General features: G+C 38.5%; 10 protein-coding genes and 2 long non-coding RNA genes across 20 annotated transcripts; 2 read left to right on the forward strand and 10 right to left on the reverse strand.

The window, feature by feature from the left end:
• Positions 1–7,305: 7,305 nt before the first annotated feature.
• On the reverse strand, positions 7,306–11,847 carry LOC132851355 (keratin, type I cytoskeletal 19-like). The gene is made up of 9 exons (XM_060878190.1): positions 11,600–11,847; positions 11,283–11,411; positions 11,038–11,120; positions 10,739–10,895; positions 10,440–10,601; positions 8,933–9,058; positions 8,565–8,785; positions 8,187–8,407; positions 7,306–7,735 (listed from the first exon to the last, which is right to left on the reverse strand). The coding sequence occupies exons 1-9, from the start codon at positions 11,792–11,794 to the stop codon at positions 7,629–7,631; spliced, it is 1,401 nt and encodes a 466-aa protein (XP_060734173.1). The 5' UTR covers positions 11,795–11,847; the 3' UTR covers positions 7,306–7,628.
• A 1,644-nt stretch (positions 11,848–13,491) lies between these two features.
• LOC132841770 (uncharacterized) lies at positions 13,492–17,372 on the reverse strand. Of its 2 annotated transcripts, none has more exons than XR_009647964.1 (5): positions 17,161–17,372; positions 15,761–15,852; positions 15,137–15,282; positions 14,584–14,830; positions 13,492–14,222 (listed from the first exon to the last, which is right to left on the reverse strand). It is a non-coding gene; the product is annotated as an uncharacterized LOC132841770 (long non-coding RNA). The 2 variants fall into 2 exon arrangements; XR_009647962.1 differs by having other exon boundaries at positions 14,584–14,833.
• Positions 17,373–18,976: 1,604 nt separating this feature from the next.
• LOC132841778 (uncharacterized) lies at positions 18,977–19,683 on the forward strand. Its single transcript, XM_060864306.1, has 3 exons — positions 18,977–19,001; positions 19,168–19,444; positions 19,529–19,683. Exons 2-3 carry the CDS (start codon positions 19,207–19,209, stop codon positions 19,600–19,602), a joined length of 312 nt encoding a protein of 103 aa, XP_060720289.1. The 5' UTR covers positions 18,977–19,001; positions 19,168–19,206; the 3' UTR covers positions 19,603–19,683.
• A 1,046-nt stretch (positions 19,684–20,729) lies between these two features.
• hap1 (huntingtin associated protein 1) lies at positions 20,730–37,251 on the reverse strand. The gene is given in 16 exon segments (XM_060878201.1): positions 20,730–22,756; positions 22,758–23,100; positions 23,877–23,970; positions 24,455–24,649; positions 24,746–25,056; positions 26,299–26,511; positions 26,595–26,806; positions 26,907–26,981; positions 27,260–27,390; positions 27,526–27,604; positions 28,661–28,769; positions 28,878–28,975; positions 29,274–29,390; positions 29,742–29,818; positions 32,939–36,959; positions 37,140–37,251. Coding segments are annotated over 15 exon segments (2,226 nt in total). The 5' UTR covers positions 33,063–36,959; positions 37,140–37,251; the 3' UTR covers positions 20,730–22,708.
• A 649-nt stretch (positions 37,252–37,900) lies between these two features.
• LOC132851372 (uncharacterized) lies at positions 37,901–47,018 on the reverse strand. 2 transcript variants are annotated; one of them, XR_009649023.1, is made up of 3 exons: positions 46,795–47,018; positions 44,415–44,626; positions 37,901–38,111 (listed from the first exon to the last, which is right to left on the reverse strand). It is a non-coding gene; the product is annotated as an uncharacterized LOC132851372 (long non-coding RNA). The 2 variants fall into 2 exon arrangements; XR_009649024.1 differs by having other exon boundaries at positions 44,415–44,539; positions 46,795–47,012.
• A 2,447-nt stretch (positions 47,019–49,465) lies between these two features.
• jupa (junction plakoglobin a) lies at positions 49,466–69,917 on the forward strand. Its single transcript, XM_060878225.1, has 16 exons — positions 49,466–49,613; positions 59,327–59,378; positions 59,828–59,992; positions 61,287–61,540; positions 61,812–62,050; positions 62,467–62,668; positions 63,818–63,962; positions 64,370–64,473; positions 64,934–65,272; positions 65,416–65,568; positions 65,710–65,829; positions 66,018–66,168; positions 66,918–67,039; positions 67,129–67,168; positions 67,317–67,429; positions 68,910–69,917. The coding sequence occupies exons 2-15, from the start codon at positions 59,363–59,365 to the stop codon at positions 67,424–67,426; spliced, it is 2,160 nt and encodes a 719-aa protein (XP_060734208.1). The 5' UTR covers positions 49,466–49,613; positions 59,327–59,362; the 3' UTR covers positions 67,427–67,429; positions 68,910–69,917.
• A 54-nt stretch (positions 69,918–69,971) lies between these two features.
• Positions 69,972–75,031, reverse strand: cdc6 (cell division cycle 6 homolog (S. cerevisiae)). The gene is made up of 12 exons (XM_060878240.1): positions 74,912–75,031; positions 74,215–74,562; positions 73,879–74,124; positions 73,558–73,757; positions 72,602–72,756; positions 72,229–72,335; positions 71,996–72,135; positions 71,766–71,866; positions 71,603–71,676; positions 70,997–71,172; positions 70,767–70,907; positions 69,972–70,285 (listed from the first exon to the last, which is right to left on the reverse strand). The coding sequence occupies exons 2-12, from the start codon at positions 74,537–74,539 to the stop codon at positions 70,196–70,198; spliced, it is 1,755 nt and encodes a 584-aa protein (XP_060734223.1). The 5' UTR covers positions 74,540–74,562; positions 74,912–75,031; the 3' UTR covers positions 69,972–70,195.
• Positions 75,032–75,322: 291 nt separating this feature from the next.
• On the reverse strand, positions 75,323–83,342 carry wipf2a (WAS/WASL interacting protein family, member 2a). The gene is made up of 8 exons (XM_060878253.1): positions 82,905–83,342; positions 81,282–81,404; positions 80,936–81,068; positions 80,673–80,801; positions 79,301–79,882; positions 78,974–79,189; positions 77,510–77,611; positions 75,323–76,949 (listed from the first exon to the last, which is right to left on the reverse strand). Exons 2-8 carry the CDS (start codon positions 81,336–81,338, stop codon positions 76,906–76,908), a joined length of 1,263 nt encoding a protein of 420 aa, XP_060734236.1. The 5' UTR covers positions 81,339–81,404; positions 82,905–83,342; the 3' UTR covers positions 75,323–76,905.
• Positions 83,343–88,566: 5,224 nt separating this feature from the next.
• On the reverse strand, positions 88,567–99,256 carry si:ch211-69b7.6 (neuroblast differentiation-associated protein AHNAK). Its single transcript, XM_060878266.1, has 5 exons — positions 99,017–99,256; positions 97,442–97,472; positions 97,149–97,248; positions 95,945–96,093; positions 88,567–95,770 (listed from the first exon to the last, which is right to left on the reverse strand). The coding sequence occupies exons 2-5, from the start codon at positions 97,442–97,444 to the stop codon at positions 89,027–89,029; spliced, it is 6,996 nt and encodes a 2,331-aa protein (XP_060734249.1). The 5' UTR covers positions 97,445–97,472; positions 99,017–99,256; the 3' UTR covers positions 88,567–89,026.
• A 212-nt stretch (positions 99,257–99,468) lies between these two features.
• abcc10 (ATP-binding cassette, sub-family C (CFTR/MRP), member 10) lies at positions 99,469–116,273 on the reverse strand. Of its 4 annotated transcripts, none has more exons than XM_060878296.1 (23): positions 116,238–116,273; positions 115,798–115,945; positions 114,547–114,847; positions 112,801–114,088; positions 112,218–112,445; positions 109,894–110,050; positions 109,034–109,167; positions 108,831–108,910; positions 108,446–108,617; positions 107,788–107,886; positions 107,511–107,700; positions 107,231–107,308; positions 106,968–107,144; positions 106,742–106,871; positions 106,465–106,651; positions 105,038–105,381; positions 104,771–104,940; positions 102,992–103,152; positions 102,614–102,867; positions 101,651–101,796; positions 101,457–101,554; positions 101,269–101,381; positions 99,469–100,162 (listed from the first exon to the last, which is right to left on the reverse strand). In XM_060878296.1, exons 3-23 carry the CDS (start codon positions 114,732–114,734, stop codon positions 100,024–100,026), a joined length of 4,533 nt encoding a protein of 1,510 aa, XP_060734279.1. In that variant the 5' UTR covers positions 114,735–114,847; positions 115,798–115,945; positions 116,238–116,273; the 3' UTR covers positions 99,469–100,023. The 4 variants fall into 4 exon arrangements, 3 of the variants coding, with proteins under 3 accessions (XP_060734279.1, XP_060734261.1, XP_060734270.1); XM_060878278.1 differs by having other exon boundaries at positions 115,794–115,945; XM_060878287.1 differs by having other exon boundaries at positions 115,794–115,945; positions 116,154–116,268.
• Positions 116,274–120,549: 4,276 nt separating this feature from the next.
• On the reverse strand, positions 120,550–130,337 carry sp2 (sp2 transcription factor). 2 transcript variants are annotated; one of them, XM_060878341.1, is made up of 8 exons: positions 130,263–130,337; positions 128,744–128,820; positions 127,544–128,293; positions 127,038–127,253; positions 126,524–126,812; positions 125,886–126,066; positions 124,645–124,838; positions 120,550–122,331 (listed from the first exon to the last, which is right to left on the reverse strand). In XM_060878341.1, exons 1-8 carry the CDS (start codon positions 130,267–130,269, stop codon positions 122,231–122,233), a joined length of 1,815 nt encoding a protein of 604 aa, XP_060734324.1. In that variant the 5' UTR covers positions 130,270–130,337; the 3' UTR covers positions 120,550–122,230. The 2 variants fall into 2 exon arrangements, with proteins under 2 accessions (XP_060734324.1, XP_060734332.1); XM_060878349.1 differs by lacking the exon at positions 130,263–130,337 and adding an exon at positions 129,742–129,878.
• Positions 130,338–131,236: 899 nt separating this feature from the next.
• On the reverse strand, positions 131,237–141,577 carry socs7 (suppressor of cytokine signaling 7). Of its 3 annotated transcripts, XM_060878322.1 has the most exons (11): positions 139,992–141,577; positions 139,771–139,961; positions 138,627–138,691; positions 138,328–138,432; positions 136,188–136,319; positions 132,927–133,069; positions 132,533–132,701; positions 132,307–132,435; positions 132,035–132,170; positions 131,802–131,939; positions 131,237–131,714 (listed from the first exon to the last, which is right to left on the reverse strand). In XM_060878322.1, exons 1-10 carry the CDS (start codon positions 141,219–141,221, stop codon positions 131,819–131,821), a joined length of 2,421 nt encoding a protein of 806 aa, XP_060734305.1. In that variant the 5' UTR covers positions 141,222–141,577; the 3' UTR covers positions 131,237–131,714; positions 131,802–131,818. The 3 variants fall into 3 exon arrangements, with proteins under 3 accessions (XP_060734305.1, XP_060734295.1, XP_060734313.1); XM_060878312.1 differs by having other exon boundaries at positions 139,771–141,577; XM_060878330.1 differs by lacking the exon at positions 136,188–136,319 and having other exon boundaries at positions 139,771–141,577.
• Between the last annotated feature and the right edge of the window lie 1,177 nt (positions 141,578–142,754).

The raw sequence follows: 142,754 nt of genomic DNA on the forward strand, positions 1-142,754 counted from the left end.
AGTAAACTAGAACCTCATTACAAACTTGGCTGCTTTGCCTGGAATTAAGTCAACATCCTCATAACAGACCTCTTTTTGTCTTAAGGTCTTGTTCACCATTTTCCACTGTGACATTTTGCAGTGTTTTGGCCCAAGGCATTGCTTCGGATATACATAATAGATTCCATTTATTAGCAGAATTACAGAGTATTTCATCAATAATGCCTTTTTCTACAAGCTAAAGTAATTACCCTTTATTTACCATTTAGTGGCAATAAAACTACTTCACTACAAAACAATTTCACTGACCAGATATATTTACTACGTACAAATAAAATGCAAAGGTGTTTTTTATTGCAATGCTCCTTCGTATCATTAACAATGCCATATTAGGACATACTTGTTACTTCTTAAAATTTGATAGACAAACTGTTCATGTACTATCCTGTATGCACAAGGTAGAAATGGAGCAGAGAACATATGAGTCAGTATGCCTGAAGCTTCAAAGGCCTTGTCAGAGATGCATGGGCAACCTGCCCTGGTGAATTTCCACACATAAATAGTGTAGTGATCTCCACATGTTGTGCCTCAGTGAACATGCCATAGCCTGCTGCTCCTTTTTCATTTCTTCTTCTATTTCTTCTTGCACAAAAAGATAGCATATAATAATCACTATAAAATGGTAGTGCTTCTGTGACTCAGGTATGGTACATTTAGGATGTTACATTTCTGTAACACTTCTGTGACTGAGGTATGGTACAGTACATTTATGATAAAGAAATACAGAGATCAGCCCCCAAAGCTCTGGCACCAAGATGAACCTCTACCAAAGTGATGGAAATACCAGTGTGGAGAAAGAATGGATCCACTCATGATCCAAAACATATCAGGTAATTCAGGGGGGTTCAAATCCCAGATCTGCTACTGCTAGGACCCTGAGCAAGGGCCTAAACCCTCAATTGCTTAGTTGTGTAAAATGAGATTAAACTGAAGTCTCTTTGGATAAGACTGTTTACCAAATACCATGGGCTTGTCTGTACCAGATTCAATAGCTTTATTCGTGATGGAACTCTTGATGGTAGCAGCAGAATGAATTCAGAAGTCTACAGAAACATTCCGAATGAACTTTTACAGAAAAATGTGTCTACTGTAATTTGATTGACAACACAACAAAGAACACCATCAGAGGCAAGCATGGAAGGTTTTAAACTGGCCAAGTCAATCACCAGACCTTAACCCGACTCATCATGAAGATAATGGAACTCCATAATGGATAATGGAACTCCATACATGTAATACTCAGAGAAGCTGTAGTATATGCATGTCCTATGTAGTACAGGAAACCCATAGCTTGTGTAATTAATAGATATGAAAATGGCATTTTGTGTGACATGAATGTGCCACTATATGTGTGATATGAAAATTGGCACTACCTGCACTACAAAATACGACGATACATTAACAACCAGGGAATTTATTATTATTATTATTATTTGGATACACTCTATGACACATTGCTCAGTAGATGTTTACAATGTCCTATAGACAAATTTAGAAGTGTTGACCATGCATTTCAATTTTTGGCTTTTTCTTTGTAGTGTTCCTACATAAGTGCAAGGGTTGAATCCATGCTGGCAGACCAGGCCAGAGGATGACGAAGAAATCCAGTTTCAAGATGACAAGAGACTAAACAATCACCTGTATTGCTTCAGTGGACAGAAATGGCAGGTTAATCCAGATGTTATAAAGAATAAACCTGCATGAAAGTGTCAGGTTAGCAGTGTGAGGTAAGAAGGATTACCCCAAGGTTGCATGTGGTTAATGAAAGTTTCTGTTTGCATCAAACCATGACATCAACCATAATTTTATTTCATCATTCCTTCAGCTGAATATATATTGTTTTAGTATTGTTCTATTGTTCCCTCTAACTTTGACTTTAGTTCATTTTTGGCTGGATGTTGGGTGCCTTTGGTCACAATGCATAAACAAACTGGAAAAATCAATACAAAAACATCCAAAATCATTAGAATGAAATATTATCACTAAACATGCATAATCTGCATAATTACTGCAGATCACGCTCAGGAGGTAGAGTTGGTCATACAGGTTTGTAAAATAAACACCCCGATAGAGACACTGGATTTAAATAGTCTACATCCCACCCCACCCCTCCACCCCACCCCTCCACCCCACCCCATCCCTTATAATAGCAGGTTTTTCTCATGTAAAAGCTGAAAACAAGATAAAACTTGTCAGAACTTTTTCTACCCTAAAAGTGAAAATCAATCAGAAACATTTTGGTGAGAAAGAAAAAAATATTAATAAAAATAAATACAATAATGTGGTTCATACAAACACTTTTTTAATTGAAAATGTGTCTGTTTTCTGAATGAACCAATCACGACACGATCGATCTCACAAAGAGTTCGCTAAAACGACAAGACAAAAACTTACAAGGGAGGTTGCCAACGAACCTACGGCAATATTTTTAAAAGAGCTGAAAATTTGGTACTGATTACTGACTGCATGTAATCTCTTGTATTCTTCATGTGTCTGGGCTAAAGGGTGGAGCAGCTAGACAGAAGCCATTTCTCACAGAAAAACATTGAAGTTCAACTGAATCATCCCAAACCATTTGGCACAAAATGTGTAGTGATTTGAAGAGACCAATTCTAAACATTAGAATAATTTCAAAATTATGTTATTAATGTATGGTGGTGGCCAAAGCTAAAGGAATGGCTTAACCAAAATAAGACCTATGTTTTTGTATGAGCAAAACAGAGTCCAGACCTGAATCAACAAAAAAATTGATGGATCGAGATAGAAATAGCTGGAAAATATTGCTAAATCAAGAATAAAATCAAAAGGTGCTTCACCAAAGTATTAGTTTAATGCCCTGTAGACATTTGTAACTATATGACAAAAAGTTTATATTTTACTCTGAAAATATGTCTTATTGTATTTCACTGAATTTTATGCTTTATAATTTCACATTGAGGGTCAAAAAAAAGTCCTGACATGAATGATCTTGCCATTTTAACAGGGCTACATAATCTTTTTATATCCATTGTACAGACATGAGATACATCCAGGATGTGAATTTTTGTTTGCCTGTAAAGAGACATTAACAGGCATGTCATTATAAACCTTTGATCATTTACAGTCTCACAGCTTTGAGACTTGTGTGCATACAAGTTTGTGTAGAAGTACACAACTAAATTAGAGACCAACACTGTGAGGATCCTGGGGCATCTAGAGATACTGGAGCTGTCCACCAGTTGCTCCAGTTGGATTCATGAAGATTCGGACATTCAAAGAGAAGATCCATGTGGTCTTTGAGGACAACAACCTCCTAAACAATACACAATTATTGGACAATTATAATTCATAATAACACTCTTTGTTGTTTATAACAGTTTATAATCACACCCTCCAGTGTCACCCAAATGAGGCATTTGAATCTGGTTCCTCTCAAGGTTTCTTTCTCTTCCATCTAAGGGAGTTTTTCCTTGCTACAGTCGCCTCAGTCACCTCAGACTTGTTCATTAGTGATAAATACAAACACATTTAAATATAAGTCTAATATTAATCTTAAATCATTTTTATAATATTAATCTTTGTATAATGTTAAACATTTTGTACTTTTTGTAATATTTCTTATGTTCCTTAAAGCTGATTTGAAACCATGTCCATTGTTAAAATTGCTATTCAAATACATTTGAATTGAATTGAACTGAATAACTACATTACACAGTAACTGAACTCATTTAGATTTACTGTATAGTCTGAGTGCTAACTAAAAGTACTTACCATGAGTGTCTGTTTAGTCTTGGGAAATATTTACAGCTTATAATTTAGATAATTGTTCCATACAAAACATTCCTTCAAGTTATGTTTTTTATTGCATTCAAACAATTAGTGACAATTATCACTAATTTTATTTAAAAAAAAAAAAAAAAAAAGAACAGATTATAGGTCAATTATAAGTATACTTCATTTGAAGTAAATCAAAAAGCAAAAGAGGTGTAAATGTAAATTGTATGGAAACCGTCAGTGTAAGTATATTTTATTTCTGGTGCAGATTCTGTTTCTTTTTGTGTGAGAAACATACAAGAATCATGCAAGGATGAAATGGAGTGTGTGTCACCTGGGCACGCCCTGGGCCCTGGTCCTGGCCCTTGACTCCTCGACGCTGGCGCTGTATCATATGAATCATTCTGTGAACAAAAATTCATGGTTTAATGAATACAACAGTGATGAGTGCTTAATACCACTGAGGACTCATATTATTAGCCCTGTTCAGACCTGTATTTATATTAGATTTATGAGTCACACTTAGCTATTCGCTTTCCTCCTTTATAGACAGGTTCTTACTGATTCGTGTACGAATATAAGGCTTGCAAGTACCTTGTGTGTAACTCTTTCAAAGTTTATATGCTTATCAATCTTTAAATCTGAAGTTCAGGAGGAGAAATGAACAGAGTTTTAAGTCGATGTTATGTAACCTAGTACACCAGTGTTAATGTATTTATTGACAGAGACTTTGAAGCACTTTTGTACGTCGCTCTGGATAAATGCCGTAAAAATGTAAATGTAAACGATTTTAATATGAAACTGCAAAATGTTTTCTTTTTAATTGTTTCAGCTTGCTTTAATGCCTTTTAAAAGACTGAATAATGAGCAGTGTTGATGAAGAACCTTAGAAAGTGTTACTGAATATAATACTGCATTTATTCAGAACAAGTATTATAGTGTAATTTGCATCAGAGTAAAGCACAAGATGATTAAACTGAACATAACAAACTATGAGATCAAAATCTACTGGAGTATTTTTAGTGAGTACGATAAAAATTTATGGCACCCTGCTCTGCTGTAGGGCTACTGAGATCACGCACAAATACAGTACGTATTCACTTCAAGTTAACAATGTATTACTAATTCATATTGATCCTAAACATACAGTAGCATAAACTTTTCTTGACATTCTTGCCTGATCCATCTTGATGCCCTACTTCTGGATGGACTCTCATCATTTGGAAAACAATCACTGCTAATAAGGCTGGATCTTTATGGACTGCCTGGAGATACATTTGATTTCTGTAGATGGTAGCACTTAGATACCACCAATGTCAGATGTACACAGTTATAGGACAGACAATATTAATAATCACGCTCATAATCTGGTGTCACCCAGATGAGGGTGGATTCTCTTTTGAGTTTGGTTCCTCTCAAGGTTCCTTGCTCATATCATCTCAGGGAGTTTTTCCATCACCACATGACCTCTGGCATGCTCATTAACCAGAAATGAATACATTTCTACATCATGTTGTACTGAATGAAAATTCTGACCTCAGTGCAATGAAGGAAGTAAACAGTGAGACATTTTTTGTTGTTTTTAGTATTACCTCCAGCAAGCTTTTGTAATTGTAACTGTGTGTGCTTTGGAGGTATCAAGCCAACCATAAGAGTTAAAGATATTTTAAATATGACCTCTGTTATGGCCTGTAAATAAATAAATACATGCTAAAATTTTTAGTCTGCATAATTAGGTGCCACGTGTTTGTTTTTGAGCTTCACCAATGCTATCTATCTTGTGGTAAATTCTCTATATCTAAGACTACATAACAGATAGTATACATGATTTCTGAATTTTTAAATAAAATATTTATTGATTTCTTTAGTAAGCAACTATTTGCTATTGACAAGTTTCTTTATTTAGTAAATATGTTGCCTAAACAGCACATTTATGGACATCATTCTGCAAATAAATATAGTACAATACTGTACATTTTTACAAATACAGACACAAAGCCAAAATCTCAGTACGTTGAGCATTGAGAGTTCTGCTCAGCTCTTTTTTGTGTCTGTGTGCTGTGTTCAGGTGTCCTGTTCAACACTCATTTCTGGGGATCTCCTGCCACCTTCAGGTGTTCTTACATCACTACTGTGAGAGAACATCAGCAGTCTCTTTGTTGTCTATTCTGTGATATTTGTGCTATTTGTGCTTGAATACCAGTGGAGCATTACATGTCCGCCATATACACTGTACAGCCAAACGTTTGTGGACACTTAACCAGCACATCCAAATGTGGTTCTTCCTCAAACTGTTGCCATAAAGTCATCTTTGTATGTGGGTTGAGGTAGCCTAGTGGTTAGGTTGCTGGGCTACCGGTCAGAAGGTTGCAAGTATTTATCCCAGGGTTGGGTCACTGAACAACATGCCTTACGCTTAAACAATTCTCAATTCTATTACAAATGTATGTTGCTCTGGTTAAAGGTGTTCTGGTCTTCCAAATGCCATAAATGTATGCTATAAATTTACAGTTTCTCTTCACTGGAACTAAGAATCCATTGACCTTCAGGATGAACTGGAAATCTGACTGCACCCTGGGCATCATCACCTGACATTAGTGTCTGATCTCACTAATGCAGATTGAACCAAAATCTAGTGGAAACCATCCCAGGAGATTGACGTTTATTAATACCAGGGGAACTAAATTTGGAAGCACATATAGGTGTAGCGGATGATCACGATGGCCATTGCTAAATATTTTGTGTATATTGTTTATAGTGACCAGGTGTTTGTCTATATTGTTGGTTCTTTAGAGAGAAAGCAAATCACATTGACTTTTTTTTTATCTTATTTATTCGGCCATACATGAGTTGGCTTGTCTATATTCAGTTAGTTTGAATGTTGAATGTTTTTACACTGTAGCTCATGTCTGAGAAACTCTTGCGAGTGTCTTTTGTTATCCACTTTTCCTATCATGCTGTTTTTGTAGACTGGGGTGTAACAGGCATGCAGCTAAACAAGAAACAACAGAGCAGATGACTGGCCTTTACTACACAGACCCGTGTTGTACACGGTTGTGACGTCAAGCCAAAATAACCAAAATATGCTACTGTTCAATTACCTGTGGTCTACACTGTATTTAAGGCGTTTTCAGAGGATTTAACTATCGTAAAATAATGTCGTTTGTGAAGGCTTGTCGTCAAATGTTTCACCTTCTGCACACATGCAAGATTGTAATGATTATAATGTGTTAGTCCCAGACTACAGTACAAAAAAAATAGATTAAAAAAATTCTTTTGAAAAAAACAGTTACTGTCACCGTGTGAACATGTAAAAAAAATAAATAAAAGCTCCTGTACGTTTCAACACTTTGCAGAAAAAATCGGACTAATTTTTATCCTAAATGGTGCATAGCATCAGTATTTGTTCATCACAGGTGTGTCTGACAACTTCATTCTCTGTATTGTTTTGAGGACTTTCTCTTCCAACAAGAAAGCCATTTGCAAGCAAAAAAAACACAACCCCATGTTAACTTATTTGCACAATTTAGTTTATTGTAACAGAATCTTTGGAAGCAAATCATATGCCTGTGTATATATTTTTTTTTTCATTATAATAGGCAGCAACACTCCAACAGGAAGAAATTCCTACCACCCGAGTCTGATAGCGATAGCTGCTACACAATATGCTTGAAAATAAAAATGTTACCTCGTATGCCAAAGCCAAACATTTCACTCAACACCATTTTGAAGAGTCTCCACCACTCAAATGTATGCTGTATTCCAAATGGCCCAAGTCTTAAAGGCGTAATTATTTTGATATAACTCAAATGCATATTATTAGATGAATTTCCTGTTCAGTTCGGCAAATCCTGCACATTCTCTTCGACAGTTGTGGACACCACTACTCCATCCACCAGCTTCTCTATGATAATCCTCACCCGTTTCTGGTGGAGATGTTTTTCTGCATGAATGACACAAAGGAAACACACACACTGTTACCATTGAATTGAACTATTTGAAGTACTGTTTGACAGACAGACAGACAGACAGACAGAACAAACAGTGAAAAATAGCATAAAAATTATTTTATTTTAATGTTTCTTAGCTTTAATAGGTCAAATGTAGGATTGTAGTATATTACACTTTTATGGATTTATGTGTTTTACATTTTTAATTGTGGTTTGATAGAAAAGTACTATGGAAATAAAGATTTGTTTACTTGCTTGCTTACTTACCATATATGGAAATATGAAGTGCTAAACATATACATACTAATACAAATAGTGACATTCTGTATTTGTAAGCAGCAATCAATTTCATGGACGATATCAATTTCAATTTGATATCACAGTATATCAATGAATATATCAATACGTATGGACAAAATTAAATGTAAGAAATTTTTAATTCACCCTCTTCCATTGCTTGCGTCTCTACCACAGTCGTTTCAGTCACGGCAGTTTGAGTCTCTTGCGTCTCTACCACAGTCGTTTCAGTCACGGCAGTTTGAGTCTCTTGCGTCTCTACCACAGTCGTTTCGGTCACGGCAGTTTGAATCTCTTGCGTCTCTACCACAGCCATTTTGGTCAGGGAAGTTTGAGTCTGGGTTGAATCGACTTCTGTGATGCAATATCTGTGAACAATAAAAAAAATTTATTGGTTTATCTTTTAAGTAAGTATAAATACTGTACAAGCTGGTCCTCTCAACATACAATGTACAATTAAATTCTAATCACATTTAGCAGATTATATACCCAGCTAATCCACAAGAACCAAACCCAAAGCCTCACCCATGAACTTCTCCCTCAAGCAGCCTCCTGTATTCCTGTATCTCCAGCTCCAGCCTCATCTTGATGTCCATGAGCAGCTCGAACTCCCTGGCCTGTTCCTGCATGCTGGCGGTGATCTGCTGCAGCTCTGTCTCTAGTCGGTCGATGTTCCCTTGCAGCTGTGATAGCTGCTCACTGGAACGTACCCCCACCTGAACCAGATCAGTCTGCAGGATTTCAATCTGTAGCACAAGATATGACGAATACGACTTTAGTTAAAAATCCTATAAAGTAAAGTGTTGTTGCATAAACTTCCTTGAGACTTTTAAATCCGGAAAATCGTCGAGAGTTTTATGAATCGTTTTCAGCAGTGCAAAACATCAAGCTACCTGTTTGTGAATCCCTTTAATTTCTATCTCCAGGGTCTGGTAGGTTTTTGTCAGGTCACTGAAGGCTTTTTGGGAGCTTTTGATTTCAGTGTGGCTTTTTAACACTTCAGTGTTCAGTGTTTTGGCCTAGAAAACATTCAAAATCAATGATACAATGAACAAACTGTTAAGAAAGATGAAAAGCAAATGCATTTCTGAAACAATAAAAAAACAGACCAAACTATTAATTTTGTATTTTATCATTTATATGAAAATTACAGTTGCATTCTGTGAAGTTGTACATGTATCAAAAGCACTTGTCACTGTTGTTTACTTGTGTGATAATATAATCAGAAATGCTTAAAGCGTAATTTAAATAATTACAAATATTTTTAAAAGTTCACTTCCTTTGGTGACATGATTAGCAAGCTTTTTTGACTACTACACCTGAAACCCTTAGGGAGGATAACTATTGTTAAAATGTAATAATTATCATAGTGGTAATCCACAGAAACTCGCATATGTTGCGTTACAACATTCCCTGAAACAGGAAAGGATTACAGTCAAAGATGTAAATAAAAGATTTAAAAGATAAGCGGAGTTATTATCTAAGTGACATTAAAGCCTTAAAGACTTTCTAAAAAAAAAAAGTGATGAGTTACCTAATGAGAAATCGTACTTTTGTGTTAGCTTAATATTTTTACGTAGGGAAAAAAGAAAATTTGGCTTACAGATTTCAAATCTATGTGATTAGATGTAAAAGTGTGAAAGCTTTACTGTTGGTTTAAAGCTGAATGAGAAGATCAGTTTAAAAACAAAATATACAGTTCTTAGGTCTTTTACAAGAAATAAACAAAAAAGCATACTGTATATATAAAGCTCAAACACTGAATGAGACAATAGATCAGAATATCAGCTTTCATTTCCTGATACTTACAGCTAGGGATCAAAATATTTGAAAGCAAGGGATATGCAACCAAAGAGTGAGTGTTATTTGCTTTTTTGATTTTAAGACTGTCTGTTCCAATAATTTTGCCCATCTGGATGTTAGGTGATCTGCCATGTTTTGAGTTGTTTACCACATGTAGGTGTAAATATCACCCTTTCCAATATCATATAAATATTCTTTAATATTTGTGTAATAATTTTTTTGTTGCTTCCTGGTGGTCCAGTGGCAGGATCTTGCCCTCTCATTGCTAATCCAGCCACTAAAGTGTTAACTCTCGGTGATAGTCCGAAGCCCGTATAAAATAGGAGGATTGCATCAGGAAGGGCATCAGGCGTAAAACCTGTGCCAAAATCTTATATGTGAACCACGTGATCTGCTGTCGTGACCACGAATAGAGAACATTTGCTTTTTATTACCACCTCTTTCTTATACCCGAGCACCTTTTACATCCTTTGCGTCACCTCTCACATTCTTCTAAGATACTATAAAATATATACTGTATTTATTACAAGTCATACACTGACTACTTCAAATCAGGTCTCCCATCCATCCATTTAACCAACCAAACAAATGGCTCACCTTGCTCTGGAACCACTGTTCAATTTGTTTGCGGTTGTTTTGGATGAGTGTCTCGTATTGATTTCGCATCTCCTCCAGCTCTCGATCGAGGTTTGCAGCTGGACCGCAGTCCACTTCCACATTCACTGTGTCGCTCTGTTGGGTGCGATGCAAGTGCATGTCCTGTGAACAGAGGATCGGGTATAGAAATTAGACAGAAATTGGACAGACAAATTGGCAAAATTAGTTATTAATTAATTTGATGGATGGTCACATGCAAAGATAAAACTACTACAAGGTTTGAATTCAAGTGTTCTCACCTCCTCATGGCTCTTCTTGAGGAATATCATTTCTTCTTCTAGCCCAGATAGCTGCATTTGTAGGTTTTTGGTTGCCAACTCAGTCTCCCCAAGAATGGTGCGCAGACGAGCCAAGTCTGCTTCTACAGCCAATCGCATGTTCCTCTCACTCTCAAACCTGCAGCAAACAATGAACAGAGAATGAGATCTTATCTGCAACTAATAAAAAACTAGAGAATTGCTATGTCTTGAATTTATTTCACCAGCTCTAAATGAGTTTGTCAACCTAGGATATAACATGAAAAACAGCAGACACTTACTTTATCTTAAAGTCAGTGGCTGCTAGATTAGCACTGTCCAACTTCTCAAAAACCTGCTGTTTTTCTGCAGTCCTAGAAATAATCTTAAAAGACATTTTATTTATATATATATATATATATCACACCATAAGGGACTGGAGACAACATATGGGGAGAAAAAATAGTCTATTTCAAATGCACAGGATACTTGTAAATACAGTGAAGCCTAAATGGATGTGGAAGAATTATTGGCTGCTGCTTGCTACCTGTTTCTGGAATTCTTCAATGATTACGTAGTATTTACTCAGATCTTTCCTGCTAGTAGAGGACCTGCTTTCATAAAACTCCTTAATTTGCTGCTCAAGCTTTCCATTGGCTCTTTCCAAAGACAGCACCTGACAGAAAAGAACATTCATGATTACATTCATGGTCAATAAATAGACCAGAAGATTTTCTCAGGTTTAGATATGCAGTCATGAAAGTACCTGAAATGGGAAAAAACTATAAGGTACAGAATTTGGTTCTCGGTTTGTGAAAATGCAAAAAATTAAACTATAACAGTGAAAGACTTTTGTTGTTTTACCTTCTCCAGGTACGATGCCAGACGGCTGTTAAGATTCTGCATAGTCCACTTTTCATTTCCAAATATTGAGAGGTCATCGCCGATAGATTGGCCAAAGCTAGACAGACCATTCAGCCCCATATCATAACCTGAAATTTGGAAGTTTGCCTTAGCAATACTGCTTGTGGAAGCACTACGACTCAGTGAGACAGGCATGGCTGGATACTTCAAGTGCTTAAATCCTGTGTCCTTCACACCTGAGACTCAGTCTGACCTGTTTCTCCTTTTATATGCCAACATGTGAAGGAATTCCTTTCTTAAGAAGGGCTTGTCTGACACCTTACATCATGCTACACCTTTCCAAAGAATTTTTATCTTAATCAGTTCTTCAAAAGTGGGATGGTACATACCTGTGAAAAAAAGTAACAAAAATGCTTTGGGCTAAGACAGAGATAAAGTGCTGTTTAAGAACAGGTCTAATGATTTTACAGAATGATTTGCAGTACTGAAATACCAGCAAGGGCTCACTCATCACTGTTGTGTTATGCCAATTGTCTGGGAAGCGGTGTGTGTGTGTGTGTGTGTGTGTGTGTGTGTGTCTGTGGTTAGGGTTTACACTATTTATAACATAATAGTTTCCAAATTATTATATTTTTTCTTCATAGCACCATGTAATATCCTTTTGTTTGATTCTAATGAAGTCTCAGATATAAATCTCATCACCTGCTACTGTCATCACCATCACAGCCTTATCTTGTTTTATTTTCATTATTTGGTGAAGCTCAAGCATGACCTTAAAGAGACTGCCCATACAGTACATGACCTGACAGACTGGTAAAGACAGCTTAAGGGTTCTTTTTATTTAAAAAAATATTCAATCAGCAGAGTACAATGGGACAGATGGGCTCTTTTGCTTGACAAAACATTGATGTGCATCCATTTTTAATGTTACAGAAAATTCACATCCATGTCACATGTGATCTTGCACACAATTATGAGTAGGGTTCAGTCACAAAACACTCACTCTCATCTCACTCACTTTCTACCGCTTATCCGAACTATCTTGGGTCATGGGGAATCAAGGCAGGATACACCCTGGACGGACTGCCAACCCATCGCAGGGCACACACACACTCTCAGTCACTCACGCAATCACACACTAAGAACAATTTTCCAGAGATGCCAATCAACCTACCATGCATGTCTTTGGACCAGGGGAGGAAACCGGAGTACCCGCATTTACACCTGCATTTACTTTTTTTTCCGTCTATAAACCCGAGTGTAAATATAGATGAGGTTCAAGTGACTTTTGGTAAGTGTTATTTCTTGAGTACACTCATCCCTCAGCACAGTTGGTAATTAATTTGTTGTCACTGGTTTATTTAAACTAATGAAAATAAACTGGTGTTGATGGCATGGCAATTTTATGTTCCAGTTCCAGGAAAACGGGCAGGTCTAATATTTGCATAAAAAGAATTTTCACCTGCACTGTAAAAAATTTTAAGCCAGTACAACTAAAAAAATCTTAGTACTAATTTCCCCTAGCTTTTTCTTGTTTACTCAACTTTTATAAATAACAGTTACACTGACTCAAATATAGTTGTCAGTTATACAAAAAATGTTTGAGTTAACTTGTGATTGTTTGTTTTCTGGAGAGGTAAAACTGTTCTATAACAAACCTTTTTAAGTTGCACCAATTCAACATTTTTAGTCTATAGAACTCAATGTCTAGTGAAGTTGAGTGAACCAAAAAATGCTATTGGAAATTAGTACTAAGTAATAATACGTTATGACTGGAAATTAGAATAACATCGCCCAAGTCAAAAACTGAAAACTGTGTGTCAGTACAACAAAACATTTATTCTGAACAGCAGTTTGTTTTAAAACGCTTCTCACAAGCCTGTTGCATGCAAATAAATGTATTTTCAATTAGCTATCATGATAATTACAATTTCTCAAATTAAAATACTGCAACTCTACAACTAAAATTAAACACTGCAGTTGAAAGAGTTGTACAAAACACTGCCACATATGAAACATGTGACTAAACAGCAGCATATACTGTATGAGGAAGACAAACTGTCAAAATTTTAAGGATCTAAAAATAGTCCATCCATCTACAAAGCACTGACTCACCTAAAATGAAACATTTAGAATAATGAACAGTAGGCCTACATCAACGAATATCAGTTAAATTAATAAACATTTCATTTTTAAGATAATTTAACTCTAAGTCTTAAAACTTAAAAATCAAAATTCACCATTACTATACCAAAGGTACCCACCAACAATAAGAGCATCTGAAAAAACTCAATGCATCTTAAACTCCCTATACAGTAAAAAGCTTATTCTTCAGGGACTGAACTCTGTTGGTGCACTTTTCTCCCAATCCCACAAAGATGTTCTGCACTGCCTCAAATGTGTATTTTAGTCCTTTTGGATATTCAATATTCAGCGCATAGAGAAGTCCAAAGAGTACCATGAAAGCAGTGGGAAAGTCAGGTAGGTCCTCCATGACCACAGTTTCCTCCAGGATGATGCCGAAGTTTAGACATCCTTTTGTTGCCTGTGAGAGATCATCCTCCATGACTGTGAGAATTGCCAGTTTCACTTCTCTTGTGTAAGTCTCCTCTAAATCCGTGTCCTAAGAATTACCTAAATTTCATGAATGGTTCAGTGGTGGTGCTTAAGTATAAATATGAAAATAAAATTTTAAACTATTGCAAACAAAACATGGCACATTATGTGCTAACTTGACAAACACTTGATGAAAACAAGCCACATGGAAACCATGTGTCACTTCTCTCCTTCAGGAGTACAATTAATGTCCATGGAAACCAAAGAGTGGGCGGAGCAAACAATTAACAACCGGGAAAGACAGCAGACAGAAACAGCACAGAAACACAGACTCATTACACCATGTCAGCACCTTTAGTAAATATTGCATTTAATAAAATAACTATGATCAAATGAAAATATGAGATGAATAAAAGCTGAAAACCTACCAGACAAGTCTTTGATATTACGTCACGTTCCCTGAGGTACAAGGGGAGTCCCTGTAGAGCCGTAGTGTATTTGTGTGATAGGATGTCTGTTGTCTGTAGAAGGGAAATATCATTTTAATTATGATTCACTTCTGCATGATTCCTTTAAGGGTTAGTTCACCCAAAAATGAAAATTCTGTCATAATTTACTCACCCTCTAGTTGTTCCAAATCTGTATAAATTTATTTGTTCTGCTGACTTTTTTGTTCTGCTGTAGAAAGATATTTGGAAGATGGTTTGTAACAAAGCAGATCTCACCCCCCATTGACTACCACAGTATTTGTTTGTTTGGACTTGTGGCCATGAAATGTTAAATAGACATTAGTTTTAAAATCACAGTGCAAAAATGGGCATTGCACAGTCTTATGCCTTTTCAGATGTGTACCCAGATGTCTGATAAATATTTTTTCAGTACAAACATTGTTATAATCACATAGGTCACAGTTAAATGTAGCTTGCACTGTCCTTTTATCAGAATTTGTGTGGACCCTATATAGATGACTTTTCAACGCACCTGGTGTATTGAAAGTGCAGACACACTCAGGGTGGCACAACAGTGATACACGTTGGCCTGGGTGCCAGTGCTTGAGCCTGTAGTGTCTCAGCAGCAGATTTTGACTGGCACAGGTGTATTTACAGTGAAATGTGCTCAAGGTAGATCTGTTTAAGAAAAAACAAAGTGAATGATTAGGGTCATAAAAGGCAAATTGATAAACGAACAATGGAACAGAATGAATTTTATTCGTATACTTTTTTTTTAGTGAACGTCAACAGCTGCACAGCTATGACACACGCCTTTCAATAATAATTTCCTCCTCAGATATTTCCATAAATCAGTCTACTAATGTTAGGGCAATTAGTCGGAATTCTCAGCTATATTAACATACAGTAACAGACGCAATTTAACTGTGCAGCAAAATCGATCGCAACATAAGACAAAAACTTATTTCATGTAACGTAACAGGATTAAAAATACAGCTAGATGTAAACATTCAGTAATGATGAGAAATATAAGTAATACCGCTATAATAAGTAATTAACTATAAGAAATGGTGTTAACACCCTCATTTTTCCTAATACGAAAAATGTAGGAATAGTAACGAACAACAATCATCAAAAACCAAATAAGCAGACTCACCATAAAGATTCCTCTGGATTAGTATCGCCCATGTGCTGTATCGTCTTTCATAAAGATTCTTCTTCTTTGCTGAACACTTCTAGTTGTTTCTCCTGAAAACAAAACAGACGTTGATGCACAGCAAGATTGCTCAATGGTCACGTACTGAGGGCATGGTTTAGCATGAGAGAAAATGCTGATATATTATTTTAAATGTATAGTTTATTTAAATCAAACAATGCAGTTAATAAAAATTATTAATCCACTCACGCTAATCGTGTTCTGTTTTGTTTGTAGGATATTTTGCAAATTAGTGAGATGAGATCATTGGCGCCCACTCTTGTTGTTAACGAAATTACACAGTAAAAGTTTTCCTCCACTAAATTAATTGTTTCATAATACATGTTGTGCACACTAGTACTACTAGTGACACTACTTCTACTAATAATAATAATAATTGTATTACTATTGTACAATATATGAAGTAAACATGTTTTGTTATATGATAATGATAATAATAACAACAATTTACAATAATGTTATACAGTTATACATTAGGCACATTTAAGTTACATTAAAAATCACTAAACAACCATTTCTCTTCACTGTCCCATAAACAAATGGTTGCATTTTATTTCAAAATTAGCATTTTTTTCTAGGAGGGAAGTTCCTAAATGAGATTGACTTAACTCAAATTAATAAGTTGGCAAACTGTTTTTTGGATGAACTTGCAAAGCGTTGTTCACAAAACTCATCTTTTTAAGTTTATGGGGGGGAAAAACCTGGTTTAGGATGAATAAGTGTATTAAAGATAGTTCCTTTCCTTGTTGATTGTGTAACGGTATTCACTCAAGTAGATCGTTTCGTGGCGTAGCTGGATGATCAATAATCACGTGTTTAGCATTAACGTTAGCCAAAACTGATTTAAACAAAGCAAAACGCGGACGGTGAAATGAAACTGACCAGCTGGTAGAGGATTCTGCCGGGTCCTAAAGCCTTCCTCTAACGCAAATCAAGCAAAGATGTATCCAAAAAGAAAGATTCATTCTCAATTTAGCATTTGTAATTGGCATTAGTCGTATGACTGTGTTTCATATGGCTTTCGTATGCTTCTCTGACTTAAATACTAGAAATTCAATTAACTCCATCCACGACACACAATCCATTTAAATACAGTTTATTGTAATAACTATAACTTACACAATAAAATCGTGTCATTTGATACATTTCATTCAAATTTTACAAAGTGACCTGAACATGACCTTCAAATGAAGCATGTTAGCTGTCTGAGCTCGTTGGAAAATATCATTAAAAAAAATTCCTTAAAATAGCCTTTCCAAAACACAACTTTACATTATACGTTAAGCATTTGTCTAATTTATTTAGGTTATTTTCTGTAATAAAACTAAAATAAAGCTTACCTGACCCAGAGCACATCCAGCCCCTTCTAAAATGTAGTTGATGAGGGGAAACCCTGTGCAAAATGCTACGGAAACAGACTGCGCATGCGCAATGACAGGAAGTTAAACGCTTGAATTAAGAAATCAAAATATTACGTTTTCCCAACTCAATTGTTTATTTTCATTGGACAAAATAGTACTAAACATGCAGTTAAATCTTTTTTATGAGTAAACTCAACACTGTGCTCGTCCAAATTTGTCCACCTAACATAATTTTAAATTGAGTTAACAATTTGCAAGTTGTATTTTTTACAGTGCATGCATTAAATAGATGTATTATTTACCTGGCTTTGTTTAAATTTTTTTTTAATGTGTGTGTGTGTTTGGACTATTTACTACACAGTGGCTTCATTTTATCATGTTAATAAGTCCCTACGTCCTTGTTTTCTGTGAGAAGCATTCGTTTGAATTATTTTATCATTTTAGATTTGTTTTATCACTTATTGCTCTCACTGCCATCTATGAAATGTTGCATCTTTCCAATGCACGTAACACTGAATGACGTTTTACATTGACACACACTCCTGCAGCTTTTTCTGGTTACTGCATTTGTTTTTAATGGAAAATGAGCAGACTGTATTGAGCTGTTTGCTCTGAGTACACACTGAGACCTACTATATTGCACTGATTGACAACTCCCGCTTTCTAAAATCTTTAGGTACATAAACGATGCTCTGTCTCTAGGACAAGACACAGTCCAGTTTTGTGCTAAATAGGAGTGTTTACGTCAGTGAAACCACTTAAATCTTATTTCACCTTAAGATAATCAATGTTCTTATCAAAGTTGACTCATGATGTGGTGTATCTGTGATCAGTGATGCATGACCAGAGCATCAGCATAAATAAGAAATAGGATCCGGAACATGTTTTTCTCCTTGGCCGATTCCTAGGAAGTGTAAAACTTTGGTGTAACCAAAAAACATGATGCAGACCTATAGGTTCAGAGATTTATTTATTTATTGTATGTTTCCTTGTTGCTGGTATTGTACCAAAAAGTATGTGGACACATGACCATGCCGGAACAGGTTCGGGCCTTTTAGTTTTAAGTGAAACTGATTCAATTACATTACTGTAATGTAAAGTTTCCAAACTTTTAAATTAGTGTTAACAGTTTGAGGAAGGCATGATGTGAAGTGTGATGGTCAGGTGTCTACATACTTTTGACCATATATTGTACAAGAAATCTATAAATATATTCTCCATTTTAAAAATTTAAAGTGCATAATTAAATTGTAAATAACTTTTTCAAGTGTTGAAGCTGCATAACATTTATGCACGTTTTTGTAAATGCAGTAAAACTTTTTTTTGTAAGTGCAATAAAACTAAAACAAGGAACAAAAATTGTACACTATGTACATTGTACCATACTAAGAAATGGTACATTTAGTATATTTATATTCACTCTAAATTTATTTATTTATTTATTTAATTTACATAAAGTAGTTACCCTCTGAAACAAAAGCTATAGAACTGGCTAGTGAACAGTACCATTTTTACAGAATAATTACAATGACAGCAATAAAGTTGAAGTGACAGTAATAAAAAACAATCCAACAAAGAAAAATATGTCCAAATCTACACAACTTTGTATATAAAATACACAATCATTGGAAGCTGGAGGTGATTTACAGTAAGGTACAGTAATGTTTATTGCTTCCTTTGTACTGATAATGTTTTATTGATTGCTGCTTGTTGATGATGATGATGATGATGATGATGAGTTGTTATATATAAAAGAGATGCTGAACAGATCCATGAAAGTAAATCTGGAGTATTTGACTAAACGTCTTTGCACTATTGAGGTAAATGAACCTATATTTAAGCCTAGTAAACTGTAGTGTTATTGTTTTGGGTGGTTATTGATACTGTTGTTAAACCTGATTTGTTGTTTTGTTTTGTTTTGGCTGTAGGTTATATTAGCTGTAAATGATCCTCACATGTATAATCTGTCTGTTTATGGTGTATGAGGTGTCATTTATTAAAGAAGAGCCGCGTTTCCCCTCAGGCATGGCTGCGACGTTTACAGTGCTCAGTTTTATACTGACTGTAGGGATGGTGTTTACCTGCACGGCCTCACCTGTGTTGCCTTCAGCGCGCGAGGCACAGGTGTCGGAATCTCGCGAGATCAGGGGTCTGCACGTGCAAAGAGGCGCTCAGAGTGGCGGAGCGAGAACGGAGCGTTTTGCACCTTTACCTGAGGACCAGCGCAGGTTCACGTCCAAACAGATACTGCAAGCTCTGTCGGGTAAGTGCCCTTGTTTGAGATTAACTGCACGCCTGTTTTGACCCTTATTCGTGTCTCATCATGTCCTTATTGATGTTTTGACAGAGATTATCCAGCGGGACGACTGCATTTCAGACTATCAGGGTTGGGTGGATTTTGGGCGCCGCAGTACGGACTGAAGTTTATAGTGAATGTATCATTGTAACAATCAGCACCTTTCAATTCAATTCAATTAAATTCTATTTATGCAAAATGCCAAACCCAAACTTGTATTTTTTGTATTTTATATAAGATGATACTGAAAGAATATGACAAGATAATAACCTGCACTGGGAAGGTGTGATACTCACCTGCATCTCGTGTTCACCTGTTACACCACCCTGTAATAACCTGGATTATATGCAGATTCATCGCAGGCTGAATACTCGAATCTGATTGGTCAGGAGGAGTGTATCGTTTTCTTCTAACCGACTGTAACCTGCGTAGGGTCATGTTAATGAGCTCGATTATAGGACAAATATTTTACAGTAATGGTGCTTTAATTGTAAGAGAGGAGTTTAAAGCGTTGTGGTGTCTTTGTCTGCATTTCTGAGAGAGAAAGAGAGAGAGAGAGAGAGAGAGAGAGAGAGAGAGAGAGAAAGAGATGAGAGAGAAAGAGAGACAAAGAAAAGTGAGAGAGAGAGACAGAGAGAGAAAAGGAGGAGGAGGCTGGAGAGAGAACGACAGGCTCTTTGCTATAGGTAAGAACAGGAAGTAATATTGTCTCTCAGAAGTTACACAATCTTCAGTCAAACTGCAATCCAGCAAGATGCATGATGTTTTGTATATTTTTTAATTAAAAAATACAATTAGACACATCAGCTTCTGATAAGATGATTCAGGGGTAGACACTCCACCTACCCGTTCCATGCCATATCTCACCCCATCAGTATGCATTTATAACAGCAAATCATGTTATTCCTTACTTTAACAAAGCCAGTGCGGGTTATGTCTGATTCCTTAACTATAATTGATTTTAAGATCATAGGATATATAAAAAAAGGGTTCTAAAATGCACCTTTTCTTATCCATGCGTTGATGAGTACCTATGTTATGTGAATGCAGTTTAGACCTAAAAAGGATTCAAGCATGTAATTTGACTTCATTTAAAGGCCACTCTTTAATACCTGTAAATAGCTAAAAGTAAAATATACCCAAGTATAATTGGAGTTGCCACAATCACTGACAAAGAAAATGTTTTCCGAGAATGGTACAGCATTCTCCAGAGTTGTAACAGGAATGAAATGCATATACATTTAAACGTGAATATATCAAACTCTTGTATTTATTGGAACACTGCAACACTCATTCACATACTGTACACAGCTCTTATTCCAATTACATTTTATAATTACAGTGATCATTAGGTGCAAATCATATTTACAGACCAAATAACAGAAAAAATACAATCATTCGGTGCAACATAGTTATAATCAATGAGTATCAGAATGAGTATCAGAATATCAGTACACAGTGATTGTGTGAATTATTGTGTTAGTCATTTTACCATAGTTTCCATACTACAAATGCAATCTTTCATTAAAATGCTGTATAATGCCGTTTCTACCCTTTCTATAGTAGCCTAGCGCTCGAGCATCAATTTGAATTCTCCAATGACAAAATTCTAAACTTGTTGATTTGAAGGTTAATGTTAAAAATCTGTATATTACGTATTACCAAAAGAATGTGTTTTAGGAAAATGGCAAAAAAAACTGCATGGTTCTTCAGATATGTAGCTCAGTGATGGCTTAATGTCCAGTGTTCCGTAATGTTCAGGTTTAGTGCTACATTTAATAAAGCTGTACAGGTGTTTAACTACATTAATCACAGTCACTTCTACAAAAACAGAAATCTACAGTTTTTATCTGGATATCTTTTCTAACACATGTTGCAAAGTTTAAGGCACAAAGAACATAACATGATCATGATGTGATTGATGATCAGTCAGACTACCTCCTGAATGAAGGAGTCTGGCTGATTCTGTATTATCAGCCAAGTTTCAAATTAATTTATTAATCCAAAGAAGCCTGAAGTCAGTTTCCATACTACCTGAGTGACTGAATACATGATTCTGGTGAAATTTCCCACAGAACAAAAAAAGAAAAATTGCATAACTCTTGCTTAACTAAGATTTCCAAGTGACAGCATGAAATCTGGACAAACATTATACATATAAACGTACAAGTCCTTATACAGTATATGTACATTACAGATCGAATGCTAAGGTGTAAATGGTCTTTTGATGCTGCGGAGCATGTCTGACAAAAAAAAAACAAAAAAACCTATCAATCAAAAAGGACACAGTACATGATGTGAGGTGGTTTTTAAAGACCTGTGGTATTGTTTTGTGTTTGCACAAAAATCTACTTTTGGAGTTATATTTGTTTAGCCATACAGTGAATGTGCAGAAAGCCACTTTTCAGATTTATATCCATTTTTATATCTGTCTGTTTAAATACTTGGTTGTTTTTACCTAGTGTGTGTATATATGTGCCTGTGAAAGCAACAATTATCTGAAAAAATTTTATATAACATCTTTAACTAAAAGTCTGTGACTATTAAGTGTCTATATAAAGCATCATGTTTGTGGATAAAAAAATTTTGTGGATGTTTGTGGATAAAATTCCCAGTGCATTTTGGGACATTAAATAACTGTGATTGAAATCTAAAACAATTAATCATAGAATATTATGTCCAACTAGACATCCTGAACAATATGCTCAGGTCATCTAGTTTCGTAACAATTTGCACGTTGTCGTAAAAACAACTAAACAACCTAAGAACAGTCACGATTCATCCAGTACGCAGACAAGTCCAAAGTCACTGGCTTTTAAATATATAAATAATATATAGTGCTTGTGCATGTCAAGACAAGCAGTCTGGTGAAGCAGGATGGAAGACTGCTGTGTGATGAAATGAAAATAGGACTAGTTCTTAAATAATAATGAAAGAACAATTAATCCCTTTTTGCTACATGTCAGAACATATAAGACAGCGATATAAATACCTATCACACGTTATGTACCTCAGATTGGTAAAATGTCTTGGATTCCCAAACCAATCTACCATATTGTCAACAGGACATCCTGTTCATTCATAACCAATATACTACAAGAACCACTCCACATGGAGTGATATGGCTTTCAAATATTCACTGATAAATACAACTCTTTGTAAGAGGTCGGATCTGCTACGTACAAAACGGAAGACGGTACGTAGAACAGTAGTTCTACTGAAAGCCAGTGTTCAGTGTTTTGTTAGAGGAGGATTGTGTGGATCTCCTTCCTTCTTTCCCTGAGTCTATGAATCCTCTGGCTATCACTTTATGAAGACCGAGACTCTGAAGCTTGTCCATCAGGTTGAAGCTAAAAATATTCCTCCTCTGCTGTTTCTCTCCTCTACGTCTCCCATCTGTTTCTTTATCGGTTAAAGCTGCTAAAGTGCTGATTGAGGGTCTAAGGATAGGAGGCAGGCTGGGCTTAGTGGAAGCTGAGATACCTCGCTCTTGAAGCAGCTGAATAAGACCCAAGTTGGGCGTCATGTTCGTAGCAGGTCTATGGAAGAAACCATGCTGGTGATCTGGTAAGGTCCTTACATGCTCATTGCTCCCAGAGGTGGACAGGTTATGAGGCTGAACGCTTTAAAAACACATGGCACATATTAAATGACAGCAAAATAAAAATAACTTTAGTAAAACTAATAATAATGATAAAAAAGGTTAGTATTTCACCAGGTGAACATGCTGCAAAAAAAATAGCTGGTTATCTCATAACAATGAGAAATGAAACCTCAAGGAGTTCCTATTTGTGAAGATTTCAATACTGCTCAACAATGAGTATTAAACAAATGCCTTTAATAAAGCCATGCAAAAAATGGGAACATTACTCCATGAATCTTGTATTTTGAATCTCTAATACTTGTATGCCATTTAGTTTAGCCTGTTAAAAGCAGGGACGTAGTAAGAAATTAGGGAATTAGTGCATTAGGGAGAGTCTGGGTGCCATTCAGACATGACTTTTGGATCTCACTTTATGGAGGTAGGTGACATTACATCTGGAGGAAGAGCCTTGACTGATGCTTCCTGTGGCTGGAAGAGAATGCGTTCAAAAGAAGAAAGAGCAGAATGAAAAACTGACCATGTCTAATGTGTTGGATCCCTGTGATGCACCAGGTACAGTCAACTGTACAGATATTCAGCTTATATACTTGCTTATGTAAAAAAAATTCTAACAATGTCTTATCTTGGGAGAATAAAATTTGAGATCCACTCAAGGGTTAAAATAAAATGAGGGTTAACAGGAAATGGGAATGTCAGAGAAATAATGGAGCCGCTGAATCTCAGTGATGCATCATATGGCTGATTACTTAATGGAAATATAGACTAAGAAAGCAGTGGGATATAGTGGTCTCTTACCTAGTGGATATGGAGGACAGCAGGACAGAGGGCTGGAGGATCTGAGAGTTGGTGATGGTGTGGGTGTGGGGGGAGTTGGATCCAGATGAAGTGACTGAGATGGACACACATGCACATTTACTAAAATGCACTATGCATTATTTGTATGAACTTCACAGCACAAAATAAAAGAAAGAAAGAAAGAAGCTAATTTAAGCTGATTTCTAATAGATAATAGAACTTGAATTATGTGTAACAAATAGTTTCCTTCATAACAGCTGAATGTTGTGTAGTCTCAGTGTTCAAATTAATCCAGTCTCACATGCCAGGTTATCTTCTACAGTCTGTTACATTTCATTAATGAAAGCATCTAAAAATCTAAAAATATTCACAAAGGAGGCAACTCATATAGCAGATAAACATCAGCTTTTAGCATGGATACCATGCATTTTTGTCCATCCAGTGCCCATATCTTGCTCTGAGAAGCTCATTGTGTTCAAAGGTTTGCTGCACTACATCCCCTGGGTGGAGTGTCTGGGTGGTTGAAACTATAATAATAAGCGAAGGCTACAAAACATGTGAAAATAATAAATCCTTACCAATAGGCATCTGACCTTGGTTAGGGACTTTGGACCAGTTAGGCTCATCCTCCTCAAGGTCATTGAGGCTATAAACTTGCTGAATATCCACATCCAGTTCCCTGAAATCTTTGGTGAGGATGCCTGGCCGTGGATGAAGAATGCCCCCAAGGTTAGGTGTAGCCAGCTGCTGCCAGTGATGCAGGGTGACTGAGCCTACATATACGGAGAAATTCCAAGATACATTGTAGAACATAATCATTTGAAATGAAGTGATCTTTTGAAAGTGTGTGATTGTGTGTGTTCACCCACCTTCCAGTGGTTTGACTATCTGCAGGCGTTCTGGCAAGTAGGATCTGGAGCTTGATGTAGCAGATGAATGCTGGGAGCTGCCTGAATAATTGGTTCCTGTGGATCCCATGCTGTCATTGGGAGTAAGGAATCCACTAGAACCTTCTGCACTGCTGCCTCCCAGTGCCCTGAGCTTCCTCTCACGTTCTACATCAAAGAACGGCCGATCAGAAGAATGGCTCTCCTGGCGTGCAGAGAGGGAACGCAGAGCTTCCTCCAGATCTTGACCACCGGGCATGCCCGGCTGACCCAGTCGCTTTGATTCTATAAGGCTGTGGAGGCACACCGAGAAATAAAGGCACCTGTCAAATGGCATAAATTTAAATGTACACGGATTGTGAAACATAACTTTTCTAACCATAAAAGGTCTTTATATTTTATATGAAGCCAAATGGTAAAATATGCTGTCAGAGCTAGAAACTACGGTGGCCGGGAAGTGCAAAACAAATTAACAAATCCGAAAACAAATTAACAAATCCGAAAACACATTAACAAATCCCAAAACAAATTAACAAATTTGAAAACACATTAACAAATCCCAAAAAAAATTAACAAATCCCAAAACACATTAACAAATCCCAAAACACATTAACAAATCCCAAAACAAATTAACAAATCTGAAAACACAACGACAAGTCAGACAACCCGGAAACGGTAGTGTATCGTTTTTGAATAGAAACTTACCGATCATTGGACAAGACACCTGTCACTCAAGATATACAGGCATGGAATCTTACGTGTAATGTGTAAAGTTCTCCGTTTAAATATAAGAAAATAACAGAATTAATCCACAGTAATCCATTCCATCCATCCAGTCCAACTTTTCCCTGTGGCAGACTGTTGAACTTCATGTATACCTTGAGTGACAGGTGTCTTGTCCAATCACAAACTATACCAACTGCTTCCTGGTTGTCTGAAATGTCGTTGTGTTTTCTGATTTGTTAATGTGTTTTCTGATTTGTTAATGTGTTTCGTGCACCGATTCAGACAACCCGGAAGCGGTAGGTATAGTTTGTGAATGGAAACTTACCGATCATTGGATAAGACGACTGTCATTAAAGATATACAGGTGAATGAAAGGCGTCTCGTCCGATGATGGTAAGTTTCCATTCACAAACTATACCAACCTCTTCCGGGTTGTTTGACTTGTTAATATGTTTTCGGATTTGTTAATGTGTTTTTGGATTTGTTAATTTGTTTTGGGATTTGTTAATGTGTTTTTGGATTTGTTAATGTGTTTTGGGATTTGTTAATGTGTTTTGGGATTTGTTCATTTGTTTTCGGATTTGTTAATTTGTTTTCGGATTTGTTAATGTGTTTTGCACTTCTCGGCCACCGTAAGAAACAGACCTCGTAAAAATCCTGTTCTTTTATAAATCAAACACAGCGTATTACATAATAGTTTAGTCCATAATACTCAAGGCCAGGAAAGTGTTGACCAGTTCACTGAATTCACTATAGCTCCATCTAAAGCACCTTGAAAAATGGGGTAACGGTCTCCTTTACAAACTCACCTTTGCTCTTGTAATGGTGTTGAGTGAGGTTTGTCCTCAAGGTTGAGGCTGACGGAGTCAGATCCGTAGTAGCTAGTGCGTGGTGTGCTGTTTCGACTGGACTGAGAGGAGGCGGGGCTAGAGCTGGGGACCACAGGGGAGTGACACTGAGAGCGCAGTCGTGACACCTGATTGGCCACTTTCACTGTCTCAAACACACGCCATGGATGGGTCCTATTTCAAAATCAGAATATAAGTGAGTGCTTCAGACAATAGTGTTGTTTTTTAACGATAGATGTTACTATTTTCCTGCGTACCTGTATTCTGAAGGAGCAGGACTGTCCAGGCCTTTACGGAAGGTTCCTTCGATCTCAGCAGCGAGTGAGTCCATGGGGAACACAGCAGCCAGTGAACTGTAGCGCTGCACTGTGCTGTTGGGCAGGCTCTTATTCCGCAGGTTCTTGATGTCCTCTCGGGCTTCTCGCAGCATGTCTTCACACTCCGAATACCTCTCCCGAAGGTCCTTAAGCTACAGACAGAGAGAGCAGAATATAATTCAAGCAAAATAATGGGTCCACAATAACTGCTGATAAAAGGAGTTAGAGCAGTGAGATATGAGCAGAGCGCACCTCTGATTTGAGCTTCGACTGGCTTTCCCGTGAAGTGTTTAGGTGCTGAGTGATTTCCTCATTCTCTCTGATTAACTGCAACCAAAAATATTATTGTATAGCAGACATTTTAAACAAAACAAAACAGTTTAATAATACATTATGTGTATCATGATGTTTAGGTCTGCTAATGATTGCCTATACATTCCAACAAAATACACAATTCCAATGTTTTCTTTACAAACTCTTATTGAATACATACAACATTTACTTTATTACTCTGTACACAAATACTGACGACATTAATGACTAACTATATTATATTATCATATGAGCCAATGTACACAAGAAGAGTTTAGCATTGCCATTCTCACCGCTTTACAACGCTGCTGTAAGTCGACCACCTGACCTAGCAAAGAGCTAATCTCCTCCTGCTGCCGAAGAGAGTCCTCCACTTTACGAGCCAGCTCCTCTGACAGAGCCACCACCTGCTTATTCGCTGATGCTACACACCCCAGATGAAAGAATAACAGGTACAAGAGTGTTCACATTATCCAAGGATATCTGTTCATTCTACTTAATACTGGAACGTTATACACAGCATGTAGGATAATTTTGAAAAAGATTTAGGTTTACTTACAGAGTTCTTCAACACAAACCATCATCAGCTGCTGCTCCTGCTCTTCATAGCTGCTGGTTTCTAAGGTTAACTCGTTGGCCTGTGATGAGAAAACAAGTGTCTACATTACCATCACTGTATGATTATATGCTATAATGTCTGAATTTTCTGGAAATATTTCAGATGTCTATTTTAATAACACAAATAGTTCTACCTCATTTCATTCTGCACCATGCTGGTCTACAGGAACCACGTTATAACTTCAATATTACATTTAAGCAACTAAAACATGTATGGTATGTTCTAAAAGTGTGTACAGTGTTGTGGGTTTGATTCCCAGCTGAGGTTTGATCTCCATGTTTGATTTTATTCAGTGATTTGAAAATACACACTCAAATCGAGTCACATGAAACTGATATACATATGTAAATTAGGTCAATTCAAAAAGCTTTTTTGTTTGTTTTCTTGTAATATTTACAAATGGAAAACTGCCCAATTTTTCTTTTTGAAGAAAAATGTTTATTTTTCTATATACAGATACTCTTCCAGTTACGATAGTTCGATTTACGCCTGGCATTCTTATGTAATCAACATCTGATGTTCCTGTGCCCCACCTGTAATTAACATATAACTGTAAAGGTTAAATGGCTGATTACTTTGTGCCTGTGCCCCAGGCAACATAATGGCCTGTCTATAAAGCAAACAACTGATCAATGCACAGGATTGTAAACAAAAATTGTAAACAAAATGTAACATTTCGCGCAGCAAGCAATCAAAACAGGGTATGTAATACGATAGGTTGGGCTCCCGCCTCGCTAGCGATCGAAAGATTCAGTTGTCTCATTGGTAGAGCAAACTTTTTATTTTTAGCTGGCGTAATGAAGTCACAACATGGTTGCACGTTGTTCAAATATACAGACGTCAGACAGAATCTGGTTGAGTACGATAAGATACGACACGATAGTTTTTATAGCAGCTGTGTAGCACATAAAATTGTTGTGAACCGTTGAAATTTTTTTTAGTTACTGTATAATTCAATATGTTACATTCCTTCATTATTATTCTACAATAGTAGAAAAGTGTTAAAATATAGTACATTAACGGTTAATTCTTTCTCTGTGGAAGTCCAAGCTAAGCTGTATAGCTGTAAACTGACCGCAGCATGCAGTTTGATGTTCTCGTCCTCCAGACTCCTGAGCTTCTTTTGCAGAAAATCATAATGGACGAGGTTGCTGAGAGAAGAGCTGGACTCGTTTCTCCTGACACTAAAACAGCAACAATAGATTTTTTTTATTTGTTTTTGAAAATTTTGTGAACATCTGAAAAAGTGCACATCGTCACATCTGCGAATCGTGTGTGTGTGTTGTACTCACGGTGAGCGTGCTTCTGTAGCAGCTTCGATCTCCTCAGTGCTGGCATACAGCTGCAGAAGATCGTCTCGCATTGAGAGCTCGTGACGCAGCTGAGCAAGCTACAGTGTCACACACACCTTTGTTACATACGGCTCAAAATGCGTTAGCAACGATTCGTTAAGATACCATCGATTCCTGAAGATACTAAACAATCTTCAGTACATCAGTTTTACAGTCATGAAAATAACAATAAGCATTTTCATCACAATTGATTCAGCAGAATAAATAAAATAAATGTAAACAGCATGCTTTTGTAGATCCTGTACATATTTATATCGGTCCACGTGATGCAGGAAAAACTCCCATGACCCCACAAGGATGTCTCCAGTGTCACTGAGCTTCACAGTGATTACTGACCTCTTCTTTTGCGACTTCCAGCTGTTCGTCCAGCAGCTCGTTACGTCCTGTCAAGGCCTTGTTCTGTTTCAGAAGGGACTGGCCTATTCGAGCTGCTAGCTCTAGATCACGTTCTTTCTGTGGGGAAAATAAAATAGAAAAAAGAAATGAACAGCATATTAACAATGTCATTCTATACAGTGCCTTTTGATCAAAACTGTTTCAATCACATAACTTTACAAAATGATTATAATATTGATGGGCAAGGGAATCTGCATAGCTTGTTTGGCTAATTTTAGGCTTCTATTATAAAATGTGCTACTTCACTTTTTAGTTTTTCAATAGAATGAGTAACGTCAATAAGGAAAAGGACAAAGACTATAAAGTCAGTGTTTTTACTGCACTTTCCATTTTCCATTAGAAGCAACATAAAATCCCCAAAAAAAGCTCCTTTAACGAGCAAACAGCGGTCAGTTAAATGATCCTCACCTCCTCCAGAAGATGAGTGACAGCCTCAATGTCATGATATGTCTTTGTAACTTGGCCAACCCTCTCTGAGCACAGCACTATAAGAGGGAGACAGAGAAGACAAAATACATGGCCTACTTTCTCAAACACAATGAGGTATATTCTTTGTTGTACTGTATAACCACACACGTCCTAGTACAGTTTAACAGTAAACAGTAACAGGATGAATCGTGTTCAAAGACATGCCAAAACATCATGTAATAATTCCTCATTATATAATTATATATGTACACTGTACTTAGAGGAGGAGTAGCTAGCTTCTCTGTGCACTGAGCTTCTTAGCTTAAGCCTATTTAAGATGAAGTTCCACATTATGTGTATGTGTGATAAATATATCTGTGTTGGTAGTTAACCAGGAGTCAACGACGGGAGTGTGAATGAAGATGAAGGATTTAGATAAAGAAAGAAACAACCCAGGGGCACGGTGGCTTAGTGGTTAGCACGTTCGCCTCACACCTCCAGGGTTGGGGGTTCGATTCCCGCCTCCGCCTTGTGTGTGTGGAGTTTGCATGTTCTCCCCGTGCCTCGGGGGTTTCCTCCGGGTACTCCGGTTTCCTCCCCTGGTCCAAAGACATGCATGGTAGGTTGATTGGCATCTCTGGAAAATTGTCCGTAGTGTGTGATTGCGTGAGTGAATGAGTGTGTGTGTGTGTCCTGCGATGGGTTGGCACTCCGTCCAGGGTGTACCCTGCCTTGATTCCCAATGACGCCTGAGATAGGCACAGGCTCCTCGTGACCCGAGGTAGTTCGGATAAGCGGTAGAAAATGAATGAATGAATGAATGAAGAAACAACCCTTGTACTAAAATAGCCATGCACACACAATGAGTGTGGTATAATATTACACCAGGGGATGGTATTTCATTGTGTGAACTGTTTTTGGGTGTGTACAGGGTGTGTTCGGGTGGATGAAATAGGCACAAGTCATTAATGATGCAAATGTTAACTACATACTCTAAATATCAGATTAAAATTTTCTTTCATTCTGGGAGAAACTAGATCGCTTCCTACTGCTGCGGCGGCGGCTTGCTAGAAGAATCTTGTGCATTCCTGCAACAAGTGGTGCGAGTGAAAGATCATTTAGTGCAGCAGGCCGTGTTTTAGAGACATGGCAGAATCACCTGAATCCAGGCACAGTTGATGTTATTCTGTTTTTGCCAGATAAAATAAGGCCATTAACATAGTTGGCGTTTAGGTTACATTGAAACCATTTTCGTCGTAGGGCTAAAAATATATGGTGTGTTCTGTAGCCTATAAGCAACAAGTTATTGGGGAAAAACCTTCTTAATTGTTACTTGAACGGGAAACGACCAAACCATTTCAACCAAAATCTGAAAGGGAGTAAAGCCTATGTTTATGCTATTAATAAAATTTAGCTTTAATTTAGCAAAGAAGAACCTTTTTTTTAAGTAATCAATAAATTAGAATAAATAAATAAGCAAACTAATTAACTAACTAACAAACAAATAAATAAATGTTCATGTTGAAGCAGCATTCATCCAGCGTATTATGTTACGCGCAGATCGCTCTAACTGCACCGACTTCGCTGTTAAAAATGAACCATCCATTGACCATACCATCATGATGAAAACTAAGAATTAGAATAATTGTAATGTGACAATTGGGTGCAGATATCTTATTAAGAGAAAATGATGATGCGGGTGGGTGGTGAACGGATGGTTTATTTGAAGCAGCGATTTCGGGTGACGTTTGAGCTGAATGGAAGGTCACAGTTCAAGCCGCAGCTTCTCTATTTGGCCCCTATCCCTCTCTGCTTCAGAAATGATAAAAAGAAAACATCTTTTCATTCTTCCAAAGCTTGGATATGATGTGATGTATAAAGCCTTTTTACAACCCTTATTTGACAACAACGAAGTCAAATAACTTCCCCACATAACTTACACGAGTGAGAGAAATTGTCCAAACTTGTGTTTACAGTACACAGATTAAGGTGAATGATGAACACACACAAAGTTGATCATTTTCAGCTTCTGGGATTCTAGATAAAATGCACTACAAATGATTACTTTTTTTTTTAAACCTGCTCAGTTTAAAATGAGTATATCTCAAAAATTACAAGGTGTGTTTGAAGAATTCTGGTACTTTTTTAATAATAATTATACATATATTTCCAGGTCAGAATAAGAGGAGATGATTTTTTTTCCATCTGTTCATTTGGCCGCTTGGTGTTGGAATTGTGTTTGAATTGAGCTTCTTTCTGTACTTCTGCTATGCTGCATGCGAAGATACATCCAGGCTTTGCAGGCTTTGTATGCCAGGCTTTATTTCTGTCCTTCCCTCAGGGGTTAAAAGAAAAAGATGATACATTCAACTATTATCGTTATGTTATAGGTAGCTAAGGTATGCACTAAAACACTGAATAGCATCTGTTAAGAAGTGTCCTTGAGCTTGTGTAACCTTCGAATTTTAAATGGAAATTCATGTAGCTGCTAAGCGTAATAGGTTTAAAACTTAAAATTAAGTGTACTGATTTTAAATTAAGTGTACTGATAAAAAGGAATGTTGGGTGTTTTTTATGTGTGTAACATTAGCTTCTGTTCTGGTTCCTAATGTATAATTTAGAAAAGCACACTGTTTAATCTTACATGCTGACTAATGATTGTGTTTCCTCAAGGTTAAAACAAACCACATTTGTACAAGCGAATAAACCGATGCTGCAGTGTTCTTATTCGGTGCTGATCACATGCATGTGAGGACATTGAGGACGAGGAGTTTAGTAATCATAAAAGACCGATAGAGAGGTTTTAGATTCTTGAGACGTCCCCAAACATTTCACAAAAGGTCTTGCGGGGTGCAGGGAGACTATTGAAAAAACACTGCCTACAGCATTTCACATTCAACCTTCTTAATAAATACTGTGTGTGTCGGTCAGTAGTTAATTGGCAACATATCTGCATCAGCACACACTACTACTATCCCAACATGAGAGAAAGTCATTAGTAAATTCTGTTCGGTCGATTTTGTTCTGATCAAGGCCATCCAGGACTCTGTGCCTGCTTTCTGCCACACTTCACTGATTACATCCTTCAGCAGTCTATACAGTCCTCTTTAGAACAAATCCCTTCATTTCTCCTCTCTATTAGTTCTGTCCTTCTCCCCAGTCCATGCTGTTGTTACTAAAAACTGTTCTGACATTACCTTTTACCAGGTCTCTGCACAGACCGCTGGTACTCTCCTCCTGTTCCCCCTCATCTTCCTCATCCTGACTCATGGTGCTCTCTCTCTCGCTCTCCTCTGTGCTCGAGCTGCTCCAAACCTCCATGTCGTCCTTTCCCTTTAGTCGCCGCTCCTTTAATCCAATCTGTGCCTTTTTCCTCTTCTCCCTATTCCCTACAATCTGGCTTGACTTCTGTGCAGTCTGCCTGTACCGAGTGAATGACGACAGTCTGTGACTCACACACCTGTGAGCTCTCGGACTGCATGCATAATGAAGTTTTTGATAAATCCTGTCTGTGCTTCAGCTGCAGTGGGATTTCTGACACTTACCTGGCTGCTCTAAGCCATGGTCAATATAAGACAAGTGGGGAGGGGAGGGTAAAGTTAAAACGAGTGTAACTATTAAGAAGAAGAGGAGGGAAACTATTCATTTTGTCACTGATTTAATCATTTTAAGGAGAGAAATAATGATTGGAGGGAGGAGATGATTTGGTGGAATCATGTTTTTTAAAAGGTTGAAAGAGACTTCAGAGAGTGAACACCCCCATGCTAATGGTATGCTCCATTCTGGCACATTTAGCATCAATCCGGCGACACAATGTTGTCACAGAGGACCAGACTGTGTTTGTGTGTGATATTATTTCAGTACGATATTAGGTTTCATGGGTCAATCTCAATCTAACAATCATTTTAATAGACAAACTCCTAAACAATACCTTGGTGTGATTTGGCCCTCAAAACAAGCTGATATTATTTTTAACCATCACTTGGTGATCAATGATATATAGACTTCATAGTGTCTTCACATGCAATTCATCACATTGTCCTGAAGCAATTTGAGTGTAATATGAATATGAACCCCGAGACATAATTCTTTGAAATCGCTGACCTTTTCCTTTCAGTCACACTGATCTGGCTCGAACCGTCAAAATGTTACCCGACATCAAATATTTACCTCAAGCCACATCAATATTTCAGCTCCCGATAGGTCAGGTTTAACACTGCAAGAGCTGCAAACACCACACAGAGCCCGGAAATCTCACTAGGGAGAGATTAGACCATTTATAGTCTATAGTCTATAACTCTATAGCAAGTTCAAAATGACAGATAGTTCGAGGAAAGCTAAAGCAGCAGGTCTAAGAAATTTGATTCATTTCCTTAACCCCCACATCTAACGTAAATAACTGGTTATATTAATGAGCAAACAAAGACTTAACATTTTTCTTTTCTTTTTTTATTCATGCCAACCCTCAATACTTTCATCTTTTAAAGTTAAGGTTTAATATTTCATCCAATGACACCATATCAGACCACAGGCTAATCAATTTATGACAGATTTTCCTGTGGACTATAAAGTTACAGTCATCAAAGCTTGACCTAGATACAAATAAATGGTGTCCTAAAAGTCTCTATACATTGAGGAAATGTATCAAAATGTAATTTCAGGGTTCACAGAGATGCTTCATAATTACAGGACTTTTCAAAGACTACAGTATATAAGAGATGTCATTAATTTAGTCCACTGGTTTCCAGTAGATGCAGGCATCAGATTCAAAACACTGAAGCTTGCCTACAAAGCCAAAAATGGACCACCTCCTTCTTACCTCAAAGCTCTTATCACTCCTCACACTGCACCTCCATCCTCAGATCTACAGCACTGCTCGACTGGTTCCACCATCTCTCAGGGTAAGAGGTAGGTATACATCAAGACTCTTTTTTGTTCTGGCACCGAGGTGGTGGAATGAACTTCCCCTAGATGTCAGAACATCTGAGTCACTGCCTGTCTTCAAATGACGGGTGAAGTCCTACATCTTCCTGAAACACTTAAGCTAGCACTTATTCTCCCTGTTTGTTTCTATGTATGAAAAAATCCTGAACAGAGTTTAGGTTGATGCTATCCTAAGTCTTTAACCTAGTGAACCAGTGTTAATCATCAATAGAGACTTAAAAGCACTTTTGTACGTCACTCTGGATAAAGACGTCTGCCAAATGCCGTAAATGTAAAGCAATTTTTAAGTGCCACTAGATAAAAAATGTCATTTCTTTGTAAACACACACATACACACCCACATCTCTCAAGTCTCTCCCACTCATGATGAACTCATGTTAACACACCATGCTAACTCACCATAACAGACTTAACACTTCTGCATCCTGGAGGTTTAAGACCTACTGTAAATAGCTCCAACTGCATTGTTGACCTGACGGAACAGGACATCACGCCAGGCAAAGCGAGGTCTGGGCAGGAGCCAAAGGAGCTTAATGATACTGGAAAAAAGCAGGCTGCTAATCAGCTTGATGGTATTTGGGATCTGTGGCCCATTCAGAAAGAACGATGTGTTCAAGATTATAAGAAGGACCGGATGCAGAACTAGTAGTAAAAACCTCCAGAATTGTTTTAAGGTCAGTAGATCAGTCCAGGTTATGTCTGAATAGTAGATGGAGAGGTGAAGAGGGATATTATTTGGGGGATCACATATTGTAAAAAAAATAAATAAAAATCCATAACGTTATTCAATGTACTGTACAACATAATGCAAGCCTCTTTCCATATAAAAATAACTGCCAGGCACCGAACATCCATAGTTCCAGAAGTGACTACAAATATTTCAATTTCAATTTTCAATTTCAAATATTTCAATTTTACTTGTATGGCATTGCACTTTTAATGATGGACATTGTCACAAAGCAGCATTACAGGAGTATCCAAAAATCGAAATAAAAAGTGTTATTTTGAAATGATTATTTATATTTATCTCGAACCAGCAAGCCAGAGGTGACGGTGGTGATGGAAACTCTCTCTGAGACGATATGAGGAAGAAATCTTTGAAAGGATCCAGAGTCAAGATGAGCACATATTCATCGGATAGTGTGGCTATGTATACGTTTTGTCCATATTGAAGACAGTTATAGAAGGGAAATCATTTATAAAGTGTAACCTGGACCTTTTGAGCATGCTATGAATATGAGCATCTGCATCATTTGTGAATTCATTACAGAATTAAAAATTAATTGGGTAAATATTATCAAATATAATAACTACTACTACTACTTATATTATTATTAATAATAGTAATAATAATGTTTATTGTACTTAGTAAGATTGTGTCCCCACAAACAGAATTCTGATCGTTTCTGTCTGAATTATTTTGAATGTGTCTAATGAATCGATTCGCAAGTACGAACAAATCAAAGTTTTTCCTTACAACCGATATACTGAACCAAGGTGTAAATTTTTACACCCTCAGAAAAAGAAAACCATACCATTCCATGTCACTGGGGTTGTACCTTTAGTCTTTAGTAAGCCTTTACTACACCTGTACCTTTAGTAAAATATACTCCAAATGAATAGATGTAAAGATGTAAGCTATTCTCTAAAAGGTCATTTTGCACTGTAAATGTTTCAAAAGTACACTATATTTACTCCTCCATGTGAAAGATACATATTTAAGTTTTCTGATAGTGTAGTAGTTTATTATGTTATTATACCATGGTAAAATTCTCTCTCTGTCGTTGAGCCCATGTTGTTCTAAACCCAGTTTTAATCCTGGCGTTATGAAATCCTCCCTTGGAGCAGGTAGCATTGGCTTTTACAGCTTTAGCAGTGTTAATCCTGCCTTGCTGTGCCAAACATGTACAGTGTGAAATCAGTGTTTGAATGTTAGGACTAGACGCTTAGCAACAGCAACGAGAATCTGAAGAATCAGCAGCAAGCCTTTAGTCACATATACATTACAGCGCAGTGAAATTCTTTCTTCACATATCCCGACGTTGGAAGTTGGGGTCAGAGCACAGGGTCAGCCATGATACAGCTTTCCTGGAGCACAGAGGGTTACGGGCCTTGCTCAAGGACCCAACAGTGCTGGAGCTTGAACCTTAGCCTTAATCGCTAGAGCAACCACTTAATGTACCTTAAATCACATGCTTTGTACCGTCACGGAAACCCTGTGTTTTGTGTAAAAAGTAAAAAGTAGTTGCAAAAAATGCGACAAAAATGCATCATCTGTGAAGGAATGAAGAGACAAAGCTAACTGGTTAGTACAGTTAGAAAATACAGAGTATTTAAATTCCTAACTGTGGAGTAAAACTGAGTAAAACATTCTACTTGCAAAAGAGATCCTTACACTGAGATGACAGGCCACATTTAATTTACAACCAACAGAATGTGAAAGCGCTGACTTACGAAAGTATTTGAAGGTTTCCTCAATCTGCTCGTAGGTCAGTCCAAGAGCAGCCTCAGGTGGCAGCAGTGGAGTGTGCAGCCAGTCGTCATGCTCGTACCCAAACACGTGGTCCGCCCGCAGAGTGTACCTGGGTAACTCCTCTGCCAGTAAACTCACTATCTCCACCTCGGGCAGATCCACACCTGAACACACATCTGTGAGTGCAACAGACAAAAAGAATGAAAAGAAATTTCACTTGATAAAGCATTTAGGTGTTACGCATTTAGGCTTCATTTAAGAATTACAGAAAATCTAGATGAATTAACTCATAAATAATAATTGCGTGTATCTTTTAAATGCTAAACATGCATGCAAATAGAAAATAAATATAACACCATCCACATTATTAAGCTCGGCAGCACCCCAAATTAACATCATTCATTTTAAAATGTTCATGAATAAGATTTTACAATTAGTATTCAAATCAAATTCATTGTGCAGACTCAGAGAGACTTTTTTAAGTTATTGTTGAATTAATTAATAAAAATATGCTTATATCATTCTGTCATGTCACCAGATTATGGACACATTTAGAAATATGTAAAGATATTCTGATGTAAATACTGAATCTGCATCAGTAGCTGTATTAGACTCCTACCTGTGAGGGTGGACACATCTTTGTGTGCTTTAACCTGGAGAGGGCTGTGCCTCAGGTTCCCAGGAGAGAGGTGGAGGTCCTGGGTGAGGAGGCCACATCCTTCCTCTTGCTTCCCGTTCAGGGTGATGGATGCACGTGGCTCCAGCAGAGCCTGAAGGGGAACGGATGGAGGACAGGTAACGCAGGTCACGCAGAGAGGAAGAGAGGAATTCGGCACAGGATACCAGAGTTTAGTGTGCTGAAAGGCTGCTAAATAGATCCTGAATGGACTCTAGTGGATCAAGACGCCAAAGACTGAGAAAGAGGAATTTGGACACGCAGGTCTTCGTCTGACCTAAAGCACAGAAAAGATACAAAAGATGCTTCAAACCCAATGCCGATATAATCGTCTGAGTCATTTTACACATTGATACGGATTTCTAAACTCACTGCCAAACTATCTACATTAGTGTTAATAATTTAAATGAATTGTTTCTATACACAACAGTAGTGCTTTTGTACAAGCCCATATCACTCTCTCTAAAAGCAGGCCAGCCTCCTTCCCCATGGCATTGATCTGTAACAGGATAGGCCTGACGGAGCTGAAGTAGAGAACAGGCCTCGGCTGTATCTGCATGAATTATGAAGGTTTTCGAATCATATATTGAATCATCATGATGTTAATAATTCATGTAACTGCACGTGAGGTTACTGCTGTTCAAAACAACAACAAAGTTGCGCTGCAACTGTTTTAGCTCATCAGAGGTAAATAATGTATTTTAGAAATCAAGGTACTATTTATTTGTCAGAAGGAAAGAAACATGAAGGGGGAAAAGACGTTATTCGATATAACATGGGTAGACGTTACATAAACAGTAGGAACACTATGCTAAAAATTATGATCTGACACAAACTGTGTGATGAACAAATATCTTCATATATCACAATCTCCAGAATAGCATCCACACGGATTGTCTTCATACAGAAAATTCACTAATGTTTTTCCTGAAAAAAGAAAACTCTGTTCAAATACAAATGGTACAAATAAAGATTCTGTTACGCTAACAGTGAAGAAATAAAATAAAAATAAATTTAAAAAAATAACAGGACATTTGTAAAATATTGTTAAGGGCATAAGTCTTGCCCTGTAATATTCTTTATTTTATTTCTTTATTTTATATTTATTATTCACTTTATATTACCATTTTATTGTACAGCAAATTCCATTTATCCTTAATTTTTTAGTTATTATTTAATTCCATTTTTGACTGTTTTTATAAATAATGTAAACATTTTACTTCGTGTCATTCTGTGTAGGATTGTGTATGTGATAATATTTGAAAACAATTTAATTAATGTTAGTAATGTTAAAAATGGAAGTGTAGAATACAATCATGTTAAAGCCACAAAAAACAATGTTTTTTTTTAAATTATTATTATTTATACACTTATTTTGGCTATTACAAAGTGTCACCTACTGTAAGTGTGTTGATATACAAAAGTTATTTACAGACAGACTTGTACACAATTATGGTGTATTTTTGACAATCCATGAACATGAACTCCCTCTAACTGTGTAGTCACATGAGGAGCAAAGTTGAAGTGTAGAATATCTCAAGGCCAGTCAGCACCCACTCAGAGGTGCTCAGTGCCAACCGTGTTGGAGCAGGAGGCTGCGTACGTGTGCGCTGTCACATAAGCTATAGCTCAAACGTTCGAGAGGCCTGGGTTGGGGGGGTGTTGTTAAACAGAGAGAAAGGGTGAAAGAGAGTTTAAAAAGGAGAAAGAAACAGAACAAAGACATTTTTAAAATAAGAGCCTGTCAAAAACCATTTTGAATAAAGTGCTTACATTAGAAAGTGATGGGAAAAATGTCAATAAATGTTGAAGAATATCTGGTAGGAAGGCATATGAGCTCTGAGTCGTCACCTAGGAGACCAGAGGACTCTGAACTGGATTTATGGTCACAGAAACAGAGGCCACTCTGACCAAGAACATTCAAAAAGAATGTTAAAATGAAACAAGTCTAATAGAAGAATTTTGCAATAGACATATCTGTGAAATGTTTTTACTACAAAGCTGATAAAGTATATAACAGCAGGTCAAGTAGGATTTATTGTCATTCTTCTTACCAGACAAATGTAACGTAAGGAAGAAAAAATAGTTTTACTTCCTCATGAGCTTGAACTCGTGTGCGGCCTAAAAAAAACCCCATCTATTTCATGCTCTTCTTCTTTCCCATTTTCATTTGGATGAGGAAGTTTTGATGATTCAAGGTGCTTTTATTTTTGTTAGTTTTTCGCACATTTCCTCCCATTGTCCACAAACATGCCTGTTGTAATCTATACATAGGTATGTGTGTGCGTGTGTGTGTGTATGTGTGTGTTTGTGCATATGTGTGTATGTGTGTGTGTGTGTGCATGTGTGTGTGTGTGTGTGTATGTGTGTGTTTGTGCATATGTGTGTGTGTGTGTTTGTGTGCGTATGTGTGTGTTTGTGTGTATGTGTGTTTGTGTATGTGTGTATGTTTGTGTATGTGTACATATGTGTTTGTATGTGTGTTTGTGTGCGTATGTATATGTGTGTATATGTGTATGTATGCGTGTGTGCATGTGTGTGTGTTTGTGTAGGTTTGTGTGTGTGTGTATGTTTGTGTGTGTGTGTTTGTTTGTGTGTGCATGTGTGTGTGTTTGTGTAGGTTTATGTGTGTGTGAGTGTGTGAGTGTATGTGTGTGAGTGTGTGTGTGTGTGTGTGTGTGTGTGTGTGTGTGTCAGTGAATCCCTGCAATAGACTGCCATCCTATCTGGAGTGAATTCTCTCCACTTGTGCCCAGTGTTCCTGGTGTTATCACTGGATCTACCTTGACCCTGATCACACAATATTCTGCCAGGGAATTAACACAGAGGGCTTTTTTTCAAAATCACTGATGCATTGTGTGGAATTTGCATAATATTGCTCTTCTAAAGTGCACTAGGGACATCTACACAAGCGAAATGGCCTAAAAAGTCCTAGCTCTTCTTACAAGCTGCCTTATTTGTTCATTTTAACACCTAGATACTACCTGCAAGCAAAGCACCACCATAAGCAAACAGGAATAAACTCTGTATAAGAGCGATTAGATTGTGCTGGGAAATAGGATATGAACTGTAATTCATTCTTTAAATAATACAGCAGCACACTTCTTTCATATAAGAGACTGTATAAAAGAAAGTACAGAACAGTACCAGAAAATCTCCAGCTTCACTTTCTGCAAAAGCTACAGTTCTACTGTAAGTCTCTTAGGTCTACAGATTTAGTTCACACACACACACACACACACACACACACCCCTCCTCCATAGTTCCACAGCTTTTGTTCCAGTATCTAGGTCTGCTTTCATCATCTCTGTAATTGACCTAAAGAACATTCGATGATTAACAATATACAAGTGATTAGCAACATTAAAGAGCTTCATTGTTCCTGGCTCTTAAATAATGATCACATAAACCCTGCAGATAACCAGTGTACTGTCTTTCAGATCAGTGTGTAAATAAATAGTATTTCAGCCATGTGCCTCTGACAGCCAGCTCTCTTCCCCCACTCAGAAAAGTAATAAGCTATAATAAGGAAGCTCATAGGTAATGTTATATTTTCCAGTAAGGAACTGGCTTTTCCTATTGTCTGTGAGTCCGCAACAACTTGTACAATGGTGTAAAGGTGTGTCAGAAATTTAGATAAGGAGTTGCTATAAATTTAAGTCTGTTTTACAACCGTTATCAAATCAGCTTTAATTAATAGTTCAGAGATGAAAACTAATTGTAGTCATGCACACAAGTGTGACTTTTGGTTCATACGTGTTAATAAATATATAATGCAAATCAAAATTTGTTTTTTATCAAACTTGTCGGATCCGTCGTGTTGGGTCTTCATTCGCCGTGTTATAGATTAGAGATAAGCCTCCAACTCTCACTTATCACATATCACTTCAGTGGCGTTGGCAATAAACAATGACTACATGCACTCCTGCATGTGCTCTCAATTTATGCCAAAGGATCACAAGGACAAATAACTGAACAAAGAGTCGAAACGCACACAATTGCACAATCACACACACAAACAAACAAAATGGATAAAATCCATCCTACTTTAAGGGATTAGGATTATTCTTCCAAAATCATTCTAATTAGATTTGATCTCATTAAAGGCTTTCACTGTATCCACTTCAACAACGTCTAAAAAGAAGGGCTTTTCATACCAGATCATTTCCCACAAAGACTAACAGACGTAACCTTCACTCTTAAAGAAGCCCCGTGATCCTAAACTCACACTCGGGGACTGAAATGTAAAGATAAGTTAAGGGTAGAGATTCCTGAAGTGATGTTTAAGTCTTATGTACTATGACCGATACATTATTACATAAAGCATGAGATGGGAAAAAATGCAAAATAGATTTGTTAGATCTCCAAAAGCAGACAATTCCTAGCTTTGTTTGTAGTTTTCTATTTAGAGTTTAGTAGATTTTAAATCTTTGTGTTTACCCAAAATGCACAGTGAGCAGCTTGCACAATGAGCAGCTTGTATTTTTAACAGCTCTAGGATTTGTGGATTTGAATGTAATTCTGTGTGTTTGTCTACATTCAATTTCCTTTTAGACACATAGCACGATTGCATTATCCCTTTATCCTATTTGTGTGAAAAAGGAAAACAAATCACCGCTTTGAGCTCTGGGAAAGGATCTGGGAAAACCTGTGTGCAGGTCATCTAACGCGAAAGAGAGAAGGTGTAAAAAAGACAGAACGGACTACATAACAAAAAAAAAAGTCTTACTTTGTGTTACGCTGACATAACCGGCATATTGTTGACTTTGAAGCTTGTGCCTGACAATCCCAGGACATGACATCATTGCATCAGTGTCTCCAAATCAAACACATGCTCTAAGGAACAGACTCGGAGCGGTAGTTATATATTAACCTGCAGTGCCTCTCCCATAAACAGTCCAGTTTTCCATTCCACCTGTCACTAAGTTCAAGTGTTACTGAGAAAGAGTAATGAGGTAGCAGGAAAAGTCCTGACATAATAGCAGACATAATGTAAAACTTCCAAGAATAAAACACTTTTTTCTCATATCGAGCTGCTGTTTTGGTCTGAGGCACGAGGACTTGGTCTTTTTAGAAGACCTTAGTTATAAGAAGACTTTAGTAATAGTAATATCTCATATCATATCATATCATATCATATCATATCTTAGGTTTCTAGTATAAAAAACAGTAACACAATGGTCTGAAGCAAACCAATCGAGCTGAACTGGGACAGTGAGTGAATGTGTAGAGATCATTGTGGTATTTCAATGTTTTGGATGAGATGCTTTTCATCATGTATTCTTTAACTAGGACCATGAAACAAACACTTTATTGATGTTAGTCTATAAGCATATTGAAAGATTTAAACATCCCGTTACACACCGATCATTCCCTCCAGGATATGATTATTTTAATATTGCATAAATGAACACAAAATCCAGCAAAAATCTATTTTCTCCACAATATTCTGAGTAACTTACAATTTCTCAAACTTACAGCAGATTTTCCAGAAAATTGGGCGAAATTGTGTCGCACGATGTCATCGCAGCTCACATTCAGCCCTCTTCGATTAACGTGTATCGAACATGAGTACAGTTATCATAGAAAGTATTTATAGAAGCGCTTTCACTGGTAAGAGTTTAAAAGAAGAATCCTGTGCTTACAATTTCACCAATTCCCAGAGAAACTGAGAAACTGCATCACACATTTTTATGGGGAAAAAAAATACAAAAATCAAGAATGTTTTTTGGAAGAAAAAACTGACTGACTTTGGCTTCGAATCAATTTAGCTGTTTATCTTCAGATTATGAATAGAAGCCATGCAAATTTAACTGTAAATCCTTGTATTAGCATAAACTTCCAGTGTAATTCATCACACAGTGGATATACTGTCAGAAATTAAAAAAAAAAAAAAACAGATTCAACTAAAAGCTCATATAATATCTTCATAGCAAGTCATTTATATCTCTAAATTCCTGGGGATGTTTTATAAAATGCTAGAAAATAAGAAAGTTGAACGCAGCTGCTATCCAGAGGTAGCGTTTGCTTGGAAGGGATTCCGAGTTGCTATTATTTCTGCACTCCAGAAGCCACAGCCAGACAGTATGAATGCTGATTTAGCATTTTTCAACATTTATTCCTGCCTGAGTCTGGACCCCACTGTAAACAGGCAGAGGAACTGATGAATGTATGAACCAGAACAATCTATTCAACACTCACAGCAACTTCTTTGATATTATATACACAGAACAAGATGACTGACCCCATGTCAAGAAGTCAGCCTTTATTATTCACCACTTCAATGAGATCAATTTGTGTCACGTCGCATTTAACGTTTCACTTAGGAGTTCATGAATTCACCACCTGTCCTGATGACATTCTACATAAAGGTAATTCAAGCACTGAAATGACGTATGAAGAAAAACCTGGTAAAAAGGAAGTAGATTCCACATCACCTGTAGGAAGTAATTGTTCAGTAACAAAGCAGATATTTGCTTTATCAGTCAACTAATGAACAAACTGCAGCAGGAGTGCCACACACATCTTGTTGGTGTATTAGACTACAGAGAACATGTGAATCCATTCAGGGTTTACTTACTGAAGCTGCACTAAAAGGCTACAGCAGAGCCTGGAAGTCACGTCTGAAATCTTCACGTCCGGTGTCCTTGGCAATTTTGCTGGGCTACATTCAGTATCTCATGTTCCTTTCAGTGAAAGAACCTCCTGTTTAGTGAAAGAGAATGAAGGGGAGGAGAAGGAGGAGGAGGAGGATAGGAGGAGGGGAGGAGGAACAGAAAGAGATAACAGCAACTGGGAAAAATGGGCAGCGAATACAAAGTGGGGGAGGGAATAATATGTATAAGAGGTGGAGAAAGACAAGCAGAGAATGGAAGAGCAAAGCCGAGAGAGGGAGAGGCGGATGGATATGAATAAACCTGAAAACTGAAGCAATCGGAGATGGACATAGATGGGGGACGGGAGTGTGAGTCAGCAAGTGCAGCTGCTGCCTCGGATTTCCTCCACTCCTAAATCACTCCCAGCCTTAATTCAGACCCACTTCTAGGAACCAAATAATCAGAAATATTGTATAGCCTTAATCCTATCAGATCGTTAACTCTGTCTGTGGGGCAAATGTGATTTAGTCCTTATCTTATCTAGAATTATCTTCTGTGCACTTTGACAATCTCAACTAATCAACCAAATTACACATCGACTCATTCCAGTCTTTATTCCTTCGTCCCTTAAGGGACGCATGCAAAAGACAGGAGGCTGTGTTTTGCATTGGTGTGCAGAGGCTCAATTTATACGTGCAAAAACAAGCCACAGAGCAAATCATATTAAAATAAAAAAGCTAACTCACAATACATGAAGCACAAATTTCATTCATCCACATACATTCAGCAACCATTCAGAGCTTAATAATATTTGAAAAGCAGGATGCTGTGAACTGGGTTTTTTTTTCATGATCTGAACTGTTGGCTTTGCCTGTGAGATGTTTTTACCTCTGTTGAGATAAACTTACATTGAATATTGTAAGAATATTTCTCTCTGTACTTAAGATAAAAGTTCAGGCACTAAGAACAAGCAATTTAAACATCTCAAACAGCAGAAATCGCCTTTTACTTTGAAGATATTAACATTTGTGTGAAGGAAAAAATTTATTTATTTATTTTTTAAATTTTCTATGAATATTTTGCCCGTAGTCAGCTTGGTAAGACAGAAATACTTGAAAAAACTACAAGTTCTTGACGTACTAAGTGTCTACTTTCATAAAAACCATTAAGCACCACTATGAAGTGTGACAAGATAAAGAAATTCAATGCTGAACAATTATATTTATTAGCCTCTGGTAAAAGGAGTTAAGTTTAAATGTCAATAAAAACACAAAGTGTTAAAACGGATCCTTTCTGAGGGGGAAATCAGCTGAGGTGAAGCTAATAATAAGCAGAATGGGTCAGATAGCTGATTGTTTTTGTTAGTAAATTCATTCAATAATTTTTCTTCTGCTTTTTCTACCAGGGGTTGTGATGGGAACAGGCTGATGATAGAGAAGGCCTCCAGCCCCTCCAGATGTTTCAAAGCTGTCAGACCTTTCCCTCCATTGGAGAGAGTCCTATAGGCCCGGGAGTCTCTGTTTAGTCTTATACAGCTCTAGCTGGAGACAACAAAGTACCTTAACTGGCTGCTCTTGATGCAGAGAAGCAGTGGCTCTTGCAAAGAATGAGACTCTGCAAGATTGTCGAGTTCTTTACCCCATCACTGATTAAATCCAGCTCTAACAGAGAGCAGCCAAAGAGTGATATTAACACCAACATAAAAGATGGTCAACAGCAATATCAGTCAGGCAGCAGGCATGTGCAGTGAAATAGGTTTAACCGTCACAAAAATGCAAAAATCTACAAATTAGTAGTAGTAGTAGTAGTAGTAGTAGTGTTAATTGCAATAATTACCAGGATCTTGAATTTCCTCCAGGGACAATAAAGTATCTATCTATCTATCTATCTATCTATCTATCTAATGTAATTTTATTACTAATACATATAATTAATTCTCTCTCTCTCTCTCTCTCTCTCTCTCTCTCTGCTTTTGGAAAACAAAACTTTAACAAAGACATATAAACTCCTACTGTGTGTGTGTGATACAGTTTACTACTTTTTCTATGAATGTATATAAAATATTTCATTTCAGCTATTGACTGATGCAGTGCAACTTTATTATATTACAGCTAAACAACTACAGCAATAAATAAGCCCATGACTCCAACTGACCAACAGGGAAACTATTTATTGATATTTTAATTGGAATTGTTCTAAACACACACGAGGTTGTTGTTTTTTGCCCATTGGGATGTGATCATGTCCCACCCTCCCAAGCCAAGCCCGACAACAGAAGAAGCTCACTGTTCTTTAATCAGATATAAATAACATTGTAATCATGTTACTTCGTTTAAAGTATATTTTAAAATAGTGAACACTTACTTTTTTGTGACGTCACAAAACGCTTCCGCTTCTGTCTACAACGTTTCGCCTGTGGAAACTTTTTTTCACAGAGCCTTAGGCTGTCAAATGGTTTGCCGTCTTCCTCGTATACTTCCTTACTAAGTAGTGTGAGCAACTAAGTAGTGTGACCAACCAGAGGTGGTTTACTAGTCAAAAAATACTATTTAGTTCGGTAGTGTGCTGGTTTTGAGCCTGGGGGAACTTACAACTATAAGCCATGTGACCAACAGAGGGCGTCCTGTCACTGAGACATGACACACATCCTCATCTGTATGTTCATTTCTACTCAATTTTGTTCCTCTGGAACAAAAACAATAAGTATTTTCAATTAAAGTGAGAATAATTTCTCAGTGAAAGCTGCAAATAGGGAATACCTTTCTATTGACAGTCAGCTATACAAGTTGGACATATTTTTATAGCCTACATATACATGGATGATAAATAGGACAGCATCAGTAGACCTGATGCTGATGACAATGGTGATGGAGTGTGATGTGTAACGTGTCAGACCAAAAAGCGTTCAGTTGACGTTAACATCTGTTAACTGCTAAGGCCATAGCATATAATCTGCATAATTTTCTTACGCATCAAAATCAAATCAAAGCCTTCATCCAAGGATAAAGGTGATCAGGAAGAATATCCTAGTATTAAATAGATTAGGAAAAAATTGCAGTGACTCTTTACTAAGGGGACAAATGGACCCAAATCAAAAATATACTTGGTAGTATTTTATATAGTATGGATTTCGTAGTATTTTTCTTTACAATAACTCAGTCCAACTAAGTAACTGTTTAGTTGTTGTTGTTGGTAAATGATAAATGAGCTATAGGTATTTTTATAGTTGAGTTACTAGTTGTGGAATTACTAACCAAGGATTTTATTTCAGAATATTCCGGCATTTTTTTTTTTTTACCTTTTTCCAAATAAAACATTTCAACATTAATATCTGCTTAATATCATTTAATATATTTTGTTACTTTTTTCTTTAAAGAATGATGTTAAATTTATTACATGAGTGTTTGACCAAATTCCTCTGTCAACATCATTAAGTATAATAAACAAAGTCCAATTTAGAGAACAATTGGGGTTATGTACCCTGTTTCCTGTTGAGTAGAATGTCAGGCAGTGAAGTGTCCGTGCAGCTAAAAGTAGCCTGACAGATGCTGAAAAAGACCCAGCTGCAGCACACGGTGTGTTATTTTGGCCCTTATAATCTTTAGCTCAACATTATTCAAAGATGTTGACTAACACACTTGTATATTACTAGTTGCATATCTTACAATGTGTTACTTTTACCGGTGTGAGTGTGCATTCAATGAATTAAGTGCAACTATACTACATAAGCAGAAATGAACCGTTCAACATTTTATACTTCGGATCTGACAATACACCTTACTGGGGCTTGTGTACTGAAAAAACACTCAGACATCATTAACTCTTTTCTCCTAAACAACTCAGGGACAAGTGCCTAAAGTTTCCTGGTGTGTATATCGTGAGGAAGCTTATGTGGAAATTCAGGGTTCAGATACCATCTAGGAAGAACATAATACCACAAGAATACCATAGCCATGACGCATGGTGGTGGATCCATCATGCTTCCGACTGCTTCTCATTATAGCTGTGATTGAGGCAATGGTTATGATAGAGAGAATCATTGGATAGATGCAAATACAGTCTATTGGCTGAAAACCTGCAGCTGTCTGTAAAATACCCAAAGCACAAATTCAAGTCATTACCATTGAATTTAAATTTAAAAACATTAAAATTTGGATGTTCCATTTCATTTTGGTTTAACTGGAACATTTTGTGAAGAAGAGTGAGATACAATTTCCAGATCAATATGCATTAAATTGGTAAACATTTACCTAAAATCACCAAGTATTGTTTTGTGCTTAAGCGTTAAGGTTTAATTGCTCAAAGAATTGATTAAGGGAGTGCACAACCATTCAACAATTTTGCTGTTACATGACATTAAAAGCATAGTGAGTCATAGCATGATTTTTTTTAATAGGGATGTGTAAACTTTTTATAAACCGTAGGTATACCTGATAAAATCCCCCCATCAAATGTAGCTACAGCGCAGGTGAAACTAGAAGGTAGTAACTGAATCAAAATATTGTTTCTGTTGTAATGGTAGCAGACATTACCGCTATGTCGAGCTTACCTGTGACTCATAAATGTGAGACTGATAACGTATGACGCCATTACAGGTGTGGCTGCTAGTACTGACATGTCCTTACATACCAAATAAACCAGTTTATCTTTACCCGATTAAGCAAGTGAAATGTGATCCAGTTGATGGGTTTAAAGAAATACTCAATTATATGCAAAATCTTGTGCTTACTTTTACACAATCATTTATAAGTACATTCATTATTTTTCATGCTCTGTATTCAAAGTGTGTGGGTGTGTGTGTGTGTGTGTGAGAGAGAGAGAGAGAGAGAGAGAGAGAGAGAGAGTGTGTGTGTGTTTGTGTTGGGGGTGTGTGTGAGAGAGAGAGTGTGTGTGTGAGCGAGAGCGAGAAAGAGAGAGAGACAGAGAGAGAGAGAGAGAGAGAGAGAGAGAGAGAGAGTGTGTGTGAGAAAATGTGTGTGTGTTGGGTGTGTGCGTGTTGGGTGTGGCACGACCGCTTTCACTCTCGGGGGGCGGATCTTTGTCTCGGGGGCGGAGCTTCGCCTGGAGCCCTGCCTGTATCTTTTGGTGTGTGCTCGGAATTCAGGAAAAGAGCTGAATACAAACTGGTCTAAAGGCGGAAGTTTCGAGTCCGAGTTGTTGTTTTTGGAGACGTCTACAGAAAGGTAAGATAAATCACTAATGTGTGGAGGAATGTTTTGTATCTGTGTCCGTGTAAAATGGTATTATTTACCTATATGTCGGCGTTGGAGTTTAAACAGAACCATCTTTAATAGTCCGTGTTTATATTCTAGTTTTATACGCAGTGTGAATTGTTGTGTCCTCATAAACGCTAACTGTGTAGCTTTTACACACCTGAGGCTGAAATTCGCTCCACTTCCGTCTGTCGGGTCTCGTTTTAAGGCCTTTTATTACCAACTCTTTTTTTTCTTCCAGCGGTTTAACACACACACACACACACACACACTCTCTCTCTCTCTCTCTCTCTCTCTCTCTCTCTCTCTCTCTCTCTCTGTGTGTGTCTGTCTGTCTGTGTGTGTGTCTCTCTCACACACACTCTCTCTCTTTCTCTCTGTATCTGTGTCTCTCTCTCTCTCTCTCTCTCTCTCTCTCTCTCTCTCTCTCTTTCTCTCTGTATCTGTGTCTCTCTCTCTCTCTCTCTCTCTCTGTCTGTGGTCTGTGTCTCTCTCTCTCTATCTATCTATCTATCTATCTATCTATCTATCTCACATACACTCTCTCTCTCTTTCACACACAGTCACACACACACACACACACTCTCTCTGTGTGTCTCTCTCTCTCTCTGTGTCTCTCTCTCTCTCTCTCACTCACACACACACTTACACAAACACACACTTATTAACCTGATAGTATTTTTGGTTTGTTTTATAAGTCATGCTTCTATGCTTTCGGGCCCTCTGTTGTTTGAAGGAACTGTTATTGTGTTTTTGATGAGTAACTAACGCACAACAATAACACATTGTCTAGTCTAAATGTCAGCCTTTATGTGGGAAGGTAGGATCCTGTTTTGTGTTCTAACTTGACACCTGTGGCATGTTTGTGATCTAGAGGTCCAGGGAAGTGCGACTTTATTTATTTCACACTGAATCGAGTCAGTGAATTGAGTCATGTCAACTCATTTCTCTCACTGGATAGAATACGACCTGGGTCTCTCCCCGCCCCCTCCCCTTAGACGTAAGGTTAAGGCTCTGAAACCACACCTTGGGAACCACCTTTACTAGGGAAGGGCGCGCATTGCATTGTGGGGGTTACTACGCATGTGAAAGGTTGGCATTTAACCTACAAGGATTTAAAGTAAACTAAACGTCACTTCCGACAATTTATTCCCAGCTTTGAACCTTGCTTTTTTTTGTGACAGGACAAAGTTAGTTTGTTTATCTTGACTAAAAGCTATTTTTTTCCCTTTAATTTAACCATAAAAAAAATCATGTTTTTATTCATTAGGCTTTAAAGTTAGGATTATATTATGGTGTAAGCATTCACTAATTATATCATTGGCAGGGTAATGTGTGTGTGCACGTTGTGAAATGTGTGTGCACGTTGTGAAATGTGTGTGTGTTGTGAAAGCACCAGGGTGGAGCATTTTTTTTTGTTTGATTCATACAATAATTAATAGTGCCAGACCAAACACCTGTCATCGTTCACCAGTAACACCCATTAACTTCTCACGAGGTAATGTCGATGTTGTATTCACATCCAGTACGCTTTCCATTTGGCTTAATGGCTGGTTAAGTGTTTTTATTAATACCCCTCAGAGGCAGTCATTCTCTTTTACATCCACCCTGCTTGTTTTTTCCTGAGAGGGTATAATTTGCCAGAAAAATTCCGGCTCTCAGTTAAATTATTCTTGCACACTAAAACACCATAAATGGGGTAAAAGAGGTGTGTGTGGGTGGGCAGGCACTGGGGGTCTTGGCTTTTGTGTTGCGGTGTTTAGCAGTGCAGTCAGGACACACATGCTGTCGAGCTGTACATTTTAAGCTGAGATTTACTGTATCAGGGCCCACAGATACGGAATTGCCTCTTAAAACCCCGAGCCAAGTTAAATCCCCGATCCTGCCCTACATTCGGAAAGAAAGAGTAATACTGTTGGTACAACCAGAGAAGAGGAGAGAAAACAGGGATTACAGATTTGTATTATTTGTTTAGATCACTATCTGGCTTTGTATTTACTGTGACCTCAGATATTTTTGCATATTGTTTGTAGGAATTGAACTGAATGCCTTTTGACTGATGTTAATAGTAAGAATCTATTAAATTAATCAACTTAAATACAATGCACATCCTGTAATTAAAAATATTTATTTGGAATTTTGATTTATTCGTGTGTATTTATGGATATTCCATTCTTTATTTAAGTTCGTTTTTTGGGGGTTTTTTTTTAGAAGGAAGATCAGCTGCCGTCATATTTTTTTTATTTATTTTTTAATTTTATAAAAAAGATGAATAATAATAACTTTCTTTTTATATAGCACCTTTAAAGTAGCTTCTCAAGGTGCTTTACATAAAAAGCAAATAAGAATACAACACACACAAAGTAAAACAAGTAGTACATACATCTAAATACACACACACATAAAGTAGTCAAGAAAAGGCTACCCTAAAAAAATGAACGAATAATTTAATTATGGAAAAATTTGGTCTCCATCAAGTATTATTCTGATTTGAATTCAATGATGTCTTTACACTTTGAAGAAAACGATAAAGTGAGACGTCTCACAAAGCAAGCGCTGTCCAAACAATCGCGCCTTCCGTACGTTGTGTCTCGTTTAGAGCCGGTGATGGAAAAGCGGTTATGCGGGTGTCATCCCGGAAGCAGACATGGGTGGGGAAACAAATAATGCTATTCTGTGAACGTTCGCAAGCCGGAGATTTGTCACGTCAGCAGTTAAGCATTCGAAAGAAAGCTATCTATCTTTTACCCCAGCATTCCTGAGTCACATCTAGATGGATTTGCTTCTCTTTGGAAACCTTAACTCTCAAATTAAAATCAGAGACATCTTAATGGAGTGACACTAGCAGATCGAGCGAGAGGGCTGACAGGTTTTTACCCTTGCAGTGTTGATGAACATGTCCATGTACCCAGAGCACAGTGCTAAGCTAAGCACTCATGTCTACTGCACATCAATACACACATCCGACAGGCCGTGCCATGCTTCCTCCCTAATGAGAACAAAGTCAATGAAATCCTCAGGGACCGGACAGAAAGAGCACAGATGGGACTCCAACTTGATCGCATCCTGGAGGGTGTTTCTCTGGATTGTTTTTCTTTTTTGGGAATTTGAGTGAAAAACCTTAAACACCCCAAGTAGAAGCCTACGTCATTACGTCATGTGTATCCTTTATTCCTAATCTGCTTTATAGTCCCTTTTTTTAAACACATTTTCTTATTGTCTCAGCAGCTCGGGCTTTCCGCTGTACCCCTCAAGCCAATGAAATATTCACCAGCTGTCACTTTGCCTCACCTGTGATGCATACCTAGCCCGAATATGCCAGAATCGCTGGCTAATAAAAGACTGAGAACCTTTTACTGTGCCATTTGAAATGACATTTTGGCTTCGAGCAGTATGTAGAGAGATGTAGTAGTAAATAAAGAACAGCATCCTGCTCAAATTCTCATTTCTTATACCATGTCATTCTCTCAGAAAACCTTTTTATTTTTGCTTGATATCCATAGAAATCTGCAAGATCTAGAGCCAAATTAGGCGTCCTGTTGTTTTCCTCTTCCAGTACCCTGTAGGGGGTGAAGGATATAATCTGCACAGTTGATCAGGGCCCAGGCCTGGTCTCGGTAAACTGAACTTGGCCTCGTTCTCACATCTCTCTCTTTTCATGCTTCTGTGAAGTGAATCTATCATCCAGAACAGGCTCTGATTCACTCTGCTGTTGGTCAAGGCACTTTTCTTGCCCTTTCACCCTGCTTCTTTCTTTCTTTCCTCTCTCTCTCTCTCTCTCTCTCTCTCTCTCTCTCTCTCTCTCTCTCTCTCTCTCTCTCTCTCTCTCTCTCTCCCCCCCAGGAATGCAGGGAAAACATGTTTTTTATGTAACCTGACTGGTGCAAACCGCTACATGCCTACACAGATCCGCTGCCTTGTTTTTGTGTATGTGTCTCTCTTTTTTTTATGGTTCTGATTGTTTGAGGTTTTTTTTCGCCTTCAAATAATTCAAATAATTGTCCCATATAGGAAAGAATGACGCGGCTTGTCGAAGCACGCAGAAAGCGTGTATCAGTGTAGGACGTTAATGATGGATACTTCTGGGATTCCTAAGGAGAATCGCTTGCCACCAGACTGCGTTGCCTTTCTGACTGCTTTCTAAAGCTTCATGATTTATGTCAGTTCCCCCTGGGGGAAAATGTCAAGCCAATATAATGAGCTTGTTTCATATGATGCCAATTGTATTGGCGTTATTTCAGAACTCGGAAGAAAAGCATCGTGTATTTATCAAAACTTATGAGACCTTTTTTTTATTTGTGTCACGAAAGTTGCGTTAAAGGATGGAGAAGAGGGTTTTACCCGCTGCTAGAGCTTCATCATCATCATCACCTGTATGCGGGATTAATGGAAGTAAGCAACAGTATAGCAAATATCACACGTTCCCATTGGGACATCCTTTCAATATGTCCCCGAGAAGGTTTTTATTAGAGGTATTTAAATGAGAGCAGAGCGCCACTGTTTTTTCTAGGCTGCTGTAATATCGGTGGAATGGAATGAGCTAGCTGAGGGAGATGCATTGCAAAAACCTAAATGTTTTGCCTGAGGTTAAGTTCACCAGTCTAGCGCCGGCCACCTGCTCACTCGCATATCGCTTCGTTTTCAGCGGAAACTATCCTGTGTCTGGGGAGCTCTTCCTGTCCACAGGCTCTTAACAGTATGGACTCAGCTGGTTGCTCTGTCTGTTTCCAGAGCCATTAACTCCTGTGTGTGTGTGTGTGTGTGTGTGTGTGTGTGTGTGTGTGTGTGTGTGTGTGTGTGTGTGTGTGCGCTAATGCAGTTAAGCTCCCAGTATATAACAGAAGAAAGATTTTCTGTGTCCAAACACACACAAGCAATCAAATTGAGTCCACATTTTGTAGAATAATTTGTTCAAATAGCACCAAGCCATTTGTGGGATTTTTTTCTTTCTTTATCTAGACAAAGGCAAGAACTACAGCTCATTTTGCACCTGAAATTGTTTTGAAAATGCTAACTATTGGCTCAAACCTCACACCAGGCTATCAAACATACACACCCAAGCCACACCTAAATCTGATGGCTCTCGTCAACCCTTGGGCAAAGGAGGAGCATCACAGAAACAACAAGTGTTTATTAAAATTGTAGCTCTGTCAACCATCTTCGGGTGTGGCTGAGAGCGTGCGAGACTGAGAGAGAGAGAGATTTTTAAAACTGATAACGAGAGAGACAGTCAGCGGCAATGACGGACAAGTAGAGCGAGGGAGAGTGAAAAGGGGAGAGCATGTGAGAGAATGCTCAGTGTGAGGAATGTCACACCAGGATGAGAGGGCTGAAGTGCTGGGCTTGGCCAGGGCCTGGTATGACTGCACCATGTTATGTTGTGGCCTGATCTCAATCTTTGTGTATGGCTAATCCACAACAATGCACTGGGGACTGGAGGTCTCAATGTAAAAAAAAACAACACAACACACGACTCTGTGAAAGAGTCAAAATGATTCATTAACTCCCGCACATACCGAAGTCCAAAGTCCGCAATGACGGTCATGTGTCTTATCTGCTTGAGTCATATCTCGACACGGTACTGTAAAGCCGAGCATATTTAGCACAGTCTGCTGCCAGGCCTGCCTCAGAAAATAAAAGATTTGGCGTGCGTAGCTATAATCGGAAAACTTGTACAGTCAAGTTACGCTTATCGCAATCCAAAACTCTGTGGTTTTGTTTGCTTTAAACCGAAACTGTTTACTGTTGTGAACTGATTATTGTAGAAGATATGATGGCTGTGAGCTACTAGTCTGAAAGAGTGGGAGGGTCACACAGGGAAATCGGTATCCTTAAGACAAAACAGGCCTTATTTCTCCAGCTGGATAGGAACTGATTTATTCCAAAATCGCATCACATTGAACAAGAAAAATGGAGCTCATGAAGATATAGAAAGTTACGTGTGTATATAGAGAGTTACTAATTATAATAATTATATAATTGGCACAAGTCAGACTGTCTTATTTAGTTAAGCAAAGGAAAAAAGAACTGCAAAGCGAGAGAGCAAGAGAGAGTAAGATTGCTCACTTTCACCGTTTAGACTTAATGCGGTTGTTTTTCCAGTTCTCTGCGATTTGTTGCCTTTTATTTAAACAATATGGCCATAAGTATGTGGACACCCAAGCAATCAACATCTGGGTGTGTTTGTTGATAATCCCATTCCAGTTATGGTCAGATTTTGCCAGTCTCTAGTCTTCTTTGAAGGCTTTCCGCTAGATGTAATGGGGATTTGTGTTCATACAGCTAAAAGAGAATGTGAGATCACACAGTGATGTTGTAAGAGTGAGAAGGTCTAGGGTTCAGTTTTCCAGTAGATCCTAAAGGAGTTCTGTGGAGTTGAGTAACAGCTCTCGAGTTTTTCCACTCCAGCTTGGGCAAGGTGGCTTCCAGGAGCTCTGGGTCATTGTCACGATTTGAGCCTCTTAGTTAAAGTGAAGGGAAAACTACTATAATTGTATTTCATACAACACAACATATTTCCAACTTGTGGCAACAGTTTGGAGGGAAAACGCATATAGATGTAATGGTCATGTGTCCACATACTATTGACCATATGTATTTGTTTTGTGGGATAAAAATGGTAAATTACAGCTGATTTTAAATCAGCATTAATCAACCATTCGTAACCACTTGTGAATTTTAAGTTTGGTTTTGCCGACCAAAACATTTACATTAAGTCGATTTAACTAAATCAGGAATCTAAATGTTGGTGTTAATTCTAGGCAGCCAATTCAGACTGACTCCGTTATTCGTTGCAGAAGGTTAGTTTATCTAGAATGCCAACTAAAAGACTTAAATCTTACTTAAACGGGCTTAAAATGTAGACACACGGGTAAAAAGATATTCTTGTTTTTGGGCTTCGTTCTTTTAGCAACGCATGCTGTTGTTAGCTTGTGCAAGTCCTATTAAAAATACAGTATAGAGGCATGTTTTAATGGCTGTGCTTAAGTACAGTATCACATTAATAACATCCTGTGATAATAGTGTCATAAAGCAAATAAAAGAAAGCACAGCATCCAATACAACAATGTGTTACTTGGCTAATTTGTCTATTTAGTCAGACTATGGAGTTCTTGGGAAAGTAGTCACACCTCTCCACCTCTTTACAGGAAGGTTGAGACAGCATGTGTTGCTTCATGTACGAGGGACACCAGTAATACCTGTTACGTGTTTGTGCATGTTCTCATCTTCCCCCCAGCGACAGTAAACACAGAGTCTTTTCAGTTTCTCTCAGTTGCAGGGCTATTCGAGTGCAGTTACGTGGCTGCATGCTTAAGTATTGTAAAGATAAACACACAGAGATTCCTCATACGTGTTATTTGTTTATATTTTTTTCATAATAAACATTTCTGTGTAAAAGTATGACTCGAAGCATAATCACATATCGGGTAACAGAGCTTGAAAATTGCTTTATATGCGATTATTACATTTGGTAATATTTATATTTTAGCAGAATTGTCAGAAAAATAAAATACTTAATAATCAATTGTGTGTGTGTGATTTTATATATATGTATTTAAATCGTTATACGCCGTGTTGAAGCCGTGCATCTTGAGTGGGATTTTGATGTTTACGTCATGTTTCGCAGAAAGCCACGACTTCCATCTTTACAGTCCAACCGTGTTATTATCTCTCTCTCTCTCTCTCTCTCTCTCTCTCTCTCGTGTGCGGTAGATTCAAGCATACAAGTCTCCACTTACTCGCACACCACTTATGTCTTTTGCATTGAGGAGTTGCCAAGTGTCAAATTCCTGCCGCTTAGAGGATTGTTTGTTTCTGTGTGGGAGTCCAGCACTGGATTGCTTTTCAGAAGGCTTGTGTGAGGAGTCTGCTTAACATTTATTGTCATTTTATGATCCATACCATGCTGCTGTGAGCAGGATTTTGGAATCAAAGACCGATACCTTCAAAAATATTGTAGTTCTTGTCAGGAGAGCATGATCACTGAGTGTTATGACATGATATATGATATGATATGATATATGACCTGTTATAAAGACATGCTCCATTTAGATCACAAGAGATTAACATCACAATCTCTGAGCTTTGTGTTCTTTGGCTGGTGTGATGAGTAATTTTAGATCATATAGCTCATATATGAAATGAAACTGGCAATAAAACCGTAATAAACATGTTTTTTAATGCATGTAAAGTTGAACTCTTTTTAATTCCTCAACAATAATAGCTGACTGCCGCACAGTCATTTAGCAGGCAGCAGCATTTCCTTTGTATTTCATTCATGTGTAGTTTGCAGACGATGGATACAAAAGCTTGAAATGTCTGTTTTCATATCTCATGTTGGACATACACCCGTCTGATGCTGTCCTATGTTTGTTTGAACTCCACCAGAATGAGGTTTGTAACGATATCTGGTGTGGTTTATGTTTGAACAGACAACAATTAGAGTTCATCAATACAAAAGCAGAAATATCGAACACACCCATTAGTCAGTACAGAGCGGCTGTAACCGGGAGGCATGCGCCGTGCAAGTGGCTTTAATTCCATTGCCATTGACAATAGTTAATTAAATGGAGAAAAAAGTGTGTGTAATATATATATATATATATATATATATATATATATATATATATATATATATATATAATTTTTATATTTTTTTTACATTGATGAAATATGCTTGCCTACTGTAACATGAGGAGTGAACCTGTGTTTGTGATTAATGTTAAGCACTGGTGTGATTGCGTGTTTTCATATAGCTCAGATTTTGTGTATTTGTGTACATACTGGCTCATGCAACTGAAATATAGGTAAAGGTGTGTATATATAGATATACACAGAAACACACACAAATATGTGTGCGTGTGTAAGTGCTCAGAGCTAGGAGTGTGTGTGTATGTATGCGTGTATTTATTTATTTATTTTTTATTTATTTATTTGTGTGTGTCTGTGTATATCTATATATACATTTTACACACGCACAAGCTTTGTCATCATACAGTCAGTGTGCACATATGAGTAGTTAGTGAACGAGAAAGAGGAGGATTGTGAAAGCACAGAGGAGAAAGCAGAACACTCAGATGCCCAGATGTGTAGATGTTACAGCAAGAAATGAGATTTTATCTGATAGACAAATCCACTTTGCCTATACCTTGATCTCATGAATCGCCACATTTTGAGTGTTTTGTTTGTATTTAGTTCGTATGCGTGAGGCTGGGGGGGAAAAAAGAATACGTAAAGAATATCAGTGTTGAACGGACTAGAGACGAATTAGAGACCGAAAGGTGAAAATTAGAAGGTTTAATTGAGTAAGATTCTCAGGGCAGTATTGGGTGTGTGAAGGATGAATCATGTCAAACCGGTTCTGTGAGTTGTCGTTGTGCTTTTTACGGCTTGTTTCGATCTCACACAGACTTTGTGGGTGGAGACGGAGGTCAGAGTCCTCTCACACAATGTGCCTCTCCCTGCTCTCGACACACACGCCCACACTTGCCATGCTCTTGTCTGTACACACAATGTTCTCATGAACTATTCTCAAGCTTAACTTGTCAAAAAAGAGTATTGTCTCTCTTATTGTTTCATTTCCGTAGGCAAGTTGACGGAAGGTTTTTATTTTAAAAAATAAAAGTCAACATAGTGACTTTTGTCTGGAATGTTTTTGACTAAAGTTGATGTTGTTGTTGCAGGTTTTAAAATTTGGCTTGGTTTGAGCCAAGGAAGCAATGATGGCAATGCAAAGTAAGTCCTGTTAATAAACATTTTAGTAAAATGCTATTCATTTAGAAATAATTATATTTATAGTTCTAACAATCTACTGTACAATATTAGCTACTGGAAATACTAGTAGTACCTAGGTTCTTCAACCAATTACAAAATTGTAGAAATAATGCAGAATTTATTTTGGCCCAAGATTTGCATCTAGATCCTATTCTGTGAGAAAGGAAAAAAAAAATCTGGGCTTTTACCTGGGCTTTTCATTATATGTAAACAAAATACTGTAGGTAGTTCAGTTATCCTAGGAGCTGGCATGGCATGGCAAACTTCTGAACAATGGCAGCTTAATTGAAGTAAAGCCTGATTATGTCTGGAGTATTTAAAGAGAACAGATTTCATTCACATGTGTAGGATTGTAAAGTTTGTAAAGTAATTATATAGATAGTTGAATTTGGCTGTGTGTGTGTGTGTAGTGGGTGAACATGATGGTATGATGAGGGTTACAGAGTGGCAGAAGACCTATTATACAGCAGATTCAGGCATCCAGTCAGGGGCCACAACAGTACGTACGGATGACGACGGGACGCAGTACAGCAAGAAATACACCTACACCTCTACAGTTACTGAGAATCCTGCAGGTGAGAGACTCCCATGCATTACATACACAAATAGCTTCGTTTTATACCCGACTGACCGACTTTGTCGCAGGCGTTGACGTCTTTTTCTCACTCTAACTGTAGTTTGCAGTTTGTTAACCGAACCTAATTAACACTGATTGTAAAACCCTGTCCACCACTCAGCTGGGTGCTGGATCTTTCTCAGCACAGCCGTCCTGTAGTGTGTGTTACATCTTGAGGGGACCGTTACTGTAAATTATATTATACACACAGCTTTTTCAGCACACTTAGCACTCGACTGTATAGTATACAGTTATGGGATTATAATGTGGTAATGACTCATAATCACACTATCCGGTGTCACGTGGAAGGACACGGATTCCCTTTTTCAGTCTGGTTCATTTCAAGTTTCATTTCTTCTTCTTCCTCTGAGAGGTTTTCCTTACCACAGTCACCCCTTGCTTGCTCATTTGGGGTCTTAGCCTCTAGGCTACCACATCCCACACTACCAAGACAAGGACCCACCATACAAATATTATCTAATCAACTTTGTTTTTGTGTATTTGAATTGTGCGTAGAAATGGTAATTGGTCTCGCATAACCAGACTTTCAGACTGACAGCATGAGGTCTGAACTCCATGGCAGATTTTACCGACCAAGGACCTGCCATTTGACTGATGCATAAGGCCACCAATTACAGTTAATTTTGTTCAGTCATGTCTAAAGGTGTGAAAGTCCATGACTACAAAAACAGACCAGTGTGCAACCGTAGATCTTTCATGTAAGAAATTGGTAAAAATAAACAAGTCTCTGCTGTGAGCTTTTTATCATTTAGGAAAATCCAGCAGTTAGCTGATCACCGTAAGATCTTATTGTTATAGTTAACAGGTACCACTACTTCCACTGAACACTTTGGCTTCCTTCTGACATGAGGGAAGTAGAGCTTCACAACGGCTTGGTTTCCAGGAGGACTGGACAGAGAGTTTTTTTTTTTTTATTTAAATTGTCTAGAAAGAACAGTAGGAGTTCCATAATGTTGGAGCAGCCTCGTTGTTTCGTCTGTTTTATCTGTGGGTGCACTGCCAGCTTAGTCATACCCATCCTGTCTAAATTTGGATTTGACCATAATATGATTTTAAAAATTAGTTTCCATGACATTTGCGTTTATGCAAACATGGTTAGTCCAGATTGTTCCTGTTTTCAGGCTTTTGTTCCCAGTTTCAATCATCAGTAGCTTAGTACAAAGAAACACATCACATTTCCCCTTCTAATTTCTTTACCATGTATACACACGAATACCAACTCTCTCATTCAGACCTGGAGTCACAGTACACCATGACCCGAGCCCAGCGCGTGAGACAAGCCATGTTCCCTGAGACTATGGTGGAGGGGATGACCGTTTTGTCCACCCAGATGGATTCATCTCAGCAGACCAACGTGCAGAAGCTGGCCGAGCCTTCGCAAATGCTCAAGGCAGCCATTGTCCACCTGATTAACTACCAGGACGACGCCGATCTGGCAACCCGCGCCATTCCTGAACTCACCAAACTCCTCAACGATGATGACCAGGTACCAAAGAACGCTTTCTTCAGTTACCAGCAGTTACTCTGCGGTACATTTGATATTAAGGTCATAGTGAATAGATGTTAATGCTGAGATAAAAAAAAAATAAAAATAATCTAAGCCTATAAATCTATTTTTGCTCCAAGTAAAATCAAAGAAATGGCCCGAACAATTTTTAAAAAAAATAAATAAACATTGAAACGCTGCATGTTTTAGTTCATGTTTCACGCTGCATGCTGTGAAAACTGTTAACCTCTGACTTGGTGCATTTGTCCAGGTGGTGGTGAGCAAGGCGGCACAGATTGTGAACCAGCTGACGCAAAAGGAGGCGTCCCTGCGTGCTCTTATGGCGTCGCCCCAGATGGTAGCGGCTGTGGTGAGAGTCATGCAGAACACGAGCGATATGGAAACGGCCCAAGCCACCACCAGCATCCTGCACAACCTGTCACATAAGCGCGAGGGCTTACTTGCCATCTTCAAATCGGGAGGCATTCCTGCACTGGTGCGCATGCTAAGGTGAGAAAGCAGAACAAATTAGGAGCATTATTCTCAAGATCTTCTCCATACCGTTGTTAAATATTCCAAATAGTTTATTTATTATTTATTTATGTATCCAATATGTTCATGTTTTAAGGGTGCATAGCCAGGTGGTCCATAATTTTGTTGTGTTGGAAATCACAATTGACTATTTTATACATGTAAATAACGTCAAAACAAGACTGATGGTTGTTTTAATAAACCATTTCTCTAGGTGTACAGTTCAGAAATAAATAAATAAATAAAAAAGCTTTCTGCTGATCCAGTAAATAGCCAAAATATTATTGTGCATATTTAAATAACATGACTGATAGTTATAATTGATATCTTTATGGACAATGTCAATTATCACAATTAATCTGATTAGCAATAACCAGGTAATGTGTGTGTTGCAGCTCTCCCTTAGAGTTGGTGCTGTTCTACGCCATCACCACACTCCACAACCTGCTTCTGCACCAAGAGGGGGCCAAGATGGCCGTACGTCTGGCTGATGGCCTGCAGAGGATGGTGCCACTGCTGAAGAAAACCAACCCCAAGTTCCTGGCCATTACTACAGATTGCCTTCAACTTCTCTCCTATGGCAACCAGGAGAGCAAGGTGTGTGTTGTTTCCTTGGATTTTGTTTAAAGGTGCCCTGCCACACGTATTTCATTACGTTTGTGGTAATGTCTGAAGTTTACAATGGACTCTGTAACTTTTTTGTGGAAAAAATGCATTGGTTACCTTGTTTCAAGCCATTCTAGTGTGGTATAGAAAGCCTGCAGGAAGACTCAGCTCGATTTGCGCAAGTTCTCATGAATATTCAAATGAGCTATGCTGCTTGGCTCCGATTGGCTAACCGCTAGGATATGAGAGCATGACTATTCATTCACCCAGCACAATAAGTAGCCTAGTCTAGAGGAAATTTGTTTACAATCACCTTGAATTGTGGCAGAATGGCTTCTTCACAAGCCTGCTGACGTTCAGCCATCCTTGATGTATAGGAAACTCACTGAGCTACACGAATTCTGGGGGCGCAGTCTCAAGTGGGAGAGCTCATGAATAGTAATGAGCTCAATCATTATGATGTCAGACTGAGCAGCTTTTCCAACTGACCTGATTTCTCCCCTTATTTCTTTTAAGTGGCTAGAACTGACCGGGGAGGTAGCAGTTCGTTTTCAAATTCACGACACAACACAAACACATATGGACCTAACACGTATCAAAAAATCCAAGTAAAAAAGGGCACCTTTAAATTCATTCTTTTTTTTTCCATGAGGCTCTGTGATTGTAATAATAAAGTTTCTATATACATTATAAGCAAATTATCATTTAAACCGCTGACATGAACAACATTGATTATCTTGTTGGCATCAATGGCAGCTGTCACGTGTTGGATATTGGATATGTAGTGGATATACTATGCAGGAAGTTATTAAAAAACATTATGATGGGAAAATGAAGGGTTTACACAGTTTACAAATGCCAACATTTGATGGCTAGACCACTGGGTCAGGCCATCTCTAAAAAAGGTCTTGTTTGGGTATTCCCTGGTATTGAGTGGTTAGTACCCATTGAGCCTTGGGTACTCGGGATTACTGATTCACCAGTAATTTGAGATTTTATGAATATTGATCCCGTGGACAGTTTTGGTGGAAACTGGAGAGTCCTGTGTGTACATATAAATCACAATTCATAAACACACAATGCAAAGTATTTATGTGTATATATAAGTAGAAAATGTATTTGTTGTGGTCTGTGTTGCAGTTGATAATCCTGGCTAACGGAGGCCCAGAGGGCCTGGTGCGGATCATTACTTTATTCACATATGAGAAGTTGCTGTGGACCACCAGCCGCGTACTGAAAGTGCTGTCAGTGTGTCCTAGCAACAAGCCGGCCATCGTAGAGGCTGGTAAGTGAAAGCCGAGGGACCTGCTGCTCTTTTAGCAAGACGATCCATCTGTGGGGAGTCGCGTGTCCCAGGGAGAGAACTGGATCTTTCTCTTTCAGCCAGTCTTTGTTACTTTTCCAGTGTATGGCACTTCCGCAAAGTAGAATTGAACTTTTTGTCTGTTTTTGGTGCTGACATAGCATGTATCTGCTGCTTTATACTGGCATTAACTTGTCACAGTAACTAAACAGTTTGATGTTGGAAGAAATACAAAGTATGAATTGAGTTTTTGAATGATCTGGTTATGATGTTGATGGTATGGTATTAAATACCATGTGGCTGATTTTTTTCCTCTCTACTTCACCCTTTAATTCTAATCTCCTCTTGTCCTGTTGCGCCATTTCACACACACACATGCACACACACAGGTGGAATGAATGCTCTGGGGAAACAAGTGACTGGCTCTAGTCAGCGAGTGACACAAAACTGTCTGTGGACTCTGAGAAACCTATCTGATGCTGCCACTAAACAGGTCTGTATAAATCAATCTCTTCACTTCCTGCACTCTACACACAGTGTTGCTTATTTGGTGGAAGAGGGGCTGGGCCACCAGGTGCTGACACAGAATGGGGTCGGGGTGGCGGGTCAAGATGGCTGACAACAATCTGGTGGGCAAGACATCTTTAGAAATGTAAAAAAAAAAAAAAAAATTGCTTTATTTTAAGTCACCGTGTTACATTACATAAGTTTGCCCTCGACTGGGAAACGGCATATAATTCATGTTAGTAAAACTCTGCCATTCTAAAATTCACACACTGGATGCTAGAGTGCATAGCAAACCGTGTCAAAGTACATAGTTTTTGACGCAGGTACAGGTTAGTTAGTGATATTTTGAAATTCTCTCATGATGTTGTCAAATAAATGGCCTTATGACATGCAGAATCTACACTTTGTGTTGTCTTTAATCCGTCTCCGCCTGCCTGTGCACGCAGGATGGCCTGGAAGGGTTGCTGCAGATTTTGATCGGACTCCTCGCCAACGAAGACAAGAACATTCTGGCTTGCGTCTCAGGCACCCTGTCGAATCTGACGTGCAACAATGCACGTAACAAGACGTTCGTGAGCCAGAACAATGGTGTGGAGGCTCTGATCCATGCGCTTCTGCGTGCTGGAGATAAGGAGGATGTGGCGGAGCCTGTTACCTGTGCCCTGCGCCACCTCACCAGCCGCCACCAAGACGCCGAGCTGGCCCAGAATGCCGTGCGCATACACTACGGCATCCCTCCCATCGTCAAACTGCTCAACAAGCCCCACTACTGGCCTGTTGTTAAGGTGAAAAAGTACTACATGAAGAATTTAAAATATGAAATTTCTAGTGAATTAAGATATAAGCATGGATTAACAAGACAATGTTCAGGTCACAGTGATGATAAATGTAACATTGAATCAGAACCTCCTTCGTCTTCTGTTTTTAGGCTGTGGTCGGCCTTATCCGTAACCTGGCGCTGTGCCCAGCCAATCAGCCATATCTCCGAGACTCTGATGTGATTGCCAAACTGGTCACTCTGCTAAAAACTGCTCACCAGGATGCTCAGAAGCATGGTTCAGCCAGCCAGCAAACTTACCAGGTTGGCTATGACTCTCACACACAAGTAATGAGTAACGTTACTGGACTCTTGTGTCCCCTAATGATTTATTTATTTATTCACCAACACGTTGGTTCGAGTTTCCAGATCTTATTTCTCATCTCATTTCCTGTTTTCTTTTAGGATGGTGTGAGAATGGAAGAGATTGTGGAAGGTTGCACAGGAGCGCTGCATATCTTGGCCAGAGATCCTCTTAATAGAGCCGCGATCGCCGATTTGAATACCATCCCACTGTTTGTGCAGGTTAACATCACAGATATTTCCTCCATTCTGCCTATACACCATTAATACCTGGGTAGTGAGCAGAATACTTTAAGGGCTGCGACCTGACTCGCTCTTGCTGTCTCTCTCTCTCTTGCTCTCTGTTTCTCTCTCTCTCTCTCTCTCTCTCTCTCTCTCTCTCTCTCTCTCTCTCTCTTCCCCATCTCCAGTTGCTCTACTCCCAAGGAGATAACATTAAGCGGGTGGCTGCAGGAGTGCTCTGTGAGCTGGCTCTGGATAAAAACGCAGCCCTCGTAATTGATAGCGAGGGCGCCGCTTCCCCGCTCATGGAACTGCTGCACTCCAACAACGAGGGCATTGGTATGTAAGATAAATAAAAAGCTTCAGTATGCAGGGAAATTTCTTTCTTCCTGAAATAATCACAGTTCTTTCTCTGTGCTAGAATCAAAAGACTATCCCAAACTGGGTCCTGTTTGATTGTGATATTACAATTTTTCGAGATTCTCAACAGAGTTCCTGTATTCTTGAGTCTGATTGGTCAGAAAGTGACCTTTATATATAGACATTTATATCATTTTAGTAGGCAACTGTTTCTAGTTTAACGGCTAATACACACCGACCTGTACGGTGCATGAGGCACAGAATCAAAGCCTAACAATACATGTAGCTAATTAAAATGTTGATATTTAATTAATTAAATTAAGTATTACAGTGGTAGTTTTTGGAGATATTTTACACGCATGGACGTTGTCTTCAGTATCAGGGGTTTTTTCCCCCCAATGAGATGCCTTTTTTTTTTTTTTTTATTAACTAAATTTAATTAATTTTTTTTTTTTTGTATAAAGTATACATAGACGTATCAGGAATTTAATGTATTTTTTTAACAACTAAAAAAAGAGGAATAAACCCTTTTTGAAGGACTGGCCTGGTAGTAACAGCTGCCTCACACTTCATGTTCTGTTCTCTCTGAAATGCGATCGATTTTCATAGTATTTATAATATGCAGCTTTTAATTAAGAGGCTTAAGGTCATGGTGAAGATCGCAGTATTGGTTTACTGTGGGAGTTAATGGCGCTAACGAAATGATTTCATTTCCACTCTCTTATTAGCTACGTATTCGGCTGCCGTGCTCTTCCGCATCTCCGAGGACAAAAACGCTGAGTACAGGAAACGCATGTCAGTGGAGCTCACTCACACTCTGTTCAAACACGATCCAGCAGCCTGGGAAGTGGTGAGTGTGTCTCCTGATGCGTTAGTAAGAGCTCACACTGGAGCCTTTTACCTTACTGAAAGATTGACTTTTTTTGTGTGTCTTTTCAGGCTCAAAATTCAATGATGGACCCTGGCTTTATACCTGATGGTATGGAGCTTTTTAATAAGCTTCTAATAACATTTAAACGCAACTAGCTCTAAATTTGATTGTGCATCAGCGTACACTACTGCACTAATACTAATACACAGTGAAGGAGACTTCATTGTGGAAATGCGCTAAACTGTGTGTTTTACAGATATTGAGCCTCGCTTTGGCGGCACTGGGTATGGATATGATCTTGACATGGCTGAAGATTACCCTCAAGCCTATGACACAATGGGCAGAGGCTACACTGATGCTTGCTAACAGGTTGATACACAAGTTCCAACAGATCTCATTCTGTCTGACACATTCTTCCTGCACAGACTTGCTCAGCACTGCTTACTAATCATGTTTCTCTCGTAAACTGGGCCGAGGCTGAAAACAGGAAGCGCTCGGCATTACGTTATAACACTACGTTATAAGAGGGGGATCCAAACTGTAGGAATCATGGCATAATAGTCTCCTATTTCAGGGACCATAAGCAATTGGACATGTAAAAAAAAATGTCTTATTAATACTTTGCTGCAAATCCTTTGTTAGGGACGTATTCAAGAATTTCGATGCTTGGTGGTTTCTAGCTTTTTAAGAGAAATGACATTCTCACGGTTTGCACTTTTTCACTCTTGATATGTTTTTGTAAATTAATTTGCAGGGAAAAAAATCCTCTTGCATTATTGCTGTTTTTGTTAACGCAGTCTGAGCTTACAGTTAGGTGGAAGGAAAGGACATCAGAGTTTGGATCCTCTTTCATTATAATAAGATTGTTTTTATATGTTGGGGTGTGAGAGGGTGAGCACGAGAGCATTGGAATTATGTGACGAAGCCCTATCTTTAAAGGTGGGGTCTCCGTTGTTTGAGAAATGCTTCAGAAAACTGCGTTGGGCCGCCAAACAAAACAAAAACAAAACTAACCTGTAGCCAATGAGCAGAAAGGGGTGTGTCTTCTCAATATGGGCAGAGAGAGTGCTCAGTGTGCATGTGTGACATTAGCAGAAAGCGGGTTAACATTGACATGGAGGATAAAAACAAAGAAAGAAAGCGAATAAAGGCTTACGATAAGGCAAGAAGCAGGACCCGTGTTAATATAGGATCAGATTTCCAGCGCTGGAGAGAACTGAACGTCTTCCGTGTGAAACGGAGATAAACCTTTCACGGTACAACACACAGTACTACAATAATACAAATGTGTTTATCATTGAGTTCATTTACTGATAAAAATATCCCCTCGGCCAGCTGCCCCAACAGGTTCCACCATAATACTTGCCTGGGTTATACTTGTCTGGTGTATGTTTAGGTAGAGCTCTCAATACAGGGGTGGGACCCATTTGGGTTAGGGGCGTGTTTGTTTTGGTGATTTAAAATGTCAACACTGGCTTGCAAACAACGGAGACCCCACCTTTAAGGGCAGATGTCAATATTCATACAAACTGGGCCTGGATTATTAAACTGAATGTGAAAATTAATTTTTGTAAGAGCATTTGCACAAAAAATAGAGTACTCCTGAATATCCAGTTCGGAAAACGCTCCTATTCTATAAGTGCTGAGTTTGTGTTAGTGTTAGATTAAGTATTGAGTGCTTTCATATGAATGACCTTTTTAAAGGAACGGAACGAAGACAAATCATCAAAACTTCTATTAAGATAAAAGAAATGGTGTTGAGGAGGAACTGGAGGATTTAGCGCATGTGCTTTTTCACTCCTTTAGTCATTTTGTTGTTTTTTTTTTTTTTTTTTTTTTTTTTTTACAGAATACTAATGTTTCAAGAAGAGCACTAACAGAGGAGCCGCTTCAGAAGTGAAGAGGACAACCGGCTCTGCGCGCACACTACTGTATGATATGCAACGATCACTGCTGTGAGGGGTAGAATCGCATATTACTCAACACTGCCTTCTCTCACATTGAACACATACGTTGTCTTACTTTATTTTTATTTTTTCCCTTCTTTTTGTAGAAAATGTATTTTAGGGCTTACTGGGGGTTTGTAGACTCATTACACAAGAGGAATGGTAATCTAATCTACCAAAGAGATTTTATCGAGTTACTTTGTTGATTATAATCGTTTTTTTAAGCACACATTTGACATCAGAAAAAGCCACAGCACTGAAACCGAACGGTGCAAATCAATTGACCCTGATTCAGATTAAGCTGTATCCACTGAGGCTTTTATGGGTTTTAAGGGAAAGATAAGCACAGAAATGTAACCTTTCTTCCCACAGTACAGCTTTAACACACCATAGGGCTAGCGTTCTAGCACATCTTAGTGTTATTAACTCGAGCATTTGTGCCATAATGATGGACATGTGACTTGTAAACTTGCTTTTTATCGGTTACTAAAATCATTATAGTGCAAACTTAATGAATAAAACTAGCTTTCAGCTTTTATTCTGCCTTTTTCTTGCACAGCAGCCACAAAAGATTGTATTTTAAATAATGTTATTTTCTCAGAGTATTGTGTAATTGTTTTGTTTTCCCCCACATTGTCCAGTTGTAGCCTAGTTTAGATGATGGCCTACTGCCTACTGATGTTCATTTCTCCTGTACCACACAACACTAGTAACTAAATAGTAGTCTACAAGGCAAGCTGTGGCCAGGTTCATGCGTCAATTTGATCCCCACCAACAGATTTGACAATTGTTGCGCAATGATGATTAACTCTGAGTGGGAATGTTAAACATATGACAATTGTCTTTATAGTGTTTTTACATCACACTTTATAACAAATTAAATTCTACAAAATAAAATCAGTTACTAACAATTGTGGCACTGTTGTTTTTCCTGTTATGAGTAGAATTAAGTGAACTAAAAACAATTAAAGTTTTAAGATCCTGTACATTTATTTACATTAAAACAGAAATGTACATTGTAAAAATAAAAGGATTTCACACAAATAAAAAGGTCTCATGATGCTGACTCAAAGCAAAGACTGCTTGAAAAAAAATGCTAAAAAAAAAAATTTATAAATATTGTGAAAAGTGAAGGTCTTGAGGAAACATGGTGGTCTATGCAGGAAGACTGTAACGGTGTTGACGGAGATCACGGCAGGCCTGCAGCCAGGATGCTGCCCAGTAATGCGCGATCCTTTAGAGCGTTCTCCACATCCTTCTCCTCGATCTTCAGTGTGATCTGTCCCCAAAAAAAAGAAGCCAAGTCCAAGTTTGAACATTTGAGAAGGATTTAAAAATTTAATAAGTTTAAAATTGAAGTCATACAGGCTTCTTCCATGGTTTAAAAAAAAAAAAAAAAACCCTTTCGATCTTCAGATCCAGAACAAAGTGTATAATTAATTAACCATGCTTAACAAGACAGGCCAAAAAGCTGGTTTACTCAAGCAATACGTATTTTTCTGGATAACTCACGCCATGTTTCTTCTTCGACTTTGTACTGCATCAACTGCACACGGTTTAAAAATGACTAACAGCCTCTTGACTCGAGCAGACAGACAACACTGAAGTTCTCACACACACACACACACTATGGGAATTTGAGCAAAATCTCTCCAGCCTTTCTCTATACACAAGACCGCAATCATACCAAGTCCTCTTTGCATGTTTTTTTTTCTTCCCCTTCCTGTGTGAAATCGTAACGCAGGTGAAAAGGTGTGTACCTTGGTGAGTCGTGCTTCTTTGGCCTTCTTGAGAGAGAAGATGCCTCTGCTTTCTAGTAAACTACACAGTGACAGACACTCGCCTTGGCCCACGCTGCTGACCTGCCTCTGCTTGCACAGCTTACTGTAGGTCTCGCACAGCTGTAAGCACAACAGCGCAGGATTTCAAACATTCGAGTAAATTGACAAGATGAAAACTTAGTTGTTGGGTTTTTTTGTTTAAAACTCACCTTGCCCAGCTGAATCTCTCGACTCTTCCCGTTACGTGTAAGCAGTAGCAGGCAGCAGGCCAGCAATTTCTGCTGCAGAGGGAAACTCTCTCCTTCTTCTCCACCACTGGAGGTCATGCGGTCTCCGTAGACCTCAGACAGAACCCGTGCCACCTGAGGGACACTCACACGTGCTTCTGCAATCAAACAAACTTCTTTTAGACATCTTAAAATGAACACCCACAGAGCAGTCATATCTTGTGTGCAAGGAAATGATACTCCATACCAGGAGGTGGCAGTAGTCAATAAAATATAAATGTAAATATTATAATATTCTATATAATTACTGTACTAGATCACATTACCTCCCACTCAGTACTGAACTACTTAACATGGTAGTGAACTGACTGGTTCCAACAACTAACCTAGTTTATTCACATGCTGTTCTGAATCAATGCTCTCTTCAGGTAGCTACAGCTGAGGCCCAGTTAATGCTTCCTTCAATGCCTCAAATCTTTAATGTCTTGAAAACAAATACAAAGCTAAAAGCTTACAGACACCAACTAATGAGCAATCCTTCCCCTGGTTCAATAGTAAATTAATTCAGCTTGTTTTAGTCAACCGTACCTTTAGTATTCTTATTTGTCGAGTCAGAAGACATTTTGGATCTGTTGTTGGACTCGACCATCTCTACAGCTCTCCTGTGGGGTGAACAAAGACAGGACAAAGTTGAGAATTATGCCAAAACAAGAGCGAGTGTCAAAACAGCACAAAAACAAGGCCATCATACCTGCAGATGTCTAGTGCTTTCCGGGCGTCTCCTGAGACTGCAGAGATCTTTCTGGCACAAAACTGAACAGCAGCAGCATCAAGAACTCCTTCTCCTGACACCTGAAAGAGTATGAGCTTTAAGATTAAACAGTGAACAGAGTTTAAGAGCATTTGTTCAACAAACATCTACAAAAAGAAAAAAAAAAAAGTATATATAAATGTGTGAAGAATAGGTGTGCAGTGTTTTACCTGCGTGAGCCGGTCCTGGACGATGGCTGCCAGCTCTTGGCGGCTGTAGGGTGGGAAGTGAAGAAGCTGTGGTCTGCAGTGAGGCTTTGCCTGCAGTCTGGGCAAAATGCGATCCGTCAGGTCGAGGGCGTTTGCGATACCTGAGCATTAAACAAGTTCATTTAGCAAACTCCCAATGTTTTGCTTAAATTTTGTACGGCAACAAACAAATGATGCAGAAATGTACAACTCACCAATGAGGCACAGACGAGACTTAGAAAGATAAGGCCATTCAAATATGGTATAGAGAACATCTTGGGCCTTACTGTCCAGCTGATCCATTTCATCCAGTACCAAAAGTCTGCCATAAACACAAAAAACAAAATAAATCATGAAATTTAAAAAAAAAAAAAAGAGAGAGAGACAGAGAGAGCAAAAAGGTGGCAAGAAAGAGCAAAAGAGAAAATGAGAGCAGACAGAGAGAGCAAAAAGGGGAGGGAAAGAGAGAGCAAAAGAGATAAAAATCTGAGTGACAGTGGAGAGAGAGAGAGAGAGAGAGAGAGAGAGAGATCATAAAAGAGAGTGACGGAGTAAAAAAAAAACCTTCAGTCTTTACTGCACACTTACACAGTGGGGCCTGAACTGGTCAGCAGTTTCTCAAGCTTGCCGTCACTGTGGCCTCTGGTCGTTCCCAGTTTTTCAGCCAGGAGAGGGAAGATCGAATGGGAGCTCCGAAGCGTCATGCAGTTGATCACCACAATCTGCACCCCTTTTAACAAAGCCTGGAACACAAGCAGTGGAAGATGTTATTGTACCGCACCAGTGCCGTTTAGTTCGTCAATGACTGACCGACTATTGTAGCATAAGACACTAAAATATTGTTGGCTTTCACAATCCAACCCACAGATATAGATTACACACAGCATGAACTACTTTATGTTGGTTTACATAGAATAACAGTATATGCAAGAAAATTTGTTATTAAACCCCTGGCTTTGCACCTCTTGCAAACATCGGTTGCAAACTTATGCAAATAATCAAAGAAAAAACTGTTTGGTTGTTAAAAATAGCATAATGTAATACATGTGTTTCCCAATTCAGACCCCTGATTACATAAATCTCTATAACATCTGCTTTCAACAGTGTTTCTAATGTAACACAATATGTACACATAATGTAGAGTCCAGACAAATAGACAGCAGGGTATCAGTGACCGTTTCAGCTACCTAGCTGTGGCATTCAGTCTGTGCTTTGCATGCTACTGTTAGCAAGGGGTTTTGTACACCAGAATTGTGCTGGGCTTGACAAATGTCCAACCTTTCTACATACCAAGTAAAGGCTTTATTTCATTAATGTTTATAAGGTTTCACCCCCACCCCATTCGTTGAGCCTCGTTGTCTGCTGAGCTGTAGCGAATGAAAATCTGATAGCCTAAACGATATCTGCTTGTCCCAAGTGTCTGGCTACTAATTTGTCTGCCCACTTGGTGCCTCAATTATACCACAATCTCGTCACACTTTTAGGCAGACGTGCAAACATCTACTTATTGCATAGCCTTCCTGCCAACTATCCTTAAAGTTCACCTTGCGTTCTTGAAGCACACAGTTCAAGCAGGCTGTCTTCCCTGTTCCAGGAGCCCCAGAGATGTACAGGCTGGCCGGCTTGCCGAGCACCACATGTTTCTCTAGGAAGGATACGATAACGCCTCGCTCGGCCTCTCGAGAGAGCAGGCGCTCGGGCACGGCTGTGTGAAGAGCCTGTTTCACAAACTGGTACTGCGATTCTGAAAGACATCAGCACATGCAGATTCGTCACCACACCAAAGATGACAGCAAATCTAACATTTCAATGAAGTGACTTTAACCTATATTTAATAAGAAAGTCGTATGGTGAAAGAAACTTACTTTTTGTAACAGGAGTGGAAACCTTCTCTGGTGCATCAGACTCAGCTTTGGTGGGCTCCTTCAAGCATTTGGAAGAAGAGCAAGTCGAGGAAGTAACAGGGACCGTGGATGTAGGCCGAGGAGGAGATCCGAAGGCAGGAGTGTTCTCGTTAAATGACAGCTTGCGAGGGGAGCCTAGCGAGGGTCGGTTCTGTTTGGGAGGAGAACCCTGAAGAGATGGCGGCAAGTTGCATCTGTTCTCATCGCCTTGGGGAGGAAAAATAAACAGGTTCATTAATATTTTACACACTACTCCATAAAACGCCTGAAGAATGGACAAAAAGTGCACAAAAATACCTGTTCGCTTTCTGGGGCTCAAAGGAAGCCTTTGAGATGGAGAGATGCTTTGGAGCAAATGGTGTCGGGGCGACAGAGGAACAGCCCTGATATCTGGAACATTTTTTGTTCTGGGAGAAAGAGGGATGGCTTTGGCACCCACAGCTGCTTTCACAGGGGAAAGCGGGCCGTTTCTGACACAGAAGGTTGTCTTTCTGGGAGAATCAGGCACAGTCCTGGTGTCCAGATCAGGCTGAGATGAACCTTTGGGTTGGGAAGAAACCCTGGAGGACTTGCGCTTAGGGAACTGGAGAGTTGGTTGTCTCTGAGAGCGAGTAGTAGGCATTTTTACCAGACCTGGCTTTAACTCTGGATGAAGAGGTGAAAGACATTTTAGCATAATAACTTAACAGTTTGTAGGTTAACATATGAAAGCATGATCTGGCCTAATCACTGCGCCTAAACCTCAAGAACAGCAACACAAAACGACATCGAAATATAAAACAACAATCTACTACAATATCATTTATGACTCGCAAAGTATTTTTAGAGATTTATCCAAATAACTGACCAAATAACTGACAATAACTGTTCTTGTATTTGGCGCCAACACACATGTACAACTTCCGGGTTTAATCTCCTGTCCCTTACACACTAAAAACATTACATTATAGAGCTTTATTAACATCATTTAACTCGAGTAATCCTAGAATCTTACCTAGTGTCGGGATAAAGCGTTTCTCTTAGCTTTTAATCACAAAAACGTCCGGAAAAACTGTTCGTCTCACCGCTGACACACAGAACTGGCGCGCTTCTTGTCTTTGAAAAACACTTTAGACATCAGCTTGCGCGTTTTTTCCCCCCTGCTCGCTGAACTCTGATTGGCTATCCCAAACTTCAAAGGATCTATACGTCCAATAGAAACACTGGCCCCGCCTCTTGTAGGGATGGACCACGTTGAGATGGCGGGTAGTTCCTTTGTTGACACACTGCCGAGGGAAATTAAAAAAAAAAATTTCCCGGGAAATTTTAAAGACCTTGTGAACGCTATTTGTCTGAAGAAAGAGTCTTTCTGTCATTTTTAAAAATGTATATAAGCAACAAGAAACAGCACAAACAGGCACAATAATCCCCATAACCGATTTTATTTAAAATTTAACAAGTCAGTCATACACAAATACCCTAACAGTTTCAGCATCAACATTTGGCAGGTCATTGGTAACTGATTAAACAAATGGTTTTGTTTAAAAACTACAATTAGCCAAGAAGAACAGAAATATATCACAGATGCTCTCTGGCTACATGTCAACGTAAAGATCAAATGATCGAAAATCAAATGACCGAATGATCCCAGATGATTTCAATGATCAATTCAAGATTCAATGATCAAAAAAAGGAACCTGGTCAGAAACCAGGCTTACCTCTTAGTAATTAATAATCTTTTAATGGCATATGTTTATTTATAGGCTATGTTTAATTCCCTATATTACACATTTGTACAATAAAAAATATCTAGCTACATATAGTATATTATACATTGCATTTAGAGTTTTCTATAACCATTTGAATTGAATGTTTATTTAAAAAAAAAAAAAAAATTGGTACCAGTATATTAGTGACAGATTGAATGGAAACATATTCATAGTAATTCAAGATAACAAACGGAGAAAACTGTTGTATTTTCAGCAGCACGGTTTGCACCACGCATGTACAAGCAGGTTCTTCACACAGACTTGACAGAACCTACTGTAAATACTGTGGGCTGAGTGGCACTTAGTGTATTTGGTCAGTTCTAAAGAAGTGGTTAAGAACAAAAATCCCTTTTCACAGACAAATAATGCATTTGCACTGTTTCTGGCAACCCACATCAGCTGAAAAGTTGCTCAAATATTTAAACATGTTAATACATTATAAAGAGAAGTTTAAACTCTTTACACAGTTAACAATTGTATAGCGCAATCATGTTTGCCAGATATTCAACATGATTTTTTTAATAACAGTTATAAAATCGCATCTGATAATGACACAGTGGGTCCCTTATGGGCAAAACAGGCTGCGATAGAGCAATTCTTTCTTTTTTTTTTTTTAATTCAATGACAAAAAAAAGTCAATCCTTACATATCATAATGCAATGATTGTCTACTGATTCCTTTATGTAATCTCTCCATTCACTCTAGCATTAATCATGATTTAGAAGTGCTACAAAAATGGTACTCTGGTGTCTGTTACTGGATAATGTGGAATGTGTATGTATATATAGCTTATATAGCTTGGGTCCTCTTAACACTCTGAAGTCAGATCGTATAAATGAATTGATCAGGACGACGACACTGCACAATGTTCTCTGGTCTAGAGGTACATCAGGCTGGAACAGTTTAGGCAAGTGTAGTGTGCATTAAACATTCATTTAATCTTTGATGCATGGAAAAAGTCTCTGTGTCGGAATGCATAGTTACTATCTGAATTAAACAAAATGTGCAAAAGTTTAGTCACCTTCTCTGGTATCTCTTTTTCTCTCTCTTTCTATCTTTATATATAAATTTCGTAAACTGTCGGCCTAATTATTTTCGCCTGAGAATATTCCAGGTAGTTGGGTAAGGTTTTATTTTGCATTGGACAGCTTCTGCTCACTTTTGCATACAGCTGTGATAGTGTGTGTGTGTTTTTGTTTAATTAGATTCAAAAGGTTTAGCCATTTTCTCTTTGTGTAGATCATCTCCCAACAGGTGGCGCAGGGGGAGCTCCTCGTGTCATAGCTACAGTGTGAGAGAATACAAACAGATTATTATCAGGCATAGTGACAAAGCAATTATTGTCACAAGAGACTCAGAAAGTCTCTTTCTACAGAAGAAAATGAATTAATTTTATGAGCTGAACGACAGCTTCTTGTGTGAAGGAACATATTTGTGCTTTGAAAAAATGTAATATCATGTACTATATTTAGATTATATTATATACTGAGCCACTACTGCCCCACATGCTAAACATATTTAAGTATGTGTCAAAAAAGTAATGAAGCTATGCATAAATTAAGGCTTGCGAATGGGAAAGTAAGTCATGGTTCATCAGATCACCTATACAACTCACCCACTCATAAATTGTCTGATCGCCAGCTGCCCTGCAGTGGGATTCAGTCTACTTGAGCCTTATTGGCATTGAACCAGCCACTACAGCTGCATGCTATAATTTTCCCATAAACCTCTGACTCACTGCTGCTCATACAATCTATATGTATTGCAGAAATTGTTAAAAACTAAAACATTCAAATTTATATATTGAATTTCAAAATATACTCAGCTATGTGAAAGCTTCTTACCTTTATTGTTTTTACTGGGATAGATCCTTGTGAATTGTCTGTACTCGTCTGGGGGAGGCAGATCCTCAACAGGATGGAAAGAGTACCTAGACTCAAACTCATCTGAAGAAACAAGCAGCAGACATGAGAAGAGTTTCATATTTTATCTAGTAAAGAAATCTATGCTACATAAATTGTACAAATGGCATACATTGTTTGCATTTTTAAACTCATTTTCAGGAACATGCTTATTATTTCCTGTAAACGACTTCCTACTTATCTCACATCTGCATATCAGTAACAAAAGCAAATAAAGTATCCTGGATGGTTTGGAAGAAGAACATACACTTCCTTATCTATTTTCTAATCTGTCCAACCATGAGCTTCATCTAGAAGTAGGAAAGGAAGGTATTATTCTAGGACCATGGCATCATAGACATGTTTCTGCCAAACTGAACTGATTTCAAAAGATGTTTGAATTCTGAACATGCTCTGTTTTAGGTTAGATACAGGAGGAACTGCAGAAGCCTGATTTGAATTCCTCAGAGATCATTTGACTGCAGTGCTATTTCCTGATTCTGATCATGTCCAAAGTTCAGGGAAAATGATCAGCTACTAATTATTGGCCTTGTACTCACACACACATAGCAGTCTCACATACATTAAGAACTGGTTTTGTAATATTCTGCTCAATACAGTCCTAAATATCCAGAATATTCAACTAGAAGTATAAAAACACGGACTAAGAAGTATCCATGTTAAAAAATAAAGAAGAGTAAAATGCTGATTTAAATGCCAAAATATCACCAAGTTAAATTTTTTAAATGGGCACTTTTGCATTTTAATGACAGTTATAAACAATTATGACATGAACATGTGATAAATGTCACTTATTTCACTTCACTTATGTCACTTTAACTAGATGTGTAAATAATAGCTTGAAAGAAAAACACACAATTTACTGGGACAGCTGTAATCATCAGTGGTATTGTGTGTTCACATAAACGGCACTGAACTTCACAGTGTTGCTAACTGTCTTTGTATGTTGTAGGATATAATGTCACTCCAGTGGAACAACAAGGCCCAAAATGCTCCAGTATGACAATGCACAAAGCGAGCTGCATGAAGACATGGCCTGTTAAGGTTGGAGTGGACGAATTTGCGTGTCCTCACTGAAGACCTTTGGAATGAACTGGAACACTGACTGTACCCCAGACCTCCTCAACTTATACAGTGCCTGATCTTATTAATTCTCTGGAAGTACAATAAACAAATCCTTATATGAAAGACATCCCAGAAGAGTGGAAGTTAATACACTATAATGGCATAAAGAGGGGATTAAATCTTGAATTGTGCAGTCAACAAGCACGTGTGATGGTCAGGTGTCCACAAACATTTCATTTACTTTCCAGCATTTGGCGGACGCCCTTATCCAGAGCAACTTACATTTTTGAGAACCTTTACAATATGCTAAAGCATACTCACCAGTGAAAGTCCTAGAGACAGACGTGTGTCCGTTGCGCACAGGTGGAGGTGGAGGGGGATGTGATGTGGGTTGGCGACTGGAAGATAAGGGTGGTGGGGGCCTCCCTCGGCTTTCATAAGAATTATGAGAGGTACCACTTTGCACGCGGGCTGGTGGAGGAGGAGGGGGGGCGTCACGAGTCCCATTCCGAGATGCAGAGGTGGGACCCTGGGAGGCTTTATTTTATTTAAATACAAACATGATGCATGGTGATTTACAAAAAAACCCACAAACAATACATTCTTTCTAAGCATCAATATTTATGAAAGAAAATAACAGCTAGTTACCTGGTCTGCGTCCTGGAGGGTCTCGAGCTGGTGGTGGTGGTCGACTGCTTTGTTGGGGTGGGGGTGGTGGGGGTGGAGCTTGACTACGAGCATTCGGATTAGACCTCCTGTTTAGCGAGTTCCGCCTCTGTGGCAGCTCAGGGGGTGGATCCCCGTTAGCCACTGGAGGAGGCTGTCGGTATGGAGGAGGAGGTGGTAGAGCTGAAGAAAGCACAGGCGAAGAGCGAGAAGTAGGTCTTGACAGGACATCACGTGCAGGTGATGGAGGAGGAGGGGCTCTGTTCATACTTTGTGGTGGGCTGGGCTTCTCTACCCCATAAGAGCGGCCTGAGCTCTGACTGGGGGTGGGAGGTGGGTTATTGCCACGTCGATTAAAAGGCGGAGGGGGAGGAGGAGCGGAGTTGTTGGGTTTTGGAGTACTTCCACCGCTGCTCGGTTTCGAAATGTCAGGTAGCGAAGGGCGAGGATTCTTAGGTGGCAAAATGGGTGAGGTGCGTTCTTCGTTGGGAAGCTGGCTCGTAGGACGTGGTGCAGCAGGTCGTGAACCTGGAGGCCGCAGTGCCGCTCTGCCAACAGTGCCATCTGGAAAGAGATATATGATGCCATCAATGCATTTACTGAGTTTGTCCAGAGTTGGACAAACAGAGTTGAATGGTGTAAAATGTCTCAAAGAAAGTTTTTTTCTTCCAATTTCCTTCTTCAAATTATGTCAATTGCTAATATAATGTAATTTATTTGACACAAAAAAAACAACAATCATGCATCAAAACAAGTTAGACCCTCAATTTTAATCTGCAAAATTATAGACCTTTGTCCTAAACAAAACATCTTCTTGATGCAATAAAAGGAATGCTTCAGGCATCGTTACCACTCATGGGAGATTTCACATGTTCTCTCCAGGTTCTCTGGTTTTCTCCCATGTCACAAAGCCCAATTAATAGACTGGTTAATGCAAATTGCCCCTAGGTCTGTATGAGTTTCTGAATGTGTATGTGGTGCCCCGCCCCGTGTCGTGGTTTTTCCAATACACCATGGGTAAGATGCACTCAGTACTCCCATAACAGGCTACAGATGTACCACATCCCTGACCAGGATCAAGTGATTACTGCGGACAAATGAATGAAAAGTTTCTAAAAAGTTTTTAAAGCATCAAAATATGGCAGAAACATTTGTGACTGACATGTGACTTATATGTAATAGACGATACATTTCATCAGAGATTTATGCAAAGTAAACCAGCATTTCTGGAACTGTGTATTGTTTTAATAATCTGGAAAGAGTTCTGTTTCATAAATAGAGAATTATTAGACAAATAAGTTGTTGAAATGTTGATGATGACGGAAAGTCTCTATGAAAGACCTTATAAAGCTACCTCCCACTGGACGAAGTTTAGGCACTCCTCCGCTAAACAGGCCTCCCATTGGCATTGGTCCAGAACTGCCACCAAAGCCCCCTCCACCTCCTCCTCCACCTCCACTTCCTCCTCCACCCCCTGCAGGTTCTGTAAAGGCACGTGCACACACAGACATACACACCTCAGTTGGATGATTAACCATAAGGAAGGTCTAGTCAAACATTAAAGTTACGGCTATAATAAGTTCTCTGTTGTTCACTGCTCTTATCTCAGCAACCTACTATCAAGAGCTGGTGCACTTCTGTCATTGACATTTGTGACTCTTTTCAGCCTGGTCCCTTTGCATATGTCTGACAATAAGGCTCCTCTTCCTTTAGCTTCGTTGGCTGATATCTTGGGAGGGGTAGAATTTGCCTGTAAAAAAAGAAAATTCAAGCTGGAGACAGGTTCAAATCAAAACAAAACTAAATCACTTATCAGCCATAATATTTTATTTTGTGTCAATGATCACGATAACAGAATGGCAACCGGATAATGTTCTGGACTCTGCATGAATAAGAAATGAAGTGGTGTTAGTGAACGCAGAGAGTAAGAGACTGTAGTGAAGCCCATCTGTACTGCATCTACCTGGCTGAAGGTAGGGGGAGGTGGAGGTCCCGGTGGTGGTGGTGGAGGAATAGGCATATTGTTGTTTCTCCAAGACTGATGATCACCTCAGTCTTAGCAACTGTATTTCTGCTCACAAAAGCTCTGCAAAGACAAAACATTTAATCATTTTTTTATACTCAAGTGGTGGTGTGTGTTGTAAAAACGTGGGATCTGAATATACTCTAAAATGAAAATGTAAAATATTTACATGTACCTGAAGCCAGACTTTTAGAAATAAGGATACTAGACTGTATTTCCTTTTCTACAAAATGGTACCCTTACATGTACCTTTAAATCTTTAATATAAAACTAATTAAAGTCCACTAATGTAGCCTTAATTCTTTTTAAATGTACACTATTTCCATACATCCAGGTGAAAGACGTTGCATATTAAAGGATTAAAACCCCATCGTCAAGAAAAGTAGCAGCGAGTACTTTTATTTTTTTTGAGAATGTGTAAATAATTAAACAGAGCTTTGACATTGGATGTGCCAAAGTAGTTGAGTCATGTTTTTTTACATGCAAAAAAACCTAAAACTCAAAAAAGCTCTGGTTGTTTCTGAAGATTTCCGCTTATCCCTAAACTTCCCATAACCAGTCTGATAGGATACCGATGAGGCCTTCAATACAGCTTTACTTTAAAGTATGAACATTTCTCTCTCACATATATCTTCTATATGTGCAAGATACCCGAGGATACGAGTGATACACCACTTTGTTAGTTCCAAGCGGAATGTTGTTAAGCAGGATCACCAGCAACAGAGGTGTGAAGTTGGAAACAAGAAATGCAGCTCAGGTGATTCAACATGCCATGTTCGGTCCTACACACTGCTGAAAACACATGACGTACCTTTAGTGATCTCTGATTATCGTGTTTCTTCATAAAAGAAACCGATCATACTAATTTCTTCATACACCAACTACACCTAGGTTACGAAGGAATACACTGGAGTATGAAACAAATCCCTTCTTAGTAATAAACGTATCCGGTATACACGCTATGCTGTCTGCAATAACTTTAACTTAAACATGATCAGCATGTTTACTGTCAAGGCACAATAAAAAAAAAAGATCTATCTGACCTGGTGTACTTATTAAACTAAGCTGACTTTCAGGGATTTCGATCACACCTGATGGGCAGAATACAAAGAAAGGTGTGTAAGACATGTAGACTAGTGGTTAAGGTGTTGGGCTACCAGTCCGAAGGTTGTGAGTTCGAATCCCACGTCCAACAAGCTGCCACTGCTGGGCTCCTGAGAAAAAAGCCCGAACACTCAAGTGTTCAAAATGAAATCATGTAAAATCTGATGTACTTTATAGCTATCTGTTGTGTCATAAAGGAAAACAAGTAACAAGCCCATAATCACGACTGAATTGTAACGAGGACCTTCAAAGATTTAGTCAACAAACTTTTATCGCTTGGGGGAAAAAAGCTCAGGTACAGGAGATAAACAGCAGGTTATAGGTATATAGACAGCACCAAACTATAAGTATAACATATAAAACAATGAGAAAGCACCACAAATACCACTTATTTATCGATGTTCATTTCATTCGCGCTCTGAAAATACGATAAAGACTCGAATAATTAGACAAACTTACCTGCGGCTACTCAGAGATTCGTGTCTCCAACAGCATTGAAAAGAACCGGGTTTGTGATCCGGTTATTATTACAAACACTCTGAGATGTTAGAAAACAAAACAAACCTAAAAAACTAAATATCTAACGTCAACCAAGCGAAGAGTCGGAGCTTCATGATATAGATCAGGAAAACTACAGGATTAAACACGAACAAAACATAAGCATACTAATATCTCCTGCTCTTTAAACTTGTAGTCCAGAGAAAGTGAGATTAGGAAAGCCACAGGTTTCGGGCTTCAGCTGCGAACCCAAGATCTGTGAAACCCGGAAGTCTAGGAATTAGTACAAAATGGTGGCAGATGGACGAATACTTCCGATTAGAGCCGAAAGCTATTTGTAGTATAATAACCCTTTCCGAGCAGCTCTGTGAGCATTCTGACTATTTATTACACTACAACCAAGTGCCAAGCCACTAAAACGGCTTTCAACAAATAAATAAACCACGAATTAAGCCCATCTTTAACAATGTAAACACCACACTTCTTTTTAAAAGCCTATTTTGTTTACAACAGCAAGTAAATGCTAAAGAAGCTGATACTGTATTAATAATGTGATTCTATCAGAAAGAGAGGCCATTTAAATCATGTGTGAGAAAGTATGTTATGATCTATATGGTGGTATTTGTGCAAAGGAATAATAGTGTGTGTGGGGAAAGTATAGTTGTGTGTGGGTGTGCAACATTATTGCAGAATGGGTGAGAAAGAACGTGTTATGACCTAATTGGCCTCTCATATCCCACTTAACTCTTTCATTTAATACCTGACAACCTGCATTGAGCTTTTAAGTAAAGTATTTTTTTTTTTAAAGTAACCTGTTTGTCTGTTTGTTTATTTATTTATGTTTAATTAGTTTAACCAAGTATTAGTAATAATACAACTTTGATCAACTGTCTTTTCAATGATTTACAACATTCTATAGTTTTAAAAATTAATTTACCAGCACATAATAATTTGGATAATAGGTAATTCATGTGACTTTGTTAATCAATATCACAATATCATTGAGAGAAAAAAAAAGAAAAAAAAAACATTTGAGAATTTTTTTTCTTCTTCCTATGATCTTTAAGAATTTTGGATTTCCAACCTGTGGAATATTGAATAGGGATAAATGTATCTGATCTTCAAAATTTATGATATGTAAACTATAAATGATATATATATATAGTCTGTGTGTGTGTGTGTGTGTGTGTGTGTGTGTGTGTGTGTGTGTGTGTGTGTGTGTGTGAATTAAGTGAGAAAAGAAAACTTCTATAAAAGTGGAAAAAAGAAGAAAATCTAATTTGTAATTTACATTATATAATAATATATGATTATAATATATATATATATATATATATATATATATATATTATAATCATATATTATTATATAATGTAAATTACAAATTAGATTTTCTTCTTTTTTCCACTTTTATAGAAGTTTTCTTTTCTCACTTAATTCACACACATATATATACTTATATATATATATATATAAATAATGTTTGGATGTACAGGATTGATAAGCTGATTTTGTTTTGTCACGTTTCATTTTGATCACATTTTTAACCGCTGTGGACAGTGTAGAGACATAAACTGTGCAAGTCATGCATGCAAATGCTGCCTATATTGGTTTTAGATAGCAATGAACAGTGAAGATACCACTGGTCTTCTTTTAGGTAATATAATAGTATAATATGGTATAATAGTCATACTCACACCCTCAAGAGAGAAACCCGTAACCTCAAACAAAAGTGGAGAAAAACTAAATTAGAGGTTTTTAGAATTGCGTATAAGGGCAGTATGTCCAGCTATAGACAGGCTCTAAAAACTGCTAGGGCTGAACACCTGAGCAAACTCATAGAAAATAACCAGAACAATCCTAGGTTTTTATTTAGTACAGTGGCTAGATTAACAAAAAAACTGAAATCTGAACACACTATTCCATCACAGTTCAATAGTGAGGACATTATGAGATTCTTCACTGATAAAATTGAAAGCATCAGGAACAAAATAGTTGATGCTCAACATATGAGAGCACCTTATGACCCAGTCTCACCTAAAGCTCTACACTCACAACTACAGTGCTTTACAATTACAGGACAGGAAAAGTTATATAAGCTTATTACTACAGCTAAACCAACAACTTGTTCAGTAGATCACTCTCAATCTCTCACTCATTTTCTACCGCTTATCCGAACTACCTCGGGTCACGGGGAGCCTGTGCCTATCTCAGGCGTCATCGGGCATCAAGGCAGGATACACCCTGGACGGAGTGCCAAACCATCGCAGGGCACACTCACACACTCTCATTCACTCACGCAGTCACACACTAGGGACAATTTTCCAAAGATGCCAATCAAACTACCATGCATTTCTTTGGACCGGAGGAGAAAATCGGAGTACCCGGAGGAAACATGCACACAAGGCAGAGGCGGGAATCGAACCCCCAACCCTGGAGGTGTGAGGCGAACGTGCTAACCACTAAACCACTGTGCCCCCTTCACTAGATCACATTCCAACTAAATTACTGAAAGAAGTGTTACATAAAGCTGGTGAGCCTCTTCTTAATATTATTAACTCCTCGCTATCTTTAGGGTACGTCCCTAAATCTTTCAAGTTGGCAGTTATTAGGCCACTCATTAAGAAACAGAATTTAGATCTTAATGAACTATTAAATTACAGATCTATTTCACATCTTCCGTTTATGTCTAAAATACTAGAAATGTTGTGTCTGTTCAACTGAGCTCCTTCTTACAGGAGAACAATATCTTTGAAGAGCGTCAGTCAGGTTTCAGGCCCCATCATAGCATAGAAACTGCACTTGAGAAAGTTACAAATGACTTGTTCCTAGCTTATATACATGCTTCCATTAGGGATCATCACTAGAAGCTGGTGGGATTAGTTTCCACTGTTGGATGCTGAGGATACACAGTTTCTTATCAAAACATCTCATCAAAACCAGACAAAATAGCTAAATTGTCCAAATTAACTCAGTGCCTTAGAGAGATAAAAGATTGGATGAGCTTTATTTTTCTATTGTTAAACTCCGATAAGACAGAAACACTACTTATCGGTCCAAAAACCAGTACTACTCTACTACACAGTAGTATTACACAGAAACTCTCACAATTCAACTTCCATTTAGAGCGATGTACTGTTACTACTAGCTAGACGGTGAAAGACCTGGGTGTTTATATTAGACAGAAACCTGTCTTTTGAAAATCATATCACCCAAACTACAAAAACAGCCTTCTTCCACCTTAGAAATATTGGCAAGTTGAGAAACAAACTATCTGTATCTGATGCTGAGCTTGTTCATGCATTCATGACCTCTAGACTGGACTATTGTAATGCATTACTAGGTGGTTGTCCTGCATCTTTAATAAATAGGCGTTACAACACGTTACAATTCTTCAAGCTCCCTGAGATCAAAGAACTCAGGACTCCTGATAGTTCCCAGAATATCTAAGTCTACTAAAGGTGGTAGAGCGTTTTCTTATTTAACTCCCAAACTTTGGAATAGTCTTCCTGATAGTGTTCGGGGCTCAGACACACTTTCCCAGTTTAAATGTAGATTAAAATCTTATCTCTTTAGTCAGGCATACACATAATACATCCCATAATATTGTGCACTATTACATCAGACTTGCAAATATTATGAATTAGCAGCTAAGATATGTTAATCCCTCTCCACTGCTCCTCTCTTTCTACCCATCCCGAGGCATCCAGAAATTTTACCAGCTCCGATTGTCTTCCGTGCGATGAAGATTTTGGACCTCCACTGAGATGAGGCCAACACTGAGAATCCTGAGGCATCTAGAGCTCTAGCAGCTCCAGTTGGATTCTGCAAACTCCATGTGATCTTTTGCATCAATACAACATTTGTCAGACTGTATATTTATAATCACACCCTCCAGTGTCACCCATATGAGGATGGGTTCCCCATTGAGTCTGGTTCCTCTCAAGGATTCTTCCTTACCATCTAAGGGAGATTTTCCTTGCCACTGCTGCCTGAGTCACCTCAAACTTGCCCATTGGGGATAAATACATACATTGGGAAGTCGTGGCCTAATGGTTAGAGAGTCTACCATTAGACCGAACCCCCCCAACTGCTCCCCAGGCGCTGCAGCAAAAAATGGCTGCACACTGCTCTGGGTGTGTTGACGGTGTGTGTGTTCAATGCTGTGTGTGTGCACTTTGGATTGGTTAAATGCAGAGAACAAATTCTGAGTATGGGTCACCATACTTAGCCGTATGTCATGTCACTTTAAATATATTTGAGACAATGTCAATTGTAAAAAGCGCTATACAAATAAATTTGAATTGAATTGAATTAATATTTGTATTCCGATACTGATGCTTTGAAAAAGCCTAAAAAGTGGGAAATTTGCAATTCATTCATTCATTCATTCATTTTCTACAGCTTATCCAAACTATCTCAGGTCTCGGGGAGCCTGTGCCTATCTCAGGCGTCATTGGGCATCAAGGCAGGATACACCCTGGACGGAGTGCCAACCCATCGCAGGGCACACACACACACTCTCATTCACTCACGCAATCACACACTACGGACAATTTTCCAGAGATGCCAATCAACCTACCATGCATGTCTTTGAACCGGCGGAGGAAACCGGAGTACCCGGAGGAAACCCCCGAGGCACGGGGAGAACATGCAAACTCCACACACACAAGGTGGAGGCGGGAATCGAACCCCCAAACCCTGGAGGTGTGAGGCGAACATGCTAACCACTAAGCCACTGTGCCCCCGATATTTGCAATTAACATCAAGAATTATAGGGTGAATTCAGATATTGTAACAGGTGTTGAATTGACATATTTTTTAAACATATCTGTCATCTATAAACCAAAATGTTAAATCCTCAAGGACATTTTGTAGGTTTAGCTCTGATCGAAGTCATAAGCAAAATTTCTCTAACAGCTCCATGATGCACAAAGATCCAAAATGGTTTGAGGCAAGGAGAGATTATTTATAACAGAATCCTCCACTAACAACTGCACCCCCTCTCAGGCAGGTCACATACTGTCAATAATTGTAAAATACATCAGATCTTTGTTATTTTGTGTTAACTGAACCTTACCATAGGAATATATACTAAGATGATGCAATTTGTTTGGTAATTATGCATAAATATCATCTTAATATCCATATCAGGACTGATGCCTCTATAGTACTTAAAGACACAAAAGGTAAATACCATTTCTCCTAAGTATCCATGCTTGGTAATTTAGGGAATTTTGAAAATTAATAAAAACAATTTGAATAATAAAATCATATACATAAATTTCTGAATCTAAAGTTTTGACATGATTTAAAAATGTGCAATATACATGGTAAGTTTTATCAAGCTTACAGTTTGATGCTTACCACAACCTTTTACATAAATTAAATCATGTTGTTTCTGTTAGAAAACAAAAAGGAATTCTGTCTCAATTGACTTGATTTCCCAGTACTTGAATTTACACTTTTTTGTACACGATTTGTTTTCCGCACATACTTATTGTCTAATTATTTTGAAAACATATATTTTATTACCAAGTGTCAACACAAAAGCATGTAACAACTGAAAATAATTTTAATAATAATAATTAAGAAACTAACAATTTATTTACTTTGCCACAACTGATTTACAGAAATCACTATCACACGTTCAAACAAATGTATAATACACATAATATAAATGAGGCACATATTATTGTGTTTGATATTAATTTTATACATTTACAACATTGATAAACATTTAAACATGTTAAAAGTAATATATTCAATTGTGTAAAATATTCAAATGCAATTTAATTGTAATTCAACCCTACTACTGTAGCTCTACACTTTCTCAGTGTAGTAGTGCAGGAATGTATAAGGTTCCCTTTTAAGTGCTAGTGGTACTAAACAAACATACAAATGTATATACACAAGCTGCAACAAAAGATTCTGTAGAATATTTTCTGTGTTATTGTGATACATTTTCCCTATAATATTTACATGTGCATATTAATATAACCCTGATGTATTCTTCACATAAAAAAATCAATTATTTTGAAAGACATGTCTTTCTGTGGTAAACAAGACTACCATTGATACCATCATACTAGAGACAGCAGTTTAATCTTTGACCCCTTTAAGGATTGTTTTGGTACTTCAAGGTCCATGCTTGATACTAAAGATTCTAAGTCTTTTGACACTTTCATACTGCCATATGATGTGTTTCTATTCCTAGGATATTTCGTGTCAGTAAAGTTTACTTTAGCTGAGGGCAAGGCAATGTCTGGAGGTGTACTGTCTGCTTTGAGACCTTTAGTATTAATTGTTTGTCTATGAGTGTCATAGTCAGGAATTCCAACCTCAGAATCCATTGCAGATAAGTTCAAATTTGGCCCACCCAGGTTATACTTAGCTTTTATATCAGGCTCATTAAAGTTTTGAATATCAAACGATTGTGTTGTGAATTTTGGTAACCTAAAATTACTTTGTAGACTGTCAGTGTCAATGTCAGGAGATTTTGCATCTAGTTTTGGAGCTCTGATATCAGCTTCAGGGAAGGTCATATTGCCTAAAGTCTTTGGTTCAGTTTCAGTTTTCAGGACCAATATTGGCCTTTTAATTTTACCTGATGGGACACCAATATCTAACTCAGGGACAGTAAGGTTTGGTGAATTTATTTCTCCTTTCATTTTAGGCAAAGAGAAATCCATCTCAGGTGCCTTGACTTTAGGGCCTGATAACCCAAAATCAGACAAATTAATCTTGGGTGTTTTTGTTTTCACTGCTGGTAGGTGTGCACTTGAAAGTGTCGTGCCATTAACATTAGCTTTGGGTCCATCAATGTCAAGGTCAGGACCAGTAATATCTGCATCAAATTTAGCATCACTGCCATCACCCCTAATATTGGGGCCTTTGAAATTTGGCATTTTCAGTTTTCCAGAGGGAGCATCAATGTTAAATTCAGGTTCCCTGAAATCAAAATTTGGTTCTTTAAGTGCTGGCCCCTCAATTTTACCTGTTGGAACATCAACATCTAATTCTGGGACTGTTATGTTTGGTCCTTTCATTTTAGGCACTGAAAGATCCATATCAGACTTGATTTTAGGTCCAGAGAGTCCAAAATCAGACAGCTTAATCTTGGGTGTTTTTGTTTTACCTGATGGTAGGTGCACATCTGGAAGTGTCATGCCATTAAAAGCATTTTGTCCACCAATGTCAAGGTCAGGATCAGTAATATCTGCATCAAATTTAGGAGAGGACATGCTCAGATCTGGCCCTTTCAAGTCTCCTTTAACATCAAAATCAGGTCCTTTGGAATTAGCAATGCTAAATTTGGGTGATTTCACTTTTGGGATTTTGAATTTTCCTGAGGGTCCATCAATGTCAGCATTTGGAGATTTCAAATCTAGTTTTGGACCTTTCACATCTCCTTCAGGTAAAGCCAAATTTATGTCTGGTGAACCCATTTCACCTTTAAAATTGGGACCTTGGAAAGTTGGCATTTTCAGTTTTCCTGAGGGAGCATCAGTGTTAAATTCAGGTGCCCTAATGTCAACATTTGGTTCTTTAAATGTTGGTCCCTTAATTTTACCTGTTGGAACATCAACATCTAATCCTGGGGCTGTGAGATTTGGTCCTTTCATTTTTGGCACTGACAGATTCATCTCAGGTGCCTTGACTTTAGGTCCTGAGAGTCCAAAATTAGACAAATTAAACTTGGGTGTTTTTGTTTTACTTGATGGTAGGTGCATATCTGGAAGTGTCATGCCATTAACATTAGCTTTGGGTCCATCAATGTCAAGGTCAGGACCAGTTATATCTGCATCAAATTTAGATGATGACATGCTTAAATTTGGCACTTTCAAGTCTCCCTTGGCATCAACATTGGGTCCTTTAAAACCAAGAAAGCTAAATTTGGGTGTCTTCATTTTTGGCATTTTGATTTTTCCTGAAGGTCCATCAATGTCAGCATTTGGGGATTTCAAATCTAGTTTTGGTCCTTTCATGTCTGCTTCAGGTAAAGCCAAATTCATGTCTGGTGAACCCATTTCTCCTTTAAAATTTGGACCTTTGAAAGTTGGCATTTTCAGATTACCTGTGGGAGCATCAATGTTAAATTCAGGTGCCCTGATATCGACATTTGGTTCTTTAAGTGTTGGTCCCTTAATTTTACCTGCTGGGACATCAACATCTAAGTCTGGGGCTGTGAGATTTGGTCCTTTCATTTTAGGCAGTGAGAGATCCATCTCCGGGGCCTTGGCTTTAGGTCCTGAGAGTCCAAAATCAGACAACCTAAACTTAGGTGTTTTTGTTTTACCTGATGGTAGGTGCACATCTGGAAGTTTCATGCCTTTAACATTAGCTTTGGGTCGATCAATGTCAAGGTCAGGACCACTTATATCTGCATCAAATTTAGGAGACGACATGCTCAAATCTGGCGTTTTCAAGTCTCCTTTGACATCAACATTGGGTCCTTTAAAACCAGCAATGCTAAATTTGGGTGTCTTCACTTTTGGCATTTTCATTTTTCCTGAAGGTCCATCAATGTCAGCGTTTGGAGATTTCAAATCTAATTTTGGTCCTTTCACATCTCCTTCAGGAAAAGCCAAATTCATGTCTGGTGAACCCATTTCACTTTTAAGATTGGGACCTTGGAAAGTTGGCATTTTCAGTTTTCCTGAGGGAGCATCAATGTTAAATTCAGGTGCCCCGATATCAACATTTGGTTCTTTAAGTGTTGGTCCCTTAATTCTACCTGTTGGGACATCAACATCTAATCCTGGGGCTGTGAGATTTGGTCCTTTTGTTTTAGGCAGTGAGAGATCCAGATCGGGTGCCTTGACTTTAGGTCCTGAGAGTCCAAAATCAGGCAACCTAAACTTAGGTGTTTTTGTTTTACCTGATGGTAGGTGCACATCTGGAAGTGTCATGCCTTTAACATTAGCTTTGGGTCGATCAATGTTAAGGTCAGGACCAGTTATATCTGCATCAAATTTAGGAGACGACATGCTCAAATCTGGCCCTTTCAAGTCTCCTTTGACATCAACATCAGGTCCTTTAAAACCAGGAATGCTAAATTTGGGTGTCTTTACTTTTGGCATTTTGATTTTTCCTGAAGGTCCATCAATGTCAGCATTTGGAGATTTCAAATCTAGTTTTGGTCCTTTCATGTCTGATTCTGGGAACTTAAAATTTATATCTGGTGAACCCATTTCACCTTTAATATTTGGACCTTTGATAGCTGGCATTTTCAGTTTTTCTGAGGGAGCATCAATGTTAAATTCAGGTGCCCTGATATCAACATTTGGTCCCTTAATTTTACCTGTTGGAACATCAACATCTAATTCTGGGGCTGTGAGATTTGGTCCTTTCATTTTTGGCACTGAAAGATTCATCTCAGGTGCCTTGGCTTTAGGCCCTGAGAGTCCAAAATCAGACAACTTAAACTTTGGTGTTTTTGTTTTACCTGATGGTAGGTGCACATTAGCTTTGGGTCCATCAATGTCAAGGTCAGGACCAGTTATATCTGCATCAAATTTAGGAGACGTCATGCTTAAATTTGGCGCTTTCAAGTCTCCCTTGGCATCAACATTGGGTCCTTTAAAACCAGAAAAGCTAAATTTGGGTGTCTTCATTTTTGGCATTTTGATTTTTCCTGAAGGTCCATCAATGTCAGCATTTGGAGATTTCAAATCTAGTTTTGGTCCTTTCATGTCTGCTTCAGGTAAAGCCAAATTCATATCTGGTGAACCCATTTCACCTTTAAAATTTGGACCTTTGAAAGTTGGCATTTTCAGTTTTCCTGAGGGAGCATCAATGTTAAATTCAGGTGTCCTGATATCAACATTTGGTTCTTTAAATGTTGGTCCCTTAATTTTACCTGTTGGAACATCAACATCTAATTCTGGGGCTGTGAGATTTGGTCCTTTCATTTTTGGCACTGAAAGATTCATCTCAGGTGCATTGACTTTAGGTCCTGATCGTCCAAAATCAAACAAACTAAACTTAGGTGTTTTTGTTTTACCTGATGGTAGGTGCACATCTGGAAGTTTCATGCCATTAACATTAGCTTTGGGTCCATGAATGTCAAGGTCAGGACTTGTAATATCTGCATCAAATGTAGGAGACGACATGCTCAAATCTGGTCCTTTTAAGTCTCCTTTGACATCAACATTGGGTCCTTTAAAACCAGGAATGCTAAATTTGGGTTTCTTCACTTTTGGCATTTTGATATTTCCTGAGGGTCCATCAATGTCAAGATTTGGAGATTTCAAATCTAGTTTTGGTCCTTTCATGTCTGCTTCAGGTAAAGCCAAATTCATGTCTGGTGAACCCATTTCACCTTTAAAATTTGGCCCGTTGATAGTTGGCATTTTCAGTTTTCCTGAGGGAGCATCAATGTTAAATTCAGGTGCCCTAATGTCAACATTTGGTTCTTTAAATGTTGGTCCCTTAATTTTACCTGTTGGAACATCAACATCTAATCCTGGGGCTGTGAGATTTGGTCCTTTCATTTTTGGCACTGACAGATTCATCTCAGGTGCCTTGACTTTAGGTCCTGAGAGTCCAAAATCAGACAAATTAAACTTGGGTGTTTTTGTTTTACCTGATGGTAGGTGCATATCTGGAAGTGTCATGCCATTAACATTAGCTTTTGGCCCATCAATGTCAAGGTCAGGACCACTTATATCTGCATCAAATTTAGGAGACGACATGCTTAAATTTGGCGCTTTCAAGTCTCCCTTGGCATCAACATTGGGTCCTTTAAAACCAGGAAAGCTAAATTTGGGTGTCTTCATTTTTGGCATTTTGAGTTTTCCTGAAGGTCCATCAATGTCAGCATTTGGAGATTTCAAATCTAGTTTTGGTCCTTTCATGTCTGCTTCAGGTAAAGCCAAATTCATGTCTGGTGAACCCATTTCACCTTTAAAATTTGGACCTTTGAAAGTTGGCATTTTCAGTTTTCCTGTGGGAGCATCAATGTTAAATTCAGGTGCTCTGATATCAACATTTGGTTCTTTAAGTGTTGGTCCCTTAATTTTACCTGCTGGGACATCAACATCTAAGTCTGGGGCTGTGAGATTTGGTCCTTTCATTTTAGGCAGTGAGAGATCCATCTCCGGGGCCTTGGCTTTAGGTCCTGAGAGTCCAAAATCAGACAACCTAAACTTAGGTGTTTTTGTTTTACCTGATGGTAGGTGCACATCTGGAAGTGTCATGCCTTTAACATTAGCTTTGGGTCGATCAATGTCAAGGTCAGGACCACTTATATCTGCATCAAATTTAGGGGATGACATGCTCAAATCTGGCCCTTTCAAGTCTCCTTTAACATCAACATTGGGTCCTTTAAAACCTGGCATGCTAAATTTAGGTGATTTCATTTTGGGAAATTTGAATTTTCCTGCAGGACTATCAATGTCAAGACTAGGAGAGTTCACATCTATTTCTGGACCCTTTACATCTGCTTCAGGAAAAGCCAAATTTGTGTCTGGTGAACCTATATTTCCCTCAATATTGGGAATTTTGAAATTTGGCATTTTAAGTTTCCCTGAGGGGACATCATTGTTAAATTCCCACCCATTAAAATTTGGTTCTTTAAGAGCTGGTCCTTTAATTTTCCCTCTGGGAACATCTATATCAAGCTCTGGGGATTTTGACAATTTCATTTTCCCTGAGGGAGCATTGATGTTGAATTCAGGTGCTCTGATATCAGCCTGTGGTTCTTTAATTGTTGGCCCTCTTATTTTACCTGCTGGGACATCAACATCTAACTCTGGTGCTGTGAGATTTGGTGAATTTATCTGACCTTTCAATTTAGGCAGCGAGAGATCCATATCAGGTGAATTAGATATTGAGTGTCCAAAATCAGGCATCTTGAATTTAGGCATTTTTGATTTACCAGATGGTAGGTCTATATTTGGTAGAGTCACACCCTTAAGGTCTGCTTTGGGTCCATCAATGTCAGTGTCAGGAACATCAATATCTGCATCAAAATTATGAGAGGTCCAACTCAAATCAGGCCTTTTCAAATCTCCTTTCAAATCAATGTCAGATTCTTTAAAATTTGGAAAATTAAGCTTTGGCATTTTCAATTTGGGCGTTTTCATTTTTCCTGTAGGATTATCAATGTCAATATCAGGGGAGTTCATATTCAGTTTTGGTGCCCTTAAATCAGCTTCAGGGAGAGTCACCTGAATGTCTCGGTCATCAACACCTCCTTTAGACAAATGACTTGAAAATCCAAATTTTGGTATTTTTATTTTTTCTGAGGGCGTGTCAATAGTAACATCAGCAGTTTTAAAGTCATTGCTGAGACCAGATGTATCAGTATCATCACTTGGAACTTCTAAGTTCAAATGTGGCTTTTGTAAACTTGGCAGTTTGATTCTGTCTAGTGTGTGTGCATTGATATCTGTGGTTGTGATGTCTGGTGAGTTGAATTCTCTCTTAATCTTAGGTTGTGAGAGATAAGTGTCAGGTGTTGTTATTTTATGTGCTGACAGTCCAAAATCAGGCATTTTAAACCTGGGTGTGTTCATGTTGCCTGATGATAAGCCCACATTCGGAATTGTAAGTCCGGTTTGGGAATTTGGTAGTCCATTGTTGTGGGATGACAAACTAAATTCCGGCCTTGTGACGTCTCCTTCAACATCAGTATCAGGTCTGTTAAAACTTGGATGGTTATAGTTTTCCGATTTCACTTCTATTCTTCGACCTTTCAAATCTGTGTCTGGGACATTAGTCATCCCCAGTCTCACATTTTCTTGACTTTTTCCTTTTGGATTTCCTTTAATAAACCTCTTGACTTTGGCATTGAAAAGCTTGTTGTAAGAATCCATATGTAGCTGTAGAAATATTAAATTATATTACTTTGCTTGATATGTATGTCAAATTCATTTACCACAAACTGCCACTTTAATTCTCTTTTTTATATAACTTGAGCTCTTGCGCTATGTTACTTGTTATTTTGTTAGAACCTGTTTTAAAATACAGCAATGTAAATTGCAGTTTGAACAAACCTCATCTGGAGCTTTGATCCTGTCCAAATTTCCCAAGCTTTTACTGGATTTCATGTCTGGCCTTGACAGACCTCCATTGTTATTGAATGGTTCGGTTCGTTTCAGTATGTCAATCACTTCATTCTTCATGGCACCAACAGTTCCATCTCCTGTAACGACAACAACATAAGACTTGTATACAGAATAATTAAATCAAGGTTTTCATTGTAGATATACATTCTCACTCACTCACTCACTCACTCACTCACTCACTCATTTTCTACCGCTTATCCGAACTATCTCGGGTCACGGGGAACTTCAGGCGTCATTGGGCATCAAGGCAGGACGGAGTGCCAACCCATCGCAGGGCACACACACACTCTCATTCACTCATGCAATCACACACTACGGACAATTTTCCAGAGATGCCAATGAACCTACCATGCATGTATTTGGACCGGGGGAGGAAACCGGAGTATCCGGAGGAAACCCCCGAGGCATGGGGAGAACATGCAAACTCCACACACACAAGGCGGAGGCAGGAATCGAACCCCCGACCCTGGAGGTGTGAGGCGAATGTGCTAACCACTACAGTAAGCCACCGTGCCCCCATATATACATTCTGTACCTGCACTTTTTACACTTACCATACAGTACCATAAGTGCACCACATACAGTAAGTGTGAAATTACTGAGTAGATTCCATCCGTTTCTATAGAGAGTTTGTCAGCTCCCCTCAAATATGTATGTCTAGGTACTAGGAGCCCCTAATGGACCACTGCTGACAAGATATCATTTGGGTGATGGATAATTTTCAGCTCAAACATAATACTATTTTGGTAGTGTATGAGGCAACGAGGTTTTGCTAGGATTTTTAAGCATCTGGAGACTTGATTTTTGAGAATGTGGATTCCAGATGTTGATTTACACAACTGGGCAAGAACATTTACCATCCCAAACAGTGGTTTTGCACCTGACACACTAACACCACCAAACAGACAACCATAGCCAAAGATAAAAAAAATATATAGTCAGTTTCTAAATGGTCCTTGGGTATGAGACTGACATATTATATATGCTGTATAGATGTACAGCTGAGGTGTAGTGTTGAGCCCAATATTTTAAAATAATATTTGATAATATTAATGATAATATAAAAAAAAAAATTAAATTGCTATCTGATAAATTGACATTGTTTTTTTTTAAATACAGTATCTTAATTTACCTTCTTGATATTCTTCAAGGTTGATTCCAGAGACATTCACCAATCCTTTGTCGTTATCGTCAAGCACAAGGCTATCAGACAGACTTCTTCGATGACTAATCTGAAGAGGATCAAAACACATTTTCAAGATTTTATTACAAAGTTTTGCTTTGCTTATATTTTTAAAATGAAAAAATAGTTTACATTTGAAATGTTTTTGGAATTTTCTATTCTAACATCACGAGGTAAATCGATAAAATACATTATAATATGATTAGGTACAGGTGTAAAAAAATAAATAAATACATACATACCATATTTTTACAAGAGAGTTAAGGCCTAAGCCTGTAAAAGAGAAAAAATGAAGTAGAAAAAAAATATATTATACATCTTTATGAATATAATAGTTTTCCAAACTATTACATTTGAAATATTTAAGATTTTTAACATAAACACTATAAAATGCAGCTTCCAGTTGGATGTGAGAATCCAAAACAAACGGCACAGAAGGAAATAAAAAAAGAAGGAAGGAAAGTAAGAAAGAAAGATGTGATACAAAAAAATCAAGTTAAATGGAAATCACCTCCTGTGTTCAGCAACAGGTTTCCTTAATTAAGAAGTTGTGTAATATTTCATTCCAACATTTGAATTCTTAAAACCATTTATTTAATATGCAGTGCCAATAAATGTTTCTCAATCAGAGAAAAATACATACTGTTAAATTTAATTGTAAGTCATCTGGTCTGTTATTATTTTTAATGTAATTAAATATTTTTGTATTGCCATTATTACTTATTATTTAAATGCATATACTTAATTTGCACAAATTGTATTTTTCGATTTAAAATGATTAACATAAGAAATTTCCAGATACTAAATATTGTTAGTCCTCTATATATCACAGTTTTGTTTTCTAGTAAATCACTGCATGTCGTACCCTGTATGTATGTGTATGTGACAAATAAAATTTTATTTGATTACTGTCCAAAAGAAACACAGATATTTAGCTGCGTACTGCAATACATTTATATTTCTAATTAGACAGTGCACTAAAGACTGAATTATTTATAAAATTTGTAAAATTGTTTTATTGTGCTGCTCATATTAATTCCATGTCATTCATGAAGCCAGGTCGAATACGTTTTTTTGTTAGCTAAAACAGCTCTTTGTGGACAATAGAAAAACAAACAAGGGGAAAAGAACGCATGGCTAACTTATATCAGGTCAACTTATTTTTAAATAAAAAATTTCACTAACGTAACAATGGATTCAACGTTAATCTTTTAATAGCTCTGCATTCTTTCAGGAATATTAGTGAGAGCAAAACACTGACCCGAAACCTTAAAGTATTTGTGTTGTGGTTCAGAAAAACGGGTTTGACCAGAAGAAAGGAGAATGTGTACTGAGACACACCCTCTGTGCAGGGGCAAAAGGTGCTCCTGGGATACTGTACGTAATGACACTCATGCGTATGAGCATGACTTTATATAAACATTGCCTTATCTATATTATCTTTTTCCTAACTCCACTATCAATATATGGTAAGATACGGAAAGAAAGTGTGTATATATAGGAATAACAGCATTGTTTTTAGCTTGACACAGATAACAGACATTTTAGTCATCACTTGTGCTAGATTCCTGACTCCTGCTTATCATTTTCCATATTAATGTTTGAGTGCTTCTCTTATGTCAAAGGACAATTGAGACAAAATCTGATCCAGAGTTTACATTTCAATTCAAAATCAGATGCAGAACTAAACTTTGTTATAATAGTAAATTAACCATTCTGGTTTCCTGAACATAATTACTGTAACATAATTTGTTTATTTAGAGAAGAGTACAGAATTCTGTATGCAAACTCTCAGCAGACAAATAAAGTAGTCTTACCTGTCCTTGTTTTAAGACAATTTTGTTTCAGAGCTGGATGTGTCAACGTTTCATGTTGAGATTCCACTTCAGACAGAGCGGGCCGACTATGTTTACCTCCTCTATCTGTTGGCTGTATGAGAGAGAGGCATCTTTAATGCAGCAAACATCTCAGCAGCCAACAAACAGGTTTAACCTCAATCACACAGCTTTGGACACCCTGCCAAAACCGCATAACATTTTTCCATCCAGGAAAAAAAAACTTATAAGAATACATTTCCAAAAAAAAGTGTCCACGCCTGTATCCTCCCATATGACTCAGGTGTTCAACTTTTACAAAGAAACACCCTTTACTATTCCATTAAACAGCACACATGATCTTAGTGGATAGAACACACCTTCTGGTATGCAGATGAATCTGTGTATCTGTGTTGACAACACATAACACAAATATTGGACTATTAAGAAGCTTAGACTTCATTATTAAACCAGGGAAACACTTTATTTTATAAAAATGAAAATAGATTTTTTCATACAACAGAAATTAGATGCCTGCTACGAGTGACACTGCTTTAAAAATGTCCTTATAGCTAAAAAACGTGTTGTAATGGCACATTAAAGGTTCCTTATAAACAATTCTGACTTAAAGCCTGAGGTGTGAAGTAAAGTAAGCTGTCTTTAAGAATAGGCTAATACGTTTTCAATTTGTTTCGGTGTAAAATATTTGTACTTATTTAATACAAAATTCTGAACCTCAGTGTATTAATGTCTTATCTTGTATATAAATTATATAGTCTATTTTTAAATGTGTGATGAGAAACAGCCAATTTCTGGTAACAGATTACTCAATCAAGACACTAATGTCAAATGTCAAAAACAAGTGTAATCACATAAATACAGTGTAAAAAATCTTCACGTCCGTTTGAGTTTTTAGCAAACTGATACAAAGTCTGTAAAACACTGAACAACTGATCCAGAACTGTGCTATAATTTAAGCTCGTTTAAAATTGACATTATTTAGCTAAAAATCAGTCATTCGTCTCTTCCTTGTAGAAGTTTCTGAAAAACTGAGTCTCTTTGTTGCACAGGGCAGATGGGCTGTCAAACTCCACCACTTTCCCAGCATGCATCACCAGAACTCTGTCAGAGTCCATGATAGTATTGAGTCTGTTGGATGACAGAAAGAGCACAAGCGTGAGGTCAACAAAAAACGTGTAATTCAAGTTTAACGAATAAACATCTCCACATGTGTGGATTCCCCAAAAAACCCTTTGAGGGTTAAATAGAGACATATTCCCAGTTGTTGCCCATAAAGAAACCACAGATAAAGACACAGCTTTTAAATGAAAGCTGATTAAATGACGGTGGCCAGGTTTTTGAAGTAATCCAGTCATCAATAGAAATCCACTTACTTTTATCACAATGACGCAGTACCCGAAATTCTAGTTCTATCAGATTTAAGTTTACTGAGAAACATCTATCTGATCTAGGAACTTCCACTTCCTGTAGCAGCCAACCTCACTATGTAGTCCTCAACAAGCCTTTAAGTTGGAACAAATAAAGTTTCAAACAGTCAATACATTCGATCACATAAAGCTTTGTGTTAATTCCCACTTATAATTTACTGTCGCTTTTAATTTATATTTTTAACATTTCACTTCCAAGAGATAAGACGTGGAAAGTTTTGGACACGCCTCTGTGATTATCATCTAAGAGTTGAAGATTATAAGAAACAGGTACATTTGTTTGAGCTCCTATGTATCGCAGCAGAAAAGCTTTCATCCAAGAAATTAAGGATTTTAGTTTGAATCCAAACGATGCCAACAGCCATCAATCTGCCAAAACTCCAAGACATTAATTTTGTCTTTTCAAGCAGCAGTTTGTGAAACATCCAGCGCCTGTCTTCATGTGTCTGGGACGAGATGCATGCTAGTCCTCACCCTACCTTACTGGGAGATGTCGAGCTAGCTATTGGGAAGGAACTGGGAAATGACTGAAATATGAAGACAATGGTGTAAAAAAGAAAGAATGTGACTAAATGCAGAAATAATCTATATTATTATTATTTTAAATTCCTTTTATTGACTGTTTGAAACTATAACAATCAAAAGGTTTTTTTTTTTTTTTACTTTTCACTTTATAATAAATTTTTTGTACTCGGTTCTATATTTAACTCTATTAATTGTAATAGTTTTAACTAAGCCTGTGAATGAAAATTTTGGAGATCGAATATACACAGTGCTTGTTCAAATAGAAAATAATATGCTGCTTACCTATGTGCGATAGTAAGCACCGTCTTGTGCTTAAATTTTTCTCGGATGCTTTTCTGTAGCAGCATGTCAGTCTTGTGATCTACGCTGGCTGTAGCTTCATCGATACATAAAACCTACAAAGAATGCAACAAAACGTTAAAACGAGTTCAAACGTCCCATGCGTTACAACCATCTGAATCTGCATGTACATTAGCTTCAGTCAGAAGAGCACGAGCAAGACACAGCAGCTGCCGCTGACCAACTGAGAAACACCTTCCTCTCTCTCCCACTGCAGCATCCAAGCCTCCTGACAAACCGGAAGGAAAAATAAGACAAAAAAAATATTTTCTTATAATGCACATAATTTACTATAGATAAATATGATGCACTCCTTGACACATACCTATCCTTCGAACTACATCTCCTAGGTGGCATTGCTCCAAAGCGTCTAGTAGCTGATGTTCTAGGTGTTGCCCACAGGGGTCGAGGTTCTCCCTCACTGAGCTAGAGAATATAAAGGGATCCTGGGGGATGATGGCCAGCTTGGTCCTACAAAAGACATCACAACTTGATGTGAGTTATATACAGTGGAATAAAAGAATGTATCACTTACTCGCAAAGTTTTTCTTTATGAATACTTCATGTTTTTTGTAGAAATGGCACTTAAGTTACATTTTATAGTCAGTAATAAATAACAGGACCGTATTGTGTTATTATACTTGTGTAAAGTGTTATGTATAGCACTAACTGTGTTTAACTAAGTCACAGTATTAATCTAGAACATCATGTTAACCCTGAGTCAAACACTTATGAGTATTCTGAGTATATCTTTAAAAATTGTGTCTAAAAAGGATGTCAGTTCCTAAAATACTAAATTATTTCTAAATTATTTCTATTTTTCTAGACTTCCAAATTGTCCTGAACAGACTTCACTGACCATATCTGCAAAAATAAAATGGTTTGCTCCAACTGACACGTCTTCTATCACCCTTTGACATGACTTTTTTCCTTTAATGCTTGAACAACTGTTTAAACAACAAACAAGATTTCTGTGACTGTACAAAGCACATGCTGATATGAAGCACATGCTGTTCAGGTTCAGATTTGCTAAGCATCTAGCTGTAACATTCTAACACTGCAGCATTTCCCACTGTACACCTCTGGTACCAAAAAACAGGGTTAACACATCAAAGGTCATGCTAATCCTGCTTCAGAGCAGTGTTTCACAATCCTGCTGTGGCAAAAAAAAAAAACCTGCTTCTAAATAACAAGTGTAAAACGTTCCTCTACCCTGGGGTTAATGAACATTTTAAAATGTTGATTAAGTGCAGTCTGAAAAGCCCTAAAGTGCCATCACACATCTCACCTAAGCTGAGAGAGTCCAACTTGACTGATGTCTTCCCCATCCAGAAGTATGCTTCCCTGCTTCAGTTCCACCATACGAAACAGAGCCAGGAACAGAGTAGACTTTCCTGAACCAGTGCGTCCAACGATTCCCACCCTCTCACCTGGCATCACGCTAAAGCTGACACCATCCAGAGCGTTAGGCAACCCGGGCCGATACGCCAAAACCGCTGCATTAAACTCTACTCGACCGTGTTCTGGCCAGGAAGCTGGAATCTGTTTATAAATTTAAGCTCTAGTTAAAAAAATTGATTTGTTCAAGAGACTGAATTAAATGTACATAAATATAACACAATTTCTTCTTATTCCATATGGATTTGAGGATGAGTGTTTCTCTCACCGTGGCTTGTTCCTGTTGTGGTTCCAGGGGGATGCAGGTGGAATACTCCTCCGTACGTTCCACACTAACGAGCTGCATCTCAGTCTGCGCGTAGCTGAAGATCAGTCCTGACAGCAGGTTAGTGATGGATAGAGCATAGGACAGAGCCAGACCCACCAAACCTAGCCCAAAAAAACAACACAGCAGCTTCAGCATTAAGTATTAACTCGAACACCAGCAGTATGGCATCAGTTTGAGTTTCCGGAAACATTAACGATTTTAGACTTGTGTACAGATTGTACTTTAAATGTCTACATGTAGAAATGTATATATTTCCAAAAGCTTCTTATATTGTATCCATCATTTCCTGTTTGTAACATAACCTCAATAAATCATGCTTTTGTCCATCAAGGAAGAGTTCAGGTCAGAGAACGTTCTACTTTCTGACAGTTTACAACAGTACACATTAAATGTAAGCTTAATTAAAAACTGATGAGGCTTATGATGCTTCAAATTGGGCCCCATCATTAACAGTTACTGTACATTTACAGCATTTGGCAGACGCCCTTATCCAGATTTTTATCTCATTTTATACAACTGAGCAATTGAGGGTTAACTCAGGGGACCAGCAATGGTAGCATAGTGGCACTTTAATTTAAACTCACAACCTTTCTAGCAGTGGTCCAACACCTTAACCACTACGCTACCACATCCCCCGGATCATGTACCACGTGACGGATCATACAGGAACAAGATCCTATCAAATTTGTATATAGACAACAAAAATCTCCACCATTTTCTTCTTCTAAAAAATTATTCCTTCTAAAATATAAGGGCTTTATTTTCATGAAGACTAATTGGTAATTAGAAATAACAGACGTGCTCATATTAAGGGCATTGGGGAAAAGAGTAAGTTATTCTTATCATTTCATGAAAAAGTAAGCATAAGTAATGGGACCTTCTTAACGATGAGGAACAACCACAGATGAGCAGAGAAAATTGTGACATGTTGGGAGGAGACTATAAATTACATGACAGTATCGTGGAGTCATTTGGATGATTATGCAAGCTAAGAATGTTTATTCATTGGTACTTTTTTTTCTTGCATTGTTATATTCTTGTTGTGTTTTCTAAAGGACATAATGCAAGACTTAAGTCTCTACCAGTCTCTCCATGGCATCACTATAATTAGCACTATTTCTATGACACCATTTAACGCTGCTGTGTCAAAGTCATGTGACCTTGTCCACTCCTATCTATTTGCAGGATCATCTCATTCTTGGTGTTTCGGTACCTCATGTGTATTAAGCACTGCCCATCGATACATATCACCGTCACATGCTTTGCTCCAATTATCCAAATATTTATGTCAGGGTCAGACAGAAGGGCATGGTTTCACTGAATAGTACAGATTGGTGTTGTGTGTAGGCATGGTTTGTTTGTTTTCATGCAGTCAAAGAACATTAAATATAAGCTCATGTTAGGCATCTATCTAGTATTAGTAGTGAAAACCTAAGAAAATTTATGATAATATAATATAATATAATATAATATAATATAATATAATATAATATAATAGAATAGAATAGAATAGAATATATGACCTTTAAATACAGTACTGTCAGAAATCTTGTCTGAGTATCTCAAATAGCCAGCTGGCCAATTAAAATTGATGCTAAACTTTTTATTTATATGACTTACATTACAGATTGGCCAGCTGTCTGCTGCTAGCAGTAAAGTTTATGAACAATTATAAATGTTGTGAATATGTAATGAGAGTGAGGAAAGCTGAGGACCAACCGGGATCAACTGATCTGATCTGGTGCTGGATCACAGCAATTATACTAATTCCAGTCACTATAGTGACGCCGATCATCTGCAGCCGAATGTCCAGCCACTGCATGGCAGCGTTACTGATGAACACACAGCGCTGGTTCTGATCCAACCGCCTCTCATTCTCCTCCTCAAACCTGCACATTTAAAATGATTAGGAAATGACGTTTACTTGAAGACTTCAAGGGCAAACAAAGGCTGAATTGAGAGACATAGCTCGGACAGACTCTATACCTGGCAGTGTGTCCGCTGGCCCGAACTGTTACCAGACCACTGAGAGTCTCGGAAAAGTGTGAATAGACTGGAGAAAGAGTGAGGCTGCACAAGCGTTTGAGTTCACGGGAGGAGTGTCGATAAAACCTCTGAGTTTGGTAGTATAGCACCCCTAGTGGAATTAACGGGAGCAGCACCCAGGGGAGACCATAGCTCATCACCACCAGCATGCCCAACAAGCCAAAAGCATTAGCTAGAAGGATGTTGAGGACGAATGGTAGCGAGTCATCTATGCTATAGATGTCTGAGGAGAAGCGATTTAGGACACGACCCAGAGGAGTAGTGTCAAAGAACGTCAACGTCGCCTGAAATTAAGAATGAAATATGGAAATATTAGCGGAATGGGAGATATGGTAATAAAATCATTCTAAAAATTCTTCAGGTACTGCAATGAATTCCTGTCAATTCTAATAGTTTCTTCATGAATAATTGCAAAATACATCACAATTCATACACCTGTCTCTCTTTAAGTAGCACATGTAAGGGTGTCTAAGTCCATATACTCTATACCAGCGTTGTTCAATCTTATCCAGAAAGGGCCGGTGTGGGTGCAGGTTTTCATTCCAACCAAGCAGAAGCCACACCAGAGTCTACTAAAAGCCAAGAACAACTGATTAAACAGGTGGAATCATGTGTGGCTTCTGCTTGGTTGGAATGAAAACCTGCACCCACACCGGCCCTTTGTGGATAAGATTGGACACCGCTGCTCTAGACAATTTTTCAAACATTGAGTAGTCATAGATTTATGATTACAATCCCAGAGATTTTCTGAAATAATAAGTAAAAAAGAAAAAATGAAAAAGAAAACTATCAGAATTTTTATATAGCTAAGAGGCCAGTGTCAGGCATCAAAATTATAAATAATTATTAATGCAACTGAAAACTCTTCTAAGAAATCCTGTCAGATTTGCCAATGTTATTAAGCTAGACAATGTGAATATTTTAAACATTTATGAATGACTTATTATTCCTGTCCAGATTTTGGCAGGTTAGCTCATATAGTTAGCTAGTTAATGTTAGCTGTGAATATCATGAACACTTATGAATATGACTGACAAACTTTTTACCAGGTTGCTAGCTAGCATTAGCAGTGAAGTTTATGAACACTCAAGAATGTTACGAAAAATCTTATCCGGCTTGGTAGCTGGCTTAGAAAATCTGGAAAATAGTTTATGCTAATTAATTCCTTTTGCCTACTTGAATTTGTCCACATATCTTTATTTTGATCAATGACATATAATAATGACTATAATACATCTTCACTTAGTCTTACAGTAATCAAAGATAAGGCTGAACTTTAGCATAATGATTTAATATTCTAAAGGATTTGCATAATGTTGTTTTATTTGTTCTCTATTATATATAAAAAGAAAAATTTTACAGATTACCTTAAGCACACTATCCAGTAGTCTTCTATGGATGACAGTAGCAGCATGAATTGCTCCATAAGCAAAAATGAAGGCACGAGCAGCGGTAAAGAGTGTATTGGCTACAGCTAGAGAACCATACACAGTCATGTAAAACTTCAGCTCTGAGCTCATATTGCCAAATGAGTCTCTTACTGGGAAGTGATACCTTAAACAAAATGAGTATGTTTCAATGAAATAGTAAATGCTTTACAAAATACACCATAATTCTCCATACTTTTTTTTTATCTTGACTTACAAAAGTGTGTCTGTAGAGAAAAGCACTAGAGAGGAGACAGGACTTGCTGCCAGAGACACCAGTTCAGAGCCATTGGCTTTTAAGTTGGAGATCCAGTAAGACAGCCACCAATCAGACACATTCTTAGAGCCTGTGGTAGAGGTAATGCATAGGTATTAATTACAGGGGTAACTACAGTACAGTCTGTCTAAGTGTGAGCTAAAATGCTGTTTTCAATCATTCATACCTTGCATGAGGAGCAGGGACAAAAGAACAGACACAGCCATACACCGACCCACCGCTTTCCAGTAGGACTTGTAGACTGTCCAGGCAAGCCCACCCATCTGCTTCTGTTCCTCCCCTATGGTGTGTAGCACCTTCTCTGAAACTGGCTCGCTGGTCAGCTCTTCTTCTTGGTCAGCACCTTTAAAGCACAATTAATAGCAAATGAAAATCTCAGGTCTGACACAGGATTAATATGAGTAACCGGTAACAAAATACAATAATTACCTTCTTCCTTTTGTTTGCTCTCATTCTTGCTACCTATAGGTACATCTTTAACCAGAGATAAGACCTCCTGTGGTGTTCCTTTACAAAGCAAACCAGACCAACAAGAAACCTGAGCCAACGTTTGAAACATCTGTGTGTTTTTCTAGGCTCAGGCAACATATTTGTAGATGATATACATATTCAAATACAACTAGAATGACATATGCATCTCTAGATACTGCTGTATCTATTATATACTGTACATGATTATGAAATGAATAATATTGGTTGTGGATGCTACCTGTTTTTACAACCATCCCACCGTCCATCAGCATCACCATATCTGCTTTCTCGACAAACTCTATTCTGTGAGTGCAAAGGATTCTGGTTTTGTTCCTAAGAATTCCCAGAATGCATTTCTCCATAAGATGATGAGCCACATCAGCATCGACTGCTGCTAAGGGATCGTCCAACAAATAAATGTCCTTGTCCTATCACAGAATGCAACAAGTTTCCTAGTTTAAACCAATAACCATGTATTTTGTACAATAATTGTAGATTTGTTTTGAAGTTTTTACCATATATACAGCTCGTGCTAGAGCGAGTCGACTTTTCTGTCCTCCGCTGAGTGTCACTCCATTTTCTCCTACTTCTGTCTGATCCCCATTTGGCAAAATCTGCACATCATTCAGCATGTAAATGTAAAGCACTGTCTGATTCCTTTTGTGATTCTGTATATTCAGCACAGAGGGAAGTTAGTCGAATATAAAGCACAGCAAAACTGCCATTCATTCTAGATCACTTACCAAAACAACAATTGGCTAATTCTGGTACATTTTTACCTCCATTCACAACATGAGTTGTGAGCCACCTGACCATGGTGTCCATCAGCTTGTGCTCTGAGTCTCTTGGGACAGGCCAACTAGGATAAGTGGTACAGAGCATTAAGACTGTCCTGATCCCAGGAGACTCAAAGCACGAGCACATACTTATTCACAAATTCACCTTTCACACACTATAGATAATTTAGGGATGCCAATCAGCCTACAATGCATATCTTTGCCTGTTCCTCCGGGAACTCCGGTTTCCTCCCTCAGTCCAATTTCCACACACACAGTGCGGAGACGGAGACCCCAAACCCGGGAGATGTGAGAAAAAGGTTTCAGTTCTGTTTTCTCAATTAAATTGAGCCTGTGTGATTTTTTTTTAAATAGTATAATACAAAAATTAGCTTACATTAAGGTCTGCAGTGAGGGCACAAGCCTCAAGCACAGCTTCATAGAAGCCACTGTCAAAGTCCTTTCCAAACAGGATGTTGTCACGCACAGTTGCATGCTGGATCCACGGCTCCTGGGCAACCAAGCCAAAGCCCTGCTCTCGGCCTTGGACATGGAGAATGCCTCCAAATCTACAGAGTTCATTTAAACAAATATACATCTTTTTTATACATGTGTCATCTATTTATTTGTTTCAGTACATGAGGGTGAGAACTTTCTGCTTTGCTTTTAGCTTAGTAAAGAATTTATCAGGTTGAGCCTGTAATGTGAGTGTGTGCCATGCAGTAAAGGTGCCAGACAGGTTTTAAAATTATTTTAATATAAACGACACTATTCAACTGTACCTGTTCAGCTCTCCAGTAATGGCAGCTAATAACGAGCTTTTCCCACAGCCAACTTTGCCAACCACAACAAATAAAGAGCCCTGAAATTTGCAAAAGAAATAACTTTAAATAAAAGAAATGTTACCAGGAGCACCAGAGAGATGCCTGATAATAATTCTTTGTTTTATACATATCAGTGCTTTCATTTCCACAGTGCCATATACCTTCTTGACAGTTAAATTGAGATTATGGAGGTATAGACTTCCTGGTGAAGATGTGTCAGACTCTGGATGTGGTCTCTTCCATGAGAAACTGGCTTGGGTCAACCGAATGGCAGTTAGAGGATCCTCAGGAGATACTGCATGAAAGAGTTAACATTTAAATGAACTGTTAAAAAAATAAACAGGTTTGCCTGATTCATACTAATGCCTTACTTCTGCCTGGAGCTTTCTGTACTTGTTACTCACCTTACACTGCTGTAGTCCCACATAAACGCCCTATAGATCTACACTTCAAAACATTTACAATATATTCATATTGATCTGCCTTTCAACACACTGAACTTTGTTTGCCTTTTCTCTCCTAATGCTGTATAATGCAATGATTTGCAATCTTAATATTCAGCTGTGTTCCCTTTTGAGACTCTTTCTCAAGTTTGTCTTTTCCATCGTCTCTAACATGGCTTGTTCAATAGGGATCTAAATCTACATCCAGGCTTCCGTAAAGCTGCTTTGTAAATGCAGTCTTTGTTAAAAGTGCCATACAGATTTAAAAAAGATATATTGAATTGTCAATGAAAGCGTTGGATATCAGCCAAAATCTCTCATTTCTTTCAGGGAATGTTTAGTCATCAGTGCCAGCCTTACTTTGCTCATTAAGTCAGTTGTTAAGATTTCTGTAAAGATGCTTTGATATTTTTTTTTATACAGTTCTACAGATGTGTTTCGTGTTAAAAATACAATTAAATCGAATGAAATTTGATGATCATTGGTTCTAAGCAAGCAGTATCTTTTGGAATTTGTGTATGAAGTTGACATACATCGTATAATTTTCCGTGTTTGTTTTACAGGAATAATTGTAGTACCTTGGCTGTAATATGCACTAAAGTCTTGATCATGCAAACTGAGGAAGAGCTGAATGCGGTCCAGAGATACTTTGGCTTCTAGTGTTCCATTAAGAACCCAGGGGAAGGCGTTGAGCGGAAGAATGAGCATACCCACTAGCGCCAGTGTAGTGAAAACCTAAAAGCAAAACAAGTAGGCAAATTCATTGTCACAATGCTTTACATGTGCGTAATAATTGTGCTTAGGATGTACAACAATCAAACATAACATTAAAACCACCAGCATACTATTGTTTAGGTCTTACTTGTGCCCCCTGAACAACCCAAAACCTTGTCCAGATCATCATCACACTGCTTTCTTCCCAACTTGCCTTTTCCCCATAGTGCAACCTTGTGCTATATCTTAAGTCCTCAATTAAGTGACACACATGCACCTGGCTGTCCACATGATGTAAAATAAAATATGATTCTTCAGCAGGGGCGGTTCTAGGCCTTTTTAGGGTGGCTCCAGCCCCCCTGTCTGTGATCTCAGCCACCCTAAAACTAAAAGTATAATTTTTACTTTCATGAATAAGCAATAAAAATTACGTTAAAATGCAGGACATGTCATCGATGGGAAAGAAAATTATTTATCAGTTTGATCCAAGAGCGATTTTTTTTACTTTGCTTTTATGCGTGTGCGTTGTAGTCTTTCAAAAGTGTGTCATCAGCTGTCTGCTTTATTTGAACGGAGAAGCACAGAGTCAGTCAGAGCTGGAGGCATTTATCTATAACGTTAATCGGCGGAAAGCCGCAAAGACGGCAACCAAAAGCAGTGAAATTTCACCATTCTTATTACCAGAGTTGTAGCACAAACAAAATATTAATGCAAACAAGCCATTCGATACCAAATAAAAATAACATTTATTGATTTGGTCTTTGTCTTGTGAATATTTTTATTAATGACTGCATTCATTGGACACACTGTAGAGAATGCACACATACATGAACTGATTTGATTCAAGACTGGCATCATTACATCATGCATAAAATTTTGGTGTCCGCTTTTGCCATTTTAAATAATACCATAACTTTTGGCTTACTATGTAGTCATATAACATATAATATAATACTCTTCTTGTTTTAAATTCTCACTGAGGGCTAAACCCCGTAAGGATTGTGCCATTGTCCAGTTCTGAGCCTCATGTGCACATTGTAGTCCATATACAGTACAGCAAGCTGTGATGCACTGTTTGTCCTGATATCTTTCTCTCAATATTCTTTCACCAATATTCTTTCAGCAATTTGTGCTATGGTAGCTCTTCAACAGTAGTGGGATCACTACTTTTGCTAGGTACTAACCACTGCATACCAGGAACATCCCACGAGACCTGGAATTTTAGAGAAGCTCTGACCCAGTCGTTTATCCATCATAATTTGGCCCTTGTCAAAGTCATTCAAATTTTTATCCTTGCCCATTTTTCCTGCTTCCAACAGATCCACTAACTGTTCAATTGCTGCCTAATATACCCCAACCCTCATAGTAATGATTTATTTATTCAGTGTTATTTACTTTACCTATTAGTAGTTTTAATGTTATGGCTGATTAGTGTATAAATTGTAAAAGATTTTTCTTTTTTAGATGAAAAAACAACAACAACAACAACAACCAATGTACCAATCTAATAGTAAGTATCTTTTCAATAATGGCTGATACTGTCCTCAAATGCTCTTCTGGTACTGGATAAACATCTACTCATCTTGTCTTAATGTACATCACTGATTTTTCAAATAATTTGCTAAAAGAATCTTACAGAAAGGCAGCTTTACTGTACCTAGCACACGAGTATCAGCGAATCAGTATCAGCACATCCTGAGCTGTACAATATTTCAGTCGTTTGCTGTTTTTGCACAAATCCTATACATCTCAGGGACCTGCTGCTAAGAAACTGTGTTCATTCTAGTATTACTGCACGCAATATTGTTGAACATACATTATTTACACTGGTTGGCTCTGTTTCTGTTTATTGTCTTTTGTGTATTTTTTGTATTGTCTTGTAACTTTTCGTCTGCACTGTCTTTTGTCCTGCACTGTCTTGTCTGTCTTGTTGTCTTGTCCTACACTGTTTGCACCAGGATGCACAGTTGCACTTTATGTACCTAGGACTACTTACTAAGTCTTTAGCCCTGTCTTTGTTTTATGTAGCACCACAATCCTGGAGAAACATTGTCTCATTTCACTATGTAATGCAACAGCTATATATGGTTGAAATGACAATAAAAAGCTTCTTGACTTATTATATATCAAAAATAAAATATGTAATCAGCTTTGAGAGTTGACTTTGGATTCTCTTTATCCCTCTCACCTTAGTTGCAGTAAGACTGTTTCCAAGCAGCACATATGTGATGAAGGTGAGGATGGAGATGACTACAGGGAGAGCTGCCCAGGTGTACACACACACTGCATCTAGATACTTCAAGGCCTTCAGGTGACTCAGCTCTTTTTTGCGACTCTGATTTATCTTCTGTGCAATGTGCTGCTCCCAATTATAGAACTTGAGGACTCGGATTCCAAAAAGGACTTCGGTCATTAGCTTTAAAAAGGAAACAAAGCTCTCAAATAAACAACTGCCATTATTTCAGATGCTAGTGGATACTTGGCTATTGACACCTTTAACATGTTTCACTGTTTCAGTGATTTGTGTATTTGATCAATTCTTTCTATTGATCAGACACAGAGTCTGATATTTCATTTTATCTTTGCATTATGGAATTTTTTATACATTCCTTACATTTTCAATGCAGTAAAATATACAATCTATGTTGAAAACTAAAATTACACCGAATTTAAAAATAATTTTAAAAAAATTAAAATATTATGCAAATAAATAAATACTACAAACACCCATCAGGCTACAGATACAGTGAAGCACAGTAATGCATTCTCACCTTCACTCTGTTGTCCTTGTGGGTCAGCATGTGTTTATTGTTCTCCAAGATGCGGGCTGCCAGCACCTTATTGAGTGGCACTAACAGAATAGCCACACCAAGCCCTCCTAGAAAAGCAACGCCCACCTGCAGGTAGAGCAGGTACAGGGCCAGGATGAACTGGAAAGGAAGACTCCAAACTTCATGGAAGCTGTTGAAAAAATTGACCAGTCGGTCTGTGTCGGTGCTCATGTAGTTGACCACCTCACCCGTGGTGAAACGAGCAAGAGCCGAGCTGCTGACCCGAAGAGCTTTACTGTAGATAGCGGACACTACTGCGGCCCGAGCCTTCAGGGACACTTTTGATACTTCAAAAACAAAGACGTTACGGAGAAATGCGGCTAAGAAAGTGCTCGAGAAGAGTCCCACAACACACCACACACCTCTGCTCAGTGGAGCCCCCTCAGTCTCCATGAAACCCACCAGCCAGCTGAGGAGTAGCGGTCCTGCGAATGCTAGCAGGCTGGCCATTAGCTTCAGCACACCAAGGAGGTAGTAGCGTGGGCCAAAAGCCTTGTGTAGCACACTAAAGAGTCTCACCTCATGGTGGCTTAATCCTTCTGAGAGCACGCTGTTGTTCAGGCATTGTACCCAACACTGACTGAAACGCTGAGTGACGGCTTTGGTCCGTAGTCTTTGGGGAAGTTGTAAAACATCAGATGTACTCTTCAGATCTCCATGCTGACCCTGCCTCAGCTGACCGTTCAACCACAAGTAGAGAAACCTGGATAGGCAGCTGCTGCCATCCTCTGCGACTGTTTGTTCTCTAGCAGGCTCTGGAACAATAAGAGGAGCTTCATCGTCTGTGTTTATAAGAAGAGATTCTCTTTGCGAAAAATAACAAGGAAAGATAAAGGCCAGTATGTACAGAAGGATCAGGGCTGCCCTGGTAACACACAAGATGAACCTTCCGAGCTGTAAGGGGTGCTCTTTACTTTGATAACTACCCTCCTGTACGTAATTAATAAGGGTAAACACTATATTAGGAACAGAAAGGAGTGCCAGTATCAGAAAAAGTGGTGGACCCCGAGTCCTTCTGTTGACAGATCTCTGCAAGGACAAAACAGCCCCAAATTGGACCAGCCATGCAATGAGTCCACATCCATCAGCCAAGGTGTTCAAGTAAACGTCCTTCTCATGAAGAGCAAGCACCAATCCCAAATCCATGATAAAAACAAAAAACAGCAGCAGTGCAGCAACAGACCTGAAGATCCAACCAACAGGCAGTGAAGGCAGAGGGGGGATGAGTCTGCAAAACAGCAATAATGGACATGTAGAATACGAAGTAGAAATATAACAGAAAATTGTAATGCTACAGCACACAATGACAATACAAATCTATTCCACTGGGTGCTTCCAATTTTGTGGCATCAAACTTTTGGCCAAATAGTGTATATTGAAAAGCATAATTGCAGTGTGTATCAGAACAGTAACTATCAACGTTACTCAAAGTGTAAAGGACATAAGAATGTCATTACTGCCTATGGTTATTTACAACTAACAAATAAAAAAAAAAGTTTACTATTAAATATAAACCTTTACCCATATCACAGCAGGGGTTAATGCACCATTTGACCTATTGCAATCACAATAAATCATGGTACATTAAAAACATTCTAAATCAATTACAAGCTAATAATCATAATGCACGTCTTGCCTTTAAACATTAATAATATTCGGAATCAATCCTCCTAGTATGTATCTTACCTCGGCACACTCAGATAACATGCACTGAGCACTGCAGTAACAGCATGCACAAGAGATCCACAGATGATGTGGTTAAAGCTGGGACTGAGGGTGCCATTCTGCCACACAGGAAATGGCCAGTCCTCCTCTGTGCCACACAGTTCTGATATGATCCTGGAAGGCCTTGAACTGTTGAACTGTCCCTCCATTGCTCTGGATCAGCAGTCTGAATCACAGTCTGGACATGACGTCTGAGTCAAGGTTGACTTTATGATGATGTCTGAATCTCTCCGCAGTTCTTTGCAGAGGTCAGACACAGGTGCTGCAGAAAACAATAAAAAAAGTACTGTTTCACTTCCTCCTAGTACGCATTGTATAACAACAGAAGATATAAACCAAATTCTCTTATACAATACTATGACAAAAAAAAGCATTTTGTACCAGTCTAGTGGTTTTCTCACTAAGATCAAACAGATTTATCTTTCATAATTTTTAGATCCATGAAACACTCATATTAATTCTTCATTCATGCAGGTATCCAATCAAGCAATTATGTGGCAGCAACACAACACATTCACACACATGTCAAGAACTTCAGTTCATGCTCACACTAAACAGCAGAATAGGAATCTTTGTCATTTTGGCCATGGTGTCAGATGGGCTTGTTTGAGTATTTCAGAAACTGCAGTTCTCCTGGGAATTTCACACAACAAGAGTCTCTTAAGTTGTCAAAGCAGAAATATATCAAAGTATCAAAGGACAACGGCCAGATTGTTTAAGTTGACAGGAAGAACCGTGCAACCACAATGACCGTAAGAGGTCACATCAAACCTTTAGGCAGATGGACTACAACAGTAGAATACCACATCAGGTTCTACTAGCCAAGAACAAGCTACAGTGAGCACAGGTAGCAGGCAGTGGTGGCTCAACTGGTTAAGGCTCTGGGTTGTTGATTGGAGGATTGGGGTTCAAAGCCCAGCGCTGCCACTGCTGGGCCCTTGAGCAAGGCCCTCAACTCTCCCTGCTCCAGGGGTGCTGTATCATAGTTGCCCCTGCACTCTGATCCCAACCTCCTCAGTTGGGGTATGTGAAGAAAAGAATTCCACTGTGCTGTAATGTATATGTGGCGATAATAAAGGCTTCTATGCCCATTCTATTCTATAATTCTATTCTATTCTTCAAACCTAGACAGGAAAAATTTGACCTGCTCTGTTGAATCTCGATTTCTGCTCAGGTACACAGTTGGTACTGTAGATGTCAGAACTTACTTACAAACAGCACAAATCCATGGATCCAACCTGCCCTGTATGAACAGTCCAGACTGGTGGAGGTGGAGTAAAGGGGGTCACACCCCATTAAGTCATCTCATCGACATGACAGTGAGATCAGCTTTCTCCAGTAGCCTTCCCAGTCACTGCATCTGATTCCAATACAACATGTTTACACGTTTCCAGTATAATTATACATTTGGGATGTAACAGGAGATTAGGCTGTAATCTGTAGCAAATATGATGCAATTTCAACAAGGTTTCTACTTAGTATTAGTGTGATGTTTATTATAATTAATAATAATAATAATAATAATAATAACAATAATAAAGTTTACGCGTTCAAAACGGAAAACCTACAGTTTATGATCATACAGCTTTAACATTGCGTTGCCAGAAAAAACATTAAATGTGAAGAAACATAAAATTAGAACATTATTTTACTTTGTTGTAGTGTAGCAGCTCTATAACCGGTATGATGCGGAAGTGGGGAAAATTTACACATCACCATTTCATAACAAAAGTCCTGAGCGAAGAATAAAAGTAAATTTGGCAATATTTGGCACCAAATATTAATTCAATTCAATTCAATTCAAGTTTCTTTGTATAGCGCTTTTAACAATTGACGTTGTCTCAAAGCAGCTTTACAGAACATAAACATAGAACAAAAGGTTAATGTAAAGAATAATATAAAGATTAATAGAATACAAAATTCAAGATTAATATTAGACATATTTAAATGTGTATGTATTTATCCCTAATGAGCAAGTCTGAGGTAACTCAGGTGACTGTGGGGAGGAAAAACTGCCTTAGATGGTAAGGAAGAAACCTTGAGAGGAACCAGACTCAATGGGGATCCCATCCTCATATGGGTGACACTGGAGGGTGTGATTATAAATATACAGTCTGACAAATGTTGTATTGATGCAAAAGATCACATGGAGTTCACATCTCCTCAATAGTATCGCAGAATCCAACTGGAGCTGCTAGAGCTCTAGATGCCTCAGGATTCTCAGAGTCGGCCTCATCTCAGTGGAGATCCAAAATCTTCAGTGCACGGAAGACGATTCTGGTACAATTTCTGGATGCCTTGGGATGGGTAGAAAGAGAGGAGCAGTGGAGAGGGATTAACATATCTGCTGTTCATAATATTTGCAAGTCTGATGTAATAGTGCACAATATTATGGGATGTATTATGTGTATGCCTGACTAAAGAGATGAGATTTTAATCTACATTTAAACTGGGAAAGTGTGTCTGAGCCCCGAACACTATCAGGAAGACTATTCCAAAGTTTGGGAGTTAAATAAGAAAACGCTCTACCACCTTTAGTAGACTTAGATATTCTGGGAACTATCAGGAGTCCTGAGTTCTTTGATCTCAGGGAGCTTGAAGAATTGTAACGTGTTAGAAGACTAGTTAGATACATGGGAGCTAAACCATTAAGAGCCTTGTACGTAAGTAGCAGCAGTTTGTAATCAATTCTAAACTTAACAGGTAGCCAGTGTACAGATGATAAAATTGGGGTTATATGGTCATACTTTCTTGTCCTAGTGAGAACTCTGGCAGCTTTTGGACTAACTATAGCCTATTTATTAAAGATGCAGGACAACCACCTAGTAATGCATTACAATAGTCCAGTCTAGAGGTCATGAATGCAACTAGCTTCTCAGCATCAGATACAGAAAGGACGTTTCTCAGCTTGGCAATATTTCTAAGGTGGAAGAAGGCTGTTTTTGTAGTTTGGGTGATATGATTTTCAAAAGACAGGTTGCTGTCTAATATAAACACCCAGGTCTTTCACTGTCGAGCTACTAGCAACAGTACATCCCTCTAAATGGAAGTTGAATTGTGAGAGTTTCTGTGTACTGGTTTTTGGACCGATAAGTAGTATTTCTGTCTTATCAGAGTTTAACAACAGAAAATTACAGCTCATCCAATCTTTTATCTCTCTAAGGCACTGAGTTAATTTTGACAATTTAGCTCTTTCATCTGGTTTTGATGAGATATATAACTGTGTATCGTCAGCATAACAGTGGAAACTAACCCCTTGTCTTCTAATGATGTTCCCTAATGGAAGCATGTATATCGAGAAATATACCGATATATATCGCCTCATCTCATTTCTTCTCTCACTCTCTCACTCATTTTCTACCGCTTATCCGAACTACCTCGGGTCACGGGGAGCCTGTGCCTATCTCAGGCATCATCGGGCATCTCATTTCTTATTCTTACTAAAATATATTTCTTAATTGTTCAGGACATCATATCTAAATATACCATCACAAAAGTAAACATTATATTGTTGTTTGTCATAATTTATTCCTAATTTAAACATTAGAGAATTGTGTTACCCATAATCTCCTTAATAAATAAATAAATTATAAAAAGTAATGAATTATATTTCAGTTACCAACAAGTATAACAAATAATGTAGTTTTCTGCCCATTATTGCTCAACTAAACTGATTTAGATGTATTTTTAAGATGCTAGGGAATAATTGGATGATTAAGTTTATTTGTATAGCGCTTTTTACAATGGACATTGTCTCAAAGCAGCTTTACAGAACATAAACATAGAACAGAAGATAAACATAAAGAGTAATATAGAGAATTAATATAATAAAAATTCTAAATATATATAGTTCACAGTGTGTATGTATGTATGTATGTATGTATATGTATTTATGCCCAATGAGCAAGTCTGAGGTGACTCAGGCAGCAGTGGCAAGGAAAAACTCCCTTAGATTGGTAAAGGAAGAAACCTTGAGAGGAACCAGATTCAAAGGGGAACCCATCCTCATATGGGTGACACTAGATGGTGTGATTCCAAATATACAGTCAGACAAATGTTGTATTGGTGTAGGGATCACATGGAGTTCAGATCTCCTCTTAGTATCACAGAGTCCAACTGGAGCTGGTAGATCTGTAGATGTCTCAGGATTCTCACAGAGTCGGCCTCATCTCAGTGGAGATCCAAAAACTTCATCGCACGGAAGACGATCGGAGCAGGTACAATGTCTGGGTGTCTCGGCATGGGTTGAAAAAGAGAAGAGCAGTGCAGAGGGATTAGATATTCTGGGAAATACCAGAAGTCCTGAGTTTTGTGATCTCAGAGAGCGTAAAGGTTGTAACGTGTTAGAAGACTAGTTAGATACATGGGAGCTAAACCATTAAGAGCCTTGTACGTAAGTAGCAGCAGTTTGTAATCAATTCTAAACTTAACAGGTAGCCTGTGTAGAGATGATAAAATTGGGGTTATATGGTCATACTTTCTCGTCCTAGTGAGAACTCTGGCAGCTGCATTTTGGACTAACTGTAGCCTATTTATTGAAGATGCGGGGCAACCACCTAGTAATGCATTACAATAGTCCAGTCTAGAGGTCATGAAAGCATGAACTAGTTTCTCAGCATCAGATAGAGACAGGATGTTTCTCAGCTTGGCAATATTTCTAAGGTGAAAGAAGGCTGTTTTTGTGGTTTGGGTGACATGATTTTCAAATTACAAGTTGCTGTCTAATATAACACCCAGGTCTTTCACTGTCGAGCTACTAGCAACTGTACATCCCTCTAAATGGAAGTTAAATTGTGAGAGTTTCTGTGTACTGGTTTTTGGACCTATAAGTAGTATTTCTGTCTTATCAGAGTTTAATAACAGAAAATTACAGCTCATCCAGTCTTTTCTCTCTCTAAGGCACTGAGTTAATTTGGACAATTTAGCTATTTAGCTATAGCTATGAGGTGAACTCAATCAGTTAAAAACAGGTTTTGCACATCAACTTGTAGCACCATCTCTATGGTGAAGCAAAATTTACATTTATGGCATTTGGCAGACGCCCTTATCCAGAGTGACTTACATTTTTTTTATCAGTTCATACAACTGAATAATTAAGGATTAAGGGCCTCGCTCAGGGGCCCACTACTAGCAGCTCGGTTGGCCTGTTATTCAAACTCACAACCTTCCACTTGGTAGGCCAACACCTTAACCACTGGGCTACCACATCACAAGCATCATGCTGTGGGGTGCTACTCATTGGCCGAAACAAAGAGCAATTGAAATTTGAACGATTTGAGGAATTAAACAACTGAGGTTTATTATTATAGCAAAATACAGAGAAGACCTTGAAGAAAACCTGCCCCAGTTTGTCTTTCATCACAACAATGAGCTGAAGCAGTGGCTTCATGTCCCCAAGTAACACAGCCAAAGCCCAGACTTGAACCCCATATAACATCTGGGGAGAAACCTGAAGTTAAGAGCTTACAGATGCTCCCTATCGAATCTGATTATGCACGAGACGATCCACTAGAAACAACAGGTGAAATGGCTCAAATCCAAACATTCAAAGCTTGATGAAGATTACAGACAACCTTTAAAATTGCTGCAAAAGTCCTTCACAGTTTACTGATTATTAATCACCTAATTACTAGGGTTGGGACATTTAACTAAATGGATGATTTATTAGAGGGGTTTTCTTGAGAGGGTTATCATTTATCATTATCATAAGTAAAAATTGTCAATTGTCATTTATAAAGTGAAACTTCTTCACCAAGTTCTTCCAATGTAACTCAATGTAATGCTAAAATGTTCATTTAGCTTTAACTAGTACTGTAGTTATTAGATAAATTTCAGGAGACAAGACATTTTTTATTGATTCATCACCACAGTCATGAGATCCTACAGCAGCGTTAATACGCAAATGACTCCTCTGATGAATATTGTTTTTTTATGGGCTCTTGCAGTGACACTCTGCAACAAACAGTCGTTTGAATGCTTTATTGTCAGTTTGGGAAAGATGGACTGACTGTAGAAAAAGTAGCAAGCTCTTGTGTTTTAACACCGCCATACTTATACAAATAATTACCTTTCATATTTAGCTTTCAGAGTCACGGATTTTAGGTGTAGGATTTATCTAGGAAAGATAAAAATAGGGATTTTCTCATCCGAATTCTGACAAGTCAGCCAATAACATTGAACGAAAATAATACTAAATTTAAGCAGTAAAGTAAAACCCTGAATTTGGTCAGTGCACATAAAGTTGGCATTTCATAATACAAGTTAGACAAAAGATAAAGCAAATCTACAGATGCAGTTCCATTTAATTAGACAAAAATTTCTTTAAATAGGGAATGAAGCTTTCTAAGGCAACATTAAATTTATAAAAAGGATCTAATAGACTTGTGTAGTACAGGAATGAAACTATACAGTGTCTCGCTCTCTTTTTTTAAACTCATTTACACAGTCCTTAATTTTCAGGTTTACACCCGTTTGTGTAACAAATATCCTACACTTAGTAGTCTCTGAAATAAAATTGATTTCATAGTAGTCTCTGAAATCTCATGTATCCAGAGACCACGATACAAACATACCTATGCACACACATTTTCTCCTTAAAGCACTTTTGAGAAACTGGACGTTCAACAGACCTGGTTGTGTACGTTCTGAAACGTCTGGGTATTTCTTAGGCTGTACATCAAAAGCAATTCCCTCTAATAAAATTGAACTGTATGATAATTGTATTTCCTTCTAACAGTGTCTTGAGTTTGCAAAAGAAGCCCATATTTCTATAAACAAAGGCAATTTTTTTTTTTTGGAAACCTAATTCCCACTTTTCCATCTGAATATCAGATTCTATAAATGAACTCTAAAATTTCCAGAAAATATCATCTTAATAGTTACACGACTAAACTTTTTTTCTTCCTTTTAAATACAGCTATCTTCTGTATACGTTTCTGCAGTTTTCAATCCATGTCCATCAGCTGTTCATCTACACCCAAGACATGATTGTCCAGTCACAGCAAAATATATTCAATCTAAACTGCTGTTAAATGTTACGTAAGAAGGGTTAGAGCATTACAAACTTTCAAACAAACAAACAAAAACCAACAAACAAAAGAAGAAAAAAATAACCCCACATTGGCTGGGGCATAGAGCAAGTCCAAGCATTTACATTTGTACAAATATATGTTTGAATATAAGCAAACATTTACATAAAAAAAGCTGTCCATGAGCTGCTACACACCAGTCAAAAGGCTCAGTAAAATAAAACATGTAAAACTGCTCTAATATTTATTACATGAGAGAAAAACTGAACTTCTTGGCTGGAGTACTTGTTGGAGTTGCACTTCATATCCGAGATGCATGTGAAACACTTTCTGTTTCCGTCTAAAACTCAAACTATGCATCCGGTGTCGCTTTCTGGAACCTCAAGTAAGACACATGGCCAGCCCTCCTATGACAAAGCGGATGAGTTGAAAATGAGAAACGAGAGGAGTGTGGACTTGTCCTGATGGACTACGCCACAGGGCCTGGGCTACAACACACCATGTGTGTGATTTGGATGAGGCGAGGGATTTTCCGCCATTAACACCCCGACTCAAACCCTGCTCCTTCCCACAGAAAGGTTTTATTTAAGAGTTTTTAAAACCTTCAGCCAGTGTGTTCACAAGTTCTTTGTGTTCAGGTGAGTTTTGTAATGCTTTGTGAGGTGGTCACTCCGCATGAATCGCTTCTGACACTTTGAGCATTCAAAGCGCTTGTCTCCTGAAAGAAAGAAAAAAAAAGTCAATGTATCGTAAATCTCATGATAGATTCTGTTCAATGCATGAAAGAAAATTAAATCAGTGTCAAATATCTCTAAAGCAAATTAAATAGTATAGACTTGGACTATTAAATATATTTTAGATTTTTCTTTGATATTTTAGATCAGAACATATGCTTTTCCAAAAGCATTACAGCACAGAAACCGTTAAACATAGAGCAAGCATCATAAGAGAATAGTTAAAATGATCTTTGCTTTGCCACACATCCAGACTCCTAGCTATTTAGTACATCTAAGAGTCTAAAGCCGCCTTCACACTGCACACGACAAACGGACATGACTGTCGGATTTAGCCCCCTAGTGACAGTCGCACGGAATATGCAATATGATCGTGTAGACGTCAACATGGGAGAGTTAATTAACAAGTTAATTCTCGCGGTCTCGGAAAACCCATTACTAGATGATAGTGACAAAAATCTTCTCCATTAAGTCGCAACTCGTGCACTAAACGGTGATCCTCACCGAGACTTTTTCTCCGAGTCAGGATGTGTTTCATACACACTGATTTGCAATGTTTTCTTTGCCGTCTCCAGTAAAGGAGAGCAAAAGCAAGAGCCTGTGTATTCTCCCTCCATTTATCATTGTGAATACAAATAAATAAATACAAACAATCAATGCAACAATAAATCCAGAAAGACCGCGAATAATTTTTGAGGAAACATGGACGCAACATTAAAAATAATACAATATAAATATTATCAATGTATTACTTTTTTTTATCAATAACAATGTATTTAAAACAAAAAGATTGTTTTTGGTAAAGTTTAAAAATGACTAAAGTTAATATTAATACTTTTCAATAATTTTTATCACCTCACGCACACGAACCTGATAGGACAACATTGGAATACATCACATCCGGTCGGCATATTGGATGCGGTGTAGTCGCACAAGTTAAATTTTTTTTAACGGATCCAACGCTCAAAACGGATCTGAAAATTACGGATCTGCAGGTGGTCGGCACCTCACGCAGCGACCTTGCGACTACCCATAGGAAATGAATGACTTCCGGTTTATCGGCGGTCATTTGTCGTGTGCAGTGTGAAGGCGGCTTAAAAGTCATCAATATTAAAATCATCTACAAAGCTTTGATGAGTTTTATTCATTTAAATATATTTACATAAGGCTAGAACTACAATTCAAGGAATCTTGAATGTTCTGTTTTTGTCTGAACAACAAACCTATTTACAGCAGGGTGTAGCATTTAATTCAACTCTCAGCTTTCTTGTTTGAAAACTGAACTTCGTCTACCAATGAGGTAGAAGTAACAAAAACATCCACCCAAAACAATAAATGAGGTAATAGCAGACCTTAGGTATTGTCAGGATTCAAACTTTTGGTCACTAAAATTTCCTTCCGTGTAACGTTACCCTACTACACCAGTTCACAAACATTAACATTGAACCTACTGTTCGTCATTAAATTAAAAGCACAGCTTGTGAATATACATGCACTTAATTCATGCTTAACTGGGTGTGTGGATTTATCAGCTGTTATAAAGGTACAGCAGTTTAATAAACTCCATGTTCCTACTCCAAGTGCAGTACCATGTCATTAAAATTGAGGGCACGGACACGGGTGGCACCACTCAGCATTTGCTGTGGTTCAGAACGTCGTTCAAAATCCTGCCGTGCCTCTCACAGTCTTCTGTTAAATTACACTATATTCGTCTTAAATTCTTGTTACCGTGTATAATACTTGGATTATAACATGTAGGTATAATAACTTCTCCCTAGTAAAATGTTCGTCTTTCTGTGGCTTGAATGAAGTCTTAAATGTTTCATATGAGAGCTATAATACAGATGACGCATTCTCTTTCAATCAAACATCAAACTCGCCACTTTCTTCATTCTTGAAGTGAACTTTTGCATTTATGGTGATTAGATTCACTGTTTTGTTCTGCTGAAATAAACGCAACACGTCCTGTGAAGTTGTTTTAGATGCTGCTCTTCTTGTCGGTGCCCCCTATGTGTTTAACCCTCCCACATTATACAATAGCGACTGACTGAGGACCACCTTTCCTCTTTCTGCTATGATTCTGTCAATGATAGATTTTCATGGTGTGAGAGAGCAGTGATGTATGAATGCACGCTCACTTTGTACTTTAACATTCATGTGTTAGGAATGTAGGACTCCCTGCCTGGTGTTGAGGTACTATACAAAATCTACATATGTGTAGATAGGTTTGCTTTTCTGAAGAATTGTAATTGAATGTATAATATATTCATCATAGCTCTTTATAAACTGTAGTGTACCTGTATGTGTCCTGGCATGTCTCTGCAGTTCGTCACTGCGTGTGAAGCTCTTCCCACAGAAGACCCAACTGCAGGTGAAAGGCCGCTCTCCCGTATGCAGACGCACGTGGGCTCGCAGCAGGGATGTCTTCCGGAAGGTCTTCCCACAACCTACTATGTGGCAGATGTGCTTCCTCTTCCCAACCTCACCTGGCCTAAAGCAACCAGGACAGTAAAACATTAGTGAGTTAAAGTTAATATTAGTTAATTAATTGAGTTTCCATACCATAAGTCTGCTACCACAAATAAATATATATAGTAAATTCTGAACAACTCCATTCATGTGTTTTGCCTAATTATGATAATTAGAAAATTGTGCCAAATGCACTGCCTGCTCCTTTAATATGAAGCCATGACAGCTAAAGAGTTGACTCCAGTAAATAACTGTGAAAACCTCCTCATAATATTAAAACTCATGGCAACTGGCAGATTAGAGAAGAGCTTTTTTGTCTAGTAAAACAAACATATTCTTATGCTAGTGCTGATCAGTCCAGATGACAACAAACCAATGTACTGCCACAAACAGAGAGATCCATAAAAATATACGTTCAGGCCATCCTTAAAAATATTCTTGTCTGCCGTAACCCGACCAACCCTGACAATTTAGGACCAACTCAATTTTTTATTATTTTTTTTTGCTTTAAGTCCGACTGACTTGCCGGTTGTAAATTTGGGTTAAGACCGACCAATTTTTTTTTTACTCTTCAAACAACTAATACAAAAGCAATAAAATAATATTAACAGGTTCGAGCACCATAATACATTTAAAAAATTCATTAAAACAGCTTGACACCACTTTAACTTGGCACGAAGTTCTGGAAAACTGTGCCCAGCATCAAAATAAGGTTTGCAATGATGCGCCCGAAGGCACGGGTTGAAGACCCAGTCAGTGACGACACGATATGCCAATTTGTTTAAAGTCATACCTACGTAATCACCATCACCAAAATTACATTGAAACACGATGAATGTCTCAGTATGTGTTTTTTACTATTCCACCTACCACAACAAATATTTCTCTGAATATTCCTGTGACAGAGTACCACATAACAAACATACAGCTGTAACATTGACAACACCCTGAGGATGTTGGATTCTCCGGCCACCTCGGACTCATGTAAAAGTACTGCTATTATCTTGTAAACACGTTAATATATATTAATACGAGCTGCTTTCATGAATGTAATCAGGGTCTGCTGTACCTTTTCTCAGCATCTTTGCAGTTGGGACAGGTGCATGCCATGCGTCGTTTCTTCTCTCCTGGCTGGCTCTGTAGCTCGAGCGTAAGTGTCTGCTCCACCTTCAGTGGCTGCTCCTGTGTCTGCATGCTGCCCAGTTGAAGCCCACCTCCCTGAACTGTCTGTACCGTCAGGTGCTGCTGTCCTGAGAGCCACACATACAGACAGATATGGTGCGTGTTCTGAATGTATAACAAAGATTGTGCTACAGGATTTTCTGACAGTTTACATCAGAGGTAATTGCATCAGTTTTTTTTGTTTCTGTTGTTTCTTCCTTGACAACTTTTTGGACCTATGCTACTTTGTTACCTAATCATCTCTTACTGAAAACAGAACTTCCTTCTTGTGGTTTGTTTGTGGTGGATGTGAAAAATAAAAATAAGAAAGACATTCTGTCGCTTCTAACTTTTTCGACGGTGTGATCATGTGACCATTGTTTTCAGATATGACTTGGAAGTGCTTACTTAATAGCTTACATAATTATAAACATTCATCCTTCTGAGTATTAACCATCTAAATTTGATGATTACAAGACAACATGAAATTTTATGCATATGAGAAAGCACTAGCAACATAAAATGGTCAGACAAACTCTTACTCACCCCCTGAATTGGTGATGGTTACGGGAACTCCTTGTACTTGAACCCCGTTGATATTAATGGTCTGCACAGCTTGAGCTGCTGAAGTGAGCTGTGCTGCATTAAGCGTTATTAGACCACCACCAGCAGGAGCAATTTTGGCAAGGGTCCTCTCTTTCCGTGCCCCCGGCTGGGCTTTCTTACTCACCATAGCCTGCGTGACGGGAGTGGTGGTTGGCGTAGTTGGAGTGGTTACGATGGTCTCCTGCAGCTGTACTGCCTGCCATTCACCTGAAGCTGTTTTAATTAGTACCTGCAACAAAACAACAAACATGCCAAACACAATCAATTACACATCACAGTACAAAACTACCAGTTACAATGATCTATCAAACTTACCAGCTGTAAGAAATTTTTTTTTAAGATTCTGTAATGATCCTGTCTAAATACAGACAGGTCATAGACATCAACTAGAACCCACCCTGTTACTATAATTAAACGTCTTGTGCATAAGCAGGAAACAGAGATGCTGACGTACCTGTGTGGGTTCTGAGGGAGCCACCTGCACAGTGGGGGGGGCTGGCACTCGCTGGGGCACAGGAGGGAGTGTTGCAGAGGCAGCTTGTACCACTTTTAGAGCCTGAGGTGGTATCTGCACCACCTGTTGATCTGATTTCTGCTGAACCAACTGCACCTGCTGTACCACAGGCTGGCTCCCTCCTGGACTCTGCACAATCAGGAGGTTGTTCCCTGCCTAACAGGTGGGGGAAAAGTTAGTGAATTGGGATCCAAATATTTTTTAATTATAACACATTTAAAACTGCATCCTAGTGTTTAACTAGGATGCCCACCAGAATTCTTTCTGAACCCTTCATTTGGGCTCTAAATTTATGATCTGATTCAAGGACTTGTGTCTATTGAGAAATAGTTGGTTTTAGAATAGATCTACAACTTACTTAAAAAAAACTTCACAAGAGAGTCCATATCACATGACTAAATGATTTACTTGTTATAAAGGTCAAAAACAGAGCATGATCGACCTACTTGGATGATGTTATCCGCTGTTGTTTCGATCAGCACTGTTTCCACCTGTTCAGCAATAGGTGGCGGTGAAGCTGGTGGAGGAGCAGGAAGAGGAGGAACTACAGCAGCCAGTCTCTTCCGCCCCCTCTTTCCCTTTACTGGCCGAGGTGAGGCAGCTGCAGACTCTGTGACGATATGAGTTGCACCTACTTCACCCGTAGCAGCATTGAGTGGCAGAGCAAGTCCACTAGGCAAACGCACTATGTTAGCGGTGGGAGTAACGGTGGCATTGTTCTGCCTCCGCTTTTGCGTTGATGGCTTGATGGGTACTGTCTTCTGTGCAGGAGCTGGAGTAGCTGCCTGCATTGTAACAGGTGAGGTGATGATAGCCTGGTTGGTCCCAGGGATGATCTGGATCTGTCCACCCTGGGGTACCATCTGAATGGTCTGAGCTCCCTGGATCTGGGGAACCACCTGGTACTGAATGTTTGCAGTAGTTGTACCAGCTGGGCGAGTCTGGGGCTGGATAGTTAAGAGGATAGGACTAGTTCCTGAAGAACCTACACCTGCAGGGAGTTGAATGATATTTCCTTTCGCTGAGAGAAAGCCCAGGTTTTTGGGTGGTGCCGGTGCAATGGGAGCTGGTTTGATGGGGTGAAGGCGGCGCGTGGTTGGCTGGGCTGGAGGAGTGCTGGCTGGAGCTTGGGCAGCAGGCGGGCCAATCTTACTGCAAGTGGCAGCCAGGAGGGCCAAAGGTGAGGGCTGAGAATCCTACAAACAAGATGGCAATAAAGCAGATATTCAGTTTGACCTGTCTCAACCTTTTACACCTTCACCTGACGAAACAGTGAGGTTTAAATAAGTGGTCCTACAGTTAGATTTATGAAATAAGTTGCCAGAGATTCAACATCTTCACACTAAATGGCATATGAAATCTATTCACATTTGAGTCGGGGTACAAAATAAAGATCACTAGCACTAAGAAAGTGAACAACACTGACAGGTGTGCATAAAATTAAGTACACCATCTCCTACATACTAACTGCATCTTGTTTGTGTCTGTATTCAGTTAATAACTCATACTTTCTTAGATTGTTAGCTACTATTTTTCCAGTCCCTGCATTGATAAAGTATTATGAAATCTCTATTTTTAAAACAGGAAACAAGCAAACATACCCAAAACAAGCCTTTGTTCAAAATTGCGAAATTGTGAGTACTTACTTGAGAGGTGGTAGTTGAAGGCTGAAGATATTCACTGGGACTGACAGCAACTGTGGTGGCCATACTGTCCTTTTGATCTTTGGGAGAAAATCAGAAACAGAATCTTTACAAAACTGAAATATGAAAGTAAACAATCTGCTATGTTGGATTCTAGATATGGTCCAAACTTTAAATTGCATAACTGCTAATCGATTTTGTTTTATTTTGTGTCTATCGAAAAAAATATCGATATATTAAGAGTTCACCAGGTTATCTAGTCTGCACTAAACCTGATTAGTTAACTGGTGAGGCGAGTAGGTTTTGGTGTCCCGAAACGTGGAACAGAGGAACTCGGAAAATCCACTTAAGGTGCATTAGGTGAGATTAGTCTCTTTTATAAAGTCTCTAAGGTTTATATTTGAATGCTTTCCGCCCATATTCATAAAATACCACCCCCAAGACCTACTGTAGCCTTTAGTGTCTATAAGCTGAATGACAGTAAACGCATCCAAACACAAACCGGAAGTCGAGCATTGCACCTTTAAAAGACTGTCATGAACTTTTACGGCCAAATGAACGTAGCTAAAGTGGATGTAAACGTAAATAGACCAGCATGCATAAAATCTGACTTTGTAGAGTTTTAGTAACAAATAAAAAAAAAAAAAAAATTGAAAACGCGATAGAGCTCATAGGTTAATAAGACTACAGTTAATACACATCATTAATTCATACGGCTCTTAAAAATGCTCAGTTTTATTCTCTACATACATAAAATAATTCTTATTAAATATGGCTGGTATTAACGACGGCATGTAATACTCCCATGAACATCTGTACAATTTCTGTAGCTATAATAATAACCAGATAAGTAGATTTAATAGTAAACAATTTAAAGATGCTTCACTAAAAACATCTCAGTGATGAGTGAAAACAATGTACACTAATAATTTTTAGAGCGTCCTGACAGAACCCCCCCTCAATAATAACAGCAATAAAAACCCAAACAAATAAAAACTAACCTTAGCTAACAGCTACAAACAGACTGTAAGCTAACGAGATACCAAACAACTCCGCGTTAGCACTAATGCAGCTAGCGCTAATGAAGCTAGCTCCAGTCTTATGTTTCTGCATTTTTTTATTATTATTGTTTCTTTAGCTAATTAATCGCTTCAGAGCTTCGCATTTCTGCTTTAAGAGGCAAAGCAATCAGACGGGAAAATAATACGCTTTTTAAAAAAATACCGGAACTCAACTGCAAAGCCTAGCTGCGCTTTGCTAACTCGCTAAGCTAACTTGCTAACTAGCTAGCTAGCATGCTAACGAGCCCCGAACTAGCCTGATAAACTCTTTGATACGGGATCGCGCCTGATTCCGGAAGTGTGCATTATGTTGCAGTGTAATACATCATTTTAATACACATTTCTTGCGCTTGGATAATGCACCAGTGTACTCAATAAACTAAGGGTACGTTTCTTTTTATTTATTTTTTTTTTCTAAAGTAGATAGTAACATAAACGCCAACGTTATAATTCCTACCCACCGCTCATGACGACATTCGCTCTCCGTTAAACCTTCAAGAGCAGAGCCCGTATCCAGAGACCGCCCGCGCCCTTCGACCAATCCGCCTGCTTGTAGAGGAATGAATGATCGCAGTTCTGCCCAATCAACGTACACGATCCTGGTGATTGAGTTTTAATCTGACCAATAGAATGTCCAAACGCTGCGGAGGCTGTCGATGTGCCGAGTCTTGACCAATAGCATGCCGCGGTTTAGAAAAAAAGGCGGGTGCTGAAATAGGCTAAGCGAGCTAGACTGAGCCAATTATACATGATGGCGTACATCACTGACGTCCAGCTCGACCAGTTAGAACTACCTGGAACATATCAATCAAAAATAATTGACATCCATTTTATATAGACATCCAGTCTGTACTTTGAATTAAAAAAATCTTTTGATGTCTTATCCCAAAAAATTCCATTGCATTTCTACTATAACTCGCTCAACTACCCAACATCTGTGACACTCTTGTCTGGAGCTTTTTCATAACCATCTATTATAGTTATATATAGCCCCAATTATACATACATCATGAAAGAGTGCTTGGTTGTTTCAGAATGACCCGCGTAAAATGGGTTATTCTGTGAGGTGCCACAGAGCCATAACGGGTAGCATCGCTGTTTCAGCGGTCTGAGGTCCCTCGTTCAATCCTGAGCTCGGGGTTCTGTCTGTGTGGTGTTTTATATGCTGATCATGTCTTCGCACAGGTTTCCTCAAGGTTCTGTGGTTTTCTTCCACCTTCCAGAAAAGGTGGTTTGGCTATGCTAAAGTGTAAATGAGTGTGTGTCCCATACGTATGTCCCTTCCTTGTGCCCAGTGTACCTGGGATTGGCACTGGATCGACAAGAACCAGGGCAGGGCGGCTGATGAATATGAATGAATAATTCATTTATATTTTCTACACTTTGCTCAGACTGTTTTGTGACAGTAAAAACCATGCAAGATGACGAAGAAGAATTCCAAAGCTTTTTTGTTTCAGTTTTACTTTCTTTTACTGAAAAGGTGGCCTGTAGTCAGGCTGAGGAGTTACAGTTGAGGTACCGGGCAAAAAAAGCAGACGGCAAGATAACAGAGAGAAAAAGAACAAAAAACAAAGGAAAGCAATTCACAAATGTGTCCAGTTTCAAAAGTCCAATGTTTTCATGACCAACAGATGGAGGTTTATGTCATAGCTCCAGATCACATTTAACATTTTATCCATTTCATTTCACAGTTCTGTGCCTTCCATTAGTCTAACGCTTGGCGGACCATCTCTGGCCAGTTTCATATGATCAGTACTCCAGCATTTCACCATCCCATCTTGACTTAATACAATGAGCAGCCATTCTGTTGATGTCCATTGGCTTCTGCTGGAAGACTGATAGGGATTTTTTGGCAGAGCTGTGCAACAAGAGCATCTATGCACTATCCCATCTGCTATCCATACAGAGAAAACCTGAAGGGGAAATTACACTTATCATATTTGCACCTTCATATTTGATAAATTAAAATCAGTTTACAAAAATAAAATTTAATTTCTTACAGAAAATATCTCTTGCACTACGTCTCGGGCTCTGGCTCTTGCTCCACACCTGCCATCTGTCGCATGCCTTTGATTGACAGGTACATCTCTTCCTCAGGGTCATAGTAGTAGAACTTTTTCAGATAGGAAATGAGGGGTCTGGAGCATAATGGAAAGAAGAACATTTTCATTACAGTATTAAGTGCACTATTTGTAGGAAAAACAATGTGAAACTGAATAAAATAGAGCAGTACTTTGGGAGAGGGAGCTCCTGAATGTGGTCTATGCGGACAAGCTGCCGGATACAGAAGCGGCAAAGGTGCTGCAAGGATTTGACATTACAGAAGCGGGAGACTGGATACAGCAGCTGCACTGGGGTTGGTGGGAGTCCTGTGAGGCAGAGACCAAACAACCTTTATGATCACATTTCACCTACACTGTGTTCTCAGGTTATGGTCAAGATTTTTTCCAGCCTGTGTGATGCAAATTTCGCAATAGCAAGAACTTGACGCTGTATTAAATTTACCAGGTACACGCGATCGCAGAAAGTAAAGGAATTTTCCGTTCTTAGAATGCATGATGGCACGCTCTATGAACTCCACCACAGAATGGCAGCGGTCCTCAAACTTTGGATGGCACCATAAGCTGAAGGTCCCTAAACAGGGAAACAAACACTCTTTTCTGCATTCATTCATTCTGCACGTGAGGGATCTTTACGTATTTTTTATCCAGCACTTGTGTGTACTGGTTACCTCTGTAATGCTCCATGCGTGTGTGGTGTGTAACACCTTGTGAGCGGAAACTCAGGCTGAGTATATATCGGGGGTCTGAACTGTCTCGAACCAGAAATGAACCATCCGGCTTCCCTTTCAGTTTCAATTCGGCGTCCTCCCAGTTCATTGGCCCCCAGTACCATCCACACTGTGGAACCACAGATACACACCTATGTAAGTATTTGTGCAAGCGATTCCAGTTGAGTTATACCAAACTGAGACTGATGTAGCTATCTCAAATGAAAAGTACAGATATAGTACCAGTAAACCTGCCTGAATGATAAGGCACAAAATGACTAAAGGTAGTTATTTCTGTAAACATTTAGATACATATGAATTTTTTATTTATTTTTTTAAAGGTTTTTATCCTCACCCTCTCCAGTTCTCTCAGGCTGGCGGTGAAGCTGCTGGAATCAACTCCCCTAAGAGGACACACATTTGCAGGTGGAGCAACTCTCATTGGAGGTGGAGTCTCAATCGGTGATGCAGAATGAGGGAGAGCTCGGAAGAAAGCATCTACAACAGAAAGATGTGTAACTGTAATATATCCAAGAAGCTTTCCTTCTGATATTTATTTACTACCTAAATATAGGAACAACCAGGGACTATCAATGTTGAAATCAATAGTGAACATGATTCATAATGCATAAAGGACTGTGTTAAAGGTGTTAGTCATTAAACATGACAGATACCACTGTGCAGGCATGGGTTGATAACCAACCTGCACATTATATATTTATACTATCAGTTTTTCATGTGTCATTGTCCAGCAGTTGAGGGATTTAAAAGGTTAATCAAACCGAATTCTGCCCGTAAGTGCACTACAAGCACCAACCAAGAACATTTACTGACTATTTTTAATAATAAGATAAATTGTTTCAACACTAGTCTATAAATCTGCTTAACTAGTTAATAAGCAATCATATTTATGTGGGGTATTAAACTAGTTATGTTTTAAGCACTGGCTTTATCCACAAGATAGCAACAGGAAATTCACATGTAAGCCTTTCTTTTATCTAGAGGTCTGACATGACACTGATGGTGCATCCCAAACCACATACTTCTCCACCATTCTACAGCATTTTGTTTTAAAAAGTGTAAGTGTGTAAGTCCAGCAGATTTGCTTTCATAATAGAAGGGGGCGAGGTTACCAGCCGCTGACATGGGATGAGAAAATAAATCCAAGATGGCCAACGTCATTCTGGTGGACATGAAATCTTACAAAAGTCTTCAAAGTTTTAAATAATTCACAGTGTTCTGCTAGCGGTGTCACATTATGGCGTTTGAGTTTGAGTGGGAAACAGCTTATACTTCCAGTTATTAAAAACTTTAGTGTTCCATTTGAGATGATACAACTTTTCTAATATGCATCTTCTAGATGCTATAGTAGATAGTACACAGTGTGAAGTACCTCATTTGGGACGCAGCTTGACAGTGTCCTTTCTAGCTAAATGTCTTTGCATTTTAAATATGCAACAAACTAAAAAAAATGCATTTATTTATATTCCGTAGTAAGTAGGTCAACTGTCAAGGTGTCTGTAGAGTTTCTGGTCAACCGAACCAGTGAATTTTCCTACCCGTTGGGATAAACTAATTTGTCTGTTCTTGTTGTTTGTTTGAAAGTTTTCTATATAGTTAAATATATTCTAATCTACTGTATCGCTTTTCACTCTTATTGTGAAACATTAACAGGTGCAACACTGCTGTAAAACCTCTGGCCATTATTATACTTAAAAAGCAAGACGAGATCTCAAAATGTGTCGTCTTTAATCTCATGTATATATTTCCTCTAGCTCTGTGGTTGCCAGCTACTATGCATGTGTGGGTGTGCATCTCTGCATTCATCAGTCTTTCCTGCTGTTTATTATACAGAGCCATTTTCTAACAGTACTGCTGAGATTATATTCTATTCTGACTGTAAGCAGGCCGTTGTTTGGTTATTGGTTGTCGCCAGTGTAAATAGGTCAGAGACCAAGTACCTAGGTTTTTATGTGGCTGTTTTCTACTCATGCAATGCTGGTGTATAATCTTGAACTATTGTACACGATACAACAACATTCACTGGCTTGGAACCAATGATTGGTGGCATCAAGTGCTTGAGGATGGCATCATTCTGTCACCATGACAACATGAACAGAATTCAAAATGTGATGTTAACATGCATACTGATTTAAAGATAACTCACAAAAGAACCATTTACTAGAGAGAAAGTAAATAGGAAATGTCATATTTCTGGCTCATAAGCCTGCAAACACCTGGTTCTTAAAAGGGTCCAGTACTGGCACAATATCCATGAAAAAGGGGTGACAGTGCCCACATTTCATGCAAATACTGATGAACTTCTCATAACAAACTTATCTAACAATCAACAAACTTCGGCAGTGAATGAACGTCTAATATACAGTAACCAATTTAAAACTTGCTACAAAGATTAATCCATGTGGATATTTCTATGTGTAGAAATTCCTAAAATACACACTGCTACTTTAATAATAAGATAAACTAGATTTGTAAAGTTCGTCGCGACAAACTTTGATGTTGGCTTTGATGAGGCAAGTATTCGCAAAGGCCGGTGCTTTTTGGAGGCGAGTGGACATAAGGGTCAGTGTTTCTTTTGGAGGCAAGTGGACAGAAACATAGGGTGCCAAAACATCTGGAGGCAAGTGGAGACGAGCATGTGACATCATCTGAATACTCCTGAGGAAGTTCCCCTCATTGGGCTGACTGTTTTGATATGTCACATGTTCATGTTGTGCTAATTTTTGATTTTCACGTGACGTCGCGACATCATCAGAATACACGTGAGGAAGTTCCCCTCATTGTTCTGAGTGTTTTGATATGTCACATGTCCATGTTGTAAAAAGTTTTTTGATTTTGCCTATATTGTGGGCGGGGCTGCGGCACAACCGGAAGGCCAGTCGGTACACCAATTTAAAACTTTGTTCAGAGTATCACCCTAAAGGAGCTGGCCGAGTTTGGTGTAGATAGTTCAAAAGCTTGCCGAGTTATAAACCTCCAAATTTTATAATTGGAGTCTATGGGAAAAAAGGCCACTTTGAGACCCGGTACCGGAAGTACCGGTATTCAGATCACTTAGAAAAGTAATAGCAACAAACTTCAGACCAGGGTCTACAACATATCCGAATTTGGTGCATGTGGCTCGAAAGCCCTAGGCCGCATTAAATTTTATAAATTTTTGTCTACGCTGAAATAGGAATACAGAATGTTGGCTTCTACAAAGCCAACATAATAATATCTTTAATGTCTTCCTTAATTAAAAGATTGAAAATTTTAAAACCACAGTGTAAGACACACCAAGATAGACTTAGAATTGTCCTTGGTAGTTACTTATTAATAACTTAATTAGCATATTTTTCCTACAGTATGACAGAAAAAGAAGGCATAATTAAGCAGCCTTATAAATTAAGGCAACACATACAATAGGAAGCCTGTGTGGTGTTTGGCTGCTCAATATTCTGCAATCATCTTGACACAACAAGGCACATACAAGGGACATAAGGTTAGATGGTAGGGGAAGTCGGAGTGAAAAGGGAGGGTTGGAGTCTGCTCTTATTGCAAAATAGTGTCCAGCATACACACACATACACACATATTGCCACCATCACACCCTTACCATTGAGGCTGAGGCTATGCTGGATGGTGGCATGGAGGGAGGGAGGAGGAGGAAGAGGCAGGGGGAGAGACTGCAGGGAGGCCCCCATGACATTCACTAGGAAAGGCCCTGGTTGTGGCCCACCTATATCGTCTGGAACAGAGTAGCATGTGTTCAGAAACCAGGAGGAGACATTTAAAACGTAGGTGTCAAACTCGAGCCCAGTGTGTCAGACGCAGAAGTACACATCAAAAATTTACACCAGACTTATAGTATAAAGACTGCCCACCTTTTTAGAACTATGTCAAAAACTTATTATATCATGTGTTCTTTAGTAATTTACTACAGATGAGTCACTGGTCTACACATCATTAAGAAACTGTCAATTACATTGTTGTCAGTTATATAACTTTAATGGTTAAATTCAATTAGGGGAAAAAATGTAATATAGAAGCACTAGTGAACTTTTCGACCCCACTGTATATATGTAATAAAGTTAACCAACTTGGTCTAATAGTGCAGCTATTAGCCCTTCTTCTTCTTCTGCATTTTTTTAAAAAGAAATGTGCTAATCCAATTTCAGAGCTTAGGTTAAATGTGTTTAATAATAGAATAGATAATGATATGTTAATAATTTAATATCCTTAAATTATGTCCCTTCAAATGCTTAAAAATATTCTGTTGTGTCCTGGACAGAACTTGAGTTTGACACCTACGGTGATGTGACGCAACGACCAAGAGAATTTAACCAAGCATCCTCACGTGACAAGTAAGGATGGGAGTGATAAATCAGAGGTTGGGTCTAGTGATGGTGAAGGTTGTGAGTTTATATTATTGCAGGATTAATTCTCTCCTGAGCACTTGAACAAAATCCATAACCTGAATTTGCTCCGCTTAATTCTAACTTGCATTGAATAATGAATAAATATATTATTGTAGAAGAACTAGATTAGGAAAAATTGCGCTACATTAATAACTTATGTGATGGAAATGTACACCAGATCCACTGGAATTTGATTAATCTAATGTTAAAAGTATTAAAAGCCATCGTTGGTGAATAACAAAAGACAGCTGTTTAATATACAGCTGTTGTCAAAGACTTTACCCAATTTTTTTACTGTACAAGTTCTTCATCATTACAGAAATTATTCATCAAAACTCCACACTTAACAGCCTCAAATCCATAACATGAACTTTAAAAAATTATGTAAAGTTCAAGGTGTTTAAATGAACGTTTTTTTTATTCTCATTCTGCAAAAATTATTCATATTAGCCATAGATTATTAGGCTGCATGTAAACATAGACATTGTCTTTTCAGCCCTGTAGAACCCATGCAATGTACTTCACGTCTTAATTTGGTGTGTTAGAGAATTAAACAAAACATCAATATAAACATAGCAATATATTTCAAGGCCAGGAGTGGAAAAGAATATTTAACCATGTCTTCAAGTGCACTGTATTCAGAAAAAAATATTTGGTAAATGTAGATATAATTCCAGTGTGTAAAAGTACTAAAATACTGTTGTATATTGTGGTTTCTAAAATTAACAAAGAAACCATATTTAAATAAAACCCTCACAGTCTAACTATAGTGGTTTATTTCGGCAGAAAGTGATAACACATTTGCTGATGTGTGTACACATGAGTGGAAAAGACCTTGTCGGTATAATGTGTAATCAACTGTAAAATTACATCAGTAGCAAGATACTGCCCTTTCAACCACACTAAAGGCATAATCAAAACCAAATTTAAATCTACAATCTAAAACCTAAAAACGGTCTTGAAACTTGTTTCATTATTTATCCTCTGTCTAATCCCTAAAAAAGGAAGAATATATTTTATCCAGCTGGCATACAATTTATTCATACAGTAGGACCTCAGACAGACTGGCATAAGAGTTAGGAATTGGAGATACCATGAGTCAGAGCAAAACAAGACAGAAGAAAAGGAATATTTGAAGAGATTCCTGGAGAGATGGAGGTGAGACAGACATACTGAGAATGTCAACAAAAATGGCAGACAGTTTTAAAGACATAAGATAAGCTAAGGGCAGAGAAAAAGCAAGAGAGAGAGAAAGAGAGAGAGAGAGAGAGAGAGAGAGAGAGAATATGTAGGCCAGTAAAGAAATGAGATCATGAGAATTATTGTTTGTTTGTGTACCTAGCAGGCTGAGACTTCTACGTGGAGGTGGAGGAGGGGTTGGGGGATGAGGAGAGTTTCTCCCTCTCTGTGAGATGTCCACATCCACCAGCGACACTGTCTCTCCTGCAAACAGGACAAAACAATTAACATAGACAGTAATCATGTCTGTTCAGCTTCAGTCACTATGTTATCTTGGACAGGGTATTGTAAGTATCTAACAATGCTTATGTGTACACATTTGCCTAAATCGAAAGCTTCTTAGTATAAAATCAGTCACATCGACTTTTTTGTGGCACTTTCTGTTCCTAGCTCCTTACCAGTGAAGACAGGAGTGAATGCAGCACCAGAGAAGGCACTTTGGGCCCTTGTTAATCCAGGTTGGCTAGTAAAAAACAGGATGCACAGGGTAAATACAAACAAACTTAAAAGAGAAAATGGTGGTTTTGTTACACAGTCTTGTCCACTTAAAGGTAAGATTAATGTAATGAATGTAAAGTTATTCAGACTGATCACCTTTCGCCTATAAGGAAACATTTCCATCTTTATGGGAGTATTCTTTTGCAGGATAACTATGTCCACATTCACAGCAATATAGAGTTCATTGTATGGTTTAAAGAGTACAGAAATTATGTAAATTATATGCTGTGAGCAGATCTCAACCCAAACTACATTGTCCATCCATACATTTTCTACAGTGTAGAGTCTATCCCAGGGGACTTGGGACACAAGGCTGGGGCAACATTGACAGGGTGCCAACCCATCACTGGGCACAAGCACACACACACTCAGCCACCCTACATACTATGGACAATCATGCCAGTCAGTCTACTATGTATGTGTTTATGTGTTTTATATACTATGGACAATCGTGCCTACGATGTATGTGTTTTGACTATGGAGGAAACTGGAGTACCCAGAGAAAACCCGCTATGCACAGGGAGAACATGCAAACTCCACGCACACATGCTGAGGCACAATCAAATTCCCCATCATCATATCAGTATTTGAGGAAATATATGTTGACAAATGACAGGATAATCTTAAAAGAAAGGCTTCTTTAGGGATTTCTTGTATAATTAAAGGTTCTTAGCATCCTAAAAGGGCTCTGCTTTGAACTTTACAGTTCTACACAAAGCCTTTAAGGTTTCCTCTGAGTAACAACTGAAGAACCATTGTACAGTTCCAGAGATCAACACCTTACTAAGACACTTGTGTTGTCTTTTCTTTTAATCTGTGTATTCTGTTTAAATAGGCAGATAAACTATCTATCTATCTATCTATCTATCTATCTATCTATCTATCTATCTATCTATCTATCTATCTATCTATCTATCTATCTATCTATCTCACTGATCCACACATTCTTGATGCTGAGATCTACACATAGAGAAAAAGAAATCGAAAAGACAATTGTATAAGTTTATGACCAATTAATAAAAGACACTTTTCCCCGAGTCCTACCTGGCTGCGTCCTGTTCCACAGTGCTCACGCCTGACATGTCCACCAAACTGCCGTCTGAAGAAATGGAAAACGTCACCGATGGTCTCTTATCCAGAAGACTGTTAGAGCCGCTACAGCTTCTAGTTCTGAAAAGTTTGCTCAGACAATTTTTAAGAGACCCCTTTCTGGTCTTTCCTGGCACCTTCAGCGCCTTTTCGCCTTCACCGCGCAAACACGGCGCCCTGGACGCACTGCCGCTTCTGTCTGCCTGCATCGTGGGGCTCGCGCTGTCAGCACGAACTCCTACAGCGGGCTCTACTGTTGGTGATTTCGGGAACTGTGAGGAATCTCTGTCAGTGGAGTTACCTTGTGCCTTGATGGTTATGGAGCCTCGCAGCAAACAACAAAGCTGCGAATCACGACATGTCGGTAAGCAGAGGCCGCCAGTAACCCCGACCGCCTGGCCCGAGAGTACTGTGGGGAAACATTTGAGTGCCAGCTGGGTCTTCACCTGTGCGCCGTCTTGGGACTCGGGATTGTTCTTCATGCCCAGGCCGTTGACCTCCTCCGAGCCGAGGCCTTCCAGTACGAGCAGAGCATCGCTAGTCTCGGTTGGATCTTCACCTTGTCTAATCCCAGTCGTCGTGGAGCACGAGCAGTGCTGTAAATCGCTGTCCTTCAGCAAAAAGTCGGGTACCGGGGCGACTCCCAGCTTCCCAAATTGCCTTGCGAGTTCCAAAACAGGCCTTTCAGGGAGCCGGAGCTCTCCCTGCCCTATCATGCTCCATGTAGGGTCTAACACTGCAGTCTGGTTCGATTTGTCAACAATCTGCGGCCAGTCGCGTTTATCCGTGATTATGCGATGCCGGTGGCACAGTTCACCTCGCTCTGTGTCCACTGTTGTATTCAGCTTCAGCTGAGGATGCAGCACCCACGGAGGATGGTATTGATGCTGAGCATCTACACCGCTGAGCGTATTGTTATTTGTGCTGACGCTCGACTCGGAAGAATGTGTCGTCTGTTCCTTGAAAGACCTCGAAGAATGCCTATCGTCCACATTGTTTTCAGACAACCCATCGGGGTCTCTGGTTACATTTCGGAACACTAACAGTTGAGGCCCAATTCTGCCTCTGTGTCTGAGATCGTAAGCGCGGGCCTCGGCGGAGTGAAGCGGAGGAGGGGGAACAGACAGCGAGGATCTGGTCTCCATACCGCCGGCGTCAGGTGCATCGCTTCCGCCACACTGCGGAGCTTTGTTCCCCGCGGAGAGGTGACTGAGTCCTACCTGATTTTGCGCGCAGTCCAATTTAGCCTTAACGTTTCCGTGGCTCAAGACGTCCTGCCCGAATCCAGCCACCACTCCAGTGCCCGACGACAGACTGCCGTTCTCATCGTCCAAGCGGTCCTCCTCGGCCGCAGAGACCAGGCGCATCAAGACGAAATCAGGAGACATTTCTTGCCCGGTGTTCATTCTTATTCCTCGGTGCGCGGAAGGAACGAGTGATATTAGCGTTTCACATCGCCCTAGTGTCGAGATCGTTATCGCTGCCTGTAATGATAATGGAAGCCAATTCCGCTTGCTGTGGTCCACCACCCGCTCAGCCCCAGAATTAAAAAAGAGATAATTTCCGCCGTAGCTTCAGCATTCCAGTTAGAAATCAGCACCGGCAGCGCGGATATATCTATATATACACACAAAAAACGTATATGAGTCCACTCATAAACGACAACGGGTTCTTAGCGGGTCATACATAACGCTTCATTTAACGGAATGCTTGCGCGTCTTGATCACGTTACCGTCTGTTCGGCCCCACCCGCGCGCGCGCGCTCACCCACTTCCGCACGTTCGCAGCGCGACGCTCTGACTCTTGGCTCCGGGTTATGGCTCAATCCCGAATAGCGCCATGCTTTCTATATACGTGCACTTCATACATTGTAAAATAGTGCCTTTTTCTACACCCTAGTGCACTAAATATGCGCGACTGAGTGATTTGGGATCGAGACTGTGAGAGCTTTCATGTTTTAATGGATTTTTTTTACAGCCTAATGATAATATGTAGTGTTGTTGTTGTTGTTGTTGTTATTTAGGGCTGTACAAATGTAAAGATTTAAGAGTTTATCACTAATCCCTAATTTATCCCTAATGAGCAAGTCTGAGGTGACTCAAGTGACTAAGGTGAGGAAGAAACCTTGAGAGGAACCAAACTCAAAAGGGGAACCTCATCCTCATTTGGTTGACACTGGAGGGTGTGATTATAAATATACAGTCTGATAAATGTTGTATTGATGAGGAGGTTGTTGTCCTCAAAGACCACATGGAGTTGGCATCTTCTCTTTAGTATAGCAAAGAATAACGAGCTGGAACATCTCAAGATGCCTCAGGATCCTCACAGAGTTGGCCTCATCTCAGTGGAGGTCCAAAATCTTCATCGCACGGAAGACAATCAGAGCTGGTACAATTTCTGGATGCCTCGGGATGGGTAGAAAGAGAGAAGCAGTGGAGAGGGATTAACATAATATTAGCAAGCACTAGATGACAAGATTATGGGTTTTAAGTACTGAAAATACAGAAAGTGTACTCGTGATTGGACGCATGAAACACACCACAACTGTTAGATGTTGCATTGCAAGATTTATTGACCATAGGGAATATTGACCATAATTTGCCCTACTGTTAGTATTTACAGGTTTCACCATAGTGCATTGTATTGATATCATTTTAAAGATTTATTTCCCTTTTTAAAAAATCTGTTGTTTTGTTACTGTACTAATTAGCTATCAGTCTTAACATAAACCATGTTTCTTTATAATATAGTATAAACATTTTTAAGGTAGTAAACACCTTAAGAAACACTGTGTCATGTGTTTGTTTTATATGGAAAGAAATCTTTGACAATGTTGGAATTCAAAAACCATCCTAATTCATCTGAATACACGCAAACATTCATTTTGTGGCACATGCTCTGTAAACAGCATTAAACACACCATTTATATATACTTCTAT

This window comes from Tachysurus vachellii, chromosome 1 (assembly GCF_030014155.1).
Source record: "Tachysurus vachellii isolate PV-2020 chromosome 1, HZAU_Pvac_v1, whole genome shotgun sequence".
In the NCBI taxonomy this organism is placed as follows: Eukaryota; Metazoa; Chordata; class Actinopteri; order Siluriformes; family Bagridae; genus Tachysurus; species Tachysurus vachellii.

Coding starts and splice junctions, on each gene's coding strand:
- LOC132851355 (XM_060878190.1), bottom strand. CDS start 11,794: ATGCCTGTCTCACTGAGTCGTAGTGCTTCCACAAGCAGTATTGCTAAG. Junction 11,412..11,599: donor TGGCATCGTACCTGGAGAAG/GTAAAACAACAA, acceptor CTTTTCTGTCAG/GTGCTGTCTTTGGAAAGAGC. Junction 8,786..8,932: donor TTAAAGGGATTCACAAACAG/GTAGCTTGATGT, acceptor CTTGTGCTACAG/ATTGAAATCCTGCAGACTGA.
- LOC132841778 (XM_060864306.1), top strand. CDS start 19,207: ATGGCTGCGACGTTTACAGTGCTCAGTTTTATACTGACTGTAGGGATG. Junction 19,445..19,528: donor GATACTGCAAGCTCTGTCGG/GTAAGTGCCCTT, acceptor ATGTTTTGACAG/AGATTATCCAGCGGGACGAC.
- jupa (XM_060878225.1), top strand. Junction 62,669..63,817: donor ATGGCAACCAGGAGAGCAAG/GTGTGTGTTGTT, acceptor TCTGTGTTGCAG/TTGATAATCCTGGCTAACGG. Junction 67,040..67,128: donor ATCCAGCAGCCTGGGAAGTG/GTGAGTGTGTCT, acceptor GTGTCTTTTCAG/GCTCAAAATTCAATGATGGA.
- cdc6 (XM_060878240.1), bottom strand. CDS start 74,539: ATGCCTACTACTCGCTCTCAGAGACAACCAACTCTCCAGTTCCCTAAG. Junction 73,758..73,878: donor TTCCACTCCTGTTACAAAAA/GTAAGTTTCTTT, acceptor GATGTCTTTCAG/AATCGCAGTACCAGTTTGTG. Junction 72,336..72,601: donor ACCAGTTCAGGCCCCACTGT/GTAAGTGTGCAG, acceptor TGTTTATGGCAG/ACTTTTGGTACTGGATGAAA.
- wipf2a (XM_060878253.1), bottom strand. CDS start 81,338: ATGCCTATTCCTCCACCACCACCACCGGGACCTCCACCTCCCCCTACC. Junction 81,069..81,281: donor CTCCCCCTACCTTCAGCCAG/GTAGATGCAGTA, acceptor CTTTTTTTACAG/GCAAATTCTACCCCTCCCAA. Junction 76,950..77,509: donor TCCCAGTAAAAACAATAAAG/GTAAGAAGCTTT, acceptor CTCACACTGTAG/CTATGACACGAGGAGCTCCC.
- si:ch211-69b7.6 (XM_060878266.1), bottom strand. Junction 96,094..97,148: donor CCTTGAAGAATATCAAGAAG/GTAAATTAAGAT, acceptor TTGTCGTTACAG/GAGATGGAACTGTTGGTGCC. Junction 95,771..95,944: donor GGATCAAAGCTCCAGATGAG/GTTTGTTCAAAC, acceptor ATATTTCTACAG/CTACATATGGATTCTTACAA.
- abcc10 (XM_060878296.1), bottom strand. CDS start 114,734: ATGGAGGGACAGTTCAACAGTTCAAGGCCTTCCAGGATCATATCAGAA. Junction 108,911..109,033: donor TCAATTTAACTGTCAAGAAG/GTATATGGCACT, acceptor TGCAAATTTCAG/GGCTCTTTATTTGTTGTGGT. Junction 107,701..107,787: donor TAGCACGAGCTGTATATATG/GTAAAAACTTCA, acceptor ATTCTGTGATAG/GACAAGGACATTTATTTGTT.
- sp2 (XM_060878341.1), bottom strand. Junction 128,294..128,743: donor CTTCAACTACCACCTCTCAA/GTAAGTACTCAC, acceptor TCTTGTTTGTAG/GATTCTCAGCCCTCACCTTT. Junction 122,332..124,644: donor ACATGCCAGGACACATACAG/GTACACTACAGT, acceptor TCTTTCTTTCAG/GAGACAAGCGCTTTGAATGC.
- socs7 (XM_060878312.1), bottom strand. CDS start 141,221: ATGAACACCGGGCAAGAAATGTCTCCTGATTTCGTCTTGATGCGCCTG. Junction 136,320..138,327: donor TAGAAGTCTCAGCCTGCTAG/GTACACAAACAA, acceptor ACTCTGTTCCAG/ACGATATAGGTGGGCCACAA. Junction 131,940..132,034: donor CAGGAGCTCCCTCTCCCAAA/GTACTGCTCTAT, acceptor ATTATGCTCCAG/ACCCCTCATTTCCTATCTGA.